Consider the following 144179-nt stretch of genomic DNA (forward strand, 5'->3'; position numbering starts at 1 on the left):
GTGACAGCGACTCCACTGGATCGAGATCAAGATCCAACGGCATTGGCCCAGTGCTACTGTTATTGGGCCAGTAACGTAAAGGTCTGATGACACGGGGTTCAAATCCCACCATTGCAGACAGTAAAATTTGAATTCAGTAAAAATCTGGAATTAAAGAGCTGACCTACCAATGACTGTATAACCATTATAAAAGCCCATCTGGTTCACCTAATGTCCCTGACAGAAGGAGGGAAGTCCGTCACCCTTGCCTGATCTGACCTGCATGTGACTCCAGGTCACAACAACGTAGTTGTGTCTTAGTTACCCTCTGAACAATTGAGGGTGGTCAATAAATGTTGGCCTAGCCAGTGATGCCCATATCCTGTGAATGAATTTTTAAAAAGTGTTACACGCCTCCAATGTCTGCCCTTTAAGGCAGCAACACCAAGGATGCATTAAGTCTCAAATGAGCTGTCAATACAGTGAAACAGGAATGATTTTTAAAACACTGTTTATCCTTAATAACACTGATGTATAAATACCAATTGAAATAGTTATATTTAGAATAGGGAAGATTTCTATGATTTACATTAGAAACAGTGTAGGTGTGGGCTGCTTGGCCATTCAGTAAGACCATGACTGATCTGTGCCAGGCCACGTGTCAGGTCATGAAAGACCCCAACTTTCTGATATTTCAAAAACCTACTTCCCTTCTCAGAGATCCAACATCCACAACTGTCTAGGGTAGAGAATACCAGACATTCAACACCATCTAGAAGAAATTCCTTTGAATCCCATTTCTAAAATGTCCTCTGCTTATTTTATAATTATTCCCCTAGTTTGAGACTCCCCCACTAGTTGAAACATCTCAACATCTAAGACCACTTAGAAGCTCTATATTTCAATAAGATCACTCCTCAGACTGCTAACATCTAAATGAACAAAGCACAACCTGTTAATGTTCTTGATACATCAACCTTTCATCCCAGGAACTGGCAGGTGAATCTCTTTTGAACTTCCTCCAATGCCAGTATATCTTTTCTTAAATGCAGGGACCATAACTGAACACAGTACACCACGTTCAGCCTCACCAACACCCTGTAGTCATAACAAACCCTCCCTATTTTTAAAACCAACTTCTAGCAATAAAGCTAAAAATTCCATTTGCCTTCTTAATTGCCTGCTGCATCTACATGTTAACATTTTGTGTTTCATACTCAAGAACATGTGCTGCACTTTTTTTTTGCAGTCTCTCTATTTAAGTAACAGTCTGCCTACTTCAAATAACAGTTCTTCCTACCCAAGTGCATGACTCCACACCTTTCCACAAAAACACCATCTGACAGATTTTTGCCCACGCACTCAACCTCTCTAGCTCTTTGCAGATTACTTCTGTCCTCATCACAACATGTCTTTCCACCTACTTCTTGGATCACAAGCAAATGTGGATACATTTATACTCTGCCCACTTCTCCAAGTCACAAACATAATTAAGTGGAAATAATCGAGAAGCTAAGGGCTGATCTTTGTGGTACTACAGGTTATGTCTTTCCAACCTGAAAAAGATGCACCACTCCTGTCTGTGTGTTAGCCAATTTTCAATCCATACTAATACATTACATCCAATACCATAAACTCCTTTTTTTGCACAATAATCCTACGTGGCACTAATTGGGTTTCATTTTTTTGAAAACAATGGTTAAAGTGACGCTCATTTTCCTAGTGGTCTCCTTCAGATGCTAACTAATTAATAATTATCTGGGCTAAAACTCTAACGTAAAGTGACACGCAATGTTGTGTCATCTGTTTTGTGTGGGCCTCATCAAGTCAAAGTGGAAGGCTTGCAGTTACTTTATGTTTTGATTTTATCTGCAATTGCCATCATCAAACAATTTGTTCACTCAGGGAATGTTATAGCCTGAGCCATCTATTAGATTTAAATGTCAGATTTTTGCATTTTCTTAAAATTGGAGATGAGAATTCACCAATGCTCTGAGTACTGAGTATTCACAGCACCTCAAGTTCCATATTGCTCTTGTTTGTTAACTTGAGGCAAAATACTGGTCAGACACTACTCCCTTTCCAGTTCATCAAAATCATTAGAATAAATAATTCATAGGACAGAAGGAGATCATGAAACCATGTTAATTTGAACATTTATTTTAATTTCACCATAAAAGCATACAGGTGCAAGTTCTCGGATTTTAATGAACCACTACAGACGCTTGGAACTGATTCACGTATAGAAGTATCCAAGTATTAGTCTGAATAGTCTATCACTCATAGGGTAATAAGGCATACCAGGGGGTGTCTTGACATGGTGACATTTTTGGATAGAAAGGTTATTACGTGTAGAAGGAGTAGCAAATTGTCTTCATATAATTAAAACATACAATTTCTTTGGAAGCAAAGATTTATATTGGTATTCATCAACTTTACTGAATTATTTCCAAATACAGAAATTGCTTTGCATGAAATGGGTAGTAGTATTTTTGGACTTAATAAAAATCAAAAGAACTGCGGATGCCATAAATCAGGAACAAAAACAAAGTTGCTGGAAAAGCTCAGCAGGTCTGGCAGCATCTGTGAAGGTGAAAACAGAATTAACGTTTCGGGTCCAGTGACCCTTGCTCAGAACCGGACACCGTACATGAAATGTTAACTGTGTTTTCTCCTTCACAGATGCTGCCAGACCTGCTGAGCTTTTCCAGCAACTTTGTTTTTGTTCCTGTACTTTTGAACTTAGTTATGTTACTAAGTTACTGTGCATTTAATTTTCAAGAACAAATCAAGGCACCTGGAGTTCACATATATTAACAGGAAGGACAGGGCTTTGTGCTTTCACTGGCATTTCTTGACTGAAAGACAGATTCAAAAATATCATTTTGGGTTGCTTTCACAGATAGTTTCATGTGAATTTGCAGATTGTTGTTTCGGGTTTTATAACACCAGATAAGAATTTGTTCATGTTTGTTGTAGCAAGCAATTACCTGCAGAAGGAGGAAGTTTTACACAAATGATCCTGTGGTGCAGTTTGTTATTGCCTGGATGATCTACAATGGTAATGCTTCCCACCCAAAGAATTTGGTTGCTGATTGCAATAAAGGAGTGTTTTAAAAAGGACACTAATTGAAAGCACTGTTCTTCTAAGAACAAGATGCCTGTTACATAAAAGAACTGTAACACCAATGCATGTATCTTGAGTAACTAAAACATGGTAAAGGAAACTTAATCTGATTTAAAAGTTTTTTTTAAAATGGTCAGCTGCATATGCAATGCATTTTTACAAAAAGTAGAATTTTCACTTTGGTTCTAAATAGCAATCTGGGAAGAATTTGGTAACTTTCTAAACTGAATATTTTGCTTAAGTTTCCACTCCCTCATTTGTGTTTAACAATGCAAAATTGTCTGTCACCACCACGTTCAGACAGTGTTTATAACATTTGACATAATATTTTTTAATGTAAGTAATAATTGAGTGGTAACCTGCAATTTTATTAAATCTATTTTCAGTTGTATTATTACATTAAACAAATATTTTTAGTAGACATCTATCTCACTGGATCTTAAACATCAGAATTTAAATCATACAGAACTACTTACTTGTTTAACTGATATAAAGTGATTCATTTTTATAAAAGTTAGTCTCCTTGCACCAAAATGCTTAGAATTTGTCTTGAAAATGAACTACACACTGGAACAATTATCAAAAACTTGGCAGTATGATTATTATGGGTCTGAGGTCAGGCTAGTATTCTAGTTTTACGGGTACTGCCAACTTCTGGTGTACTTTTTTTTAAATCAACCTTTTTAGACATGTTATGATACATCTCTGGGTTGAGTGGGCCTTTAACCAGACATTGGCTCAGAGGTAGGTTTACTACCACTTCACCACAAAATCCTTCCAGCATGTTATAAACCAGTGAAAAATACTGTTACATTTCTGTTAAACGTAATTCATGTTTGAAAATCCTTGGTCTTTTTGCCACTTGGATGAACATAGCATAAACTCTCTCCAAAACTTGAAACAAGTTTTAGTTCCCTGTTCCATTTGAACCAAGATTTTAGTATGGCTTTTTCCAAATGCCACCACCTTCTCACCTCAGTAACAGAAAATGCATTAAAGATTTTCAAAGCTGATAAATGAATTCCTTTCATCGTGTTCTGGTGGATGCACGATTGTGACGGACCTACAAGGAGACAAAATAAGCTGTAATTAAACCCTTGAATGGATTGTACTGGAAATGGTCTGCAGATGGCTGTGTGACTACTTGCATCAGATCTTCTGAATCTACAATTACAGTGAGGTATCAAAGCCACCGTCAGTGCAGGTCAGAAAATCACTAAGTCTGCACATACCTAATGTTTTGAATCCTGACACAAAATCTACCCTAATACCTGCAAAACATTTATAATTATTGTATTTTGGTCTGGCCTGTAAGAGTCCAAAGCTTGATAATCAATTTGTATTTTATGTATTACATATTTTATGCCTCTTGGACAATTAACTGAAAGATTGAATACTGGTTATTTACCAATCTTATTGGATGTACACTCGGAATTCCTGTAGGCCCTCTCCTGCTTCACTACTGGAAGTTTGGTGGAAACTCTGTATGAACTCACTTCTGTTTATATAGGGTATCTTATTAATAAAACACTCAAGGTTCCTTACAGGAGCATTATAAAATGTGACCGCCACAAAGATATATTAGTGTACACAATCAAAAGGTTGCTTAGAGAATTTGGGTTTTTTGGGGTTGGGTGTAATATGGGGTGAATTCCAGAGTTTAAGCTTTTGGCACTGAAAGCACAGCTTCAAATAGTGCAGAAGTTACAATAAGAGATGTTTCATAGGTGAAGCACTGGACAAGCATAGGTCTTGCCAGAAAATGTAATAAAGAATGGTTGGAGCAGGCCGTTCAACCCTTTGAACTTGTTCTGCCATTCAGTATGATCATTGCTACCTCAACGATATATTCCTATTTTCTCTCCATACCCTTGATGTCTTTAATATCCAAAACTCCCAATTCCTATCTCTTAGTGCATTTAGACTGAGATTAGAAATCTGAAGGGCCAAAACTATTACTGAATTCTAAAATAAGGATGAGCATTTTAAAGTCACTTTTGGTGCTTAAACAGATGTAATTGTGAGCCAGATAGCAGGGTGAAAAGAACTTTGAATGGCTGAGTCACAAAGTACATCAACCTCACATTTAATAAGGGTAGATTGTAGGTGGTTAGCCAGGAGTGTTTTTAAATCTTCAGTCTAGAAGAAACTTGTACACATCCACAAGTAAAAGCTAGATCAACAGTCTGATGCAGCAGACGTAAGGGGAGTGAGGAGAGGCTTTGGCAGAGGGGAAACATTGGTTGACAAAGCAAAAAGATGTCACAGGATTGGAGGGCAGTTATTTAGATAAAACTACTTAGAGTCAGACAGATTATACATGCATAAAAACAGCAGTAAATAGGTCCGAAAGGAGAAACAATGGTAAAAAGGCAAAATCAACAGCTCTTTTCTTATTGTAGTAGTTAGCTGAACAAAATAATTAATGGCATAAATACAGGTTAACTGGTATGATATTACCGCCATTACAGAAACAGTGACAAGGAAATCAAAGCCGTAACTAAATATTCAGGGATGTGACTTTTCAAAAGGACAAGCAAGAAGGGAAGAGGAGGGTGGTGGGATAGCTTTGTTAGTGTGAGATTGAACAAAATGGATGTTGCAGAACTCATGTCAGTAAGTAAAAACTAACAAGTGGGAAAAGACACTGGTGAGAATGGTATATGGATCACTAACAGTAGGGCAGAATAAATCGAAGACCTTGAGGGCGTGTTAAAAATCATTGATAATGGGAATTGCAGATGCTGGAGAATCCAAGATAATAAAGTGTGAAGCTGGATGAACACAGCAGGCCAAGCAGCATCTCAGGAGCACAAAAGCTGACGTTTCGGGCCTAGACCTCTGATGAAGGGTCTAGGCCCAAAATGTCAACTTTTGTGCTCCTGAGATGCTGCTTGGCCTGCTGTGTTCATCCAGCTCCACACTTTATTATGTTAAAAATCATGGGTTACTTTTACCTTCGTGTATGTTGGGAAAATCGTATTGGCAGTAGTAGCCACAAGGAAGAATTAGTGTGGATCCTACCAAAATCAGGCTATTTTGGATCCAGTAATGTGTAATGAAGCAGATTTACTGAATTATCTCAGATCTCCCAGGGAAAGCAACCATAACATGGTGGAACTTAGCATTAAGTTTGAGAATTGAAAACTTGGGTCAGAAATCATAAAAAGCTAACATACAGGTTCAGGGGGTAATTAGAGAAGACAAATGCACTGTTAGCGTTTGTTTCAAAGGCAGGTTTTGCTAAAACTGTAAGAGACTAATCAGGACATAGATAGAATACTGTGAACACTAGCTTTGGAATTATTTAAGGAAAGACTTACTGACATTGGAGGCAGTGCAGAAAAGCATCAATAGATTGATCCTGAGTAGGGAGGGATTTTCTTATGAGTAGTTGAATAGGTTGGGCTTGTACTCTTTGGTATTTAGAAGAGCGACAGCCAACCATATAGAAACATAAGATTCTTATTAGGCTTGACAGGTAGATACTGAGAGATTGTGGCATAATCTCAAGAGTAGGTGGTCACCATTTTAAGACACAGATAGTAGGAATTTCTCTCAAACGTAGAGCAATTCTGAAATTCTTCTTGGATGAGAGCTTTTGAACTAGATTGTTAAGTGTATTCAAGGCTGAAATAGATGTTTAATCAGTAAGGGTATCAAGGGTTATGGGTTAAAGGCAGAAATGTGAAGTTAAGAGTTATCAGATTCAGCTTTGATTACACTGAATGGCAAGCAGACTGGATAGGCTGAATGGCTAACTTCTGCTCCTATGTCTTATCGTCTTACATGAGAGGCATTGGAGATGTTGAAAGGTGATAGTGAGGCTGCAGTGTACATGTAAAAACTGGCCGCTTTTGGATTATGTAACAGGGAGAACATTTAGGTGCAACAGGTTATGTTTACGCAGCACCTTTTAAGATGAATGTTCCAAAGAGCTTCACAGTGCCATAACAATGACAACAAATCACATAATGAGATATTAGATGAAACAATCAGAAGCCTGGTCAAAGAGATTGATGTTAGGAAGTATCTTAGAGAAAAGTAGGATAGAAAGATAGCAAAGGTTGTCCACATACAAATTTTTGGTGGGGTGGAGGGGCACCAGAGGTTACAGGAAGGGAAGTCTTTGCAGTTAAGTGTCGAATTGTAACCGGAGAATTAAAAATGAGCCAGACGTGTGCATTCTCAGCCAGCTGAGCTGGGCTACAGTGAAGAGGTATGGTGAAAGGCGACAGACAAATTCATAAAGTATCAATTACCTTGTTGCAGTCATGTAGAAAGATGTTTGTGATTGATGCAGTGGTATGTTGGGGATGCTTGAAAAGGGAGGCTGGACTCCAATTGGTGGGTTTCAAATATGACTTTTATGAATGATGATTACAAATTTGGGAGGTAACAGACAAGATAAAGTCACAGTGGTCCTATCAGGCCACAGGCTTCTCTCTCAGACCAAGATGACTGCTGGTGGTTTAACTGGAGGATCACCATGCCTCAGACAAGAGGAGAGGTTGAGATGAAGAGACCTTCATGGTAACCTCAGTTGGTATGGGAACAAATCCACACTGCTAACATCACTCTGCATCTCAAACCAGCCATCTGTACATCCTGGCACTCGAAAGGAATAGGAAATTGGAAATGGGACAGTAGTTAGCAACATTTTATTTTGAAGAGGGGTGTTTTTAAAAAGGGAGCAATATCTGAAGAGACAGAGGTGTTAGCATGACAGCTGTGAAAGGAAGTTCGTTGGGAAGCAGTTTAGTGAAGATTGGCACAAGGGAGGAGGAGTGGGGAGTCCTATGGCAAGACAAGACTGAAGAGAAACTAGAGAACAAAGTCAAGAGCTAGAACAAATGGGTATCTTTGAGCAAGCTTGGGGCAGTGCTTGAGTGGCAGAGACAACAGTTTGTTCCTAAGACTGAGAGGATCTAAAGAAACTGATTAATTCCTCGCTCGTTGAAGGGAAGGACAAAACAGACAAGTTGAGAAGATTAAGATAATGGTTTGCAATAGAGTAAAGATGCCAGAGGTTCTTTTTACTAAAGCTTCTCATTTTCACAGAATCCCTACTGTGCAGGATAGAGGCCATTCAGCCCAAGGGTCTGCACTCAACCACAGTAAAGCACCCAACTCCCCCTACGCTATCCCCATAACCCTACATTTACCCACCAAGCCTGCACAACCTTGGACTCTTTGGACAATTTGCCATGGACAATCCACGTAATCTGCATTTTTGTGGGCCATGGGAGGAAACCAGAGTACTTGGCAGAAATCCACGCAGACACGGGGGATCATGCAAACTCCACACTGACAGTTACCCAAGGCTGGAATCAAACTGGGTCCCCCACACTGTGAGGCAGCAATGTCAGTCACTGAGCCACTGTGTCATCCTGATTTACAGACAAGAGTAAACCCTTTGGATGGGCAACTGAGTTCTGACAGTGGATTATTAGTTTGCTTGAATAATTCCACTCTGTCCCCAATGGACTTCTGGATGCAAGCGAGTTGAAAGACTACTGGTTTTAGGAGGGATTATGGCATAAGTGGAACAGAATAATATTTGCAATAATGTAGTGAACGGAAGGTTTCTAGGCAGAAGTAAATTTAAGAGGGAAGAGGAATGTGGATAAAGAGTGACACAAGAAGGTGGTCAGAGATAACCTTTTGAGACTGATACAATGGGAGCAGTGATGTTATGCAAGCTGGCAAGGTCCAGGCAGTGGCCTTCAACACAGGTTGAAGTGCTTTCATGGAGGGGGAATAGGAAAGTAAGGAACTCAGGGGGATCATGAATAACAAAGGGAATTTGCCCTGAAATTGCAGTGTCAGAATGGAAGCAGCCCTGATGGAACTGACTTAAAAATGTTCAACCCTGGGCTGTGCTCAATGAAAGTATCTGCATTTTTTAAAGCATTTTTGGATGTCAGGGTACTTCACAAAATGAAAAATATTGGTTTAATTCTTGCACGGGGTGTGGGCATTTATAGAGTCATACAGCATGGAAACAGACCCTTCAGCCCAACTCATTCAAGCCGACCGAGTTTTCTTTACTAATCAAGTCCCATTTGCCTGCATTTGGCCCATAATCCTTTAAACCTTTCCTATTCATGTACCCATTTAAATGTCTTTTAAATGTGTAACAGTTTCGGCAAAGCAAGCGTCTGTTGCCCATCCTTAATTGCCATAGAACTGATTGACTCAGACAACAGTTAAGAGTCAACTCCACTCCACACTTACAACAAACCTGCCAGAGGTTGAAAGAGGGCTTCAAATGAGTTTAGAATAGCTACTGCACTGTAAGGGGCATAACAGGAGGGTGTTAATAGCTGGAGAAATATAGGGGTTGGCAGGGGTTGGGGGCTGTGGAAGAGTTGGGTGGGTTGGGTGAAAATTTATAAAGTCAGAATCCAAGTAAGACAAAATTTTTTGAGGAGGTAAAAAAGGGCTGTAGAGCCGGAGGAAGTCAAAGACAGGAAGGGTAAAGCTTGAAACGGATTTAAAAACAACAACTGTAATTTTAAAATTAGTTAGTTATGTCCTGTGCATACTCTCTCAAATAGAAAACATTCCTTGATCTATAAATTCCATAAAATGTACAACTCTCCTCTTTTAAATTATCCTTTCTATTTGATAAAACAAATTTATCAAGAAATTGCCTCCCAACTGCAGTGTTATACATGTACAGATGTATTTTTGAGAGGCAACGCCTCAAAATGGATTACTTAAATGTGAAGTCAGTTTTGACAATTTGGACACGAAAGTCAGTCACATACTTTTATGACTCATAGAATCTTGCTCTAGTTTAGCAAATCAGCACAATTTGACAACATCCAGCAAGAAAAAACAAAATTCCTTTATTACGGCAGACGTTTACTGTAAAAACTGTGCATTATACACAAACAACATTCTAGTACCAACGTAAATGACTAAATACACAAAAGTTATCCAATTAAATAGCAGAATGTATTAAAAGATTTCAACACCCCCTCCCTAGACTCACTGTTAAAAGGACAATAAGCCTGGTGTTGTGAAATTATAAAGGTTAGTGACAGAATTGAACAGTTTTGCATTTGCTCACTAACATAAATTGAAAGCAGTTATTAGGACTGTATTAAAACACCACAGTAGCTGTAAAACCATAACATTTGAAAACTCAACAACAGGATGCAGGTGAATTTGTTAACCATCCCTACAATGGTGGAAAAGTGAGCAACTCCAGTTACAGTAAGTTTGTTCCCATGTGCATTTTTACTTTAAATTACTGTAGTGGATTTCATTGCACTTAACAGACTCCACAAAAACATTTTTCTCTTAAAACACCACATAACAAAGTAAAATGCATAAATTCTCCCTCATTCAATGGTTGTGCTTTCATGACAAAAAGATCCATGGTGTTTGACTAAAACACATTCTTATTATTCTAGCATTGCATTTTAGAATGTAGAAATTTTAAGCATTCTGCAGCACTGATTTCTAATCGGTAAAACCATGTCTAACATCATTAATTTGTTACAGACTGAATAAATCTTTTAGAAACAAATCTGGTTATTGAGCAGATTTTGCCAGTTGGTCAATAACATGAAGTTCCTGACAACTGTGTTCCCATCCATGCTTTCATTCTATACTAGAACAACGACATAAAATTATAAAATTTATTTTAACATTAGACACTTTATTTCTAAAAACAAACACAACTACAGCTGGAAATGTTGGAATTCTGAGCATTGAGGCATCCTTGCTTGAAAGAACAGAAGAAATAGGCAAATACTATACTGGTATTCTGGTCTAATTCTATTACATCTGATGCACCAAGCAAGCCTGCAACACAAAACATTGTTCTTTGGATTACCAAATTTAAGCAATGAAGTAAAACTGAAAAAACTGTGGTGATGGAGGTTACCATAAACAGCCTACATTATTAACATTAGGCACAGTATCAAAATATTACAGCCAAGAGAAAGTTTAAAAATCCCAAAATTGGAAAAAACCTGCAATCCAGTATCTATTAAATCGGCTTTGTGGGTCACTGTCCTGTGATACACTACCAAACTAAACATTTGTAAGTTCAACGTGTTCTATAATTCCAGTCCAAACCTTAATAAGATTTGATATTTATAAAAGTTTTTTCATAGGTGTGGATGTTTTTCCCTTTTGAAACCAGCAGAACACAAAAATCTAGAATTGGATTTTAAAGTAATAGTGTTGTGACTGATAAATGCTGGAGTCTGTTAATAGAATACAGGAAAATAGGGCTAGCAATATAAAGCTATCATACAATACAGCATTGAGGCTACAGCAGTACTCTTAAATAAGTAGCTCAAATACTGACTGGGTTCAATTTTCAGTAAACATCATTTCTGGGTCTTTCATAACACAGTGGGGCTATAATTAGTTACACACATGTATGGTGTAACATGGACTTAAGCTGCTACCTTGCTTCGTTTCTTGGGAGGTCCTTTGTTTGCCTTGACTTTCCTTCTCAGATTTCTCCTGTCCACAACCGGTACTTCTGTTTCCATCTCTTCCGAGCTGCTGTCGGCTGCCTTCTCAACCACAGCGGGTGATGACTGATCCTTCAGATCATCAGATTCTTTTGTTTCATCTTCGGACAGCTGCACAGAAGAAACCTGCTTCAGTGAAACATCCTCAAGTTCAATCACAAGTAAGGGACCTAGACTGAGGTCCATCGGGGCATTAGATTCCCCGGTCTCACTCTCATGTTGTGCTGAAGCAGTCTCCGAAATGCCCTCACCCTCCAAGGCACTGTGTTGTGATACTTCCTCATTGACTGAAACATGGCCATTATCAGAAGTCTTTGTGTTAGTTTGTACATCAGGCAGTTCCCCACTTTCAGCTAGTGCAGGCTTATTTGGAAGAGGTGCATGGTGGTTGGGAGAATTGCTGTTAACTGCTGGTTGCTGCAGTGGTTCACATTCTTTGCCTTCATTCTGTGCAACAACAACTTCAGCACTTTCCTCTTCACGCTCTGCATCCTGCATAGGAAAATAAAACAAAAAATCTTAGCAAACTGTTTGGTATTGCCCAATGTCAAATAACCTGGCTGCTTTAGGTGCAAGTTGTTTCTCGATGACTGCAAAGTAAACCTATTCTCTTTTTTAAAAATCATTTCATTTTGCTATATGCTATAGGCAGATATATGGGTTAATAATTTGAATCCTGTCCCTGGCATGAAGATTGGCTTCTGCTATTTCAATCTGTGTACACTAGGACAACAGTAAAGTAGCAAGTTATTTGGGTGATTGTGACTAGATCATGAAAAGACAGTACAGAGGTGCAAAGTATTATCAAAAAGAAACAGAGCATTGGCCTTTATCTCAAGCGGACTGAATAAGAATGTGATGCTTCAACTGTACAGGGCCATCTGGAGTGCTCCACTGAGTTTTAGGCACCAAACCCCAGGAAAGGCTTTGGAGGGGGAAGCAACATAGATTCACAAGTTATACCAGGCCTCAAAGGGCTAAAATATAAGCATAGCTCTGTTTTACGTGTCCCCTTGAATTTAGGAGGTTGCATGATGATGTGACCACACAGTCTTTAAATTTATCGAGATGATTTAATAGGGGAAATATGATAAATTATTTTCTTGGGTGTAGGAATCCAGATTAAGGGAGATATTTTGTTTTTGAGTAAGGATTTTGTCAACACAGAATCCCTATAGTGTGGAAGCAGGCCATTCACCCCACTGAGTGCACACCAACCTTCCAAACAGCATCCAGGGTTCAATTCCATCTTCAGGCAACTGTGCCAACTCCATGCATACATTCTCCTTGTGTCTGCATTGGTTTTCTCTGGGTGCTCCGGTTTCTTCCCTCTGTCCAAAGATGTGCAGATTAGGTGGATTGGCCGTGCCAAATTCACCATGGTGCCCAAGGATGTGCAGGCTAGGCAGGTCAACCATGGGATAGGATAGAGAGAGGTGGGTATGGGTGGTATGCTCTTCAGAGGATCAGTGTGGACTTGATGGGTCAAATAGCCTGCTTCCATATTGTATGGATTCTAATGATTCTATGAATGTTAAATAATTACATTTGTTAGGGTAGTAATTTGATTCTCACATTGAAAATGGTCATTGCCTGACACTTGTGGGGCACAAACCTTACTTGCCATCTGTCAGCCCAAATTTCAACATTTTCCAGGTCTTGCTCCAATATCTGAGGAGTCACAAGTAATGCTGAACATTGTGCAATCATCAGTGAACATCCCCACTTCTGACCTTATGATGGGCAGTAAAGTCATTGCTGAAGCAGCTGAAGGTAGTTGAGTCGAGGACATTATCCTGAGCAATTCCTGCAGACATGTTCTGGAACTGAGATAGCTGATCTTCAGCACCACAATCATCTTCTTTTGTGCTAGATATTGAAGAGTTTCTCCCCCCGATTCCCATTAGCTCTAGTTTTCATGGGGCTCCTTGATACCACACTCAATCAAATGCAACCTTGCTCTCAAGGGCAATCACTCCCACCTCACCTGGAATTGAACAATTTTGTCCATTTTGGAACCAAGGCGGAGGTCAGAAGATGAGGAGTCCTGGTTGAACTCAAGCTGAGTGTCAGTGAGCAAGTCATTCCTAAGCAAGCGCTACATAATAGCATTGTTGACGACACCTTCCATCAACATCTATGTGTTTCATACTGAAGCAGACTGGGACCAAACCAAATTGTCAAATCATTGATTATCACCTACTTCAACTGTGTACTTAGGACTCACCAATGCCAGTGAAAAATATATCACTCAAATATGTAAGTTACAGCCACAGCACCAATTTGAACGGACTGTAATATTTTTATATGAAAGTAGCTTTATAGAGCCCAGCACATGATATTACAGCATTGAAAGACACACATTCAAAGCCGTGACTCTCTGGATTGGAAGTATCCAATAGCATGCAGAGTTATTCATCACACAAAATACAGCCATTGATTCTATGCCAGCTCTTGGTAGAGCAATCCAAGAAAGGCAGCATTTAAATGTAGCTCCTCACACGGGAGGAGATGAAGGAAACATCAGGGAGAACCATTTCTCAACACTCTGAAGCACTTATTCACAAAATCAAAAGATGAATAAATGTCTGAGGGTGAGGTTATTTACTGCTCATGAGACATGATGCCAGGAAAAGGCTAAACAAAACTGAACTGTCAGCCTAAATGCAAAGACAAGTAAAACACTGAAGATGGTCTACAGATGATCACTGTAATACACATATCATCGCATGTATCGTTGCAACTACTTGGTCTGCAAACCAAACCAGACTCTTCAGTGGTAGTTTGGTGCAAGACATGGCTGCTCTGCTTCCCTGCATGTAGTCTGAAGATATTAAGAATATTAAAAACAAACAAGATATTTCAATTTTTGACTTGAACATGAGTTCAGGCTGTCAAATTAAAAATCCTTTTCAGCCAAGACAGGTGAACAAGGCTTTTCACTGTGCAGCCTGAGTACTTTTAAAGGGAATTACATTAGATCATCATAACAGAGGAAAAGAAAAAAATTTAACAATGGCATGATCTCATAAACTGGTCTCCTTTCCATCCCTTGAAATGGCAATTGAAGCAGTGTCAAAATCTGCTGCTCGACTCGTTCATCTTGGAAACTGGAGTTGATTTGTAAATCTAAATGTGATAAGAAAAATGATAAGATTTCAAACAATACGTTTTCTGTCACAGAGATGGCCAGAAAAGCCCCGTTATGAGGAAGGGTCATTAGACCCGAAATGTTAACTTTCACAGATACTGCCAGGCTTGCTGAGCTTTTCCAGCAATCTCTATTTTTCTTTTTTGATTTTCAGCATCTGCAGCTCTTTCAGTTTTTGTTTTTACCTTTTCTGTCATGTTGCTTTCACTGTGATCCTTCATGTCTTCTTCAGGTCTCGGTTCTTTAGGCAGATTTTCTAACCAATCAGAAGGTGCTTTATTCGCTTGCTTGTCCTCATTTGTCAAATCCTGAATGACCTCTCCCTTATCCTTCATTGAAATTTCTTTCTCAGTCTTCAGTGAATCTGGAGAAATCTCCTCCTCAACCTTGGTTGTATCATCAGGAACTTCCTCCCCAGCTTCAGTCAGAGCATCAAGAATCTCTGCTTCCATCTCCTCAGTTTTTGTTGGATCTTCAAGAATCTCTTCCTCAGTCTTTGTTGGATCTTCAGGAATGTCTTCCTCAGCCTTGGGTGGATCCTTAGGAATCTCTTCCTCAGTTTTGGTTGGATCCTCAGGAACCTCTTCTTCAGCCTTGGTCGGATTTTTGGGAATCTCATTCTCCACAATAGTCACGTTCTGGGGAATCTCCTCTTCAGCATCAGATGGATCCTTGGGAATTGCTATCTCTGTCTTGATTGGTTCCTCAGGTATCACCTCTGTAGGCTTGTTGGAGTCTTGAGCAGCCTGCTCTCTTATCTCAAAGTTTACTGGTTCTGGAATTGTCTCAGAGGAAGATTCCTTATCCTAAGATTGAAACAGAAATCAAATTATTTCACCATTTCGTCAACATTTTCCACAGGAATAACGATTTGCTAAATGGAACTTATACCTACTTAGTCCACCTAACTTGGTTTCATTACGACCCTGACAAATTACCTACACAGGCAGGTGGATATTTGAAAGCAATTCCATAAATGGACAAGGGTTTGAATTTCATTCAAAGAGTCAGAACGAAAAAGGTCTTCAGCTTAGAAAACTTATCCCAGAAACAAATGAAGAAAACCGAGTTTGGAATTCAGAAGAGACAGATCAATCATGGTTGGTGTCTGGCAATTCTGTGATTTTTCAACATTTACAGTTGGTGTTGGAGTAGGGACAGGGCAATCCTCTCCAAATAAACAGGAGTTTCAGCAAAGTATGGAAATGCAGCAGGAACTCCTCATGTGCGCATTCATGTCCTGAAATCAAATTTCTCTTTTATTTGGGATGGTGGGGTTATGGATGCGAGAGAGGTTATATGGCAGAAAAAAGGGATGAATTTATGAGCATTGTTGAATAGACCTCCATTTACTACCCATCTCTAAATGCCCCATGAAAGGTGGCGGTGGTGAGCTGCCTTTAACGGCTGAAGCCCGTGTGGTATATGGACACCCACAATGCTACTGAGAGGATGGAGAGGTTCCTCATAATGAAGATAACTGACAACCAGTCCTGGACTTCTCAAGTAGATGCGAAGGTCAAGAATGCACAACAACGCCCCGATTTTCCTTAGGCAGCTCAAGAAATTTGACATGTCCATAAGGACTGTCACTAACCTCTACAGATGCACCAGAGAAAGCATACTTTCTGGATGTGTAACAGCTTGGTACAGCAACTACTCTGCTCAGGAACATAAGAAACCACAGAAGGTGATGGGCACAGCCCAGACCATCACAGAAACCAATCTTCCATCCATGGATTCCATTTACACAGCTCGCTGCTGCGGAAAGGCTGACAACACCAAAGACCAATCACACCTTAGTAATGCTCACATACAATCTCTTCTGTTAGGCAGAAGATACAGAAGCCTGAACACACATACCAGCAGGTGCAGGAACAGACTCCTCCCAGCCATTACCAGACTGAAGAACAGACTGCCTAGATTAATGATCAAACTAATGTTGATCTCGCCTAGCGCACACCCTCTGCAACCTGAATGCCTCTGTCTAAGAGGTAATGGGAACTGCAGATGCTGGAGAATCCGAGATAACAAAGTGTGGAGCTGGATGAACACAGCAGGCCAAGCAGCATCTTAGGAGCACAAAACCTGACAATTCGGGCCTAGACTCTTCATCGCGAAGGGTCCAGGCCCGAAACGTCAGCTTTTGTGCTCCTAAGAGGCTGCTTGGCCTGCTGTGTTCATCCAGCTCCACACTTTGTTGCCTCTGCCTAAGTCTTTTTAAACAAGCTCTGATCTCTTCATCCTTGCTTACCTTGATCTGCCTGTACTGCTCGTAAACAAAGCTTTTCACTGTACTTCAGTACATGTGACAATCAATTAGAAACAGTGTTTCACAATTTTGACCCAATGATAGTGAAGGAACAGCAATTTGGTTCGAAGTCAGGGAAGTGTGAAATTTCGAGAGGAGCTTGCAGGTTGTATCGTTCTTGTATCTGTTGTCCTCTCATCCTCTTAGTTGAGAGAATTCACAGGTTTAGAAAGTGCTGCTGAGTTAGCACTGTATCTTGTAGATGGTACATACTGCTAGCATTGTTTAGGTAGTGTAGGAAGTAAATGTTGAAAATTGAGGGGGAGAGGGTGCCATTCAACTGGTTTGATTTGCACTGGATGGTATCAAGCTTCTTAAGTACTGTTGGAGCTGCATTCATCGAAGAAGTGGGGACTATTCCATCACACTCCTGACTTATGCATTGGAGATGGTGAATTACTCACTGCAATATTCCTAGCCCCTGACCTACTCTTCAAGCCAGTATTAATATGGCTAGACCAGTTCAGTTTCTGATCAATGGAACCCCTAGAATGTTAATAATGAAGCTACCAGCAATAGTAATTCCAATAAATGCCAATGGGTTTAATAAAACAAAACAGAAAGTACTAGAGAAACTCAGACAAAAATGGAGTTAACGCTTTAAATTCAGTATGAATCTTCTTTGGAAGAAAAGCCAGCTGAAACAGTTGTGGGGTTTATGACAAAGAAAAATGGTGAAAGGGGTTGGGGTGGAGTGTAGTGAAGCAAGTGGAGTAGATGGTGAAGATGCCCCAGAGCAAAAGACAAAGGGGTTCCAACAATAGTACAGAAGAGATATAGATAAAGAGTGGGTGTTAATGCGGGTATTAAGATCAAGTGTGGGAGCAAACGTTGGCCATTCAGTCAATCAATACAAACATGGCTGATCTGACAATCCTCAATTCCACTTCTCAGCCTTTCCCAATGGTCTTAGATTCCCTTAGTGATTAAAAATCTGTCTTAGCCTTGAATATACTAAATGACTCTGCCTCAGCAGTTGTCTGCAGTAAAGAATTCCACAGATTCACCATCCTGAGAGCAGAAATTCTTCTTCTGTCCCAACTGGGTGACCTCTTACTAAGATTATGCCCTCTGGACCCCCCACAAGGAGAAACAGCCTCTCAACAACCATCCTGTCAATCCCACATCCCAGTAAGTTTCATATAATGATTTATTCTTCTAAACTCCAAAGAGTACAGGCCCAACCTAGTCAATGTCTCCTCATAAGAAAATCTCTCCACACCCAGGGTCATCCCAGTGAACTTTTTCTGGGTTGCCTCCAATGCCAGTATGTCTTCCCTTAGGGGACAGTATTCTAGGTGTGATCCAACAAGAACTTTGTTACCTCCTCTCTCCTCTCTGTCCAAGGTCCTAAAGACACCTTCCAGGTGAAGCAGTAATTTCAGTTTCATTAGGGTTCCTTGATGACGCACTTAGTCAAATGCTGTCTTGATGTGTCAGTCACCCTGATACTGGGATGTCCACCTGCTTACTGACACATTTAGGACTTCATGGTTATTACTTTATAATTTGCTGTTATTCGGCAAAAGTTTGACAATGATTTAAGGTGCTTTTCTGAGGTCTGCCAAAGAAATGCAGTGTCTTTAATTGACCTCATTCCTTTAAAATTTCGTGAAGATGTAATTCTCACTTCCATCACTCATGTGCTACCTAGACACATTCAAACTTAAATATTTTCATCGCATGGGGGCATCACTGGTCAGGCACATATTAATTTACTATTCCTATCCTGCTTCAAGACCAATCAACAATTATTTTAAATTAAAATTTGAGTATTTAGTACTTTCTCATTCTAGTAGACTTCATAACTGTTCTTAACCATGTAAAAGTACAAACTGGCTGCAACATTTCTATTTGATCCCACCATTCAATTTACTTGGCTCTTTTCCTTACATTCCTCAAAAGGCTTTTGCCAAAATAATTATCCAGCAGCACTCCGAACTGCTGCTGCCCTCACACTTTCCCTGAGCAGTCTGTTCAGATGTCTTCTAACCCCTCCGATAGCGCACTAATTACCTCACCAACATCTTGTTTCAAGACGTCAATGTGACATAACACTACATCACTCTCTGTTATTCCTGCAGGACGTTCTGGAATTGTGCACTTTTCCTGATTTTCAACCATTTGTGGATCATCTCCACTTCCATCTGCTTTGGCTTCACATCTGTAAAATATACACATTTCACGTGAGAGGTAGCAATAGTAAAACATTTTGCCTTAACATAATTATAGGCACATTATGCAACAGTACTTATAAACTGAACTAAGATGTTAATTGGCAACAATTAGAGAGATGAACAGAAGCCTACAGTAATACTGATAATGAGAGAAATGTAGCTGCAGTATTTTTAGATAAACCAGTTAACTCATATGTACTGCATTTATTAAGTTGAGAAAAAGGAAAACAAAGACTACATTTAAAGGACAACTTCCAGTTTACATTGCACTTTTTATGACCACTATACATCTCAAAAAGCTTTAAAAGGCAATAATGTACTTTTTCTAAAATGTGCTATCTTTGTGAGGCATGATTATCAAGTTCACACAAACAGCAATGTTATCATCTGCTCTTGTGTTGTTGTTCAAGGAATAAATATTGGCCAGGATATCGGGTATAACTCCAGAGCTCTTCTTCAAAATTGTGAAATAGGATGTCCTCCATCCATCCAAAAGGGCATGTGGGACCACAGTTTAGCGTCTCATCCAAAAGTCAGAGCTACCTCAAGCAGTGAAACAGGACCTCAGTACTGTACTGAAGTGTCAGCCTTGAAGTTTGTACTCAAGTTCTAGAGTAGGTTTGAAACTAGAACCTTGTGAGTCAAAGACATGAACTGAGGAAGAGCTATGTTGAAGCATCAGCTTTTACTTTCTTTATTGATAAGCGTCCTTTTTTTTTCAGGTCAGCACGATGGCTCAGTGGTTAGCACTGCTGCCTCACAGCGCCTGGGACCTGGGATTAGTTCCACCTTCAGGCGACTGTCTGCGTTGAGTTTGCATATTCTCCCGGTGAGTTTCCACTGGGTGTTCGGTTTCCTCCCACGGTCGAAAGATATGCACTTTAGGTGGACTGGTCATGCTAAATTGCCCGTAGTGTTCAGGCGTGTGTAAGTTAGGCAGATTAGACATGGGAAATGCAGGGTTACAGGGAAGAGGATAGGGGAATGGGTCTGGGTGGGATGCTCTTTGGAGGGGCGGTTTGAACTTGTTGAGGCAATTGGCCTGTTTCCACACTGTGGAGATTGTGATTTCTGGTTTTAAATTTTTATGGAACTAACTTGAAAACGGGAACTTTCCTAATCACCCCATGAGCATTGGTAGGAAATGTGTTTATGGTAAAAAAATGGGTTTGACAGATAATCCTATTCTAAACATCAACCAGCTTCATTGTTCTTGATGACAGGTGAAGAACAGGCAATTGGACAAAAGAACCCGGAAAATAGCTCAACAAATTTCACAAATCCAAAGAGAAGCCTAAAAGATAAAACCAGGAAATAAGGATCAAAATAGTCAAGAACAAAAATGTACAATGGGATATCACCGTTTAGTTTCCAACTGACTTTCCTCTTTCAACTTGCTGTAATCTAATTTGGCAAATAAGTCAAATTGTACAAAAGCATTTGTGTTAGCATGAATTTAATATCAATCAGCAGCACTTGGCAAACTAGCAGTTGAGTTTCTTAAAAAATATAAAAATGCAAAGGATAGTCTCCTGTCTAAACTCAAATTTGCAGGTGAGAGATACAATTATAAATCCATAAAAAAAAATGTTGGAACAGCAGCAATACATCAGTTTTATTTAATGGTACAGAAGTGAGACTGAGAAAACAATAGGCAGCTTCATGTATGGTGTTTATTTAAAACTAATTGAGCCATATACAATAGGTGCAATTACCTGTTTAACTGATCCTTAGGCTCTGCTGATACAATTGCCTCCTCTTTATTATTGAAACGTTTTGTTTTTGTTTCCGACTCAACCTGACTCTTTCCTGCTTTTGAACGTTTGGATTGACTGCTTCTTCCCCGTTTAGCAACAGGTGGTCTTGTGAGCTCTAGCAACAAAATACTTTATTGGAAAATGGGAGTTCGCACGTTGAGAATTTCCCAACCATCAAAGTAAGTTATAAGCAACAGTTCACAAATGACAAAGATTCATGGTGTACACCAAGAAGAAAATTAATATAAATCAAGACTGTTTTTAAGTTATAGCACATCAATAAGTAAAAGTTTTTTTAGGTGCTCATCAAAATGTGACATTTACATACTAGGCTTTGGAAAGCTCTGTGCTTCTTCACAATTCAGTGTCAGTTAAACTATGTTTAACCTACTTAACTCTAATCTCAGGAGCAAGTTAATGCAGAGTTATTTTCTTCCTCATATGAGGATTATGCTCATTTTGAGCAAGATTGCAGTGATGCTATGTTTTGAGTCAAATGAGGATAGCAATATACTTGGAGACGCAGGGGTTGAAATGGTCAATAAAAGATGGATAGAAGAGGTGTGTGGATGTTGGCAATGGTAATTTTTAAAAGGGAGGGAGTTTCTGTAAGAGGAAAGGCAATCATTAACTATAGAATTCAACATAGGACCCAGGAAGAGCACACCAGACTGCTCTATAATTGAATGGGTGTTCATGTGGAGGCATGATCTTAGAGAAGGCCCAGGGGAAGATGGAACTGATTTACCGTGATGATGGAGTGAACTTGGAATAGGTGGGCAAATGAGCCAAAACTGGTTCAGCCCAAACATCTTGTGCATACTAAGATTGATATTTCAGTACACCATCATCATAAACCATTTCAAAATACAATGACCACTGCAATGCGAGAATGTATTATTAGCATGCCAAATTTCAACAGTTACACCTACAGCGGAAATAGCAAATACATTGTACAATACCTGAATACTTACTGCATAATGCTCTATTGTGACTATATTTTTAAGCAATAAAACTTATTGTCACTAGAGAGAGATCAGTTTTATAGTTTCTGAACTGCTAATGCATTTTGTTTAACACTCCCACGTACAATGACATGGACCTAAATCTCAAAGTATTCTGACCCTAACAAAGCCAGTCATTTTGACCTGGCTTAAATGGTATCAAATTATGGATTTTTAGAAGCCCAAATCTTCTAAATTTTAGTTTTCTGCTTCGAAGGTAGAAGACACACCATTGTGCAAAGCAGTGGAAGAGAGCAGGCTGCTGAGGAAAACAGTTCTACTGTTTGAAGAGACAGGACTGTCTCTTTGCTGATTTAAGGACTGAGGAGTTACCGATTGATGTAGGCCCAAAAGCCAGAGGTCAGTCTGAGGATTCTCAGAAAACTTATTGAGGGGGCTTTCAAAGGACATTGGAAGGTTTGCTCTGAAAAGGAAGATTGTTGAGAAGTTAGTAGGAGTGTGGGACTTGAGATTAAGGCTAAATACCTACCGAAAAGTGTGGTTTGATGTATTAAAGGATCATAAAGTCTTTCTGTTTGAGCAAGTTAATGAGGATATATTTTTCTATAGTCTGGTATATTAGCTAGATATTAAATAATACTCAGTTTCTGATAATAGCAGTTGGCTTGTCATAAAACATGAAATTTTGTTCAACAATTCTTTCCCCCAGTCACCGGGCAGTACATTTTCCAAAAAAACAATTATTGGTCTTAATGGAAACAGGTAAAAATCACCATAGTCCCAGAGGCTCACAGGGCTGCTCTCTCAAAGAGAAAGACGACCGGTGCTAAGTTTAACCTGAGGGTCACCATGTATCAGACAAGGGGAAGAGGGTGAGAAAGTGGACCTTCATGGTGACCTCAGGCAGTGTGGGAATTGAACCAGCACTGTTAGCATCACTCTATGTCACAAACCAGCTGTCCAGCCAACTGAGCTAACCAACCCCCAATTATGGAAATAGGAACAATGTATAGCAGATTTTATTCTTTAACTGAAAGCAGCAACAGTGAAAAAGTATGGGATGTCATCAGACTTTTATTGTTTGTAACAATATGCAATTCTCACCTTCAGAAAGAGTTGAAGAGGCACCTGGCAATGCTTGACGAACAAGTAATTCAGTCTGAAAGACATCATAACGTTACAGCATCAACCTTAATCACAGCCTCGTAATTCTGAGTATTTCAACTTTTCCATTTTTTTGTCCAGAAAAATAACACCCTTCTACTGTGGAAATAGCTTCGAACAGAAAACAAATTCCAATCCATGCCGGGTCAATCAGATCGTTTGAACTTAGGGACAGAAGGCGGCCATTCAGACTGTTAAACCTGCCCCACCACAGCTGATTGAACACCTGAATGTCTTTTACTCACCCCATTCTCATAACCCTGTATTTCACTGGTAATCAGAAACCTATCAATCTCTACCTCAAACATACTCAATGACTGAGCTTCAACTACTCTCCGAAGTAAAGAATTTCAAATGGTTCACAACCCTCCAAAATAAAAATTATTCTGCTTGTCTCAGATCTAAATGGCATGCCCTTAACTCATTAAACTTCAAATTCAGATAGATTCCTTTCCCACTGACCTTAAAAACTCTTCCTCCAAGTACATTCCCATGCAGTGTCTACAACCTCTCCCTTACAAATCTTACACATGCCTTTCTCAAAAAGTTTCGGCAGAACTCTTAAGTAGTCATATCAGACTCAGAACATTAATTCTGTTTTTCTCTCCACAGATGCCACCAGATCTGTTTTTTTTCTCCAGCAGTTTGTTTACAGGCAAAATACAATCATGGTATATTGTCTGTGGCTGCAAAATTGCCCATCAATTCCTGCTATGATAGAATCCCCATCAATGTTGCTCTCATACATTCTCATTCTGTCATTCAACAACTCCACCGACTCTGCCCACACCTCAATGCAACTGAGCCACTTGTGCTGCCACAGACTTGGCTCCTGCTCTCCTTCCTTCAACCTGGTCTTTTAATCAGACATTCAGTACCTGACCACAATGGCCACCAATGGTCAGCAGCCTGCAAGCTAACTGCACAGGGTTTGTTCCCTGCACTACCAATGTGGCAAGCCACCTACTCGCTTCAGTTCAGTTAGTGATTAGCTGTTTATGCAGCTTCCCGCCAAAAATATATTTGGAGTGGAGATGGGAAGGGCCCCCCTCAACCTACCATTAAACACCCCTACTACTATTAAACACACAAGGAGAGCACAAGATGATGCCCTTCAGCTTGTGAGGGCAAATTTAATGTTCATTTAATACTAATAGAGTTACGTAATTATTAATACCATTACATGAGATTCTTACATTATCCACATCCTAAATTTGCTGTTAGTCCATTTCATATATTGGTGTACGATGTTGGGGAGGGGGGGTGTAATGGCCTGTAGTATTGGGTGGCTCAGTGGTTAGCACCTCACAGTGCCACAGACCCGGGTTTGATTCCAGTTTTGGGTGACTGCCTGTAAGACTTCTGCACATTCCCCTGGTATCTGCGTGGGTTTTCTCCGGATGTTCTGGTTTCCTCTTTCAGTCCAAAGATGTGCAGGTTAGGTGGATTGGCTGTGCTAAACTTCCCATACCGTTCAGGGATACTTAGGCTAGGTGGGTTAGCCGTGGTAAATATGGGGAAAAGGTGGCGACTGAAACTGGGGGGGATGCTTTTGATTTATTTATTTATTGCCATATGTACCGAAGTACAGTGAAAAGCTTTGTTTACGATCAGTATAGTAAGCAAGGGTGTACAGATCTTAAAGACTTAGAGGCATACAGGATGCATTGCACAGGGTATGCATGAGGTGAGAACAACATTAGCAAGATCAACATTATTTGAGACTACACAGCCCATTCACTAATCTAATAATGACCTGGAAGATGCTGTTCCTGGACCTGCTGGTGCATGTGTTCAGGCTTCTGTATCTTCTGCCCGAAAGCGATGTAGGAGAGCATTACAGGGGTGCAATGGGTCTTTGTTAATGTTGGCAGCAAGCCATATAAATGAAGTCCACGGATGGAAAGTTGGCTTCCGTGATGGTCTGGGTTCCATACACAACTTTCTGTAGTTTCTTCTGATCCTGGGCAGAGCAGTTGCCATACCCGGCTGTTATGCACCCGGACACAGTATGCTTTCAATGGTGCATCTGTAGACGTTGGTGAAGTTTCTTATGGACATGCCAAATTTCCTGAGCTGCCTGAGGAAGGGGAGGCTTTGTTGTGCCTTCTTGATTGTCACATCTCTACTTGGGAAGTCCAAGACAGATGGTCAGTTATCGTCATTCCGAGGAACTTGATGCTGTCCACTCTCTCAACCTCTGTTCTGTTGATGTAGATGGGGGCATGTTCTCCTGTTTTCTTTCTGAAGTATGTGATCAATTCTTTGGTTTTGTCGACAGAGAGAGGTTGTTCCCATTGCAACACTTCACCAAGCCCTCCATCTCCCTTCTAAATTTTCACTCGTGGCTGTAAGATATCCGTCCTACTATGGTGATGTCGTCAGCAAACTTGTAGGTGGCATTTGATAATACAGTTGTGTGAGTACACGGAGTACGGTCGGGGGCTCCAGTATTGGGTGTTACTGTGGAGGAGGTGCAGTTACCTATCCTCACTGATTGTGATCTGTGGGTCAGAAAGCTCTTTGAAGGGTTGATGCAGACTCGATAGGTTGAATGACCTCTTTGTACACTGCAAGCATTCTGATCCAACAGCATATTGGCACAATATTCTTCTTTTTTCATATGGATACTTTTTTTCTCCTTAGATGATTAATTTGTATTTCAATCAGTTGTACACTTCTTCAAAATAAATTATTTTTAAGTAGACATAAGAAAATGCTCAAATGAACATTTCTTCATGGGAATTACATGACAACAGAACAAAGATATAATCCTTTCAACGAACAATGTTAGTGCCATTCTAACCAATCATCTCAGGGTGACAGGCAGGATCCCCTTCACAACTCCGTCTCATAAGAAATCCCATGGGCAGCGTTTCCATTGTATAACTAAGAGACACAGAGCTGCAAACTTCAAAAAAGGGAGCACAGTGAATAAAACACTGCTGTTTGCTCACAAGCGCCCAGGATGGGCCCCAATTGCCAGGCAGCAAATGCCTGGTTTTGAGGTCTGGCTGAAAGGAATACAACCAGAGGCAAAACATGACCCCATTCATGGAACAATCTCAGGGAATTCCTGAATGACCCAATGCGTTCCCTTTAAGATACACAGCAGTGATGACAGCAGCTTGCCACCATTTCCATCATTCTAGAACCTCTTAGACTCTTCCCCATGGTAGTCATTCTTTACGAAGAGGAACTCTGTATGATAGGACTTACAGACAGCTCTGTCGTATTTGGCTGCTTCTCCACTTTGTTTACCAGTTGCTTTGCCGTTCCACTGTCAGCCATGTCTAAGGATGAAGATTCTCTTCTTTCTGGTCCAGGTTCATCAGTACGTGAGATATCTATACCTTGGGAATAACACAAAAATACCAGAATGACAGAATACTCCTCAGTATCTATACAACAAGAAAGAAAGACACATAGTCCTGACGTTGCTAGATTGTACTTCTTAGTCACTGATTACAGTACACCAGTTCATGGTAATACCATTCAGTCAGCCATTAATATCATAACTTAGGGGCATGAATGGATTTTATTTCCTCTGACTTGTACTCATGTCATGTACCATTAAAAAATACTTGAACTTCTTTGAAAAAAAATTTCAAAACCTGAATCCATTCTAGGAGTAGGCAAAGCAATTTGTCTAGTTGCACTTCAACATCAGAAAATAGCTCCCCTGCCACTGCTCTGATTAAGTCTGAGGTTGGAAGGCTCCTGGTCTGCTTACCTGCTCGCTTCAATGCCTCATCCATCAGGACCCAAACAGCAGGACAATTGTTGGCAGGGAGCCCAAACGGCAAACCTGGCAAAGGGCTTCCTCATTGGTGGGCATTCAAAGTCTGATCAAGGAACTGAAGGGTATAGACAGGGTGGATAGCAAAAAGCTTTTCCCCCCCAGAGTGGGGGTTCAATTACTAGGGGTCATGAGTTCAAAGTGAGAGGAGGAAAGTTTAAGGGAGATATGCGTGGAAAGTTCTTTACACAGAGGGTGGTGGGTGCGTGGAACACGTTGCCAGCAGAGGTGGTAGACGCAGACACGTTAGCGTCTTTTAAGATATATTTGGACAGGTACATGGATGGGCAGGGAGCAAGCAGACACAGACCGTTAGAAAATAGATGACAGGTTAGACAGAGGATCTTGATCGGCGCAGGCTTGGAGGGCCGAAGGGCCTGTTCCTGTGCTGTAATTTTTTTTGTTCTTGTAATCGTCAGGGGGCAAGGTGGGCATCACATATGCCCCCTCCCAGCTCTTCCCCCCCACAACTCTTTCTGCTGTGGTCCAAACTCAGTCAGTCCTCACTGACATGTGGCCTAGGTCTCTTTCTGATCCTGGGCCCCTGGTGGGTGCAATGCTCTCAGTTGCCATCATTCTGCTGCTGGAGTGGCCTGTAATCAATGACTGCTAGCCCCCAACTGGCTGGGAGCTCTCAGAGCAAACTCTACACCCAGAGTCCTTTTTGTTAGGCAAGACTTTACCATCGGTCATTTAAGTTCCCATCTGGCATTTAATATGGTGGGCTCTCCCTAATAGGAAACTGGCTCTCACTGGCTCCACAACCAGCAAGCAAGATTCCTGATGCCTGGATTTAAACCGGCCCATGGTTTGCACACATTGTTTACATTGACTACCGGAGTTGGGATGTCTTGTGGTGGCTGTACAAGACTTTGGTGAAGCCACATTTGAAGTACTGTGTACAATTCTTATCGCCCTGTTATCGAAAGAATGTTATTAAACTGACAAGGGTGCAAAAACATTTACAAGGATGTTATCAAGGCTGGAAGGTTTGAGTTATAAGAAGAGAATGAATAGAAGGGATATTTTTCCTTGGAGCATTGGAGGCCGAGGAGTGACCTTACAGACATTTATAAAATCATAAAAGACATAAATAAGGTGAGTAGCCAAGGGGAGCCCAAAACTAGGGGTCATATTTTTAAGGTGAGAAGGGAAAGATTTACAAGGGACCTGAGGGGCAACCTTTTCACACAGAGGGTGGTGTGTGTATGGGACAAACCAGACCAAGCGGTAGAGGTGGGTACAATCACAACATTTAAAAGACATTCTCGGACAGATACAGATTTACATGTACATGGGCCAAACGAAGGCAAATGGGATTAGCTCAGTTCAGGAAACCTGGGTTGGCATGGACAAGTTGGGGTGAAGGGCCTGTTTCTGTGCAGTATGACTTTATTCAATGCCTGTCAGAACTGAAGTGTGCAAGGCAAGTTACAAAAATTAACCTTCTATACAAAATGAGTAATATGTTGGCAAAAGAATAACTTTTTACTTAGATTGGTAAATTCATTTAACTTTAAGCTGTGGAAGATGGAAAAGAGAGGTAACAATCATGGGGAGGTAAAACAAGAGACTGAGCTTCGGCAGGTTCAGTGTTATGTATTACCTTTCACAGGGCTGATCTGTGTCAGTATTCTGTCTGCAATACGAACTCGCTGGAAAGGGTGGCCAACGCCTTCAACCTCCCACAGAAGGCTGTGGTCATCAGGATAATTGTTCAAATACTTCCTACAAACTGGAGAAACAAAGAAACAGAGTTCAATTCAGATAAAAGTATACTGTCAATCATCTGGTCTTAACAGCTGATGCAATAGTAAAGACAATTGTTATTAACCCATCACTTATGGGCAGCCAACTATATTGGCAAGGTCGCTGGTGAACCATTTAGGAATTGTGATAATGACACTTACAGAACAGGTGCCCCAGATGAATGTTCCTGATACCACCAAGACTATTCAGTCCTGTCCATTTCTGTCTCAACAACACAACAGACTCAGCAAATGTGGTGGCATAATGGCTCACACACAGGAGAGAGTCGCCCTCACAATTGACTCTCAACTCAATGAAGGCTCATGACATCAGATCAATAATGGCAAAGGATTACCATCTACTGCCCCCCCCACTACGTCCTTGGTGAACACCATTTGGAGGAAGCACCAAGGGTGGCTCAGGCACAGCATATACTTGGACTTGGCATGTCCAGCATCACAATGGCTCGTTGGTTAACACTGCAGCCTCACAGCGTCAGGGACCTGGGTTCAATTCCAGCTTCGGGCAACTGTTGGTGAAGCATTTGCACATTCTCCCTGTGTCTGCGTGGGTTTCCTCCAGGTGCTCTGGTTTCCTCCCACAGTCCAAAGATGTGCAGGCTGGGTGGATTGGCCATGTTAACTTGCCCATAGTGTTCAAGGGTGTGTGGGTTATAGAGGGATGGGTCTGGGTGGGATGCTGCAAGGGGCGGTGTGGACTTGATGGGCTGAAGGGCCTGTTTTCACACAGTAGGGAATCTAATCTAAACACAAAAATTGGCTCGGTAGAACCACCACTGACTGAGCTACGAAGGACAGAGCTGCTAGACAGGACCTGTGGCTGTTTGTGAGAGAAACAAGAGAGAACAACGTACTTGTAAACGTATCTGTCCCTGACAGTCACTCTTACCGAAATTACACAGTTATTCGAGAGACCAAGTCCCATTCTCACATTGAAAGTGACTCTTATCATTTGTGTGGCATCTCCCTATCACCATGATAAATGGAACATACTTTGACAAGATCCAACAGTCTCCATGGGGTGTGGTGGGCCATCATCTGCAGCACAATTATATTCATTCACAATCTGTAACCTAATGACCTTGCATGACCCCATTCTACCAACAAGCCAAGGCATCAACTCTGGCTCACAGTGCAGGAAGGCATGACATGAGCAGAACTAGGCATATCCAAAAATGAGGTGTCAATCTGGTGAAGCCACAAGGACTACCTACATGCCAGCATAAGTAACAAGTCACGGACAGAGCTAAGCAATTGCACAACCAACACACCAGACCAAAAAGTGTAGTGCTGCAGTGAATGGTAGGGGACAATTAAACATCTCACTGGAGGAGGTGACTCCATAAATAAGCTCAGCCTCAGTAAATGGGGTAGCCCAGCACATCAGTGCAAAAGATCAAGCTGAAGTACACGCATTCATCTTCAGCTAGAAGTACTGAGCAGATGATCCACCTCAATCTTCTCCTGTGGATCCCAGAACAGATGCCAGTGGGTGAACTCTCTTCTGTTGGGAGTCAGAACTCGCACAAAAAGGGAGACAGTTGTGGTTCTTGGAAGTTAATCATCATTGTCCCAGGAAGGTCTCAGAGTGGTGTCCTAGGCTCAACCATCTTCAGCTGCTTTATCTAAAGCCTTTCCTCCAACAGTAATGATTGCACAATGTTCTACTACTCACAGATCTCTAGATCATGAAGTAATCTTTGTCCATGTGCAGCAGATATCAGACAATATCCAAGTTTGGGTTAACAAGTGGAAAGTAACATTCATGCTACACAAGTCCCAAACAAGACACAATCAATCCATCACCCTTAACATTCCACGGCATTACCATTACTGAATCCCTCATTGGTATTCTGGAGATTGCCATTAATTGCACTAGTTTGGCCATATAAATTATGGCTACTCATGCAGGTCAGAGGTAGGAGTCCTGGAAATAGTAACTCACCTCCTGTCCCCCCCCCAGTGCCTCACCACAGGCACAAAGTGAGGAGTGAGATGGAATGCTCAACTTGCCTGAAGAGGTGCAGCTTCAACAACACTCACTAAGCTTTACACCATCCAGGAAAAAGCAGCCCATCTGATTGGCACCTAATCCATCATTTTCATCATTCACTCCATTCACCACTGATGCACAATAAATAACAAGGTATGCTATCTACAAGATGCACTGCAGAAATTCACCAAGGCTCCTTCAATAAATAGAACCTTCAAATCCATGGCCTCTAAAATCTAGAAGGACCAGGGCAGCAGATGGGAACACCACCACCACGTTCTCCTTCAAGCCGCTCACCACTCAACTTGGAAATATAGTGCTTCTCTCCTTCTTTCACTGATACTGGGTCAAAATCTGGAAGTCCCTCCCCTCCAGCACTGTGGGCATCCCTAAACCCCAAAGACTGCAGTGGTGCAAGGAAGTAGCTGACCACCACCTTCACCTTGGTAATCAAGGATGGGCAATAAATATTGGCCACCTAGTCCCAAGAATGATTTTTTAAGAAACTCACATTCAGAATGCATTGGTTCCTGATACAGCAACAGTGTAAATTAATTACTCTCATCCTTGTTTCCAAATCCTTCTGGCTATTCACGCAATCTCCTGTCAGCTCAAGACCCCTCCAGGATGATTTCTGCCCCAAATTTCTTTACCCCAACTTGGCCTTTAACATTCTATGCCAGAAGTTCTAGAAACTGTTCCACAGACCCCTCTGTTTCTCCACTTCTCCTGTGAAGTTCATACCCTAAACACTCATTTTAACTTATTGTGTATTTTGATGTTTTGATGTTATGACATTAGAAAGCATTATATACATTTTAAAACTCATTCATGGAATGAGACTGTTGCTGACAAGACCAGAATTTATTAGCAAATTCTAAATACTTTTAAGCTGGTGGTGGTGAACTGCCTCGTTGAACTGCTTTCAATAACGTGACAATCACGTTCAGTAAGAAGAGGTGGTGCTGCTCACGGCCAGTTCCACAGTATTCAGTATTATGTGAAACTTGTTAGATACTGTGATTGTCACGTCATTGAAAAAGCAGCTAAACTGGTTGGGCCTGGGACACTACTGCTTTATGACATTAATGCTGTAATTAAACATATCCATACCGGTATGGAGTAACCATAGTGCTGCTCAGGAGAGAGTTCCAGGATTTTAATGCAGTGACAGCAGAGGATCAGCTACACAGTTTCATTTCAGGATGCAGTGTGTGTTTTAGAGGAGAGCTTATAGGTAGTGGTGTCCCACTGCCCTTGTTCTTCTTGGTGGTAGAAGACAATGCTTTGGAAGGTGCTGCCAAAGAAACTTTGGCAAGTTGCTCTAGTTGCACCCTGTATACAGTACACACTGTGTCGTGGTGGTGGGTTTAAAAGTGTCCGCTTTGCCCTGGATGGTGTCAGTTTTTTGATTATTGTTGAAGATTAATTCATTCAGGCAAGTGGTGAGAATTTGTACTTGTGGCTTGTTGATGGTATACAAGCTTTAAGAAGTCAGTATATGAATTATTTTCTATCAAAGTCCCAAGCTCTGACCCGCTCTTCTAATCACAGTATGTATAATCGCTGATCCACTTCAGTTCCTAGTTAATGGTAACTCCAGGACATCGACGATGGAAAATAACATTGAACAGTTTTGTCAAGATTTGTGGTTAGATTCTTTCTTCTTGAAACTTGCACAGTGCAAATCTTACTTGACACTGATTAATGCAAGTCTGAATGTTATCAAGGTCTTACTACAGTGGTCACAGATGCCTTCAGTATCTAACAAGTAACACATAATACTGAATACCGTGGAACTGGCCATGAGCAGCACCACCTCTGTTCTTACTGAACGTGATTGTCGCGTCATTGAAAAAGCAGCTAAAACTGGTTGGGCCTGGGACACTACTGCTTTGTGACATTAATGCTGTAATTAAACATATCCATGACAAGGCCACACTACACTGACTCTCCATAATTGAGAAGATAAATTAACTTGCTGGAAGTAAACTGGGATAATCAATCCAAGGGAATTGTTCATGGGCATTTAACTCACAACACTGACCACAGGATGTAGTGTGCTGAATATTCCATCCCAATTTCCATGGGAACGTGCTACATTTTAGTCAAACCAAATTTCATTCACATAATTTACTGCAGAAAATCTGTGATTTATGATATTTCATGAGAAACTTCAAGATTTTAGTTTGCAAACCATCTACATGTTTCGACAATACTACTCTATCAATTCCTAAGAAAATCCTTTTCACAAAGCAAAATGTTTACCTCCATACATGGAGGCTGAAAGTGGGTATCTCAAACCCAGCATATCCTCTGTGAAACAATCAACAAAGTCTTCCAGCATTTGCAGACCATATCCCTTCCCGCGATGCTTCTTCCTCACAAAGATGGTGTCAAGTATTGGCAGCTGGTAGCGCTGAGTCAGGAAGGTATCACATTTGCTTCCTACAATGGAAAGATTAAAAACAGTAACATCAGAGTGGCTGCAAAGTGATCACATGCCATCAATGGCTCAGCTAACAAAATATACTGAATGGAGTGACACAAAGCTGCACAGACAACAACAGCATTCTCCAGCCCAGGCAACATTCTGGGAAATCTCCTCTGCACCCTCCCCAGTGCTATCACATCTGTCCTATAATATGGATTCCAGAACCGTGCAATACTCTAGCTTTGGCCTAACCGACATTTTATACAGTTCCAGCATCTCCTCCTCTTGATCTCTCTGCCTCTAACAAAAGCAAGTATCCCACATGCCTTCTTAACAACTTTATTTACCTGGCCCACTATCTTAACGACCAGTGGGCACGCATACCAACGGTCCTCTAATCTTCAATGCTTCTCGGGTTCCTACCTGTATTACGGTAGCCAGAAGAAAATGCATGAGACCTCGTCTGTTGAGTCAGAAATTAAACTGATACTTCACTGGACAGGAGTATCTGTAAAGGATGTTGCTAGGAAAAGTGTCTTTTTCTGTTTCTCAGTTTATAAAGTCTTTCCAAATTGTAATACATTTATTTTTGTTATTTTTTTTTCCTGGTTCTGTAATAAATTTATGTTCTTTTGTTAGAAGTACATTGCATATATTCACATGAGACTGCCAATGAATAACCACTATAGGAACAACATTTAAAAGAATAAAACTTATAATCTATCAAGCCAGAGGTCATTCTGTGATCAGACTTGCCTATTATTATTACAAGTTGTGATCATAAACTACACACTACGTAAAAAAGATTCAACTCATGCTGCAGTTGTTCTATTTGCCATGCACTTTGTATTAGTGTCCTATGGTTCTTGATCATTTCAGCAATGGGAATAGTTTACTCCCATCAGCTTTGCCCAAATATCTCATGAATTTGAACACCTTCAAATATTCTCTCAACTTTGCCATGCAGAAAACTACAGCTTCTCCAATCTATCCAACTAACTGAAGTCATTCATCACCACAATTATTATTGAATATCTTTGCTATGCCCTCTAAAGTAAAAATCTTGGCTGCCTCCTCACCAAGGCCTCCACTCTCCCCAGTAAACGTGTGTCACACATGTGCAGGTATGTATGCCTAACCACACATAAAGGTACCTGCTATTTTGATGGAGTAGAATCCAATTGCTTTCCCAGACTTCCAGAGAATTTTGGCATATTCAGTGGCACTGTGGCAAAGGAAAGGGAGTTCATCCGCACTCATTTCCTGGGCTCTGTAAATGATACGGTTCAAAATGTACAGAACAATCCGCTCCCCAAGTGATGTTACCTGACAATATATGATACAGCAAAACATGTTGTTAGCAAATTAACAATGATCAAGTGCATTTCCGTTCATCAGTCTATCAATATCCATCCTTTGTTGACTAAGTATATGGCATCTAGAAACTTTGTTAAAAATGCTCTGTATACCCAAGTCAAGGTCATTAATTGAGATTAAGAAAAGTCGCGGTCTTAATACTAACCTCTGGGAACATCACTATGTGTCCTTCCAGTTTGAAAAGCAGCCTCTCACTATCACTCAGAGATAGTAAGAAGTGCTCATACTGGAGTCGGAGATGACACAGTGTGGAGCTGGAGGAACACAGCAAGCCAGACAGCATCAGAGGAGCAGGAAAGTTGATGTTTCGGGTCGGGACCCTTCTTCAGAATCACTATCACCCTGCATTTTATCTTAGCCAATTTTTTTTATCCATGCCACCATTTAATTCCAAGAGCTTTAACTTTGAGAACAGATCTATCATGTGGTGCTTTACCAATGCTCTCTTTGAAAATTCACAGATATAGGTAAAGTTGTCATAGTTTTACCAGACCAAAGAGCTGTTGTCTCATTATCTGATGACGGTTTAACCTGAGGGTCATCATGCCTCACTGAGGAGACAGATTGAATAGGACAGTCCTTTATGGTGACCTCAACTGGTACAGGAATTGAAGGCATGCTATTGGCATCACTCTGCATTGCAAACCAGCTGCCCTCCCAAGGGAGCTAACAAGTGCCCCACAGATATACATCGCATACACAACCCTCACTGACACAGAAACAAAGTGCTACAAAGAACTCAATCAAATTAGTCAAACAGGACTTACGCTCAAGAAATAATGGGTACTGCAGATGCTGGAGAATCCGAGATAACAAAGTGTGGAGCTGGATGAACACAGCAGGCCAAGCAGCATCTTAGGAGCACAAAAGCTGATGTTTCAGGCCTAGACCCTTCATCAGAAAAGGGTCTAGGCCTGAAACATCAGCTTTTGTGCTCCTAAGATACTGCTTGGCCTGCTGTGTTCATCCAGCTCCACACCTTGTTATGCTCAAGAAATCTATGTTTGCCACTAATTTTCGAAACTACCAATTAATTTTGTCTCAGATTAGTTCAAAGTTTCCAGTGGAGATGTCAAGTGACTGGGCTAAGGACACCTCTTGTACTCATCTCCCATTTACAAAATGTACGAAGTAATTATGAAATTTGAAACATAACTGTACTCAAAGTTACATCTAAAAAACTTCCCAATGTATAAATGAATCATTTGCAAATTAGCTCTTTGAGAGATAAGCAAAGATCTACAATCATATTACAATGTAATCTTAAAATTGGTACGATCCTCATAGGGACAGATAACTTGTAAGAAGATATGAATTTCTAGTGACTGAATGGGGAAAGAAAGAAGCAAACAAGACTTCAAGTTCTGAAACTTTCACTGTAACAAAATAAACAAAATAAAATAAAAGCAACATTGTCTAAATGCTATTCAGAAAACAACTGCTACTCTAAAATACAGAAACTTTCTCCTATTTAAATTTCCTCTATACATTAACAGGGGTGTGGGATCCAGGAGACAATATTAGACAGAGACAAAAAAGTGCAGATGCTGGAATCCAAGGCAGACAAACAGATTGCTGGAAGAACACAGCAAGCCAGGCAGCATCTGAAGGAAAGGAGCAGTCAACATTCGAAGTAGGATGTGGGGTTAAAGGGAGTTAGGGGTGTGCTCCTTTCTTCCAAATGCTGCCTGGTCTGCTATGTTATTCCAGAATATTAGACAGTTATACCAGGCTGCACCAAGCTTTAGGAGAGGCACTAGAGAATAAGAAGTTAATAGGTGGAGATAATAGTGCAACAAATTTGCGAGGACATTATAGAGAGGTGCAAACATCACACAGTAGTCACATAGGTGAACTTTAGCTACCTGCATGTTGACTGGGATAGCAGTACTACAAAGGACATTGAGGGACAAATGTTCCTAGATGGTGTTCACGAGTATTTTCAACAGCAGTCCAAGTCCAGGTCAACAAGTAAGGAGGCCTAGCTGGACCTGGTGTTTGAGAATGAGATGGCCAAGGAGATTAACTGACAGTGGAGGAACATTAAAAGGGACCATGACATTGAATAAGGTTTAGGATCATGGTACAAAATGACATTGATCAATCCAGAGTAAGGATAATCAAATAGCAGAGTGCAGCCTTCAGTGGGGCAGGAACAGAGCTCAGCTGAATAGACTAGAACTTAAAAGCTATCTGCAAAAACTGAACCTTCAAAAAGGAAAAGGTTGCACACAGAGATATATTCCCTTAAAAGGGAAAGAGAGGACAAACAAATCCAGAGCTCTCTGAATAACTAAGGAGGTGATAAAGACCTTGCCTTTTTAATTTTTTAAGTTTACGGGCTGAAATGGGAGAAGAATTACTGTTTAGGAAAAAGGATTGTTGCGGTATTACTACATGTTTTGAAAGTAAGTAACCAGACACTCAGTGTAAGCAATGTTCAAAGATAAAGTCACCATCGTTTGCCAGACCAGAGGGTTACTCTCTCATTACAGGGAGACAACTGGTGGTGGTTTAACCCGAGGGTCACCATGCCTCAAGCGAGGGGAGAGGTTGAGAAGAGGAATCCTTTGTGGTAACCTCAGCCAGTATAGGAAATGGAACCCATGCTGTTGGCAACACTCTGCATCACAAACCAGTCATCCAGCCAACCGAGCTAAACACATCGCTGCCAGTTCAAACAGTAATGACAGACAAAGTTAACTCTAGCTTGTCTGCACTATGTACAAATAGAAATACATCTAGCAACAAGTAGCTGATTGGTCTGTAGCCTAGTGACCAGTTAGTTATTGACAACATAGGCCTTCTACTATTAACAACTAGGTGATTGGTTCTCAGGTAGCTAAACTGCTCGGGGCTATGAACGAGATAGTGAGAAGCCATCAGATCTTTCACCAGCTCAGAAGCTCTCTCTATTCTCTGCAGCAAAAACTACTTTAAACCTTAAGAAAGCCAAGTCAAAGTTTCTTGCTGTAAACTGGGGTTTATAACTAATAAGAGACATTTTATAAGCATGAACCAGCCCCCTTGTATCATCTACAAACCAGAGAAGGAAGAGGTGGAAAAGCAAACAGGAAAAATGGAAGGATATTATGAAATAAAAACTGGCAGCAAACATAAAATGAAACATTAAATTCTTCTATAACCACCTCACGAGTTTAAAAATAGTTGTAAAAGAAGAAGGGCCAATTCGGAACTAAAAAGCCAAGTTAGACTTAGATGTACTGTCAATTGAATACTGTGCACTTGTCTCTGCCTATGAGGCAGATGCATGGATACAGTGAAAGAGCAAGAAACTCACGTATTGGAAGGTTTAAAATTGGTAAGGAGGATGTATTGAATAAGTTGCATCAGAAATTAAATTTGATAAGGCATCAAGACTGGATTAGATGCATTTGAGGATACTGAAGGAAGAGAGTGGTGTGAAAATTGAATATGCACTGGTAATACTCTTTCAAACTTCCCCAGAGGATGCTGCCAGAATGTTGCTCAATTGCAAACATTATGCCCTTTGTTCAAAAAGTTTGTAAAGATTGGCCTAACAAGGACGGTCTACAATTGCTAGACCAGTTAGTCTAACTTCAATGGTAGGAAGACGTCTCAAAACAATCTTGTGGGACAGAATTAATAGCCATGTGGAAAAACATGGTTTGATTTGGATAAGCCAACACGTAAAGGGAAAAATCATATCAAAATATCTTGGAGTGTTTTGAAACATAGAAACATAGAAGATAGGAGTAGGAGGCGGCCATTCGACCCTTCACTCCTGATCCTCCATTCACCATGAACATGGCCAATCGTCCAACTCGATAGCTTAATCCTGCTTTTTCCCCATAACCTTTGATCCCATTCGCCCCAAGTGCTATATCTAGCCACCTCTTGAGTATATTCAATGTTTTGGCATTAACTGCTTCCTGTGGTAATGAATTCCATAGGCTCACCACTCTTTGGGGGAAGAAATGTCTCCTCATCTCCATCCTAAATGGTCTATCCCAAATCCTGAGACTATGACCCCTGGTTCTGGACACATCCACCATCGTAAACATCCTCCCTGCATCTACCCATCATTCATCTGAACTCCACAGAAAAGAACCCTCACCTCGTCAATCTCTCCTCATATATCAGACCCGCCATCTCCAGAATCTGCCTGGTAAACCTTGGCTGCATTTCCTTGAGATCAAGAGCATCCTTTCTCAGAAAAGGGGACCAAAACTATACACAATATTCCAGGTGTGGTCTCACCAAGGCCCTGTACACCAGCAACAACACATCCTTGCCCCTGTACTCAAAACCTCTCAAAATGAAGCCATTTGCCTTCTTCACCACCTGCTGCACCTGCATGCTTAACTTCAGCAACTGGTGCACAAGGATAGCCAGGTCCTGCTGCACACTCCCCTCTCCCAAGTTAGAGTCATTCAGGTAGTAATCTGCAATCTTATTTTTGCTTCCAAAGTGAATAACCTCTCATTTATCCAAATTATACTGCATCTGCAATTGATTTGCCCATTCACCCAACCCGTCCAGATCACAGTTCATCCACTTGCAAACTTGGAGATGTTACATTTTGTAACATCCTTCAACCCTTAGCCAAATCATTAAACAATGTTGTGCACAGATTGGATCCCAGCACCAATCCCAGTGGCACCCCACTAGTTACTGCCTGCCAATGTGAAAAGCACCCATTAATTCTTACTCTTGTGTTTCCTCTCCACCCACCCAGTTTTCATCCACTTCAATGCTATGGAAATTAACCTTGTGCAATAATCTCTAATGCTGGACTTTGTCAAATGCTTTCTGAAAGTCCAAATATATCACATCGACTGGCTCCTCCTTGTCAACTCAACTTGTTACATAATCATAGAATTCCAACAGAATTGTCAAGTATGATTTCCCCTTCGTAAATCCATTCTGACTCTGTGTGATCCTGTCACTGGTTTCTAAATATTCTGCTATAAAGTCCCGGACAATGGTTTAGAGACTTTCTCCCACTACCAATATTTAAGGTAAGAAAATGAGGGACATGCTTTTTCTTTCTTTATTCATTCATGGGATGAGGGCATTGCTGGCTAAGCAGCATTAATCACCCATCCCTAATTTCCCAATTAAGAGAGTCAACCTCAACCACATTGCTGCAGGTCTGGAGTCACATGTAATCCAAACCAGGTAAGGATGGCAACTTCCTTCCCATTAGTGAACCAGATGGGTTTTTCTGACAATTGACAATGGATTCACAGTAATCATTCGATTCTTAATTCCAGATATTTTTTGAATTGAAATTCCACCATCTGTCATGGTAGGATTTGACCAGGTCCCCAGAATGTTATCTGTGTCTCTGGATTAACAGTCCAGCAATAATACCACTAGGCCATCACCTCCCTGGCATGTTGTGGTGTACAGTGAGTTCCAAAAGGTGTTCATTATAATGCGGCACAACAGACTTGTGAGCAAAGTTATAAGTCATGGAATAAAAAGGAGCATAAGCAACATAGATACAAATTGCCCAAGGGATAGGAAACAGTAATGTTGATTAATATTTTTTGGGCTAGAGAGAGTTTGCAGTCGAGTATCAAAAGAGCTGGTGTTGGGATCCTTGCTTTTCTTCATAAATAAATTATCTACTTCTTCATGGATAGGGGCAATGTCAAAGTCTGCAGCTGGCACAAAATTTAGGAGAACTGTAAACTGAGAAGGACAGTGCAAAACTTCAAAAAGGACACTGGCACATTCACGCAGCAGATGGATAGGTGGCAGATGTTCTTTGATGCAAAGAACATGGTAGACTATTTGAAACGGTGTGCAGGCGCAGAGGGAGTTAGATGTCTTTGAACACAAGTCATGAAAAGGTTCAACGGAACTCTTATTAAAGCACACAGTATTCATAAATAGAAGCACAAGGTCCAAGAGTGAAGGATATGATAAATTAATACAAGACACCAGTTAGACCTCACCTGGGAGTATGCTGTATAATTCTTGGCACTACATTTTAGCAAGGATGTGAATGCACTGGAGAGAGTGCAAAAAGAGGTTTACAAGAATGGTCCCAAGGTTGAGTGAAGATTGGAGAAGTTGGGACTGTTCTTCTTTGGAGAGGAGATGGCTAAAATGAAATTTAATAGAGGCTTTCAAAATCATGAATGGCTGGACAGAGTGGATAAGGAGAAACTGTCCCCTTCTTAGTTGGATCATGATCCAGCAGATAGAGTTAAAGAGTCTGAGGTAATAAAATGTTTTTTCACAAAGTGAGTTGTCAGGGTCTGGAATGGTGGTGGTGGGAGGTTAAACTGAGCCATTTAAGTGGGTATTAGTTGGTTACTTAAATATAAAACATGAGCAAGAGTTACAAGGAAAAGTCAGGAGATTGGCACAGGTTTAAAATGCTCAGAGAGCTGGTGCAGGCACTATGGGCTGAATGGCCTCCTTCTGCACAGTAACAATTCTGAGAATCTATTTAAATTTTCATAATAACTGAAAATCCCACACCACAGTTAGACTTTACTCTGTCCCTCAAGTGGGCACTTTATTCTGTCAGAACTAGACCATACCTAATCTCAGTTCCCAACAACCAGCTTCATTTCCCTTGCCCAGCTGGCTAACATCCAAACCCCAAATTAATTTTACAGTAAACGGTTACCATAGGGATTCCTCTCTCTAACCAATGATTGACAAATCTTTCAGTTTCACTTCAGTCCACACAAATTGGTGTCTTCAATCTTAGCATGAGCTCCTACCCATATTGTGTGGTGAAGATTAAAGACAGTATGTTCTTGGTTTCAGAAATAGGATTGGCTGCCTCAAACCCTGTGCTCTCTCTCCTTTTCTCTCTGATTCTTGCAGGTTTCCTTATCTGAGTTTCAGGGAAACCTTTACAAAAATCTGTAATCTGATAAAACAATGACTTGCTGCAGGATCTTGCCTTTCATTGCACATTTTCATGGATGCACAAATCAAATGAACCTTGTGTCTAGCTAGAAATGCTAATAGGTGATGCTAGAGATCCCTCCCAGACTCCATTCTATTTTGGAATTAAACATAGTTTAATAACAATTTATACAGCTTTACATGGCTAGCACCTCCTGAAAGCTGAAAAGCAGAGATGTCTTGCTGCAATTGTGCAAGGTGTAAGACCACACCTGGAGCATTGTGCGCAGTTTTAATCTCCTTATCTGTGGAATGAAGTTTGTGCTAAGGAGCGAGTAAAACAGAGGTGTTCCTGACTGATTCCTGAGATGGCAGGACTGACAAATGGGGAACAGTCTGGATTGGCTATGATTATATTCATTGGATTTTAGAAGAGTAAGGGAAGCCCTCATAGAAATAGAACCTTATAAAAACCTACGAAATTCTAACAGGTTTAGACAAGACAAATTCAGGATGATGGCCTGGATGTACATATACCAGGGATCATAGACTCAGGATAAGGGGTAAGCCTTTCAGGGTGGAGATAAGATGAAACATCTTCATCCAGAGCTTGGTGAGCCAGTGGAATTCTCTGCCACAGGAAAATGCTCAGGCCACAAAACACTAAAGAGTTTGATAATCAACCAACGTCATATTGAATGGCTGAGCAGACTCGAGGAGCTGAATAGCTGACTCCTGCTCCTATATTCTAGGTTTATATAATTGGAAACTAAATATTTGCCCATGAGTCATCACAGACCTTTCGGCCACCATACACAGCGATGATGAACATTTTATACCTTCTTCTCAGTAAGACTCCTGGATCCCACTTTAACCTTGAACAACCTTATTGTCAGGTAGAATTCAGGACAGGTTCCATTGCACGCTTCATGCCTCCATCATATTATTCTAAATGAGGCAGTCTGAAAACATAATCTTACAAATTTGTATTGATAAAAAGAGTCAAAAGTTAATTCACCTGCTGGGGGCCCTGACGGGAGGATTCAGCTGTTTTGATGATGTCATCAACTGCCCACCATCTATCCACCAGGTACAATGCCACAGCTTGTAAAGGAAAACAAGGCGAGATGGTATAAATGTCTGCTTCTCACAACCTTCCTCCACACACACAAACAACTCTAAGGAAGTCAGTGAATCAGGGATATGTGGTTAACAATTAGGTAAAGTCTTAGCTCATTGATGATGGGGTAGACAGTCATACCTAGGGCAAGAATGCAGCATTGATTTAACAGAGCAATATCTAAACACCGTGAGTTTAACTACAAGGAGAGATTACACAAACTGGAATTGTATTGCCCAAAATTTAGAAGTTTAAGTGCCAATTTAAAACTATGTTTTCCAGATATTATGGATAATGACAAAAGCGAAGATAGAGATACATTTTGGTTAAGTAGTCTAAGACAAGGTAACATAGCCTACAAAGTTAAAGACAAGTTTTTCAGGAGTGAATTCAGGAAATATTACTACACATAAATAAATGGTAGATGTAGAAACTCCCGTTTGTGAACAGCAGCTGATAATAGTTCTAGAATGCAACAATTGAAGGGAGGTGGATTTTTTTTTAAATTTGCAGGAATTAAAATTAACCGGCTTTGCTTCATGGACATTAAGTCAGAAATCAGCTTTAATCCCAGTGAGCGATAGACAGGCTTGAGGAAATAAAAGGACTACTCCTGTTCTTATATATTAAACTTTACCTTTCCATTTCACTACATTTACAGAAATGGTGCAATTCACGTACATTGAGTTTAATCAACATCCAAGTAGTTCTACAGACCCAATACTAACATACAGAGGGAAAAATCAGAAACTTGTACAAATAAACAAAGTCAATTGAAATTCTTTCATTATCAAAGTGATAGATGCTTATAACAAACAATACTGAAATACAAACAAGTGTGCAATTTCATGAGCAGGATGGACACAGAGTGCAAATTAGTCAATGCCTCCTTAACTAGCAAGTCATATTATAAAAACATGGCACCAACCTGTGAACTGATTTTCAGGAGCAAAGAGAGCCAGAACTTTATAAGTCATATCGCCACCATAAAGTGGAACAAAAGCAACAGAGGACAGGCTAACTGGAATCTGTGACAGAAAACATATGTCAATCAATCAGTGGCAAGTCAGCTACCTGAATGTGTGATCCATAATGAAAATGGTAGTATCGGCATTAAAGTAATAAAACATAACCTTCACTTTTCTCACCACTCCACTGCTGCTCATTAATTCAGTATGTTTATCAGAATCCATTTCTTCTCCTGTTAAATGTTTTCCATGGAGACAAGATTTTAGCTTAAATCAAACACATCTGATAGAAATGGATTGGGACAAGGTCAGGAACTTGTGTTACATCCTGGCAAATGCAGAAGCCAAAAGGAACATATATTGGGCTGGGCTATAAAACAAATGTCTGATCTGAATCCATTCTGTTCCACTGAAAGGGTTGGGTTGGTTTGGGTTGGGTTAAAAATCAGAGGGGGCCATGTTCCCCATTCTATATCATTTCCCAAGCAAGCATAGCTCAGCCAATTGTTTATTTGGAATTTCTGCTGACAGGACAGTTCAGATTCCTTCCTAGTCAATTTTACTAACAGCAAGTGATTTTTCAGTAACAGCAGCAAGAAACAGTAAACAGTGAACGTGTTAAAGTAGAACGAGTAAGCACTGGAAACATGAAGCAGGTGGGCCAGTAGCTTAAAGATAAATGTAACATAACATGATATTTAGAGCTGTGGCTCTAAACTGGGGAAAGTTAGTAATGAGATAGTAGGAACTGCTGATGCTGGAGAATCTGAGATAACAAGATGTACAGCTGGATGAACACAACAGGCTAAGCAACATCAGAGGAGCAGGAAAGCTGACATTTCAGGTCTGGACCCATCTTCAGTAAACCTTTTTCTGAAGAATGGTCCAGACCCAAAATGTCAGCCTTCCTGCTCCTCTGATGCTGCTTGGCCTGCTGTGCTCATCCAGCTCTAAATCTTGTTAACTCTTAAAGTTAATAATGAGTCAGATTTTGAGCAAGACCTTTCCAGCTTTCAGTTCAACTGGAAGATTTCAACTTTACTTCCAATTTCCTACTTTTTGTTGCCTTCACATAATTTATCTGTGACTTGTCTTTTCATTTCTATTCCTCGATCTGGGGATAAGCTAATGACCTACAAGTCCACAGTCTCCAAAAATAGCTTGGCTACACTTCCTCACACCCTCCTTCCTGAAAGGACTCTGTTCCATTTTCCCAGGTTTACTGCTACATGTTTGAATCCTACAGAACTTTGGGAAGCAGGCACAAGTACAACTGACCAGGCTAGCCTGGCACAGTGGGCGGATAGGGCAAAGGACGGGAGAAAGTAAAATGGTCATTAACAGCATAATGCCAGCACTTTCCCTTTCAGCACTCTGAACAGTTAATTTTCTCCTCAATACCCTGGTCCACGCTGTTAGTTAGCCCACTACCCTGTTCCGTTTTCATTACACCTTTCATTCAAACGCAGGAGATGTGACACCCTTTTACGTTGTTCTTTTTCACAGAGACCCTAAACAATCCTTCCAGGTGACAGGTATTTCTGCGTACTTCTTTCAAAAGCAGTCTACTGCGTTCACTACCCACAATTCCGTCTCTTACACATGGGAGCCCAAATATTAACCAGGGAATCACTTTGTGGAACACCTCTGTTCAGCTGACAAATGTTTCTGGTGGCCCTTCATTTTAGTCCTCCACGTTACTCTAATTCTGACCTTTCTGTCGTCAGCCACCATCAGTATATCAATGAAGCTCAACAATCTCGAGCAACAAAGAACAAAGAAAATTGCAGCACAGGAACAGGCCCTTCAGACCTCGAAGTCTGCGCCATCATGCTGCCCGTCACAACTAAAACCCCCTACCCTTCTGGGTACCGTATCCCTCTATTCCCATCCTATTCATATATTTGTCAAGACAGCCTTTAAAAGTCACTAGCATATCTGCTTCCACTACCTCCTGCGACACCAAGTTCCAGGCACCCACTATCCTCTGTGTGAAAAACTTGTCTCGTACATCACCTTTAAGCCTTGCCCCTTGCACCTTAAACCCATGGCCACTAGTAACTGATTCTTCCACCCTGGGAAAAAGCTTCTGACTGTCCACACCTTTCATAAACTTGTAGGCCTCTATCACATCATCCCTCAATCCCCGTCATTCCAGTGAGAACAACCTAAGTTTCTCCAAACTCCACTCATAGTTAATGCCCTCCATACCAGGCAACATCCTGGTAAATCTTTTCTGTACCCTCTCCAAAGCATCCACATCCTTCTGGTAGTGTGGCGACCAGAATTGAACACAATATTCCAAATGCGGCCTAACTAAGGTTCTATAAAGCTGCAACATTACCTGCCAATTTTTAAACTCAGTGCCCTGGCCGATGAAGGCAAGCATGCCGTATACCTTGTTGACTACCTTTTCCACCTGCATTGCCACTTTCAGTGACCTGTGCACATGTACACCCAGATCCCTCTGCCTATCAGTACTCTTAAGGGTTCTGCCATTTACTGTATATTTTCTATCTGGATTGGACCTTCCAAAATGCATTACCTCACATTTTTCTGAATTAAACGCCATCTGCCATCTGTCTGCCTAATTCACCAATCAATCCATATCCTACTGTATCCTCTGATGGTCCTCATCACTATCCGCAATTCTACCGACCTTTGTGCCATCCACAAACTTACTAATCAAACCAGTTACATTTTCCTCTAAATCATTTATATATATTACAAATAGCAACGGTCTCAACACTGATCCCAGAGGAACGCCACTGGTTACAGCTCTCCATTCTGATATGCACCCTTCCATTGCTACCCTCTGTCTTCTACGGCTGAGCCAGTTTTTTCTTTAATCTATCTTGCAAGCTCACCTCTGAACATCACCACATCTTTCAAACAGGCCAGTTGATAAAATTCTTGGCATTGAATGAGCATTTCACTGTTGTATGTGCCATCTTTTAGATGAGGTGTTAAACAGAAGCCCTGTCTACCTGTTTTGCAGGACATAAAAGCTCCTATGTTACCATTTGAAGAACAGTACGGATGATATCCCTGGTGTCTCCCAATATTTATCCTTCAGCCAACAACACAAAACCAGATTAAATGGTCATCATCCATTGATTTAATCATTGCTGATTACAGGAGCTAGCTACATACAACTTGGTTTCCATGTTTCCTTTATTACTAGTGACTAGACTTTAACAAGTACTTAATTGACTGCGAGAACCTTTAATGTGTCTGTGATCATATAAAGCGCTTTCTACATGCAAGTTTATACCCCTATCCTTTCATGTGTTTACACCTTAAATATCAAACTTTTCCCAGTTTCGCAGAAATGTCCAAGACCTGAAATGCTAACTTTGTTTTTCTTTCCAGACTTTGCTGCCAGACCTGAATCTTCTAGTTTTTCCTGCGTTTCTTTCAAATTTTCAGCATCTGCAGATCTATGCTTTTCTGATTTAACAGAACAGAACTGGCACAAGTAGTTCAGCAAACAACCTTCACAGAAATCATCAGTATTTCATTCAAGTAACCTTTTTTTTAAAAAAAAAACACACTTGCAGGTGAGGAACATCACAGCCACGCACAATTCTTCCCTCACTTATACCTCAAGACCAGCTAACACAGTGTCAGAGATCAAGCCCAGGAATTTCCAGTTTATAATTCTTTTTTACTTTATTTGTTTACCGGATGAGGATGTTACTGGCTAGCTCAGGATTTACTGCCTATTCCTAATTGCCAGGACAGCAATTAAGAGCTGGATTTAAGGACAGAAACAATCACGTTGCTGCATCTGGAGTTACATGTAGACATTAGTGAACCAGATGCGTCTTTACAATTATCAACTGTGGTTGCATTTTCATCACTAGGTCATCTCTTTATTTCACATTTGTCATGATGGGATTCAAACCCAAATCCCAAGAACATCAGTCTGGAGTTCTGGATCACTAGACCACTACCTCCCCAAATGTATCCACACAGCAAATGTTAATGGTATTTCCATATTGGACAAAAATTGGGGCTGTTACAATGATTTCTTTATATTAAAAATTGACACCAGTGCATAGGAAACAAGTGTCCACAAACTTGAATTAAAAAATAAACAGTTGTTTTGGCCATGGTGTTTCGATATTGGTTGCAATACCCTTAAGAGTTGAATATTCAGTGATTCCAAATACAACAATAGTGAATATTTACTCAGATCTCCTATATTTTGTGAAAACAACTTTTGGTTAGATTCTTTACCAGCCACATTTAGTACAAGCCAAAATGAAACTGTTGTACGTAATATGCAGTGTTTACATTTAGATGGTAAAAGCTATGTGAGAAAACAAATTTCAAGCTGTTATACTGCACTGAAAATTGGAATTTACTGTGCTCACTTATACAGAGCCTTTTCTAATTAATGCACCAAAACTGAGAGGTTTCTATGGTCTTCACAGCCAGCAACCCCAGAGGAGACAGCCACACTGAGCCCTGCCGCATCTTCACCATCCCCCCAGACCTCCCCCTGACGGAAGACGAATGTCAGTCCTCAGCAAGGGGCTCACCTTTGTCCCCCTCCACCCACACATCAACGAATACCAGTCACGTTTGGACATGGAGCAGTTTTTCTGCCGCCTTCGCCTCCACGCTTACTTCTCTAACCGGGAGCCTAACCCTCCCTCCACTGACCCCTTCACCCGCCTCCAACACAAGTCCTCCTCCTGGACACTACCCCCAGGCCTCCTACCCTCCCTTCACCTCTTCATCTTCAACTGCCGTCGAGATATCAACCACCTCAACCTCTCACCCACTCCAGCCTCTCCCCTGCAGAACGGGCAGCCCACCGCTCCAAACCCAACCTCACCATCAAACCCGCAGACAAGGGTGGCGCAGTGGTAGTATGGCACACTGACCTCTACATCGCCGAGGCCAAATGCCAACTCTCCAACACCTCCTCCTACCGCCCCCTTGATCACGACCCCACCCCCGAGCACCAAACCATCCACAACCTCATCACTTCAGATGACCTCCCACCCACAGTCTCCAACCTCACTGTTCCCCAACCCCACACTGCCTGCTTCTATCACCTTCCCAAAATCCACAAACCCACCTGCCCTGGTCCACCCATTGTCTCCCCTGCTCCTGCCCCACCGAACTCACCTCCACCTATCTGGAGTCCATTTTCTCCCCCTTGGTCCAGGAACTCCCTACCTACGCCCATGACACCACCCACGCCCTCCACCTCCTCCAGAACTTCCAATTCCACGGTCCCCAACACCTCATTTTTACTACGGACGTCCAGTCCCTATACACCTGCATCCCCCATGCAGATGGCCTAACGGCCTGCTGCTTCTTCCTGTCCTGCAGACCTGACTAGTCCCACTCCACCGACACCCTCATACGCTGAGCTGAACTCGCCCTCACCCTCAACAACTTCTCTTTTGATTCCTCCCACTTCCTACAGACAAAGGGAGCGGCCATTGATACCTGCACGGGCCCAAGCTATGCCTGTCTCTTTGTAGGTTTTGTCTTTCGCACCCACACTGGCCCTAAACCCCACCTCTTCCTCCGTTACATTGATGACTGTATCGGCGCCGCCTCGTGCTTCCAAGAGGAGCTCGAACAGTTCATCCACTTCACCAACACCTTCCACCCCAACCTCAAGTTCACCTGGATCATCTCCAGCACATCCCTCACCTTCCTGGACCTCTCTGTCTCCACCTCAAGCAACCAGCTAGAAACCGATGTCCATTTCAAACCCACCAACTCCCACAGCTACCTAGAATACACCTTCTCCCACCCACCTTCCTGCAAAAATTCCATCCCCTATTCCCAATTCCTTGGCCTCTGCCGCATCTGCTCGCAGGATGAGGCATTCGATTCCCGTATATTCCAGATGTCCTCGTTCTTCAAGGACTGCAACATCCCCACCACAGTGGTCGAGAACGCCCTCGACCGTGTCTCCCACATTTCCCACACCTCATCCCTCACACCCCATCCCTGCAATAACCGCCAAAAGAGACCCCCCCTCATCCTCATGTACCACCCTAGCAAATTCCGGATACAACGCATCATCCTCCAAAACTTCCGCCACCTGCAATCCGACCCCACCACTAAATGGACATCCCCACCCTTGTCTGCCTTCCAGAGAGACTACTGTCTCCGCGACTCCCTTGTCCGCTCCACACTCCCCTCCAACCCCACCACACCCGGCACTTTCCCCTGTAACTGCAGGAAGTGCTACACCTGCCCCCATACCTCCTCCCTCACCCACATCCCAGGCCCCATGAAGACTTTCCACATCAAGCAGATGTTCACGTGCACATCTGCCAATGTGGTATACTGCATCCGCCGTACCCGTTGTGGCTTCCTCTACGTTGGGGAAACTGAGCGGAGGCTTGGGGACTGCTTTGCAAAACATCTACGCTCGGTTCGCAATAAACAACTGCACCTCCCAGTCGCAAACCATTTCAACTCCCCCCGCCCCCATTCCTTAGACGACATGTCCATCCTGGGCCTCCTGCAGTGCCATAATGATGCCACCCGTAGGTTGCAGGAACAGCAACTCTCATTCCGCTTGGGAACCCTGCAGCTCAATGGTATCAATGTGGATTTCACCAGCTTCAAAATTTCCCCTCCTGTCACTGCATCCCAAAACCAGCCCAGCTTGTCCCTGCTTCCCTAACCGGTTCTTCACACCCATCCCTTCCTCCCACCTCAAGCTGCATCTCCATTTCCTACCTACTAACCTCATCCCGCCCCCTTGACCTGTCAGTCTTCCCCGGGCTGACCTATCACCTCCCTACCTCCCCACCCATACTCTCCTCTCCACCTATCTTCTCCTCTATCCATCTTCAGTCCACCTCCCCCTCTCTCCCTATTTATTTCAGAATCCTTTCCCCATCCCCCTTTTCTGAAGGGTCGAGGCCCGAAATGTCAGCTTTTGTGCTCCTGAGATGCTGCTTGGCCTGCTGTGTTCATCGAGCCCCACACTTTGTTATCTCGGATTCTCCAGCATCTGCAGTTCCCATTATCTCTTTCTATGGTGTCTGTTTGATTTACCAGAAAATAGAACAACATATTAACTATACCAGTAACATGCTCTAGATTTTAACAATAATCCAATATTACGTTTACTTAAGTTTTTGGTTAACATAGCTTCTGTGCAGCTGGACTATAAATTAAAAGCACAACATGATAAAAAGGAAAATACATTGGAATGTCAAATCACTACAACATTTAAAACACGTTCTACCTAATAACATGCAGGCACTTCTGCCTTTGGGAGCTCAGATACAGAGAATTTTTGTGACATCTTTCTTTCTTATCAGAAAGCCTGGAGTAGGGGTGCTGAGTGTCTTACCTTCCTTCTGTTGGGTAGAGTGAAATACTCCAGCTTCTCAGGGTCAGAGTGCAGAAGATTAGACATGTATTCCTCAGCTGAATGCTGGATGTCTTCATGCTCCAACTCAGCGAGAAAATCCACAGGGAATGCCATTCCAACTATAAGGAATCAAACTAATAACAAATAAAATAGAAAATTCTTTTGCAACATATCCCCAAATTGAAATTGCAATACATCAGCCATTTCATGTCAGCATTTGAGGAGATTCTTGCAGAAATATTTAGTCATCACTGTAATGCAGTTTCTTACTAATTCATTCATTGGTCTATGCACAATTTGCTATTTTTGATACTACTGTTTAGTTTGAACAGCGCCAAATCAAGCAAAACATTTTCCTTTTTTAAATTACTTTTTATTTCAAATCACTTATTGACATTTCGGAAAAAGATTTGAGGGCGTTACTTTACAGGTCAAATACACACGTCGTAGGGTCAAAATAACTTGCATTACCTCACAAGAAAACGTAACTCAACACGGCTGTTCTGCTAGTGTCCACTTGCTCAGAAATAAGAGATAACAAGGTGTACAGCTGGATGAACGCAGCACGCCAAGCAGCATCAGAGGAATCTACACTGGAATAACAGCTGTCTGACTAACGAAAAACCTGGACTGATATCTTCAAAACAGAACGTGGGGGTTCTGCGAAGTGGTCACGCAGTGTACGCTTTGTTTCCCCAAATGTAGAGCAGACCATATTGTGTGCAGCAAATGCAGTAAACTAGATTGTGTGAAGTGCAGGTAAAGCGCTGCTTAATCTGGAAGATCTGTTTAGACCATTGGATACTAAGGAGGGAGGAAGTAAATGGCTAATGATCCTCTGGATGTGGATGCTGGTGGGATGGTAGGCAAGGATAAAGGGGACACTATTGCTGTTGCGGTAGGAGGGAGGGTTGAGGGCTGAAGTGCAGGAGATGGGTTAAAGCTAGTTGTGGGCCCTGTTACCTACAGTGCTGGGGAATCCTTAGTTGAGGAAGAAGGTGGACATTTCGGAGGCTCCCTTGTCAAAGATGGTATCATCAGAACACATGTGACAGAGGCGGAGGAACTGGGAGAACAGAATGGAGTCTTTACTGGAAGTAGGGTGTGAGGATGTACAGTCAAGGTAACTGCGGGGGTCAGTTGGTTTATAATCTGTATTGTTGGCCAGGTATCCCCAGAAATGGAAACAGACATGTTAAGGAAGGGAAGGGAGCAGTCAGAGTCAGATCAACGAAGGTGAGAACGTGGTGGAAATTGGAAGCAAAATTGGAAGCAAAATTGATAAACGTTTCCAATTTCAGATGAGAGAGAGGGAGACAGCATTAATGATATCATTGATATCTCAGAGAAAAGAGCTGTGGATGGGGGCCAAAACAGGACTGAAACGAGGCATGTTCCATGTTCCCCACAAAACGACTGGCATAATTGGGGCTCATGCAGGTGCACATGAAACACTCCTCCGACCTGAAGAAAGTGGGGGGAATTAACATAGAAGCTGTTCAAGAGGAGGGCAAGCTCGGACAGGGGAAGGAGGGTGGTGGAGGATGTGGACGTTAATGATTCAGGGCTTTTTTATGTCAGGAAGAAGCGGGGAGCACTGAGGCCACCTGACATGGAGTGAATGTGTAAAGCGACTCAGGCTAGAGTCCGCAGACTGGAAATTCTGAAACTGATGTGAAAGGTGTCAGAGGAATTGCGCCTGTGAGTGGGACGGAACTGGTCAGGGGGAGAAAACAAGTTGGCTAAGGTAGGAAGAGATGAGTTCTGTGGGGCAGGGGTAGGCAGAAATAATGGGTCAGCCCAGGCAGTTCTGTTTGTGGACTTTGGGAAAGAGCTAGAAGTAAGCTGCGTGGGGTTGGGAGGCTATTGATCTTGGAGGCAGTGGAGTGTGGAGGCTGACACCAGACACAGAAATGTCATTACTAGGGGACATAGGTTTAAGATAAAAGGGAGTAAGCTTAAAGGAGGAGATGTGGAGAGAAGCAAGACTTGTTTTGACACAGAGTGGTTCCCTCTCCCCATCCCCCTCTCTGATGAAGGGTCTAGGCCCGAAACGTCAGCTTTTGTGCTCCTGAGATGCTGCTTGGCCTGCTGTGTTCATCCAGCCTCACATTTTATTATCTTGGAATTCTCCAGCATCTGCAGTTCCCATTATCTCTGGTTAAATACCTTGAATGTGTTGCCAGAGGTAGTGGAGGAGGCTGATACAATAGCAATATTTAAGAAGCATCCTGACAGATACATACATTGGCAGAGAATAGAGGGATGCGGACCGCATAGACGCAGATGTTATCAGTTTAGAAAGACATCATATGTCAGCGCAGTCTTGATAGACCAAAGGGCTTGTTCCTGTGCTGTACTGTTCTTTGTTCTTTGCCACAGAAGAACAAGCTTGTATCTGTATAGTTCTTTCACACACCCAGGGTATCCCCAAGCTCTCCTCATACAAATTAATTACTTTTGGTTGTAGAGCTACTATTGTTATGTCAGGAAATGCTGCATCCAATTTGTTCACGAGATCCTGCAAGCAGTTGTGAATTAAGTGCAGAGATTATACTTCTGGTGTTGCTTTTTGGGCATGAATACTGGCTAAGACATGAAAAGTTCTCTAATCTAACAAGCCCGAACACTTCTCAATTTAATGTCTCATCTGAAAGACAACCCTTCCGAAAGAGCAGCACTCCCTCAATGTTCAACAGCTTTTATGTTCGTTAATAAATCCACAATCAGGGCATTCAGAACATTGTTGGGGTTGGAGAGAAGATGTTACTATCTTGCTATCAGCTAAAACAATACAAATTCAGAAAAAAAATCTACACATAAAATTGTCAAAATTTGACACCCCCCCGCCAATCTTCTCTGGCCTTTTAGATGTTTCACATTGAGATACTGTTCCATGGAAATGAACAGCTCTTTTACAGCAACAATTACTCTCTTAAGTAACAATTCGAGCCCACAGTGTAATTCTCAATAAGCTATTCTCCTCCAAAGCCATTAGAACAGCATTAGTATCATCAAACTACATGCAGACGTCACAGGAAAGGGGCAAGGGAAAACAGTAGCCATGAACATTTTATTTTAAAAAACTCCTGAGTCCAGAGACACTGAAAACAACATTGCGGCTTCCACAACCATTCAAAAAGATTAAAATCAGCACTGACCTGGCACTTTATTATTCAAAACAGCTCAGTTACACAGCAGTGATAATGGGAACTGCAGATGCTGGAGAATCCAAGATAACAAAGTGTGGAGCTGGATGAACACAGCAGGCCAAGCAGCATCTCAGGAGCACAAAAGCTGACGTTTCGGGCCTAGACCCTTCATCAGAGAGGGGGATGGGGAGAGGGGGAGGCGGACCGAAGATGGAGAGAAAACAAGATAGGTAGAGAGGAGAGTATAGGTGGCGAGGTCGGGAGGGGATAGGTCAGTCCAGGGAAGATGGACAGGTCAAGGAGGTGGGATGAGGTGGTAGGTAGGAAATGGAAGTGTGGCTTGAGGTGGGAGGAAGAACAGGTTAGGGAAGCAGAGACAGGCTGGGCTTGTTTTGGGATGCAGTGGGGGAAGGGGAGATTTTGAAGCTTGTGAAGTCCACATTGATACCATTGGGCTGCAGGGTTCCCAAGCGGAAAATGAGTTGCTGTTCCTGCAACCTATGGGTGGCATCATTGTGGCACTGCAGGAGGCCCATGATGGACATGTCGTCTGAGGAATGGGAGGGGGAGTGGAAATGGTTTGCGACTGGGAGGTGCAGTTGTATGTTGCGAATTGAGTGGAGGTGTTCTGCAAAGCGGTCCCCAAGCCTCCGCTTGGTTTCCCCAATGTAGAGGAAGCCACACGGGGTGCAATGGACACAATATACCACATTGGCAGATGTGCAGGTGAACATCTGCTTGATATGGAAGGTCATCTTGGGGCCTTGGATGGGGATGAGGGAGGAGGTGTGGGGGCAAGTGTAGTGCTTCCTGCAGGTGCAGGGGAAGGTGCCGGGTGTGGTGGGGTTGGAGGGGAGTGTGGAGCGGACAAGGGAGTCGCGGAGAGAGTGGTCTCTCCGGAAAGCAGACAAGGGTGGGGATGGAAAAATGTCTTGGGTGGTGGGGTCAGATTGTAGATGGCGGAGGTGTCGGAGGATGATACATTGTGTCCGGAATTGGTGGGGTGGTATGTGAGAACGAGGGGCATCCTCTGGGGGTAGTTGTGGTGGGTGCGGGGTGTGAGGGATGCGTTGCGGGAAATGCGGGAGACGCGGTCAAGGGCATTCCGTTGACCGCGTTTCCCACAACACATCCCTCACACCCTGTCCCTGCCACAACCGCCTGAAGAGGATCCCCCTCGTTCTCACACACCACCTCACCAACCTCCAGATACAACGTATCATCCTCCGACACCTCCGCCATCTACAATCCGACCCCACCACCCAAGACATTTTTCCATCCCCACCCTTGTCTGCTTTCCGGAGAGACCACTCTCTCCGCGAATCCCTTGTCCACTCCACACTCCCCTCCAACCCCACCACATCCGGCACCTTCCCCTGCACCTGCAGGAAGCGCTAAACTTGCCCCCACACCTCCTCCCTCACCCCCATCCCAGGCCCCAAGATGACCTTCCATATTAAGCAGATGTTCATGTGCACATCTGCCAATGTGGTATATTGTGTCCACTGCACCTGGTGTGGCTTCCTCTACATTGGGGAAACCAAGCGGAGGCTTGGGGGCCGCTTTGCAGAACACCTCCACTCAGTTCGCAACATACAACTGCACCTCCCAGTAGCAAACCATTTCAACTCCCCCTCCCATTCCTCAGACGACATGTCCATCATGGGCTTCCTGCAGTGCCACAATGATGCCACCCGAAGGTTGCAGGAACAGCAACTCATAGTCCGCTTGGGAACCCTGCAGCCCAATGGTATCAATGTGGACTTCACAAGCTTCAAGATCTCCCCTCCCACCACTGCATCCCAAAACCAGCCCAGCCTGTCTCTGCTTCCCTAACCAGTTCTTCCTCTCACCCATTCCTTCCTCTCACCTCAAGCCGCACTTCCATTTCCTATCTGCCACCTCATCCCACCTCCTTGACCTGTCCTTCTTCCCTGGACTGACCTATCCCCTCCCTACTTCCTCACCTATACTCTCCTCTCTACCTATCTTGTTTTCTCTCCATCTTCGGTCCGCCTCCCCCTTTCTCCCTATTTATCCCTCTCCCCATCCCCCTCTCTGATGAAGGGTCTAGGCCCGACACGTCAGCTTTTGTGCTCCTGAGATGCTGCTTGGCCTGCTGTGTTCATCCAGCTCCACACTTTGTTATCTCAGTTACACAACATATTGGTCACTGAACCATCAATGATGTTCATGTGTCAAAAGACGTCGCTGAAAGTAGTGATTAACTAGATAGTCCACATCTCACAAGTATCCAAATTCACAATTATTTAATGATAAACTTTCATACATTTTGGATCATCTGAGTTTAGAAACAAAGCTCCAGAGATAAAATGCCCGTAAAGAAAGGAGGAGTGACAAATTTGAAGCGTTAGATCAGATCTGATATATACCAAGGGAAGTCAGCAAGAACCTTAAAAACATTCAGGCTGCAAATTGGGACTTCTCTCACTTCATTTCCTCTCTTTGGCTGGACATTTGTCTGAGCAAGTCTGATGCTCTGATCATCCAGCCAACACAGAGCTGTCAATTCTAATAGGTGTCAACACTCAGGTCCCCTCAAGTCCCAGCTGCTATTGGTTCAAAGATCTCTGTGCTGAGCAGGCAGAGTGTTGCCAGAGGCAAGAATGCAGATCATGAGCATTCAGGCAGAAAATACTCTTTGCACATGCATACTTTCAAACGATCTGTGGAAAAGAAACAAATATTGGCCTCAATACCTGTGCACAAGTTACAGAAATTCCGCAAAGTCAACAAATGCCTTTAGTATGGGCTGCGTAGCTATGCACCAGACAACTGTCACCCATTATTTAGATGCAGTTGAGTGATTAGTTATCCATTAACCAGTAATGGAAATCACTGTTCTACTGAATCTAGACAACTGCCTATAAAACAGGGTCTAGAGATAGGCATGTGATACAGGAGTAGTAGTAATGGTGTTTCTCGGCCTTAGGAAAGAGCAGAGATATTGTCATCAGAAAGAACTTGCTGTCACCTCGGCAGAGTAAATAATGTATGGAAGCAGCAAATTCCACCCTCCCCCACCAAAAGAACAAATAGATTTATGAAGATGATACTGATCGTAAATTACAAAAGAAAATCCAAATATGAAATAAGACAACACCTTGTAATGTAGCACCAAGTTCAAGAGACAATATAGAAATAAACATTTGCAACATTTGAAGAACTTTAGTATATTCGTGCAACATCTTACTGTCCCGTAACAAGATACATTTTAAGAGTAGGATAACAGCTCTGCTTAAATGTTAGACCAAAGAATATCACGTGAAAATGTTTGCTTATTACAGTCACCCATAGCCTCTGAATTGCAGAATTATCCCTGCATTAGGAGATAGCCATTTGGTCCATCATGTTTACACCAGCTATCAACATAATTCATTTTTCAATACTTCAATGGAAAAGGTCTCCACTATGCTCCAGATCATAACCTGTCATTTTAGCTTTATTTCCTATTTTCTCAACTTATACCATGTATATCCGTAATGCAGTGTAACTTTTTTTTCCCTTCATTTTTATCTATTTTTGTACCCAAGATTTGTACCTAGGTACTTTGTACCTAAGAAGACACCATGTGTTGGCAACATTATACTTTTCACTGTACTCCTGTTCTTTCGTAACTTTAGTACACATGATAATAAACCTAATTCTAATTCTAACCACTCACTAGGTTAAAAAGTTTTACCTTATGTTACTTTTGCTTCTTCTGTCAATTACTTTAAAATCAGTCTTCTCATTTTCAAATCTCCTCATAAGTAAGAACGCTATCTCCCTATCTATTCCATGCAGACCCCTCATGATCTTGAATACTTCTCTCAGTTGCAGGAGTCCATTCAGCCCAGTGAACCCGATCTACCATTTAATACATTCATGGCTGTTTGAGCACTTCAAAGCCTTTCAGCCACACTAGCCTCACAAACCCTTATATCATTGGTAATCAGAAGCTACACTTTAAAAATTCTCAAAGACTGAGCCTCCACATCCCCCTGGGGTAGATAATTCCAAAGATTTATGACCTCGGTAAAAAAAATTCTCCTCATCTCGGTCCTAAATGACATCTTCCTCATTTTTAAACTTGCGCTCCAAGGTCCACACTTCCCAAATCAGAGGAAATATCTGCGTCTACCCTGCCTATCCCTTGAAGTATACTGTAGGTCTCAAATGTGATCATCTCTCATTCTAGAGATTACAGGCCTAGTTTACCCAATCTTTCCTCATAGAACAGTCCTGCCATCAAAGCAAGTTTTCACTACACCTCTTTTTATTCCATTCCTGTTAGTAGGAATTCCATTAGCCTTCCTAATTGCATTCTGTAGATGCAGGTTAGCCTTCAGTGACTTGTTGACAAGGATATCTATACTTTCTAACCACTCTACTCTGGAAGGAGAAACAGATGTGCAAAGTGGATAACCTCACAATTTCTCAGGTTTATATTCCATCTGTCACATTCTAGACCACTCACTAAGCCTGTCCAAGCCCTCGTGACACAACTTTACATTTTCCTCCAAACATACATTTGTATTATCCACAAATTCAGAATGGTCCCCACATCCAAATCATTATTAAATCTCAAACAGCTCGGGTCCAGGTACTAATACTTCAATAACCAGTCACAACCTGCCAATATGAGAGTGACCAATTTATTGCTACTCTGGTTGACAGGCAGGTTGCAATCATTTATCCACGACAGTACATTGCCACCAATTCTAGCTGCTTTAATTATTCAAACCAAGTTGCTGCAGAGGTCTTATCCAAAGTCTTTGGAAAATCCAAGTGTACCAAGTCTGCCAACTCCCCTTTATCAGTTTTGGTCGTAATAACCCCAAAACTTCCAACAAGGTCATCAAACACCATTTCCCATTTGCGAATCCCTGCGGACTGTGCACAATCAGATCATTATTATTCCAAAAGTCCATTTATCAAATTCTTTATTATAGATTCTAGCATTTTTCATTGTCCTGATGTAGGTCTAACAGGTCTGTAGTTTCCGGTTTTATATGTTGCTTTTTTCTTAAAATGAGCAACTAGACAGCCACAACCAACATGATAGGATATTGGATGGTCACACTGACTGCCTAACTGAAGAAAACACATCCAGTTCCTGTCTCACTGTATTCAATGCCCTTCATGGTAACACAGCAGAAGTAGGACAAAAATAACATAACATAACAAGTATTAGAAGGCCAATAACAACTTGGTCCCAGAAGGAAAATCCTGGTTTAACCCCTTATTCTGAGATTCGGCCCTATGGTCCTAGACTCTCACAAAAAGACGCAACAAATTTTCCACATCTAATCTGTGAAGTCCCCTAAGGATCTTGTATGTTTCAATATGATCACCTCCCACTTAAAGAGTGACCAACGAAATATGGTTGAGTGGATAAAGAAATTAAAGAATTATAGCAATAAATAAACAAGACAGATAAATAAAAAGTAAATAAATAGCGGGAGCCATTTAAAGAAATAATTCAATTTTTTTTAAAAAAGGAAGATTCTATTAAGAAACAAAAGCACAGAAAGAACAATCCAATCACAGCTTACTCAGGAACTCAAGGATGGCATTTGATTAAAAGAGAAGGGTTACAATGCTGCCAAGCACAGCAGTTAGTCTGAACTGGGAGTATTTTAGGAACTAGCCAAGAGGCAACAAAGGATTGATCAAAGGTACAAAAAAAACAGAATTAGAGCAATCCAACCAGGAGTATAAAAAAGGGCATAAAAGGAGAGTAGCTAATGTAAACGTCATCTCTTCACAAGTAGGGACAGGAAAAAAAATAAAGTGGGATAAGGAAATAGTAGCTACACCGAACAAATCCTTTGGACAGAAACATTTTTTATGCAGTCCAAATCCAGCATGGATGCAAAGTCATTTTCCTGTGGGAGAACAGATCAGGTTTTCCTTGTTCTCACACTGCTCAGCACATGACATACGTAAGTGTGTTTATGCAGGAACAGTACGGAAAATCTTAGGATGGGGGCCAGTAGGATCAAAGGTCCAAATAGCATGTTTAAAAAGCAGCCAATAGGTTTTTCACTCACTACAAGCCAGGAGGACCTGCTGGTCACCCCAACTTGTTGGGGATGTCTCAGGCCAAACAGGAAGTGGTTGCCATATTCGGCAATGCTTTGTTGCGGGTTCATCACTAGGCTGTTCAGTAAGGTGAGAGGTCACAGCAGGAGCCCTCCTATCAGATCAAGGTGGCCTGGACAGAGGATGCAGGAAGTATAAGCACTCAGCGACCACACAGGAGACCTGGCCGCAATGCAGGAAGAGGACATTTAATTCCCTGTGCACCACAAGGCTAGGAGCTAAGAAGAAAAGCATGAGGAAACTAAGGTAAATAATATCAGTACAGGAAAGAAAAGTACTGGAAAACCAAAGAAGCCAATATCACTGGATGATCCCTCAGGAATATTCTAAGTACTGTCATGATGTTTTCCCTAATCAAAAATGCCACTCCCTTCCTCTGTAGCCTCCCTTTCTATCCTTCCTATGGCATCTATACCCTGGAACATTGAGCTGCCAGTCCTGCCGCTCCCTCAGCAAAGTTTCTGTAATAGCTATGATACCCCAGTTCCATGTACACATCCATGCCCTGAGTTCATTGCCTTACCTGTCAGGCATCTTGCATCAAAATAAATGCAGTTTAATTGATCAATCATCCCTCTCTCCCTGCCAATGCCATCACCTGCCTTGACTATTTAACTTGCTGGCTTTAAGACCATAGACCATAATACATAGGAGTGGAAGTAAGGCCATTCAGCCCATCAAGTCCACTCCACCATTTAAATCATGGCTGATGGCCATTTCAACACCACTTCCCTGCACTCTCCCCGTAGCTCTTGATTCCTTTTGAGATCAAGAATTTGTCGATCTCTGCCTTGAAGGCATCCAACGTCCCAGCCTCCACTGCACTCCGTGGCAATGAATTCCACAAGCCTACCACTCTCTGGCTAAAGAAATATCATCTCATTTCAGTTTTAAATTTAGCCCCTCTAATTTTAAGGCTGTGCCCACGGGTCCTAGTCTCCCCACCTAACAGAAACAACTTCCTAGCGTCCACCCCTTCTAAACCATAAGTTTCTATTAGATCTCCCCTCAACCTTCTAAACTCTTATGAGTACAATCCCAGGATCCTTACCTGTTCATCATACGCTAAACCTACCATTCCAGGGATCATCCGTGTGAATCTCCGCTGGACACACTCCAGGGCTAGTATGTCCTTCCGGAGGACATTAAATTCTGTACTAGACTCAACCTTCTCTCATCTCGCCACTGCTTGATATAGACACAGGTTGTTTCAACTAATTGGATAATGGTGTCAGGTCAAGGGCATAATTATTTAAGACTGAGATGAGGAGAAAGTTCTTCACTCAGATTTGTGAATCTTTGGAACTCTACCACTCCTGGTCTTATCTTCCTGTATTCAAGAAATAGCTTGAGAAGCTTTCTGATAATGAGTAGGACAAAGAAAACAGTGAACAATAAAAAGAGGAAGGTGCGATAAGATTGCCCAGGAGATGACACAAGAAAGGTGTTTAGAATAAGAGAATACAGGCAAAGAAGTAGGAGGAATAAGCAGAAACTGTTCCCATTGATGGAAGCATCGTGAACCAGAGGGTACAAATTTAAGGTAAACTGCCACACTTGGAAAAGCTTGTTCAAAAAGTGGTTTGATTTTGGAATGCACTGCCTGGAGGCAGGATCAATTGGAGGTGTTCGAGAGGCAACTGAATTGCTATCCAAAAAAGAAGACTGTGCAGAGCCATGGGGAAAAGCAGGAGAGTGGCACTAGGTGAACCAATCCACTGGACAGCCAGCACAGACAGAACGTGCTAAATGTGTCCTTGAACACTGTAACCATTCTGTGATACTGTGATGAGAGAGACTGCACAAGAGGAAGAAGAGAGAAATGGCAGGTAGAGTTTAATCTGGACAAGTGTGAGGTGATGCATTTTGGGAGGTCAAATGCAGGCAAGTATATACTAAATGGCAGGACCCTTAACAGCATGGATATACAGAGGGATCTTGGGAGTGCAAATCCATAGCCCCCTGAAAAAAATGGCATAACAAGTGGATAATGTGGTCAAGATGATCAGAACATTGACTATAAAAATTGGCAAGTCAGGTTGCAGCTGTATAAAACTTTAGTTAGACCACATCTGGTGTATTATCTGCAGAACAGGTCACCACACTATAGAAAGATGTGGAGGCTTTGGAGGGGGTGAGAAGAATTAAACCAGGGTTTCCTGGATTGGAGTGTATTAGCTATCAGGATGGGTTGCACAAACCTGAATTTCTTTCACTAGAGCAGTGGAGGCTGACAGGCAACCTAATAGAAGTATGTAAAATTATGACCGGCATGGATAGTCACTCTTTTTCCCAGGGTGGAAGTTTAAAATACTGGGGGGCATAGTTTTAAGGTGAGAGAAGGAAAGTTTGAAGGAGGAGGTGCATGAGGCAAGTTTTTTTCTTTTATACAGAAGGTGGCAGGGGCCTGGAACACACTGCCAGGGGAGGTTGAAACACATGCCATAGCAATTCTTAAGAGCCATTTGGATAGACACTTGAACAGGCAAGGAATAGAGGGACATGGGCAATTTGCAGGCAAATGGGATGAGTTTATAATGCCATCGTGATCGGCACCGACATGGTAGGTCAAAGGGTCTGTTCCTGTGCTATACTGTTCTATGTTTTACACTCTAAGAGGCTAAAAGCTGTGACCAATGGCAGTATGATGTAGAAATATGACTCAAGAAGACAGCGAGCAAATTGAACTTTTCCACCAAGTTTGTAATCTGAGAAAGTGAAATGATACTTTGTGGTTGATCAAATTAGTTTATGTCTTATAGTCACAAATTAAAGAATGGAAGCATTTAGTACCAGCTGTTCCAAACTCAAACCATCTAACGAGGTAATAAAGCTTCACAAAAAATTCTGGGCAGGATTTTCCACTAAATTACACACATTTCTCTTCAACGCACTTTACCTAGGAATCAACAAAACCAACACAAGAGACAGAAAAATTTCAACCACAGTCTACGTGTAATGAAGCAGGAGTTTATGTGCTGCGTTACACAAGATAGCGAGTCAGTGGGAAGTGGGAGGGAGGTTTGGAAAGTTCAAGAGAAAAGCCAAAGTGCAGGGGCAGTGATGTGGGTGATGGTAACCAAAGTGTAATGGGAGGGTAAGGAGTATGCACATGTAAGATCTCACCAGAAAATAAGATTCATGTTAGGGACAAAACAGCTAAAAATAAAGAGACAGACTACAGGCTCTTCATCTGAAATGCTTTTAGCATTTGTAACCGGGGTGAATGAATTGACAGCACAAGTAAATATAAATGAGCATGATGCGATTGCCATTTCAGATGCATGGCTGCACAGTGACCACAGCTGGTCTCTGAATATTCCAAAATATTTGACATTTCAGACGGGCAGGAATGAAAAGTAGAGAGAGAGAGAGAGAGAGAGAGAAAAAGACATTGCATAACTCCATTAATAAAGGGTGAGATCGGTGCAGTACTGAGAATTACTGTTGGTGCTCAGGATCAAAATGTAGGATCAGTTTGAGTGGAGATAAGAAACAGCAAAGAAATCATGGGGGAAGAGTCATTTATAGGCAGTCACAAAATAACTATATTTAACAGCAGTATATAAATCATAAAAATATTGGGGCCTTGTAAAAAGAGTGCTGCAATACCATGAGGGATCTTAATTCTTGCATTAATTGAAAAAAAATCAGACTAATAAGAACATAAGAACCAGGAGCAGGAGTAGGCTATCTGGGCCCCTAGAGCCTGCCCCACCAGTCAATAAGATTATGGCTGATCTTTCAATGGACTCAGCTCCACTTACGTACCCACTCACCATAACGCCTAATTCCTTTACTGTTTAAAAGTCCACTTTTGTCTTAAAAATGAAGCAGCCTCAACTGAATTCCACAGATTCACAGTCCTTTCAGTGAAGAAATTCTTCCTCAATTCAGTCCTAAATCTGCTTCCCCTTACTTTGAGGCTTTACCTCCACAGTTCTAGTTTCACCCGCCAGTGGAAACAACCTCCCTGCTTCTATCTTACCTATTCCCTTCATCATTTTATGCGCTTCTCCAATATCCTCCATCATTCTTCTAAACTCCTGTGAGTACAGTCCCAGTCTATTCAATCTGTGCTCATAAACCAACCCTCTCAACTTCGGAATAAACCTAATGAACCACCTCTGCAATCTCTCCAGTGCCAGTACATCCATACCAAAAGCAAAAGTTGCAAAAACTAGCAAAAGTAACTTGGAGGATGAGATCGTAGAATGTATTTTGGACAGTTTCTTAGAACAAGATGTTCTGGAATCAATGAAGGAACAGGTTATTTTAGACATGGAATACATAAAGGAACAGGATTAATAAATGACCTCTTGGTAAAAAAGATTTTCTAGATAAGAGTCATAACAATGTCAGGAAATTTCATATTCAGTTTGAGGGTGAAAAATTTGGGTCTAAAACAACTGATCTTTAACTTAAAAGAACTGGGAAAAGAAGTTACATGGCGAAACAGGAGAAAAGCAGCAGCAAACATTTCGGGATAGATTTTATAACTCTTAAAATTCCACTGGGAAAGATTCTATAAAAACTACGCATCATCCAAGACAAACTAAGGAAGTGTCATATCAAATTGGAAGATATGCGATGCTATAAGTGATTAGTGGTAGGCCAGGGATTGAGAAAATTTCAAAAGGGATTCTATGAAGTTGGTCTTCGGAATTCTCTTCTCTTGCAAGCAGTGGAGGTTGAGTCATTAAAAAATTATTGATTACTGACTGACAAGTCAGTCAAAGGTAAAGTAGGAGATAGGCAGAAGCACGGGGTTAAAGCCATTTCTGAAGAAGGGTCTAGGCCCGAAATATCGGCTTTCCTGCTTGGCCTGCTGTGTTCATCCAACTCTACACTTTGTTATGTCAGATTGGCTATGACCTTATTCAATGGTGAGCAAGTTTGTTGGGCCAAATGGCCTACTCATGTTATTTTTCATAACTACAATCACCAAAACTAGCTATAAATTTCAGATTACCAACTGAATTTAAATTCCGACAGTTGTCTCGGTGGAATTTTGACACATATTCCCAGAGCATTAGTTTGGGCCTTCAGATTATTAGGCCAGTGACATTACCATTACACCATCTTCCCCTAATTAGTTATTTATTGACTAATTATTTATTGGATTGTAATAAACAGGAGTAGTTGCCGATCAGCACAAAATGTCTCAAATTCTACTCCGCTGTTGTCTCTTCGTAAATCAAAACGAGTACCGGTAGCTTTTGAAAAAATGTCAATTATACCTCTGTGTCTTAAAATTAAGTTTCGTTTTAAAGAATAAGTCTGTACAAAAGCCTGAGAACAGTTCCAACTACTGGAACGTTGCAAAAAGCCACAATAAATTGTGGTCTGTCTGCTTTGTATTTGCAGCATTTTGTTGTGAAATAAATGTTCTTTTAAAGAAATCACGTAATGGGCACTCCATTTAATAGTGCTTATTTTGGTGATAAACCCATTTTCCACTGTAATAATAAAAATACATTAAGTTACCATTCAGATACATCAAGGAATTATTTGCATGCAATTTGGTCTTCTGAATGACATTCTGAAACACTGCTCGATTGCACAGGTTTACGGAAGACGTTAAGTTGGTTGATGTGGAAATTGACGATCAGAAACTGTAGCAGGGAAACAAACATTTCTAAACAATAAAAAACACAATGTCCACCTGCATCACAAATTCTGCCTAAAGACGGAAGCCTTGGCGCATAAACTAAAAGTAAATATGACAAGACTTTATAGCAGGCCTAGCAGCAACTTTCAACACTGCAAAAATAAAATTGTCGTTAGAGACTCTGCCTCCAGAGCAAGAATTATAATCACAAGCAACAGAGACTAAAAACATCCTACAAGACCTCATAATCGTAACTTTTCTTCAGTGTTTCAATTATATATGCGATGAATTGTTCAGTAGTTTGCACTGATGTGACTTCACGCATGAACAGAATGAATGAATCCCTTAAATTTCATTCAAGGCATGCTGAAAGGGAATTATAATTTGATTAAAAGTATTTCATAATCATTTGTTTAGTTAAAAACAAGGTTTCTGCAATCAAAAGCCAAATTTGTTAGCAGAAGGTCTCGACATATTATTCAGAAAAACAAAACTCTTACTGAATGTGTGACAGCGTCCATATTTGAATCTGCAGATATTTCAAAATTTAACATGGCAGAGATTTACTGCATTCAGTCACACAAAAGTTGGTAAAAATGGCACCTAAACATACGAACCATTATGAAAAAACCCCAAAACTTAAACTTAACTACACAAAAAGGAAGCGAAAGCCAAGTACAAGTATCAACACCATTTCTACTTGGTAAAATGATAGACTTTCAGATAAAAGTGAAAATTGCTATACTTCCAGAAAGCAATGGGCTACTTTTTTATTATAGAGGGACGCTGGCAGATCTGAAGGCACCACACCTCAGGTGAGAAGCAAGACTGAGAAGGTGGCATCATCTGGTCTGGGACTTGAAGCTGCCATTTTGGAGTCACTCTGCGTTGCACACCAGTTGGCTAGCCTATTCCGCTATCCAAACATTTCTATATAACGCTGCACAAAATATCATGGCACAGAACCAGTCTACAACGACCAACAGGTCCATGCCACTGTTTGTACTCTACAGTGGATCGACGTGTATTCGGACTCTACAGTTGAGCAAATTTCAGGGACAGTTCTTTGTTAGACTTTTATTAGTTGATTGCCTCAACATTTCCATCTGGTATGACAATCTGTCTATTTACATTCAGAAAGTATTTCCAAAGATTTTGGCTTTACTGCATGGATTTAAAACAGGAAATTTGATGGGCAAAGTACAAAATTTAATTTCTTTAATGAAAGCGATCAAGTCCATCTGTAAACAATTCTAGAAAATCAATATAACATTAGATTTTAGCTGACTGGCTCAACAATATAGGAGAAAAGAAGGAATGCTTAGTAACCAACCTAAGGTGAATCTAAAATTAGTTCAGACGCCACAAAGTAGCAGCATTGATAAGCAAGAAATTCAAGAGGGGAAGAGCAAGAAGCTTTTGGAATGTCAGATCATCACATGTCAAGGCCTTACAATAGCCTGCTTATTTGTATTATATTCGTCTTGACAATACCATTGAATGTCAAGGATTGATGACATCACTTGACAATGCCATTGAATGTCAAGGATTGATGGCTAGACTAATATAATACAAATCGATATCTTAGGGGTTACCAATGATCAGAAACTGAATTGAACTATATAAATACCACAGGTACAAGAACAGGTCAGAGTCAAGAAATCCTGCAGTGAGTCACATCCTGACTCTCCAAAGACTGTCTACCATCCACAGAACACATCAGGAGTGTGATGGAAAACTGGATAATAAAGTGTGAAGCTGGATGAACACAGCAGGCCAAGCAGCATCTCGGGAGCACAAAAGCTGACGTTTCGGGCCTAGACCCTTCATCAGTGAGGGGGATGGGGTGAGGGTTCTGGAATAAACAGGCAAAGAGGGGGAGGCGGACCAAAGATGGAGTGAAAAGAAGATAGGTGGAGAGGAGAGTATAGGTGGGGAGGTAGGGAGGGGATAGGTCAGTCCAGGGAAGACGGACAGGTCAAGGAGGTGGGATGAGGTTGATAGGTAGGAAATGGAGGTGCGGCTTGGGGTGGGAGGAAGGGATGGGTGAGAGGAAGAACAGGTTAGGGAGGCAGAGACAGGCAGGGGCTGTATCGGCGCCGCCTCTTGCTCCCCAGAGGAGCTCGAACAGTTCATCCACTTCACCAACACCTTCCACCCCAACCTCAAGTTCACCTGGGCCATCTCCAATACATCACTCACCTTCCTGGACCTCTCAGTCTCCATCTCAGGCAACCAACTTGTAACTGATGTCCATTTCAGGCCCACCAACTCCCACTGCTACCTAGAATACACCTCCTCCCACCCACCCTCCTGCAAAAATTCCATCCCCTATTCCCAATTCCTCCGCCTCAGCCGCATCTGCTCCCAGGATGAGACATTCCACTCCCGCACATCCAAGATGTCCCAGTTCTTCAAGGACCGCAACTTTCCCCCCCACAGTGGTCCAGAACGCCCTTGATCGCGTCTCCCGCATTTCCCGCAACACATCCCTCACACCCTGCCCCCGCCACAACCACCCAAAGAGGATCCCCCTCGTTCTCACACACCACCCCACCAACCTCTGGATACAACACATCATCCTCCGACACTTCTGCCATCTACAATCCGACCCCACCACCCAAGACATTTTTCCATCCCCACCCTTGTCTGCTTTCCGGAGAGACCACTCTCTCCGTGACTCCCTTGTTCACTCCACACTCCCCTCCAACCCCACCACACCCGGCACCTTCCCCTGCAACCGCAGGAAGTACTACACTTGCCGACACACCTCCTCCCTCAACCCTATCCCAGGCTCCAAGATGACTTTCCATATTAAGCAGAGGTTCACCTGCACATCTGCCAATGTGGTATATTGTATCCACAGTAACCGGTGTGGCTTTCTCTACATTGGGGAAACCAAGCGGAGGCTTGGGGACTGCTTTGCAGAACACCTCCGCTCGGTTCGCAATAAACAACTGCACCTCCCAGTCGCAAACCAATTCAACTCCCCCTCCCATTCTTTAGATGACATGTCCATCATGGGCCTCCTGCAGTGCCACAATGATGACACCTAAGGTTGCAGGAACAGCAACTCATATTCCACTTGGGAACCCTGCAGCCCAATAGTATCAATGGGGACTTCACAAGCTTCAAAATCTCCCCTTCCCCCACTGCATCCCAAAACCAGCCCAGCTCATCCCCTCCCACCACTGCATCCCAAAACCAGCCCAGCCTGTCTCTGCCTCCCTAACCTGTTCTTCCTCTCACCCATCCCTTACTCCCACCTCAAGCCGCACCTCCATTTCCTACCTACTAACCTCATCCCACCTCCTTGACCTGTCCGTCTTCCCTGGACTGACCTATCCCCTCCCTACCTCCCCACCTATACTGTCCTCTCCACCGATCTTCTTTTCTCTCCATCTTCGGTCCGCCTCCCCCTCTCTCCCTATTTATTCCAGAACCCTCACTCTATCCCCCTCTCTGAAGGGTCTAGGCCCGAAACGTCAGCTTTTGTGCTCCTGAGATGCTGCTTGGCCTGCTGTGTTCATCCAGCTTCACACTTTATTATCTTGGATTCTCCAGCATCTGCAGTTCCCATTATCTGTGATGGAATACTCCCAACCGCATGGATGGATGCAGCGCCAACTACACGCAAGAAGCTAGACAGCATCCAGGACAAAGCAGCCAGCTTGCTTGGCACTACATCCACAAAATTTACTAATGGCATCTTTAAGATACACTGCTGAAAAAAAGAAACAAGGCTCCTCAGGCAGAATCTTTCACGAGTACCATCTAAAAGGCTAAGGTAGCAGTTACATGAAATACCATCACTTGTAAATTCCCTTCCAAGTTATTCATCATTTTGACTTGGAATTATCACTGTTCCGTTAATGTTGCCGGGGCAAAATCCTGGAACCTCCTCCCTCATGGGATTGTGGGTCTACCTGCACCAAATGGGCTGCAACGGTTCAAGAGGACAGTTCACCACCGCTACCTTCACGAAGACAACTAGGGCTGGGCAATAAATGCTAGTCCAACCAGCAACACCCACATTCTCTGAATAAATAAACAAAAGCATTTAATAGTCTTTAATATCTAGATCACTCAGTCCAAATGCTTATGAAATGAATCATTCAGCTTATTATTTCATAATAATAATTTTGCATTTTTAGTTTTAAGTTTCATTCTTTTGTCATCAAGAACAACAAGAGTTGCAGTAGCAGCTCTTGGGAACACCAGTCTAAAAATCAACAATTCACAACATCACACAAAACACTTTTTCTTTGAACTTCATTATAGTTTGATTGATTATAAGCCTGTTATTTTGCACTTCAAACATCTTTTGAAAGTCTGCATATTCTACAACAACCATATCACCCTCATTAATCCTCTTCATTACTTTATCAAAAACTCAATCAAGTTGGTTAAACTCAATTTGTCTTCAACTATTCAACATGGTCTTTTCTTTTTTAATCCACACTTGTCCAATGGCTAATAATTGTTTTCAGAATTTCAGGATGAAATTAACAGAAGCTTAACTTAAAGTGGATCAGATGAATTGTGTGCATGAATATTAAATGGATAGCAGGGAGGAAACAGAAATATTCTGAGGATCACCGCTCAATTTACCTCAGTAGATATAAATGTGATACCAGAGGATGGGAAGTCTGAAATCTTCACAGCATTATTCAAATTGGTATGAAAAATAGGTCAAATAACCGTAACCTGGTCAGTCTGGCCTCAGTGGTAGGCAAATTACAGTAAATCAATACTGAGAGATAGGAGTAGCTATTACTGATTGAGCAGGGATTGTTAGCATGGTTTTGTTAAGACCATACTTTTATAACGTGATTGAATTTGAGGAATAAGGATGACTGGTGCGGGTAGTTCACTGGATGTTGTCTACATGGATTTTAGGAAGGCAACTGTCAAGGTGCCACATAGTAGACTGTTAAAAATATTAAAACCCATAGGAGTCAGGGAAATGTGGGAAGTTGAGTCCAAAATTGGTTCTGTGAGATGAAACGTAATGTTTTTGGGAATGGAACTTTGTTTTCAGTGGTGTTCCACAGAGCACAATGTTGGTGCCCTTGTTGTTTGTTGAGTTCACTTATGATTTGCACTGAATGTGGGGAGACATGATTGGGATATTTGCAAGTTACACCAAAATTGGCTAAGTAGTTAATTGTGAGGAGGACAGCTGTCAACTGCAGGTAGAAATCAATGGCCTGGTTAAACTGAATAATCAGTAAATGAAATTCAGAGTGGAGAAATGCAAGTTTGTGCATTTGATGCAGGTAAGCAGAGCAAGGAAACACACAATAAAAATGTAGCAAGGCTGCGAGGAAGTGAGATCTTGGAGTGAATACCTTCAGGTTCCAGAATGTGGCAAGACAGGTAAATAAAATGTTAAAGGCGGCATTTAGGATGCTTTCCTTTCCTATGCAAGTTATTGAATACAAAAGCCGGGATGTAATGCTGGAACTACAGAAGGCACTAGATTAGGCCATAGCCGGACTGTCTTGTGCAATTCTGGTCGCAATAAATGAAGAACATAATTGCTTTAGACAGCAAGAGTGCAAGAGGAGATTTACAAGAATGTTGCTAGGGCATGCAAATTTGACTAGTTTTGCGTTGTTTCTTTTCCTGTAGAACAGGTGGGTGACTCAATCAAGATGTGCAAAATAGAAAAGGGCTTAGATACAGTGAACAAGGAAGGTCTGGTTCTTTTCATTTAGCCTTTTTTTAAACAACCTAATCAGAGATGTTATTACTCACCTCTGCAGCAGCTGGGACTTGAACCCAAGCCTTAGACCACCACTGCACCTCAAGGTCCCCAAGGCCCGTTTCTAATGGCACAGACGTCAGTAACCTGGGGCCAAGCATTTAAGGGAACTGGTGGAAAGATCAAAAGGACAAAACGAAAAGTTTTTTTCATCCAGAGGGTGGTCTGTGCCTGGAATTCACTGCCCAGTTTGCTGGTGGAGACGGAAACCATTAGCTCATTTAAGAGGAACCCGGCTTGGCACGTGAAGGTTTGTAACCTGCAAGACTATGGATCAGGTGCTGGAAAATGGGTTTTGAATAGGTGGGATGCTAGTCTAGTCAGTTGATGCAGACACGATGGGCTTTCCCACTTCAAAGGTTGAATTAACAAAAGCAGAAATTTCTGGAAAATTTCAGCAGGTTTTGCAGCATCTGCAGAAAGAACACAAGAGTTAATTTTAGAGCCAGTAGCTCTTCTTCCGAACTGATTAAAAAGTCAGGGTTGGATTGGAGTGCAAAGAATGCAGTCAGTTCAGAGAGAAGTAGTTTCGAATGGGTGAGTGGGGCACAGAAATTAAGGTGACCGATATCATATTGACAGTTCTCGATGCATGTGTTGAGTGCAGATAAAAGGCTGGAGAGAGGGAGGCTGTTGGAGATGGGTGAAGGGATCTGTGGGAGAAGACCGTTTATAAAGAAATGGGCATGCAGGCAAAAGCGACAGAAGAGTCCAACATCATGTCGCGCCTGAAACTTATTGAGATGGGGTGCAGGAGGATAAAATTAAGACCTTTGCTGAGTATGTAACGGTACATATCAGACAGCAGAATGTCAGAAGGAAGAGTAAATACCTGACAAGAAATGGGGTAAGGTGAAGGACGTAGAGACAGACGGAAACGGAGGGGTAGGGAGGCGAAGAAAGTTCCAGAAGAGCATGGCTGAGTTGTTGAAGTGTGCATACTTTAATGCCTGAAAAGAAATAACATCGAACAAGCCAAAGAAATGAAGTGGTACGGGGGGTGCAGGACAGCACTGAGATAGTGAGAGGCAGTGCTGATGGAGAGAAGTTAAGTGTGCATACGGCAGTATATGGCATTGAATAGAGATCCCGAAATGCAGCAAGAACAGTTGTCTGAGGAACATTGTACATCACACAGATACCTCTGATCCTGCGTGTATTTGAAACAAAAAGGATCAAACTTCAGTTGGAATCTGCTGAAGCAATTTTGAGCCAGAGGCAGTCACTGAGGAATGTGGCCATGGAAGCAAGTTTTGGCCAAAACCTTGTCAAATACTAGGAGGCTAAATGAACACAATGACGGTGAACATGAAGAAAGATTCAAGTGGAAATCCCATCAGAGAAAGGAGCAGAACTTCAAGGTGGGCATACCTGGAAGAGATGCGGCAGAGAGTTAAGCTCTAAAACAAAACAAAGAATTGTGGATGCTGGAGATCTGAAACAAAAAGAAATAGTTCTGGAGAAGGGTCACAGGACTCAAAACATTAACACTCTTATCTCCACAGATGCAGTCTCAGTTTCTGTTCGCTTCAGATGTCAAGTATTCATGGTTCACAGGTTAAACCAATTGGTCTGTTGTTCTGGTTCATCCCTACACTAACCTCCCCCCGCCCCCCGCCCCCCTTTATGAATACAGCAGGAATTCTCTAGTCCTCCAGCCACTCTCAGTACCTAAGAGGAGGTTTATGATCAGTGCCTTTGCAATTTCCACCATTATTTCCCGCAGCATCTTTGGATGTGACCAATCCAGTTGACTGATCAGTCTCATGCCACTAATACAAACAGGCAGACGTACTGGCTCAACACATAGGCCTTATGAAAATGGCAGTATTTACCTTAAAATTCTTACTCCAACATCAGCAATAAAACAAAAACCTTCACAAAAATAGTAAAGTACTAGATGTAATCTTGTAGCCGCTAAGTCCAGAGTACAATGGTTCCTGCATTGTCAGCAAGCACAGTTTAGACATCACAACACAGCAGCCCAACCAATCAATATAACTTAGAGAGGTCAATCATCTCAGAACTAGGACATATCAGCAGCAGTTGTCAGGATAGTGTCCTAGGTCCAACCATTTTCAGCAATTACTTTCCCTCCATCAAATGTCAGAAGTGGGAATGTTTGCACAAGGCTCCGAACCAGCTGCGACTTCTTGGATACTGAAGCATTGTGTCCAGATGCAGGAAGATCTTTGTAACTTTCCAACTTGGGTCGATAAGTGGCAAATGCACACATGTGGAAAGTTACCACTAATCAGAAACAGAATTGGAACAGTCAAAAATAAGTGACTACAAGAGCAGGTCAGAGGCTAGAAAGTTATTTCCATGTTAGCTAATACCTCATTCACTAACTCACCCAAGCCTGCTCACTGTCTACAAAGTACAAGACATTATGGTTTTAAGACCATAACGTACTTGACATTTTGTAATTTATTAAAAGTAACATGTTGACACACATTATCAGTGTCAGACTACCCGAACAAACTGTCCAAGGCTATGTGCTGAAAATACACTTAACACCATCTTTTGTTCAATCAACAGCGCAAATATCATTAAATCCTAACAAGAATTTATTTGGGAGCACATTCAATTAATAGCTCTTATTTTCCCAACATTAATGCAAAATATCTTACATTCCTTTGGGAAAATGTTGAAGTGCTGGCTTCAGTGAAAGTAACAGCTTTTCCTCCAGTTAAATGTACTATGATACAGAGGAGTCTAATAACAGGAAGGTCTAAGATTTAATTTCTGGTCTGTGCCAAATTTCTTGTTCCAAATCAAGTGGCAGTCAGCAAACCACAATTGCTTTCAGCGCTCTTATGTTTGAGGAGAGTTGTAGTAGGTGGGGGAGAAAATTGCTAGGGTTGCCTTGCAACTATATACTTTCTAATCAACCTGTTCAGAGATGTTATTGCACACTTCTGAGCAACTAGGACTTGAATCCAGGTCTTCTAGTTCAGAGGTAAGGACACTACCACTACACCACAAGAACCCTTGTCTTGCAACTATTATATCGGCTATAATAGCGCTCACGTGGTGCTATTCTGTTTATTTGATAAACAAAAGTCAACATGTGTTAGCCTTGAACCAAACCATTGTGCTTGGAAAATGCTATTAAGTTTCCAAAAAGAAAAGCTGAACAAAGGATTATCAACCTTTCTACAAGTAATCTCTCAATCCAAAAGGTATTGCTGGAGTTCAGCTTCTTATTTTCAAAATAACGAATACAAGTTTTGCATCAACAGCAACAGAACCCCTGGGAAAGATAAATCAACACAACATAATCCAGACGAAATGGGTGAATTGGCACTGATCGGTAAAGCTAAATAAAAAAAAACTTAATTCCTGATACTTCAGTCAGAGTAATTTTAAACCATACACAGATTGTACTTTTATCTGTGTGACTGCTAGTGCAGGGCTCATACATTTGCTTTTCAAAAGAACTGCATTTTTATATAAAAGTCAAGGCAACAACTCAAGACAATCTTGTAAAGGTGAAATGCACATGACTTGACCACTCAAGTATAGAGAAGAGCCTCTTTCTGTCCAATACTCCTGGGTCAAGGTGATCCATATTTCCAGATACATAACCAAGAAAATGCACCCCATTTCACTCGCTCCACCAACTTGTTTTAAAAAGTTTTCCTTCATGTAAAAATGAAACATCCAAAATGTGTATCAACTAACTCAATATGAATCAATTTAGTATACATAAGACTAAAGTTGACAAAATACCTGCAGAAAATGCAGGCTGATTCCATTTCAGCTGTACGTCCACATAAAATTAGATAAGAAAACTATTGGTTTGTGTCCCAAGAAAAATTACTGATGTTAGAACAAGATTGTCGCACTTTGATCACAGCCAGACAGAACTGAAGACACAACACTGAGATTAATGGGCTTTCCTCAATGAAAAATGGCTGCAGTACAAACAAAATGAAAACACCACGTAGGCTACACCAGAACCCTGTGAGACATAATTGATAATGAAACAGTATTAGGAAAAAAAAAGGTAGAACAGAATTATAGCCAGTGACAATAGATGCAATAAGTACTAACAGGTGACAAACATACAAAAAAAAAAGGAACTTTGAGCCTGCATCACCACACAATAAGAACATGAGAGACTGGATTTTAGCTTCAACTCTAGATTCCTGCATACCACTGAGAGATTCTTGATTACCAAGGGGATTAAAAGTTATCTACGGAATGTTAAAAAATATTCCGCATCCATTGTCTCAAAGAAGGGAATTCCAATGACTCTCAGCCATCTAGAACAAACACTTTTTGCTCATCCCCGTTCTAAATGGGCCCCCCCTCATTTTTATGTTGTTTAGGGTAAAAAGGTTTAAACTGGAGTTAAAATCACTTTAGTTCCCATCTTAGCAACATATATGGTTCTTTCCCTTCTGTCAACTCTAGTTCAGGAAAGATTACATGGTCTACTCTGATTTCTTTGAAGGTTTCAATGGAAATGCATTTACTTTCTCTGCCCATCAGTTCATACCATCAGGCATCAGAGAGCTCCCAACTACATATATGCAGCCTCAAACGCAGATTTAGGAGTTAGAAAACAATAGATGTCATACTTGCTCATATCAGAAGCAGGATAATTATCTCAAAAGATTGAGTAATCAGAAACCATGAGACATGTCAATGCAAACAAAAATGAAAAGGTTACCTGCAATGTCTCATCTCAAAATTGACATGAAATTGCTTTGTCATGTATAATTCTGTAACTTGCACATTGCATCATGGTGCTTTCACGTTTCTTGTCAAACATAACATTGTTCAATTCCATTCAAAGAATTAACTACTCTAATACCTAAAATTCCAACTATTTATGGTCACTTCTTTTAAAAACAGATGTGACAAGAAAATAGCATTCCTAATTCGTTATAGCTATCATAGCAACGTTGCATAAACAGAAGTCTGACTGACATATTGTTCTGGGCAACCAAATAAAATACTTCAGAATTTTTCAGGCAAGGTAGCTTATAGCCTATTAACTTATAGCAAAAAATATAGGTTGCAGATTTGTGTTAGATTTATTCCCCAAATGTGTAAACGGGTTTTTAATCCTATGAGAATCCATGTAGTGTTGTAGTGTACTTTATTACAATAGCACTCCTACACATATGTAGTAATTGATAATTTTATTAATATGTTGCAATTCTAATAGGTTTTGCCATACGTTAGTTAATGTCAAAAGCCTCTGGTAAATGATATAAGCCACTCACACTGCAGAAGGTACCAATTAGAAAAGCCTCTCACTTTATGCTATGCAAAGCCTTTTGTTTCCTTTCCTCAAGCGTGCAAATCTTACTAAAATAACTTCCCTGAGGAATTCACTGTCCCAGTGCTAACCCACAATGCTTTCAAACGAGTCCTCTATCTTCCATTTTAAAAACAGAAATTAGTAAGGAAATAGCTAGACCTTTCTTCTGCCTGTTTAACATCCAGAACAGCTACTAAAAAGTCAGACAGTAGGAACTCCAGATGCTGGAGAATCTAAGATAACAAGGTGTAGAGCTGGATAAACACAGCAGACCACGCAGCATCAGAGGAGCAGGAAAGCTAACGTTTCGGGCCTAGACCCTTCTTCAGAAATGGGGGACGGGAAGAGGGTTCTGAAATAAATGGGGGGGGGGGGGGAGGCAGATAGAAGGTGGAGAGAGGAGAAGATAGGTGGAGAGGAGACAGACAGATCAAAAAGAGGCAGGGATGGAGCCAATAAAGGTGAGAGTGTAGGTGGGGAGGTAGGGAGGAGATAGGTCAGTCCAGGTAGGATGGACAGGTCAAGGGGGCGTGATGAGGTTGGCAAGTAGGAGATGGGAGTTGGGCTTGAGGTGGGAGTAGGGGATAGGTGGGAACAAGGACAGGTTGAGGCAGGGACAGACTGGGATGGTTTTGGGATGCAGTGGGGGAGGGGAGATTTTGAAGCTTGTGAAGTCCACATTGACACCATTGGGCTGCAGGGTTCCCAAGCGGAATGAGATGCTGTTCCTGCAACATTCGGGTGGCATCATTGTGGCACTGCAGAAGGCCCAGGATGGACATGTTGTCTGCCGAATGGGAGGCGGGGGAAGAGTTGAAATGGTTCATGGCTTGGAGGTGCAGTTGTTTAGTGCGAATTGATAGCAAGTGTTCTGCAAAGTGGGGACTTCCTGCTCCACTGATGCTGCTTGGCCTGCTGTGTTCATCTAGCTCTACACTAAAATGTCAGGATTTAAAAAGAACAGTGAATATCCCTTTACCATTCCTCCATTATGAAGTCATTCCCAGATGTTAGATCTTGCCCCTCTCCATTATTAGCAGCATGCAATTGCTGGTTTCTCAGGTGATAGGAGGTTAATGCCTGAACATTCTATTTAAAAAAGGTCCCTCAAAGCAGGAAAGTCAACATCATCTCATGAGCCCAAGGGATACAATAATTCAACAGCTCTTGTTCAGGGATACTCAAAATGAATGACTGTTCAACTAACAAACCACATTTCACAGATTATGCCTATAGTAGTTGGTAATTTTACTCGCCTATGGTAATACCATGGCCATACAAACGCAATACGGTCAATCATAATAACAAATGGTACTTCTATTGGAAGACTATATTAAAACATTCCAGAGCTGATTACATTAGGGATTAGGATTTGAAAACAGCACGGTATTAAGCATAACAAATTATTATTATTTGAAAGAATATCACACAAAACAACACCAATGTTAGTTCCTCTCTTTTGTACGATCTGGGCTTGAATAAACAACCATATTGGATAAAACTTAAATTTATAAACTGATGAAATAACAGAGGACAGGTCTCCCTGAGCAAACATCTTTAATTTCAAGAATGAATATTAGGACCTTGAGAACCATGTACAAGAATTATTTATCATAGATAACTGGTGAAATCAACGTAAAGTTCAACCTTGTCGAATGAAACACAATTCTCTAGACCCTGTATCAATAAGATGTCAAAAGTTGGCATAAAATATGCTATCCAAATTTAATGATCACCCTTTGGGGAAAATCACAACTGGAATCCAAAAACAAACCTCTACACACGACATATTCACAATGATCATGAACTAGCTCGACCATAGCCTGTTTTATAAAAAGTAAATAGTGAACATATATAATACCTTTCCTAACTTCAGAAAGGGCCAAAGCACTTGGAAAGTGGAGTCAGGAAACATTGACACACTGATGGCATCCATCAAGTAAATCAAAGAAATACATTCTGAATAAAAATAACCAGTACATGCCTCACCAAGCTTTGTGAAGTAAAACATCACTGAGTTGTCAAGTAATTGCTGTCGGTTATAACACACCCCTGTCAGAAACAATTACGCTCTGACTATGCATGTGAAGGATTATCGATTATCACTGAATTAACACAAGTTCCACCAAGCACTTTGTTTAATCATCACACCACACTGATCCCTACTTTCATGTCAACAACAGATGGCAATCACGCAAAAAAACAAAATGGACGTTTCTAACTTTAACTGCTATCACTTTTACCAGTACGGAAGCACATGGATTGGCTTTTTCCAAATTTAAAATACTGGACACTGACCAATTATGACCCAATAGATAGATACATGTTCATCACTGGGTGTATGCACAAAGCAACAAAACTAAGAAAGGGCAATTCTGTAGAAGAGTCATAATTAACTCCAAACTTTATTTCTATCATCACAGACATTCCCAGATCTGTCAAGTATTTCCAGCACTTACTGCTTTTATTTGAGAATGCTCCAGCTTTAAATTTTGTTGCTAAGTTCTAGACATCCTAACTTGGGACATAGTTCCTTCCTACACACTTTACCAACTTTGAATTACCTTAGAAGAAAATTAGAATAAGTCTAAACATTAGAAATAAGCTATAACACCTGAATAAAACCATAGCTGAAATTATTCCACAGTACAATCAACAAATGCTTTAAAATTTAGAAAACAGTTATGCAACATTACTTACATAAGAGTATCCATGTACTCATAGGTACATAGTGTGCTCACAAATAATAATTGGATTTGAATTTCCTCATTCATTATAAGTGATGTCAAAATCCTAATAGCATTCTAGCTTTGTTTTTTTCCCCCCCAAGTAACCCATTGTAATACAAGTCAATAGTTTTTATGAACGATCATAAAACTGGCACTGAAAAAGACAAGATACAATCTCAGATACTTTTTTATGTCAATTCATTCCTAATATATTTGTATAGCACCAATGACAATCTCACATAACCCAGATCCTACAGTCATTTGTTATGATTATTGCTTAAATCAGTCTTCAAATGACATCAAGGCAGGTAAAGTTTGTTCAGCAGAATCAATTAATTAACAAACTGTTCTAAATCTCTTTCTCAAGCTACCATTCACCTGCTACATGATAACAAAGTGGTTGAAGTTCAGTCTTCTGAGCTGCAGAACTGTGGTTCACTTCAGTAGTTCTTGATCAAGAATTGTTGCTGCCTGATATCTTTGTGTGACCTAAAGTACAGAACCTTCATTTCATAAGCCTCACCCCGTTTTTTGCATTGATAAGTGGACAATAATTTTTTCGAAATTTCGTTTGAGAAAATGACACGAGGACTGATTATGTTGTGACTGATAAGAAAGGATGGACTTTCTCAAAATCTTTCCAATAGTCCCTATACATATCGCCCCAATAATATATAGACACGATCATCATCATCATCATTTGTATACACCTGCTGACAGAGGGGTCATCCTAAAAATAAATTTCCATCTTGGATGGTCAGTTGTAAAAGAGCTATTTTTGTGCAGGAATGTCGACCATCTCCATTGGTTTTGTTGTCTCCTCTAGCTGTTGAGAGCGCATGCTCCGATGCTGATTTGCACATCAATCCTTAAATCCAGTCGTTCACCTCCACTCGCTAATACCTACTGCTGCAACTCCAGTGCAGCCAGGGGCCTTCCAACGTTTCATTGCAATCGACACTAAGCATTTCACATTTCGTAAGGAAACATACCAAAGGCCAGGTGCACGAATTGCCTCCCCTCCACGGCTTTGAGCTTTACAATGAAGTCTTGATGAAGCTCTCAGTCCCGAAGCCAGCCTCAGTATGTCTCGCTGCTACTGCTGCTCATTACACCCAGTCTGGGAACTCATGCATCTGACGCACGCAATGCGACGCCAGCAATTTCAATTAAAGGGACCCTGTCTGTCTTAACCGAAAAATATGGCTCCTCCAGCAAATATTCCTAAAATCCACAAGCATTCTAGGAGATTGTACATGCCCACTTCATAGCAAGATAGATCCGATTTACAACTGAAATAAAATGAAGAGCTGCGAATGCTGGGAATCTGAAACACAAACAGAAATTGCTGGAGAAACTCAGCAGGATTGGCAGCGGTGTGCTCTGCTTTCTCTCCACAAATGCTGCCAGACGTGCTGAGTTTCTTAAACAATTTCTGCTTTTGAACTGTGTGCAAGTGAAGCAATCAGAAGCTGATTTTATTGTGGTGATTGATTTGTGATCCAGAAACGATATTCCGATCCTTTTCTGTTGAAAGGTCTAGGCCCGAAACGTCAGCTTTTGTGCTCCTAAGATGCTGCTTGGCATGCTGTGTTCATCCAGCTCCACACTTTGTTCTCTGCTATCTGTTCATGATCAATTTGCTATTTTTGACAACTTGCAAATTGGCTGCTGCATTGTAACAGTGGCTATATATCAAAAGTACTTTGTTGGCTGTGAGGGGGCATCCTGTAGTTGCAGAAGGTATTTTTAAAAATGAAAGTGTTTATTCCTTCCTAAGCAACATTTTGCAAGGAAAATAAGGCTGAGCCATTCTCTGCTAAAGGAGGGTCAAATGTTATTTCAGTCCATGGATTTTCACCAGTCTTGTAACGTATCTATTTTATCTAAATGACAACAAGCAAGGCCTTAATTTCCCAAGCCATTTATAACATACAAAATAGAACAGTACAGCACAGTACAGGCCCTTCAGCCCACGATGTTGTGCCGAACATTTAAACGAAACCTAAGGTCTATCTAACCTCCACCGCTACCTTATGCTATCATTCATATGCCTATCTAATACCCACTTAAATGCCCCAAATGAGGCCAACTCCACTACCCTCTCCGGCAATGCATTCCACACCCCGACCACTCTCTGAGTAAAGAACCTACCTCTGGCATCTCCCTGATAACTACTTCCTTTCACCTTAAAAATATGTCCCCTCGTAAAAGCTACCTCCACCCTAGGAAAAAGTCTCTGGCTGTCCACTCTATCTATACCTCTGATCATTTTGTACACCTCTATCAAGTCACCTTTCATCCATCATTGTTCTAAAGAGAAAAGCCCTAGCGCTCTCAACCTTTCCTTGTAAGACCTTCCCTCCATTCCAGGCAACATCTCGGTAAATCTCCTCTGCACCTTTTCAAATGCTTCCATATCTTTCCTGTAATGAGGTGACCAGAACTGGACGCAATACTCCGAACCAGGCTTTTGTATAGCTGGAGCATAATTTCATTGCTCTTGAACCCAATTCCTCAATTAATGAAAGCTAACACACCATACACCTTCTTAACAACTCAATTCACCTGACAACATATTAATTTTGTTACATGAGATGATGAAGCTGCTTCTGCTAATTCTGTTCATTTGTCTAGAAACCCACAACTTGGGAGTAAGCTGCAATAACTTCATTACAACATTATAACAATTCAGTATGCTTCACAAATTATTAAGTCATTATTGACCAATCTATTCCACTAATTAATCCAACGCATTTGTGGAATTCTCCTTTTCTGATGAAGAAGTTCCTGCTAACAATATTCAATAAGAATTATGGCAATCTGGAATTGTGCCTCTCAGTTCTAGTGTCATGCTTTAATTTGAGGTGCTTAAGAAAATTATAGGATATATCTAGCCTCAGATATTTTGTGCAACTGCTGAGTTGATTGGGCCTTGAACATTAATTTGAGGAGCGCATGCAGACGTCTTCCTTTGTGCCAGGTATGAGTCCAACCAATGGACTCCCATTGGCTCCAGATTTGTTAGGGTGCTTTGATCTCACATGGCTGATGTCAAGACCAGTCATTCTCACCTCACCTCTGGAATTCAGTACTTTTTTTCAAGTTTGGATCAAAGCTGTAATGAATTGGTAGCTCTGATTGAAGCCAACTGACCATCCGTGAAGAGGTTATTCCTTTGTAATTGTTGCTTGATAGCTCTTTCGATGACTCCTTTCATCAATTTGTTGCTGATTGAGAGTAGAGTAAGAGTGGTAATTCAGCAAATTTATTCTGCACAGAACATTAGTGGGCAATTTTCCATATTGCCAGGCAAATTCCAGTCTTGTAGCCGTACCGGAACAATTGAGCATGGGATGGCTTGTTTTGTAGCAGAAGTCTTCAGCACTGTTGCTGGATGTTGTGTGCACACATTGTCTTTGCAGTTGCCAGTATCTTCAGTCTTTACTTGATATCATGTGGACTGAATCAAATTGGTTGAAGACAGGCAGTTGTGGTGCTGGAAGCCTCAGGAGGAGATGGATAATCAACTCAGTTCTTATGGCTTAGGATGGATGCAAATAAAGACCAGAAGATATGGGAGAAGAAGTAAAACATTCAGCCCATCAAGTTTGTTCTATTGCTCAATGAGATCATGGTTGATCTGATAATCCTCAACTCTAATTATCAGCCTTTTCCTCATAACTCGATATACACTTAATGATTAGAAATCTGCTTATCTCAGTATTATATATACTTATTGACACAGACTCTACAGTCCTCTGGGGAAAGAATTACACAGGTTTACTGATCTCCATGAGAAGAAATTCCTCTTCGTCATTAACATCAGAATGCTGTGGTTCTGGAGTCACAAGTAGGTCAGGGTTGCAGATTTCCTTCGGTAATTGTCAATAATGTACTAAATAGTTTTTTATTCTTTTTATGTCAATCAATAATGATTCTAATGTTATCATTGAATTCTAGATTTTTATTGAATTCAATTTTCACCACGACACAACATGTCCGCTCTACATGAGCACCGATGTGCCAAAGATATGCTGTACAAAGAACTGCCCCAAACAGGTTCAACATTGTCCTCGAGGATGCTCAAACATTTCAAGGCAACTTTTCAATATATCTGCATTCTGAAGCATGGAAGGTCACTGATGTAGTAAGTGTCAAAAGGAGATTCCTCAGGATTCCTCTCAATGTGCTAGCTAACATGAGGAACTTTGCTATGCATCTCTCAGATATCATACTCTGATAGATATTTTAAAAGCTGCATAACCTTAACACCATGCAATGTTAGTATGCTGTCTCAAACTACTTTTTCCTTTAATTAAAAAAAACATATCCATCTGTCATTGTTCTCACAGCAATGTGAGTGCAGTTCATAATGCCCTGCACAAAGAGGAAGCCAGAAATGATGGAGAATCCCATTCTCTAGCTATTTCACTGTCCTTGCCATAGAGGGTAGGAAATGAAGAGTTGGGCTGTGATGACAATGGCATCAGCAACATCCCAGACACATTTATGGGTCAAAGTTTGGTTGGATGCTTCACAGGTCTCCAGTTGCTCCTTGAAAGAAGCGACCAGTATAAAAATTCAGGGTAGCTGTGATCCTGATCACCCCTGGGATGGGATTGTCACTGAGTCTTTCTGGGTACAAGTCCACCTCTAGCAGGGGACACAGTTGGGTCATAATGGGCTGGGACATCCATAACAGTCACAGGCACTGTTTCTCAGAGAGTTGGAGAAAATTGCAGCAACTTCAATACACCGTACAGCTGCACCTCCTTGGTAGATCATGATCTGATGCTTCTCTCTGTGGAAACTGTGTAGCAGCAGCAGCCACAAGTAGCTGTTCTTGCTGGGCTTGCTGACAATGTTCTAATCACTGTAGTCTTCAGCATTTTCTTCACTGAATCGTTAAGGCCACAATGTCTCGAGTGATGGTGTTCTCTACATGAGTTCTGTGACCAAATAATCTGTGGGAATGTTACAAATATTAAGGAATTCTATTAAGGGAGCTCCTGAGTTCTCAGTAAAATAAAAGGTCAAGGACTACAAAAGTATGTCTTTTTAAAAAAAGAATATGTCCATCTGTCATTGTTTTCAAAGTAATATGAGTGCAGTTCACAGCACCCTGCACATAGACGAAGCCAGCATTGATGGAAAATCCCACTCCTTGAGCTATTTGATTGTCCTTGCCATGGAAGGTAGGATCGAAAACATCATGTGAGTTAGAGGTTTCTCAACGAGGTCATAGACATGCCCAATAAGGAATTCTGGTGTATGTGACCTTATCCAATCGTGGACAAACAAAGGTTTCATATCATATTGAAAATAAATTACTACGAACAAGCGACCATAAAAGCTCTGCACAAACAAAATAAAAAGGTCCCGTCCACAACACAGACCAACATCTTTGCATTCTTCAGAATGAGAATTTGGCAGCTGTGATACGTTGTCTTCCAAGACTTATTTTGGAATGTGATGGAAAATGGGAGCCCCAGATTCCACCTTTATGTTCCTTGTTGCCATGATATTTGTTCATGTGCCATGACAAGGAAGCAATCAGTGCTCACAGTATAATCCTCAGGTGATTCAAGGCCATAATTTTCCATCTGCGGTCTTGAGCAACAAAAGACCTGCTGATAAAGTGCAAACTGAAGCTAAATGGGTAGCATTTCTTGATCAATGAAGGCATGATGACAGCAGTTGTCTCAAAATCAACATGTTTTACTTCAACACCCCAAGGAAAATAGAGTAACTTACTCCATACACCTTTCATGAATTTGTAGCCATTTCGTTAAGTTATTGTGCAGTTGACTTTTGATCCAACATGGCATCAGTGTCACAAGTGTCCACTCCCTTCACTTCCGATGCTCAGTAGCAATGTGCACTATCTGCAAGCTCCACAGCAGATCCAGCTTCATGTCAGTATGGGAAACTTGTAGGCTGTACCTGTAATGCAGCGATTTCATCCCATTCTTCATTTTGTACTACTGCCCCTATGGCACCAATGACATTTCACTTTCTCCTGTCTGAGTTAAGCCTCTTTACATCATTATTAATGTGCCCATATTACCCTCAGAGCCCATCACTTTGGACATTCCCATGACCTTCTAGATGGCCCTAAGCCCTTACCATGTACAGACCAGGGTTACCAAGACATGTTTAAATTCCCCTTCCAGAGCTCCCAGTCCCCTCCCATTAACTCTAAGATGCCACCGTATTGTCTACAATTGTCCCCTATTACTGTCACCATTCTCCATCAGTGACCCAGTACAATGAAGCCCATCCCCAGTCTTGGGTTGCCTGTATTCTCCTGGAGTCCATGGATTTGTCCTAATCATTATTGACCAACCCCACCCCTCCCCAGACTGACTTGGCAGGACAGACCCAACTGACTATGACTCGCTCTCTTGACTGATGTCTCAACTGCACTCCAACTGACTGATCTATAACCCATTTAGAGCTTATACTTGACCTGCAGGACACTGATCCACTCACAGATTTTTTTTTAGAGAATCCCTACGGTGTGGAAACAGGCCCTTCAGCCCAATAAGTCCACACTCGACCTTGGAGCATCCTACCCAGGCTCATCTCCCTATAACCCACCTAAGCTACATATCCCTGCATGGCCAATCCACCAAACCAGCTCACCTTTGGACTGTGGGAGGAAACCGGAGCACCCAGAGGAACCCCACGCAGACACTGGGAGAATGTGCAAGCACCACACAGACAGTCGCTGGAGGGTGGAATTGAACCCGGGTCCCTGGAGCTGTGAGGCAGCAAGAATTTATTGCCCATCCCTAGCTGCCCTTAAGTTGTTGCTGAGCTGTCTTCTTAAACTGCAGCAGTCCATGTGCTGTAGATTGATTAACAATGGCCTTAGGGAGGAAATTTCAGGATTTTAGCACAGCGAAAGAGAAGGAATAGCAATACACTCCAAATCAAGAAAGCGGGTGGCTTGGAAGGGAACTTGTAGATTGTGGTGTACCAATATATCTGCTGTCTTTGTCTTTCTAGATGGAAGTGATCATAAATTTGGAAGATGATGTCTGAGGCTCTTTGGTGAATTTCTGCTGTGGAGCTTGCAGATAGTGCACATTGCTACTGAGCATCGGTAGTGAAGGGAGTGGACACTTGTGAACGTGATGGCAGTCAAGTGGGCTGCTTGATCCTGGATTGTGTCAGACTTCTGAAAAGTGTTGTTGGAGCTGTACCAATCAAGGCAAGTGGGGAGTATTCCATCTCACTCCTGTCTTGTGCCTTGTAGATGATGGACAAGCTTTGGGGAGGCAGGAGGCAAGTTTCTCAGCACAGTATTCCTATCCCATGACCTGCAGTCGTAACCATTGTATTTATGTGGCAAGCCCAACTGAGTTCAATGGAACTCCAAGGATATTGATAATGGGGGATTCAGAGATGTATCTTATTAAAGATGGTCATTGCACAACATGAATGCCATGTAAATAAAGTGGCTACAGGAGCAGTTGAGAGGTTAGAAGCATTTCAGTGAGAAGCTCAAGAAGCTTGACACCATCCAGGACAAAGCAGCCCACTTGATTGACATCACATTCACAAGCATCCAATCCCTCCAACCAGGAACAACAGTGTGTACTGATGCACTGCTGAAATTAATCAAAAATCCTTTTACAGCACCCTCTAAACTCACAACCACATCCATCTAGAAGGTCAAGGGCAGCAGATAAATGGGAACAACACAATCAACAAGTTCCCCTCTAACTCGCTTGCCATCCTGATTTGGGAATATATTATCATTCCTTCACTATCACTGGGTTTCTATCCCTAACAGTTTTGTAGGTCAGGCTACAGCACATGGACTGCAGCAGTTCAAGAAGGCAGCTCACCACCACCTTTTCAGGAGTAACTACAGATAGGTAATAAATACTGGCTACCAGCAATGCCCATATCCCACAAAGGAATAAAACAAAATCTGAAACAACTCAACTGTTACTCTGTTTTACAAATCATTTGGAACAATGCACAATGCACTAAGCTTACACTTTTCCAATGTACAATGGACTGTGTGTGAATGGAGCCAGCCCTTGAATTTAGAATAGGTATCTGTCAATCTACTCACATCCAAGAATCTGGCTTGGCAGGAGTTTGAAGCTTACATTCTGCAACTATCTGAAAGAAAGGAATATTTTGCTTATTTACAATGCAATAAATAGCCCAAGATTCACCAGAATATTGCTCACTGAATATTGTAAGGAACGGAAGCAGTAGTCAAACAGTTTGTAATAATTTGATCATTAAAATAAGATTACTTCCCAGACATTTGGCCCTGTATATATATATTTTTAAAATAATATTTTAGCAAATTTCCTGTACTAACACACATGATAAGCCAGAGGCTATGTTCGTTTAAAGCCCAAGAACATGGTGCCATGCAAAACACAGATTTTTTTTTCTTCTGCGAAAGCTTTGTGGTATTTCATCAAAAGGTTTCTGATCCTAGTTTTTGTAAACATCGACAGAGTTCAGATTGAGGTTAGCTGATAATAGTCATCCTGGCTTCATTATTTTGTCTTTATGTTGCTTCCTTAAACTCGTTTTGAAGTGTGATGAGGAAATTTTGATGCGACATTTGACATCAGTGTTAATGATGCTATAAATCACTATATGATCATCATTTCCCTTCTCGTTATATTATAATTTAAAAGAGAAAAATCTGAGGATACTAAATCAAATATAATGTAAGAATAACAGGACAAGAATATTCATCAAGTACACCTGAATGACCTCTCCTGCTTCATTTTAATAGGGACATTGGACTTAAATCTTTTTTTATTGCCCCTTGGAGACCAGCAGCCAGAAAACTTTGCACTGCCTACTCTCTTTTAATATCATCTAGTGAGATGCTTCATTTTCAGCTGGTGTACTTGGTGACCGCTTTGGGGACCTCAGAGGTGGCATGTGTTTGGCCAGCTCCCTGAGCAGCACCAGGCGGACTGTGGTCTGGACCTCCTAGGAGGAGATGATCTATTGCTTGCTGTAGTGAATGAGGCAGGAGAGCCTGCAGACGATGCACTTGAGGATGTTGTTGGTAACGAAATTGATGACAGTCATGGCAGAGCAGGAGCCGACAGTGTTTGGGTGAATCTGCCTCAGCATCTTGTAGATGTTGATATTGTAGCTCACCTTCCGGACCCCCTTATGCTTCTTCTCATTTTTGATATGCTTCTTTCTTTGCATTTTCTTAGAACACTTTTTGGGCACCCCATACCCTTGGCCGCTGTTTCAGGTCTATTGTAAATGAAGGTGAAGGTTTGCCTCCTCACCTATATGTTCTCAGCGTTCAGCTCAGCATAAAAGTGGCTGTTGATTGACTGTACCTTCAGCAGGTGACACAAACAGTGCTCATAGGCACACAATGTAGACAAGCCATCAATGCTAATCGTAGGCATTAACTTTGTGGAGCATCACCCAAGCTGCAGCGCGCTGGATTCCCGACAAGTCAATTGGTGTACTGCATTTGATTATCTAAATGCCTGATGGATTTCCAGAACTTGTGACATTCTTTAAAGGTTGAATCCTTCCTGGAGAACATGATACAATGATTGGCTAGGAAATGCATTTTTAATACATTCATAATAATTAGTGGCAGTTGAAATTAGATAACATTTACTGACTGAAATACTTGCTATATGAATAAAGCATATACTAGATATATTAACGTAATGAAATAAATTATGAATCAACTATTTTTAAGCAAATAATTTATCAATGAAACTAGGCTTGTTTTTCATCCCTGAACTGTTTTTGTGTTATCAAACCATTTCCCACTCAGAATACTGCCTTGCAGTAATTTGTTTTTCTCCATAGTATTGGTTTTCCCCGTAATATTGGTTTGCTTTGTCATATTGAATTGTTTTGTAATATATACGCCGATGCCTCAATTCTCAAAAACAGTAAAATTTGCATTTCTGTAGCATCTCTTACGGCCACCAGACATCTCAGATTGCTTTAGAGCCACCTCAGTGCTTTTGAAGGGTAATCGCAATTGTTAAAACACGTCAGCTACTTTGCAGTCAGTGACCTCACACAAATGGTAATATGATAATGATGAAATAATCTGTTTTTGTGATGTCGGTTCGTGGATAAATATTGTCCAAGATTCCAGAGGTAACTCCATAAGACCATAAGACATAGGAGTGGAAGTAAGGCCATTCAGCCCATCATGTCCACTCCGCCGTTTAATCATGGCTGATGGGCATTTCAACTCCACTTACCCGTACTCTCCCCGTGGCCCTTAATTCCTCGTGAGATCAAGAATGTATCAATCTCTGCCTTGAAGACATTTAATGTCCCAGCCTCCACTGCACTCCGTGGCAATGAATTCCACAAGCCCACCGCTTTCTGGCTGAAGAAATGTCTCCTCATTTCTGTTCTAAATTTACCCCATCTAATTCTAAGGATATGCCCACGGGTCCTAGTCTCCCCACCTAACGGAAACAACTTCCCAGTGTCCACCCTTTCTAAGCCATACATTATCTTGTAAGTTTCTATTAGATCACCCCTCAATCTTCTAAACTCTAACGAATACAATCCCGGGATCCTCAGCCATTCATTGTACCTTAAACGTAGCATTCCAAGGATCGTCCATGTGAATCTCCGCTGGACACGCTCCAGCACCATTATGTCCTTCCTGAGGTGTGGGGCCCAAAATTGGACACAGTATTCTAAATGGGGCCTAACTTTATGAAGTCTCAGACGCACATCACTGCTTTTATATCCAACCCTCTTGAGATAAACGACAACATTACATTCGACTTCTTAATCAAAGACTCTACCTGCAAGTTAACCTTTAGAGAATCCTGTACCAACACTCCCTGATCCCTTTGTACTTCTGCTTTGCGAATTTTCTCACCATTTAGAAAATAGCCCATGCCTGTATTCTTTTTTCCAAAGTGCAAGACCTCGCATTTGCTCACAACTGTCCATTGCCCTTGTTTCAAATGACACCAGGGATCCTTTAGATTTACTGAAATCTTTTTGGGTGGAATGTTCTACAGTGGGTCAGTGTGGACTCAATAGGCCGAATGGCCTGCTTCCACACTGTAGGGATTCTATGATTCTATGATAAGGTGGAAGTACACCCCAAGCTCTGTCCTACTGAGGAAAGCAGTAAGCAAACCTTGTGCTACTTCATTATCTATAAACATGAAACAGGCTAGTAACTAAATGCCCATTCAGCAAGAGACTTAGCAGTTAACAAATAGAACTAGCTTGGACACCTGAAATGCAACTTGCCACTTTTGAAGGGGAGATAGAACAAAAACATAGAACATGGAACAGTACAGCACAGTACAGGCCCTTTGGCCCACAATGTTGTGCCGATCTGTTATCCTACCAAGATCAACCTACCCTGCATTCCCTACATTTTGCGATCCTCCATGTGTCTTTCTAAGAGTCACTTAAAAGACTTAAAGTATCTGACTCCAGTACCACTGCTGGCAGTACATTCCAGACACCCGCCACTCTGTGAAGAACCTACCTCTGACATCTCCCCTATAACTTCCTCCAATCACTTTAAAATTATGCCCCTCATAATAGTCATTTCCACCCTTGGAAAAAGCTTCTGACTATCCACTCTATCTATGCCTATCATCATCTTGTAAACCTCTCTCAATTCACCTCTCATCCTTCTTCGCTCCAATGAAAAAAGCCCTAGCTCCCTCAACCTTTCCTCATAAGACCTGACCCCCAGTCCAGGCAATATCCTGGTAAATCTCCTCTCCACCCTCTCTAAGGCTTCCATATCTTTCCTGTAATGAGGTGGCCAGAACTGAACACAATATTCCAAGTGTGGTGTAACCAGAGTTTTATAGAGATGCGCCTATGAAAACTGCTATACCTATCTCTGGAATGCTCAGCTGAAAGGACAAGCTCAATAAAGAAGCTATAGAAAAGGGAGCATGTTCCCAAGGTTTTTGATGTAGTGCTGAAGAGATTTATGAAAGGAATGGAAAATATCAAGTCATATTTCTAAAGGGAACAAGGACACCCTCATGACACTCCCTGAAAAGAGAATGGGAGCAGGTGACCATCAAGAGCCTCCACACTCAAGTCCAAAGGTTATGTCATTTAATAGAACATAGAACAGTACAGCACAGAACAGGCCCTTCAGCCCACGATGTTGTACCGTCCATTGATCCTCATGTATGCACCCTCAAATTTCTGTGACCATATGCATGTCCAGCAGTCTCTTAAATGTCCCCAATGACCTTGCTTCCACAACTGCTGCTGGCAACGCATTCCATGCTCTCACAACTCTCTGTGTAAAGAACCCGCCTCTGACATCCCCTCTATACTTTCCTCCAACCGGCATAAAAGTATGACCCCTCGTGTTAGCCATTTCTGCCCTGGGAAATAGTCTCTGGCTATCAACTCTATCTATGCCTCTCATTATCTTGTATACCTCAATTAGGTCCCCTCTCCTCCTCTTTTTCTCCAATGAAAAAAGTCCGAGCTCAGTCAACTTCTCTTCATAAGATAAGCCCTCCAGTCCAGGCAGCATCCTGGTAAACCTCCTCTGAACCCTCTCCAAAGCATCCACATCTTTCCTATAATAGGCCGACCAGAACTGGATGCAGTATTCCAAGTGCGGTCTAACCAAAGTTTTATAGAGCTGCAACAAGATCTCATGACTCTTAAACTCAATAGGTTGCTCAAAAAACTATTACAGTCTAAATTTTCCCAGTTCTACTGTCACAGACATGAAATATTGACTGGGATTTCTCAGACAGGATATAGCTCCCATATAATTGGCCCAATCATATAGGTTCCAGCAAAGCTAAGTGTGGAAGCCCCTGGGCACAGACAGAACTGGAGCCAGGATAATGGCTATTCCCTCTGGAGGGGTCTTTCCATGACCCAAAGTGTGTCCTAGGCAATAGGGCCACCTTTAAAAGAACGGTGCATAAATTGTCGTTTGCCCAAGTAAAATTTAAGTATTGCCAAAAAGAGAGATATTTTGTTGAAGTTTTTCATCAGGACTTTTCACAAGCATACAAATTTCAAGTGAAAAATTAACAGTTACACTGCATGAGGGACCGGAGCTGAGTGATTGGCCAGCAGATTCTGATTGGGGCAGGAGTTACAATAGAGAAAGTACCTGAGAATGCTGAGTGACAGTTAACAGCCAAGCTCTGTTTAAATTTTAATCCAGATAGATTGACTCTGATTGGTTAGACCATTGCCCCCAGAAATGAATTTACACTGAATTTGTCAGAAGCTGACGGTGACCTTATGGAGGCAAACAGTATCATGAGGGGCAAGGATAGATTGAATAGACAAGGTCTTTTCCCTGGAGTGGGAGAATCCAAAACTAGAGGGCATAGGTTTAAGGTGAGAAGGGAAAGATTTAAAAAGGACCTAAGGGGAAATGTTTTCATGCAGAGGATGGTGCGTGTATGGTACAAGCTCCCACAGGAAGTGGTGGAGGCAGATACAATTGCAAATTTAAATGCTATCCGGATGGATGAATGAATAGGAAGTGTTAAGAGGGATATGGGCTAAATGCTGGCAAGTGGGACTAGATCAGATTGGAAAATCTGGTTGACATGGAGAGTTGAACCAAAGGGTCTGTTTCCATGCTGTATGATTCCATGACTCTATGTCACAAGATGGAAAGAGTACAAGAATTAGGAGCAAGAGTAGGCCATTTGTCTACTCATGACTGATGGACCATACAATAAGATCAACTCCACTTTCCTGTCTTGAATAACTATGCAATCAGAAATCTATCTAACTTAGCCCTGAATGTATCCATGATGTGGAGATGCCAGTGTTAGACTGGAGTGGACAAGGCCAGAAGTCACACAACACCAGTTAGAGTCCAACAGGTTTATTTGAAAACACAAGCTTTCAGAGTGCTGCTCCTTTGTCAGGTGAAGCAACTTCAGGACTGACGAACGTTAATACCCAACATGTTGACTGCACCTTTCCTCCAGATGCTGCCTGGCCTGCTGTGTTCTTCCAGCTTCCTGTTTGTGTACCTTGGATTCCAGCATCTGCAGTTTTTTTTGTCTCTGTCCCAGTGCATTATAGCCTGGTACGGCAACAGCTCTACCCAGGATTGTAAGAAACTACAAAAGGTTGTGTGCACAGCCCAGACCATCATGGAAGCCAACCTTCCATCCATGGACTCCATTTACACTTCTCACTGCTGTGGAAAGGCTGCCAACATCATCAAAGATCCATCCCACTCTATTGATGCTCTCCTACAATCTCTTCAGCCAGGCAGAAGATACAGAATCTTGAACGCCTGCACTGGCACATTCAGGAACAGTTTCTTCCCAGCTGTTACTAGACTGATGAATGGATTCTCTACCTTCAAATAATGCTGATCTTGCTAATATTGATCTTGCCTAGTGCATGCCTAGTGCGACATAGCCTATATGCCTCTGTATAAGAGATAACATGGTGTAGAGCTGGATGAGCACAGCAGGCCAAGAAGCATCTTAGGAGCAGCAAAGCTGATGTTTTGGGCCTAGATCCTTGATGAAGGGTCTAGGCCCAAAACGTCAGCTTTCCTGCTCCTAAGATGCTGCTTGGCCTGCTGTGTTCATCCAGTTCTACATCTTGTTATCTCGGATTCTCCAGCATCTGCAGTTCCTATTATCTCTGTCTCTATATAAGTTTTTCTATCACCCTATGATCTGTACGGCCTTGCTTATTATGATCCGCCCGTATTGCTCGTAAACAAAGCTTTTTTCTAAACTGAGGTACATATGAAAATAAATAAATCAAACTAAATCATGCCATTTGAGTAACAATGTCACTTCATCAACTGTCCTGGAAGATTAAAACTATTTCAAATTACAACTGTGGGTCTAGTTCCTGGATTTGCTGATAGATGAAATGTCTCACCTAAATTATTTCAATATTGCATCAATGCACAAAAATATTAGCAACAGAAAGATAGGAAAGTAGAGCTTAGACTGCAATAGATTGAAAGTCAATGGAAATAAAAATCAGGGCATTTGTAAATTGAGCTGATCACTTGCTACCACCCACTTTTCACTGTGAACATTAAAGAATCAGCTTCAGAATTGCAGGCATATGGATTTGTAACACCCTCATAAAACTTTAATCTATTACTCACAGATTTAGCTTCTTTAAACTTTTGTGCATTAACAAACTGAAATCAGAGCCTCAACCGGTTAGAAGTGACACCATAAGGTGCATGCCCCAATTACAGGTTTGAGTGTTCCCTGTTCAGCATTACTGGATCATATCTGAAACAGACAAAAGGTTCCAGCTGTTGTCCCTGGTAAGAAGCATCTGACCCTTTCTGTGTATGGAACAACAAAGGAATGTAGATCATTTTAAACAACCTGTTCAGACCACTTCTGGAGCAGATGGGATTTAAACCCAGTCCTCATGGATCAAAGGGAGGAACATAACCATTGAGCCACAACAGCCCTTAACAAAGGAAGGTATTCTTTATGGAATGAGTTAATATGCCTGCTTTAGTTGCTGCATTATTAATGATTGATTTACAGTTAGGTCTCAGTTTTCACCAAAATAAGGAAACACAAGGTGTTCAATGTGAGGAGGAGGAGGAATGGGAATGAAATTAAGTCCCTAGAGATACAAGACTGACATATTTCAGTTTAATTAGCCATGCTATCCATGCTGAAGGGATTACACAGTTCTGTCATCTTTAAATACACAATATATGGTATTCAAAACTCTGACTAAACAGGAGTAATGTGATATGTTATTTGCAGTGGTTTGCTGAGGAGCAGAGAAGTAAGGTTTCACTCAGAAGTACCATAATTGGTTTTGGAGTCATGCGAGTGCTTCCTCCCAGTCTCTATTGGAGAGGTGTCTTTTGCTGCACACTCATATTATTCACATCCATCTATTCATAACAAATCCCTTCTCATGTAGACGTGTGCCTTAGCAATGAAGTTCTTTAGCTCATGTTTCTAGCAGCACTTTTATCCATTGTTAACAGCTATTACATGATAAGTAAATTAGTCCTGACTTAAGGGGTCAGAATCGAAGTTCTAAAATGCATTTTTGATGCAGTTGGCACATTTCACCTAATGTTTGGAGATTATAAAACAATTCTTATTTTCCAGCCAACATTTAGTGCATTAATATAATAATTTGCATTTTTTTAACTTGGTTTGTCCTTTTACCAATCCTGTTACCAACATTGTTACTGGTCTGGAATAACTGGGGCTGTGGATGTCTGCATAAGCACTGCCCCAAGACTGTTCATTCCGTACCTCTAAATAAAGCTCTTCACCTCCTTATGTGCTGTAAAAATCCTTTATTTACATCTGTACATTGGGAGTATTCAAATACTGATATATCAAATACCCTGGCGCAGTTTCTAAGATTTTCCACTTCATAGATTCATTCTAGACTAATGACTTCTCCCTTCATAAAAGCAAAATACTGTGGATGCTGGAAATCTGAAACACACATACAGAATGCGGAGAAACTCAGGTAGTCTGGCAGCATCTGTTGAGAGAGAAACCGAGCTAACATCTCAAGTCCATTTATTTCTTCTTCAGCAATGAAAGGTGTTGGAAATTCTTATATACTTTTGACAGAGATATATTTTCCAATTCGGTCAAGAGACTTGGCTGCCAGTGGTTTGCCATTTATTGCATGACCCTGGTTGCCTTTGAGCTTCCTTTTGAACTGCTGCAGTTCACTTGGTGTAGGCAGACCCATAATGCCCTGAGGGAGAGTATTCCAGGACTTTGACCCACAGAGAGTGAAGGACCAGCGATATATTTCAAAGTCAAGATGGTGAGTGACTTAGAGGAGAACCTGCAGGTTATGACGTTCCCATGTTTCTGCTGCCCTTGCTCTTCTAGCTGGAAGTGGCTGTGGGGTTGGAAGGTGCTGTCTAAGGATATTTGCTGAATTTCTGCACTGCATCTTGTAGATAATACTGACACTGAGTGTCGGTGGTGGAGGGAGTGGATGTGGTGACTATCAAGCGAGCTGCTTTGTCCTAGATAGTGTGAAGCTTCCTGAGTGCTGTCAGAGCTGTACCCAACCAGCCAAGTAGGGAGTATTCCGTCACACTCCTGACTTATGCCTTATAGCGGATGGACAGGCTTTGGGGAGTCAGGAAGTGAGTTACTCACTACAGTATTCTTAGCCTTTGATCTGGTCTTGTAGCCACTGTGTTTATGTGGTGGGCCCAATTGAATATATATAGTCAATGATAGGATGTTGATAGTGGGAATTCAGTGATGGTAACACCATTGAATGTCAAGGGGCACTGGTTAGATTGTTTCTTATTGGATGGGTCCTTGCCAGGCACTTGTGTGGTGTAAATGCTACTTGCCACTTGTCAGCCCAAGCCTGGATGTTATCCAGATCTTGTTGCATTGAACATGGGCTGCTTCAGTATCTGAAGAGTTGTGAATGCTGCTAAACATTGTGCAATCATCGGTGAACATTCCCAATTCTGGCCCTGTGCTAGAGGGAATGTCATTGATGAAGCAGATAAAGATGGTCGGGGCTAGGACACTACCCTGAGGAACTCCAGCAGGGATGTCCTGGGGCTGAGATGACTGACCTCCAATAACCATGACTGTCTTCCTGTGGTATGGCTGTAACCAGCAGAGAGTTTGCCCCCCGTACGCATTTAGATTTCAGTTCTCCTAGGGTTCCTTAATGCCACATCCTAACAAATACAGCCTTGTTGTAAAGGGCTGTGACTCTCACTTCACCTCTGGAATTTTGTCGTTTTGTCCATGTTTGAACCAAGTCTCTAATGATGTCAGGAGCTGATGGCACAACCCAAACAGAGCATCCATGAACAAGTTATTGCAGAACCGCTGTTGCTTGGTAGCACTATTGATGACACCTTCCATCGCTTTACTGATGATTGAGAGGAGACTGATGGGCGGTAATTATCTGGGTTAGATTTGTCCTGTTTTTTATGTACAGGACATATCTGGGCAATATTCCACATTGTCAGGTAAATACCAGCGACGTAATTGTACTGGAAGATCTTGGCTAGTTGAGTGGCATGTTCTGGAGCTCAAGTCTTTAGTATTATTGCTACAGTGTTGTCATAGTCCATAGCCTTTGCCAGTGCCTCCAGCCCTTTCTTGATACCATATGGAGTGAATTGAATTGGCTGAAATCTGGCATCTGTAATGCTGGGGATCACTGGTGAAGGCCAAAATGGATCATCCATTTGGTACTTCTGGCTGATTACTGCTGCAAATGCTTTAGCCTTATCTTTTGCACTCCTTTTTGAGCTCGTCCCTCACTGAGATGGGGATATTTGTGGAGCCTTCTCCTCCACTCAGTTGTTTAATGATCCACCACTATTCACAACTGGATGTGGCAGGACTCCAGAGGTTAGATGTGATCCTTTGCTTGCGGGATCTGTCTATCACTTGCTGCTTATGCTGTTCAGCATGCAAGTAGTCCCATTTGGTAGCTTCACCAGGCTAACACCTCATTTTTAGGTATGCCCTCCTGCACTCACCATTGATCCAGGTTTGATCACCTAACTTGATGATAATGACTGAGTGGGGAATACTTTGGGCCATGGAGTTGCAGATTGTGCTGAAGTACATTTCCTCTGGTGTTCATGATCCTTAGCATCTCATGGATGCCCAATCTTGAGTTGCTAGATCTATTTGAAATCTGTTCCATTAGCATGGTGAGAGTCCAACACAATACGCCGGAGGGTGCACTTAATCTGAAGGCAACACTTTGTCCTCACAAGGACTGTGAGGTGGTCACTCTTACTGATACTGTCATACAGCCAGCAGATTGATAAGGATGGGGTCAGGTATGCTTTTCCCTCTTGTTTGTTCCCTCACCACCTACTGCAAACCAAGTCTAGCAGCTATGTCCTTTAGGACCCAACTAATTCAATCAGTAGTGTTCCTGCCAAGCTGTTCCTGGCAGTAGAAATTGAAATCCCTCACCCAAAGTGCATTTCATGCCCTTGCCATGCTCAGTGTTTCAACCAAGTGTAGTTCATCTTATTCATCATCTGATTTCCCAGGAAGTTGCCGGGTATGGAACGTTTGAGTGAGAAAGGAAGGCTGGGACTTTTCTCACTGGAGTGTAAGAAGTTGAGAGGTGAACTGATAGCAGTTTATAAAGTAAGGAGCGGGATAGATAGGGTTAATGGTAGTTATCAATTCCCTAAAATGGGGGAATCTCAAGACGAGGAGGTACATTTTTAAGGTGAGAGGAGAGAGATTTAAAAAAGACATGAGGAGCAAATTTTTTACAGAGGGTTGTTCAAGTGTGGAACAAACTTCCTGGGGAAGTGGTGCATGTGCTTACAATTGCAATGTTTAGAAGACATTTGGATAGGTACTTGAATAGGAAAAGTTTGCAGGGATGTGCGCCAAGTGCCGGCAGGTGGGTCTAGTTCAGTTTGGGATTATGTTTGGCATGGACTGATTGGACTGAAAGGTCTGTTTCCGTGCTGTATGACTCGATGACTTCTGTTAGGAGGCCAGTCAAGACAGAATGTAAAAGGCAAGACAATACTTTCCAGTCCCATTCTCAAATACCAATCAATTCCTGCAGGATCATGTGATGTTTGGTGAGACTTATTTGTAAAACCTGAGCACAGGGTTTGGCTGCTCATGGGCTTGTGTCTGGTCACATCCACACAGCTTCATCGTTGTCTTTTCAACTCGTTACCCTGGTCACATTTGTTTGGTTTTAGTTGGCCCGGGGCCTCCTCCTGATGTCCTCCTGTGGGAGGCTGGGGCCCCGTGTATCTCCATCCCTGCTCCAGTGTGTGTGGCGGCATCAGAAGACAAGCCAGGACCCACCTGTTGATGTCCTGAGTTGGAGAAGGTGTGGGACCCGAGCAGTGTGGCCATCTCTGGCGAGGCAGCAGGCGTGGGAGCAATGGCACTGGTTTCCAGAACCCAGGGGATGACGTCAGATGGCAACTCCTGGAGGAGCAGAGAGGGTACGTAGAGGGAAAGATGATATCAGTGAAACATATAGGATACTTAAAGGGGGTGACAGAACAAATGCAGAATGTTTGCCTTCATGGGAGAGTCTCAGGCCAGAGGCTATAGACTCAGAATAAAGGGGCACCAGTTTAACACAGAGGTGAGAAGCAATTTCTTCTCTCAGGGGGTTGTGAATCTTTGGAACTATATGCCACAGAGACGTGTGGGGGCAGAGTCCTTGTGTATATTTAAGGCTGAGATCGATGGATTCTTGATCAGTCAGGGAATCCAGGATTATAGGGAAAATGCAGGAAAGTGGATGTGAGGAGTGTTGGATCAGCCATGATCCTATTGAAGGTGAAGCAGGCTCGAAAGAATGACCAGCTACTCCTGCTCCTATTTCTCATGGTCTATGGTCATCCCCAAGCCATTGAAAACTGCACCAAATTCAAATATTCCAAGACTTCACACATTACATTGAAGCATTGGTTGGATTTTGCAGTCAGCAGCAAAGTGTTTCTGAGTGATTTAATGATCTCTGTGGCACGATTCTTAGTTTTCCCAAAGTTAATTTAATTTCAGTTCAAAGGGATTTCTGGAATCCAGTGTCAGAAATTTCCTCAAACAGGCTTAGCTGACAATCACATTGAGAAATTCCCTCAAACAGTGAACCATGAATTAAAAATCACTAATATTGTCCAAAGAACAAAGAACAACACAGCACAGGAACCGGGCCTTCGATCCTCCAAGCTTACACCAACACATTTTGTCCGTCCACACTAAAACTGTCTTCATTTACTGGATCCATATCCCTCTATACCCTTCCCATTCAGGTATTCACCCAGGTTCTTCTTGAAAGCTCCTGTTGTATCTGCTTCCACCCCCTCCTCTGGCAGCGCATCCCAGACACTCACCACCCATTGTGTGAAAATCTTGCCTCTCACATCTCTTTTAAACACCACATTCAGTGCTCGGCCACCACCCACATCTTGAACATGTGTCCCCCTGGTAATTGGCAACTCCACCCCGGGAAAAAGCCTCACATTTTCCACTCTATCCATGCCAAACGTGCTTGACCTTCCAAAATGCATCACCTCACATTTGTCCGGATTTCAACACTCCCTTCCCTGAGATCATCCTCCACCAACTCCTTCTCTTTGGTGAATACTGACACAACGTATTCATTCAGGACCTCACCTAACTCTTCTGGCTCCACACATAGATCCTTTCCTTTGTCCTGGAGTGGGCCAACCCTTTCTCTGGCTGCCCTCTTGCTTTCTACATACGTATAAAAAGCTCTGGAATTCTCCTTAATTCTGTTTACTAATGACTTTTCATGACCCTTTTTAGCCCTTCTAATTCCTTACTTTTTTAAATCAATTTGGAGAGACCAAGTAAGGACTGGATATGTAAATGGAATTAAGATAGAAGCAAAAGTAAAATCAACATTCAAAATAATTTTGTTTATTTAAAAAGAATGGATTTTGTTTTACATCATTGGAAAAATTAGACATTTCATAAATGTAAGGTCAGTTTTTCAAGGCCGGACAAAATTTTACGGTGATAGTCATCATGTAAAATGACATAAAAAACCCAGTTATATTTCACTCAGAGATAATGGGAACTGCAGATGCTGGAGATTCCAAGATAATAAAATGTGAGGCTGGATGAACTCAGCAGGCCAAGCAGCATCTCAGGGGCACAAAAGCTGACGTTTCGGGCCTAGACCCTTCATCAGAGAGGGGGATGGGGGGAGGGAACTGGAATAAATAGGGAGAGAGGGGGAGGCGGACCGAAGATGGAGAGTAAAGAAGATAGGTGGAGAGGAGAGTATAGGTGGGGAGGTAGGGAGGGGATAGGTCAGTCCAGGGAAGACGGACAGGTCAAGGAGGTGGGATGAGGTTAGTAGGTAGCTGGGGGTGCGGCTTGGGGTGGGAGGAAGGGATGGGTGAGAGGAAGAACCGGTTAGGGAGGCAGAGACAGGTTGGATTGGTTTTGGGATGCAGTGGGTGGGGGGGAAGAGCTGGGCTGGTTGTGTGGTGCAGTGGGGGGAGGGGATGAACTGGGCTGGTTTAGGGATGCAGTAGGGGAAGGGGAGATTTTGAAACTGGTGAAGTCCACATTGATACCATATGGCTGCAGGGTTCCCAGGCGGAATATGAGTTGCTGTTCCTGCAACCTTCGGGTGGCATTATTGTGGCACTGCAGGAGGCCCATGATGGACATGTCATCAAGAGAATGGGAGGGGGAGTGGAAATGGTTTGCGATTGGGAGGTGCAGTTGTTTGTTGCGAACTGAGCGGAGGTGTTCTGCAAAGCGGTCCCCAAGCCTCCGCTTCTGCAAAGCGGTCCCCAAGCCTCCGCTTCTGCAAAGCGGTCCCCAAGCCTCCGCTTCTGCAAAGCGATCCCCAAGCCTCCGCTTTTGTGCTCCTGAGATGCTGCTTGGCCTGCTGTGTTCATCCAGCCTCACATTTTACTACATTTCACTCAACAAGGCATAACCTCTTCAAGGACTTTTACCTTGAGACTAGTGGCATAGAAAGTGCAAGTTTACATCGAATTCTCAGATTGTTTCCTGCACATTTCTTGTGTGTCACAAGATTGGAAGTTAAATGTGGTTGAGGAAGGCAATTCAACCCACATTAGTTGGTATGAGCACCCTGGTTGCCTTGTAAATTGTAAATGTCTGTCAGTGTGTAAGTTATATTTCAATGCATGACATTCAAAGGCTTCTACCATATGTTGATATTTAACAGAGCTGAATTACAGAATGATTCCAGAACCAAAATAGATGTGGTGACCGTGGAATATCAGTTAGAAGAAGGGCCATGTACCTCCAAAGCTCTGGCTTATGGCCCTCCTGCCTCTATGTTAATTCCTCTATTTGCTCATCCTACAAAAAAGAATGTGCACATAAACATCATACAAAGTAAGGTATTGTTTCTTCTTTCTCATTCACAGGATGTGGTCAACTCTGGCAAAATCAACACTTATTGCCCCATGCAAATTATTCTTGAAAAGATGGTGATGACATATCTTTTGGAAACTGAATGATTCACAAGGCCATTTCAGAGAACATTGGAGAGAAATGGTATGGGTCTCGACTTGAAAAATGCACTAGGCAAGGGTGACCAGTTTCTTTCCCAAAAGGACATCTTTTTTCATTCACTTGTGGGACATGGGCATCGCTGGCTAGCTAATGTTTACTGCGCATCCGTAGTTCCCCTTGAGAAAATGGTGGTGAGCTGCCTTCCTTAACCATTGCAGTGCATACGCTGTAAGTTGGCTCAGACAGACAGAATAACATTAGGAAAGGGATGGATCATAATATGCCATGGATAAAGAAAAGCTGGTACTGGGGATCACGAGTTGGTGGAAGCAGTCCATGTCATGACAGAGCCTAGGGTGTGTGCATTAAAGGACATAGAGGAGGTGTTCATGGTCTAAAATTATTGAACTCAATAATTGATGGCTGCAGGGTCCACAAATGGAAAACGAGAAGTTCTTCCACCTTGCATTGAGCTTCATTGGAGCACTGTAGCAAGCTTGAGGCAGAGATGTTGGCTAGGAAACATAATGTATTAAAGTGACAGGGGATGGAAGCTCAGTGTCATTTTTGTGGGAAGAACAATGATGTTTCACAAAATAGTCACCCAGACTATGATATGCCTCCCAAATGTAGTTAAGATCACATTGTGAGGAGGTAATACAGATTGAGTGAAGCGCAGGTAAATCGCTGATTCACTTGGAAGGTGCCTCAGGGTCCTTGGATAGTGAGGAATGAGGAAGTAAATGAGCAGGTGTTACACCTTCTGCAACTGAGGGGAGATGCTGTGTGGGTATAGGGGTATGTTGGGTGGCGAAGGAAGAGGGGAACAGGGTTTCTGACAAGGCTGACAAGGCAGGGTGGTGCAATATGTGTCAGGTGGTGGCATCTTACCGGATGTGACAGAAATGGTGGCTGATGACCCTCTGGATGCGGATATTGTTGGGATGGAGATTATTAGATTGGGATAGAGTTCTTACAGGAAGCAGGGTGTGAGGATATATAGACCAGGTAACTGTGGGAGTCATAGATATTGTGGCCAGCCTATCTCATTTAAAAGAAACAGAGATATTGAGGAAGGGAGGAGTTAGAGATGGACCAGGTGAAAGTGAGAAGGGATGGAAATCGGAAGCAAATCTTTTCAAATTCTGGATGAGATAGTGAAGCAGCACTGATGATGTCATCAACACGCCAGAGAAAGATTTGTAGGAAGGGGCTGGGATAGGACTGGATCAAGGAATTTTCCACATACCCCACAAAGAGATAGGCTTAATGGGCTCCATGTGGGTATCCATGACCATCCATTTGACCTGAAGAAAATGAGACCAGTTAAAGGAGAAGTTGTTCAAAGTGAGGATGAGCTCAGCCAGGTGGAGGAGGCTGGCGGTGGTTGGGAACGGTTCAGGCCTTTTTTCCAGGAAGAAGCCAACAGCCTGAGACCACCTGATGGGGTATGGACATGTAAAAGGATTATACGACCATGGTAAAGAGAAGGTGGCTGGAACCCACAAGCTGGAAATTCTAACATGGATGTAAAGCATGAGAGGTATCATGGGAAGGGACAGGACAAGGGGAGAAAAAGTAGAGTCAAGGTATGAAGAAATGAGTTCTGTGGGGCAGGAACAGGCAGAAATAATGGGTCTGTCTGGGTGGTCTTGTTTGTGGATTTAGGGGAGAAGGTAGAAGTAAGCTGTGCAGAGTTGGGGTTCTATGAGTTTGGAGGTGGTGAGGGGGAGATCCCCAGATGAAACGGGATTAGTAACTGACATGGACACAATGACCTGATGTTTGATGGTGGGCTCATGGCCTAGGAGAGATAAGAGGTGAGAGCTGGTGCTCAGGCCTGCAATGAAGACAACAACTGCACCACCCTTGTCAACAGGCTTAATTACAAGGTCCAGGTTGGATCTAAGAGCATAGAGTGCAGTTAGTTCAGAGCGCGATTGATTCAAATGGGTGAGGGAGGCTGATAAATTAAGGCAATTGATGTCTTGTCGACAGTCCTTGATGAACAGTCAAGTACAGGTAAAAGACCAGAGGGAGGGGTCCAGGCAGACGGAGAGTGCTGGAGGTGGGTGAAGGGGTCTGTAGGGCAGGGAGAGGACTCTTGTCCAAAGAAGTGGGCACAGAGGGGAAGGCAATAGAAGAAAACTCAAAGTCATGGGCCCACAGAGGGATAAAACTCAAAGAGATGGGGCCACAGAGGGATAAAACTAAGACTTTTGCTGAGTACAGAACATTCAGAATCAGAGACCAGAAGGTCTAAAAGAATAATAAATATCCAACAAGAAATGGGGTGAGAAGAAGAGATAGAGACACAGGAAAACGAAAGAGTAAGCTAGTTCTGGATATCTCTCAGTTTTTGCAGCTTGGGTATCTTAATGCCTGAAAGGAAGGGAAAAGGTTTCTGGTTAGAATGTTGAATGAGCTAGAGAATGAAGTGAACAGGATGCCCAGGGTCATTTCTGTACACAGAGCGTGGGTGTTCTACAAAGCAGTCACCCAGTCTGTTTCATTTTATAAATATAGAGGAGATCACATCCTGAGCAGTGAATGTAGTAGACATAGATTAAGTGGAGTACAGGTAAACCGCTGCTTCACCTGGAAGGTGTGTTTGAGTCCTTGGATATTGAGGATGGACGAAATAAATGGACAGGCAAGGCAGCTCTGATCCGGTGTGGAGCAATGCTCGTGGAGAATGAGGTTGAGATTGTGAATATGGAAGCACATGGGACTGAATGTGCTCTTCACTTTCCACCTGCTAGCATCCGCATCAAAACGAATGTAACTACCACCGCATTCCGCATGGAGATGGCCTCAAGGCCCTCCGCTTCTTCCTGTCCCGCAGGCCCGACCAGTCCCCCTCCACCGACACTCTCATCCGCCTAGCTGAACTCGTCCTCACACTCAACAACTTCTCTTTTGACTCCTCCCACTTCCTACAGACTAAGGGGGTGGCCATGGGCACCCGCATGGGCCCCAGCTATGCCCGCCTCTTTGTAGGTTACGTGGAACAGTCCCTCTTCCGCACCTACACAGGCCCCAAACCCCACCTCTTCCTCCGATACATTGATGACTGTATCGGCGCCGCCTCTTGCTCCCCAGAGGAGCTCGAACAGTTCATCCACTTCACCAACACCTTCCACCCCAACCTTCAGTTCACCTGGGCCATCTCCAGCACATCCCTCACCTTCCTGGACCTCTCAGTCTCCATCTCAGGCAACCAGCTTGTAACTGATGTCCATTTCAAGCCCACCGACTCCCACAGCTATCTGGAATACACCTCCTCCCACCCACCCTCCTGCAAAAATTCCATCCCCTATTCCCAATTCCTCCGCCTCCGCCGCATCTGCTCCCACGATAAGACATTCCACTCCCGCACATCCCAGATGTCCAAGTTCTTTAAGGACCGCAACTTTCCCCCCACAGTGATCGAGAACGCCCTTGACCGCGTCTCCCGCATTTCCCGCGACACATCCCTCACACCCCGCCCCCGCCACAACCGCCCCAAGAGGATCCCCCTCGTTCTCACACACCACCCTACCAACCTCCGGATACAACGCATTATCCTACGACACTTCCGCCATTTACAATCTGACCCCACCACCCAAGACATTTTTCCATCCCCTCCCCTGTCAGCTTTCCGGAGAGACCACTCTCTCCGTGACTCCCTTGTTCGCTCCACACTGCCCTCAAACCCCACCACACCCGGCACCTTCCCCTGCAACCGCAGGAAATGCTACACTTGTCCCCACACCTCCTCCCTCACCCCCATCCCAGGCCCCAAGATGACATTCCACATTAAGCAGAGGTTCACCTGCACATCTGCCAATGTGGTATACTGCATCCACTGTACCCGGTGCGGCTTCCTCTACATTGGGGAAACCAAGCGGAGGCTTGGGGACCGCTTTGCAGAACACCTCTGCTCAGTTCGCAACAAACAACTGCACCTCCCAGTCGCAAACCATTTCCACTCCCCCTCCCATTCTCTTGATGACATGTCCATCATGGGCCTCCTGCACTGCCACAATGATGCCACCCGAAGGTTGCAGGAACAGCAACTCATATTCCGCCTGGGAACCCTGCAGCCATATGGTATCAATGTGGACTTCACCAGTTTCAAAATCTCCCCTTCACCTACTGCATCCCTAAACCAGCCCAGTTCGTCCCCTCCCCCCACTGCACCACACAACCAGCCCAGCTCTTCCCCCCCACCCACTGCATCCCAAAACCAGTCCAACCTGTCTCTGCCTCCCTAACCGGTTCTTCCTCTCACCCATCCCTTCCTCCCACCCCAAGCCGCACCCCCAGCTACCTACTAACCTCATCCCACCTCCTTGACCTGTCCGTCTTCCCTGGACTGACCTATCCCCTCCCTACCTCCCCACCTATACTGTCTCCACCTATCTCCTTTACACTCCATCTTCGGTCCGCCTCCCCCTCTCTCCCTATTTATTCCAGTTCCCTCTCCCCATCCCCCTCTCTGATGAAGGGTCTAGGCCCGAAACGTCAGCTTTTGTGCTCCTGAGATGCTGCTTGGCCTGCTGTGTTCATCCAGCCTCACATTGTATTAACTACCACATATTCCCCTTTCCTCCCTTGTCAGCTTTCCACAGGGACTGTTATCCCAGGATACCCTGGTCCACTCCTCCTTCACTCCACTCACAGCCCCACGGCCCCATGGTACCTTTGCATGCAATTGCAGAACGTGTAACACCTGTCCATTTATTTCATCCATCCTCAATATCCAAGGACCCAAACACACCTTTCGGGTGAAGCAGGGATTTACCTGTACTCCACTTAATCTATGTCTACTACATTCACTGCTCAGAATGTGATCTCCTCTATATTTATAGTCAATGTAGTAGGTATAGATTAAGTGGAGTATAGGTGAATCACTTTAGGAAATGAAACACAGACTGGGTGACTGCTTTGTAGAACACCCACACTCTGTGTACAGAAACTGTTCTGTGTACAGAAACTGTTCTGTGTACAGGAACGACCCTGGGCATCCTGTTGCCTGCCACTTCAACACATTGGCCAACATCTCCGTCTTGGAGCTTGCTGCAATATTCCAGTGAGGATCAGCACAAGCCGGAAGAACAGCACCTCATTTTCCACTTGGGGACTCTGCAGCCTTCAGGACTCAATATTAAGTTCAATAATTTTAGAACCCGAACACCATCTTCCAGGCCCTTTACCCAACCTTACAGCCCAGGCCCTGTGCTTTCAGCACAGCCATTTCCACCTACATATGGACCCATTATCAGCTTTTGCTTCTCTTTGGCCTACTCTCATCCAGCTCTTTGCCTAACTAATGTTTTTTTTCTCTCTCTCTCCCACTCTCTCTCTCTATCTGGGCTCCATCTTTGTTTATTTGCTCACTCCTTCATCTATCCCATCTTCAGCAGATATATGCCATCTTTTCCAAGCTACTATCGGTTCTGAAGAAGTGTTGCTGGACTCAGATCATTAACTTGCTTTCTCTCCACAGATGCTGCTGGACTTGCTAGAGCTTCTCCAGCAATTTCTCTAAAATGCTACTGTTTCAATTCAGGTCATTTGGTCTTGGAGCCATCGTTTCGACTTGCCCTCTTTCTGTGATTGTGGTAGATTACGCTATCAATACAGTCAATGGGTCTGAATGAAGTGCAAGCGCACTGCACCCAGTGCTTTTCTCATCACCTTTTGTGTACATATAATTTTAGTACAAAGTTTTCATGAAATATGATTGATGAACATGCCATTAAATAGTAGATAGTGTTGCAGGATATATGAATTAGAACTAGCCATCTGGCTACTCAAAAAAGTGCTGGTGCTGGAAACGGAGAACTAGGCATGTCCTGACCACTTGGTTGGGCTGCTCCCTATGATACATAGTGTCATTGGTGATCATCAGGATCCTTGTCCTATTCTGCTGGCGTTTCATTTCCAAATGGAAAGTGCTGAGCACGTTCCCCATCGCATACAAGGAATCTATCACTAACTTACTGCATCTTTTTATAGTCTAGTGACTGACAGTACCAGGGGCGGGTTGGAAGAGATCTGGTGAATTAAAGGTTAAACTGAGTACTTCCCTTAATAGGCACAGAAGAACCATTTTGAAATTAAAGCTCTGGGCTGTGAATGGATGACAAAACTTAAATCATTCTCCGTCATGAAAAGGAGATGCCTATGACAGAACTCTTTCAAGATTTACAGGGAGGGCTGTCCTCATTCTGTAAATGCAGGTTCTGGGATAAGGATGCACGATGCCTGAGGTCTATCTACTTTTCCTGCCCCCTTTCTGACTGGGTTTTTCTAGTTTGCATCTGGAAGCAACAGTTGGAAGTCCCAAAGAAACTCCCAACCTCACATTTTGGAACAGACCCCTGAAATTGGAGCTGGAAAGAAGATTGATTTGGAAAAAGTTGAAAATAAAAGTCTTACGATGCAAAATATGAACCTTAAATAGCATAAGATATAATGCAAGCAAAGTCAGATAAAAGGAATTAAACTACTTAATTAACGCTAGAAAGTTCTGCTCAACTTTAAGAAGTGATCTGTAAAAATTGTGCTCCGTCAGTCCTTCATCTTATACTGCATGAGTAAGCAACAACAAGTCAGCAAAGGTTCTGAATGGATGTGATTAGTTACCGTTTACTGGAAAAGCAAGTCAGGAAGAAGAGTCAGGCAGATAAGAGGAGAATTTTCAGCCCATACTTGCTGGACAAGTATGATTTCTCCCTCTCTCTATATCTGGGCTTTGGAAACTCTCTAGAACACGTGCTGGACATTGCCTAGCGGCAGCCTCTGTACTGAGATCACTAGATATTTTCACAGACTAGGAATGAGTTGTTTGAGATACTTAAAGGAGGAAGATAGCTCTCAATCTCTCTCGAAGCAAACCCACCTGAAAGATCTCTCAATCAGTCAGGTTGTTTGAAAACCTGAAATAATTTCAAATATCAGGATTCATAACTATATACCACCTGAATCCTAAATCTGGTCTGAATATCTAATATTCTGCAATGTCAGTAATTTGATCTCATTGATAGCAAATGAAATAACTTTGATTCAATCTTCTGAATTCATAGCCTTAACTTATATGTTTTGCCTTTTTTTTTGCAAATAACATTTCTGCAGATTTGTCTTGTCTGTATAGGAATGTGTGTGTTTGGATTAGCCTAGTTGTTAACCATTGCCTGTTAGTTGTTTAAATGATAAGTTCTGCCTATAAATATTAAGTTATTTTTGAGTTAATTGAAGAAACCTGCTAGGCATTTTTTTTACTCTGAATATTAGCCCAAAAAAGAAATGAATTGTCCCTTTTGGGGTAAATCCAACACTTGCACCTTTGGTATGGCTCATGAAATAATGGGGCTTGATTACTAGTATCCTCCTATTAGTGCTGGAACAATTGGGAGATGTTTATTTATCCAGATGGCTAGTCCAATAAATAAAGACTTTCATTTCTGCAGATGTAGTTAATTCATCAATGTGCACCTGCTTCTGGTGTGTCCTACTTTAAAAGTTGTCCTCTAGGGGTGGTTCAGTGGTTAGCACTGCTGCTTCACAGTGCCAGGGACCAGGTTTGATTCCAGCCTTGAGCGACTGTCCTTGTGGAATTTGCACATTCCCCCTGTGTCCACATGGGTTTTCTGTCAGTTACTCTGGTTTCCTCCCACAGTCCAAAGAGATGCAGATTAGGTCGATTGGCCATGCTAAAAAAAATTGCCTTGTGGGGTCCAGAGTTGTGCAGGTTAGCTGTGTAAGCCATCGTAAGAACTCCATGTGGTGTAACAGGGATGGATTGGATCTGGGTGAGATGCTGCTTGGAGATTCAATGCAGAATCGACAGGCTGAATAGCCTCTTTCTGCGCTGTAGGGGTTCTATGAAATACTGATGATGCAGAATGTTTCCAGAGGCCAGCTCACCAGAATCAATCGATGAGTGTATCTTGAAACTTTGACTTGTATTAACTGAGGCACATCCTTGAAGCCCTTTTGTATCTGGCCAATGCTTCATGATTGTGTAGTGGTCACGCCAGCTCTGGTTATTTCTCTATTATGAAAGAAATACTGAATTGCGGACAGCTGGCACTTGATACCATGATATAACCTTGAATGTATTCTCAAATACGCTCAGTTGTCTTTTGTTAGAAAGTAGGAACAGTAAACAACAGATGCGTTATGATGGGTAGACAAGGCCATAAACTCCAAACAGCACTTGCTGGTTTGACATGTTTCACTGTCCCATCTGCCCTTCATTGTCATTATCTAATGTTGGAGTCCACACTCCTCCTTCACCATACCACTCCAAGAAGTTTTTACCAAAATATTAACTGTGCTGACGATGTATAGAATTCTGAGTTGACACTGAACAGGTATTAGCATCTAGCAGATGTGAGGGCATCCTCAGTCCCTCCCCACCACTATCTCATATTCCACAAGTAGAGATAGTTAAAGCTGAAAAATGTCAGAATGTTATTCAATCTGCAAATCCTTCGGCTAATTCACACTATTGTCCAAAGGAACAGAGTGAACATTGTATCCTGCACCTGTTCTGTTACCCTGATGCATTTGTATAGAATGATCTGCCTGTAAAGCACATCAGACAACTCTTTTCACTGTACCTTGAAACATGTGACAGTAATAAATCAAATCAAACATGAAATCAACAACATGATGTCCCAAATGAAATGTCATTGTGCCATATGCCTTCCTCTCTTTCTGCTACCGTTTACCTTCCACTGGCGATTGGGGAGCTGTATGGAGGGGGCAGTGCATTTGGAAGTAAAGAGAGTCAACATGGCTAACTTCTGTGATATTTCCTCCGGTATCTAAAAGGTTCGTGTGGCAGTGGTGACCTTCACTTTCATCAAGGATTAACTGGTCCAAGAGGTCTTCATTGATTAGGCTCTGTATTTCACCTTCATGTTGATGCTGGGCCTGCTCAGGCAGTTACTGTCCTCCATCCTCTGACTCTATTGAAAATCCCAGTTATGTGTGTGGTAACAGCTGCTGTGTTAGTTTAACAGGGAATTTCTCCTACAGCTTGGTCACAGCGAAGAGTCTCAGATCAATTGGAAGTTTACTGAGCTACAAGAAGGCTGAGCCGATAGGTTGACTATACTCAGGCTAATACACAGCCACCACACACATCAAGCCATCAAGTTGCTGGGTGCCCAGAACAGTTTGCCACAGAGAGTCTAAAAAAGTGCATACCTGGAAATACTGACTGACTATACTGGAGATCCATTTTGAACTGCACAACTTGGGCTAGTATGTACCATTTGCAACTTCCGACACTCCAGTGAAAATAGTCCCAGCCTATCCAGCCATTCTGAATAACTCAAACCTTGCAGAGGTTTATTAGATCATGAGGGTTAAGGACAAGGTTCATGGTAGGTATCTTTTTTTCCTGGGATAGGGGCTTTCAAGACTATGGGGCATATACTTAAGGTGAGAGGAGAGAGATTTTAAATGAAAACCTGAGGGAAATTTTTTTTACAGAGAGGGTGGTTCACATGTGGAATGAACATCCTGAAGAAGTGATGGATGTGGGTACAATTATGTTTAAAAGACACTTAGATAAGTACATGAATAGGAAAGGTTTGCAGGGATAAGGGCCAGGAGCAGGCAGATGGGACTGAAAAAGGGTCCCGAGCTGAAACATCAACTTTCCTGCTCCCCATGCTGCCTGGCCTGCTGTATTCCTCCAACTCTACACTGACTCTGACTCTCTGACTCCAGTATCTGCAGTTTTTACTAACTCCAGGTGGGACTAGTTTTGTTTAGGATCATATTCAGCACAGACTGGTTGGACCACAGGATCTGCTTCTGTGCTGTAAAACTATATGACTATGACAGCCACAGGTACATGTATTTCGTTCATCAGGAAGTTCAGTACCAAAAATGTTCACAAGAGGTCGCCAAAATACATCTAATGGTATAAAACCCAAGGGAACTTCCAGACAAGTTCGCGAGATGAAGCAATGGACTGCTTTTAAGTATGGGCTCTCATAGCTCTCATAACATACAGGGGAGGCAGTGGTCTACTGCTATTATTACTGGCCTTTTCGTCCTAAGACCCAGATAATGTTCTGGGGACCTGGGTTTGAATTCCGTTATGGCAGATGGTGGAATTTGAATTTAGTATAAAATATTCTGGCATTAAGAGTCAATTAAGAACATGGGAAAATGATGATTATGAATCTTTTGCTGACTCTCTGAAAAACCCATCTAGTTCACTAACACCCTTTAGGGAAGGAAACTGCCACCCTTGGAGGAAATTGCGACACCAGACACACAGCAATGTGGTTGACTCTTAACTGCCCTCTGGGCAATTAGGGATGGGCAATAAATGCTGGGTCAGCCAGCAACACCCTCAGCCTGTGAATGAATTTAAAAACAGGCTGATTTTACAAGTTTGTAACAAAATGCTGTGCTGGACATAAACCTTCAAATCTCTCTTCACAAGCGAATAGCAACGAGCTGAGATACCAATACAAATGCTGGAAATGGCAAATTTCAAAGCATCAATGGCCACAGGAGCAAAGTTAATGCTTTAGGTCAATGGCATTTTATAAGCATTGAGCTGAAATTCCAGTAGAAGTCCTAAACAATGAAAAGATCAGTGATGGTTACAGAAGAGATAAAGTCACCCGGCCCATTATTTCTCTCTACAACAGTAATTCAGCTAGTCCTGCATTCCAACCCTTTCCCTATATCCCCGCAAACGTTTCTCTTCAGGTGTTGTTTCAATTCTTTTTTTGAAAGACGCATTTGTTTTCACTCCAACACACTCTCAGACAGCACATTCCAGATCTTAACCATTTGCCATGCAAATAATGTCAAATGTTTCTGATAGTACTTCCTGTTGTGACAGTGGCTACATTCCATTGGCTGTAAAGAGTATTGCAATATCCTGGGGTTGTGAAGTGCTGATTAGTTGGTGTGCTTTCCCATTATTGTACTAACAGTCTGTCAAAACAGAATTGCTGAAGAGGAAGGCAGATCTGTCTTCCAAATATTTTCTCTATGCGTTTACAGCCCGACCTCTCCACTCTCACCCTGACTTCCCCTGAATACTAGAATCTCCTCCCTTTCACAAAGTTGTGAAAAACTTTCTTAATGCACATTCTTCCTTCAAGGAATGCGTACTCTGGCTGAGGTTAGCATCCTTGTTTCTGCCTCTTGAGTTTCAATTTTCACAGTATTTGGCAGTTTGGGTGATCAGGTGCAATGGTCTGCCTGTCCAACCTGTCTGTGCTGAATATGATCCCAAAATAAATTAGTCCCAGTTTTAATTTTTGCCCTTCACTTTGGACTTCTGTTTCATTCCAAATCCTTTGACCTCTTGCTTTCCTTTCTTTGTCATTAGCTTCAGCACAAACAGCTTATGGTCTGAAATATCTTTTGAGTCCATCAGCAACCTGTCATTTGCATTCGGCTGATTCATTCCCTTTAAATTTCACCTCAGTCAGATTCACAGCTCACACATACACACCCACTTCCAAAGTAAGACAGCTGTCCTAAACAATGCCTGATACTGTACAGCGCAGTATGAATAGTAAAGCAAATAAGCTGACTCAGGAAAACTGTGTACAGCCATTTCACTGTACTGTTGACTTGTTTTGCATTAATACATAGCCACTTGCTGTTGGAAAAGAATGGAAAAATACACTGTCCTCTCAAAAACCATTCCAGATCTTCTTCAAGAGTGGGGTAGAAGAGGAAAACCCTATCAGGAACAAGAACCCTGACTAATTTTGTGTTTATCCCAATCCCATTGTAGGAGTATGGACTAAAAATGTTTGAGAAACTCAACAGGTCTGGCAGCTTCTGTGGAGAGAAACCAGAGTTGATGTTGTGGATCAGCTGCAAAGAAAGGTTCACCTGCTGTTCTCATTTCAGATCTCCTGCATCTGCAGTTCTTTGTTTTTGTCCTGTCCTATTGTAGGAATGCTGAGGTTTGTGTAACTGACATCTGATCAGAAAAGGACAGAATTTAACGCTGTGGACACTCTGGTTTGGAAGTCTCGGAGTCCTATAGTGGCAGTTTATTTAAGCAAGAAATGGTTTAGTGGGCTGTCTTCTGGCATTGAGTTATAGAGCCATACACACAGAAACAGATCCTTTCGTCCAGCCAGTCCATGTAGAACATAATCCCATTAGATGACTGGGGGTGATAGTTTAGTGGGATTATTTCTGGACCAATAATCCAGAGATTACGATATTGTTCTGAGGAAGGGTCACCAGACCCAATTCATTAACCCTGATTTTTCTTCACATTGCTGCCAGGTCCACTGAGCCTTTCCAGTAACTTCTGTTATTGCTCTGGGAATGTAGGTTCAAATTAAAAATTCAGTGATGATCATGAAACTATTGTCGATTGTTGCAAAAACTCATCTGATTCATTAACCCGCTTTGCTGGAGGAAACTGTCATCCTTACCTGGCAGAGGTGGTGACACAAGGGTATACAATCGAGAGGGAGTTGCCCTGAGAGTCCTCAACATTGACTCTGGATACCATTAAGTCTAACAACTTCAGGTTAAGCATGAACAAGGAAACCTCCTGCTGATTTCCATGTACTGTCATCACATCAGAGGAGCAGGAAAGCTGACGTTTCGGGCCTAGACCCTTCTCTGATGTTGCTTGGCCTGCTGTGTTCATCCAGCTCTGCACCTTGTTATCTCAAGATGGGGATCACATGCCTGACATTCAGTTTCCCACCCCTTACGCAGAAAGAGTCCTGACTCTGACCATCTCAAGTGGCTGATGGACCATTTCCAAGCCCCAGGACTAGTTACGAAGGCTGCTGTTGACTTGCTGAGCCTGGGCCACTGAGCAAAGGCTATTCCCCTTGACTTCAATGAGGCTTGCTAACAACCAGGACAAACTACCTGCCTTTTGTGTTTGTGCTACGCAGGAAGGCAAAGGCAGAAACAATATGAGTCTGGTATCTTGAATGAGGAGATAAAGTGCAAAACGGTAAGTGTATGCAAGTCAGGGATGTTGGGAGCTTCCAGGTAGTCTGGGAAAGCGTGAACGCTATAACAGCAGCAAACTGGTCCAGTCCATGAACTGGTCGCGAGTCCCTGAGTGCACAGTGTCCTTGTTACAGCATTACAATGATGGTTGCTAATGCAGTCTGAAGTGAAACATTGAAGTGTGGAAGCATTCTGTACACGATTGCCAATATGCCATGAGTTTAGACTGATAAATGTTAGGTGCCAACGTTTTGAGGACATGAGGTGCATGTGGTCCATGCCCATAGAGCATACCCTGAGATGTTGGCTCCCAGTGTCCAAAATAGAGCTGGTTTGGAGGAGGAGCTGAATCAATCAGACACGTGATAATAAAGTGTGAAGCTGGATGAACACAGCAGGCCAAGCAGCATCTCAGGAGCACAAAAGCTGACATTTCGGGCCTAGACCCTTCATCGAAGGTCTAGGCCCAAAACGTCAGCTTTTGTGCTCCTGAGATGCTGCTTGGCCTGCTGTGTTCATCCAGCTCTATACTTTGTTACCTTGGATTTGCCAGCATCTGCAGTTCCCATTAGTTGGGTAGGTGGCAACTTTTTGCTGCCTAGTGAGAAACTCATACATAACTTGTGAAAATGTAGAAGTTGGGAGATGTTGCTCCCAATGTCTAGGTCTACTTCATCAGGTGTATCGTCTCAGCCTGCCACACATCTCGAGATTGCCCATTGTTGCTCAAATAGGGTTTGGCCCTTGAATTGTCCATTCTGCTCCCTCATTAATATCTTTGTATACTTTGTTGCTTTCTTTATTTATCTGACCTACATTGCATCCAGTTTGGTGTTGCCTGCAAAGTTTGAAATTAAACTTCCAATTCCTAATTAAAGATTGTTAATACCATTTGTGAATAACTGTGAAAAACTGATCCTTGTTGAAAACAATGCACGGCCAATCCAAGTAACTATTCTTCACCCCTACACTTTACTTTCTGCTTTAGTAGCAAACTCGCAAGTTTTTAGAACTATATAATATGCAGAAAGACTATAACTCGTACTTCTGAAAGCCGGCTGTGAACACGATTATTTATTTAACATGAAAATTATTTATTGAAATTGCAAATGTCACGGAACATTGTGCTATGCTCCTATTATGCAAGGCCATCTATAATAAACATTTTGGGTGCATAGCTGTAACTGTTGTAACGTGTGCTTCAAAAATTTTTAATATATATTTCAAGAAAGAGACAGAATGCTTTTCCATTTCACTGCTTGTGGGAATTAAACTGCCAGCCAGGGCTTTAAGTTTTTGCAATATTTTACTGAAAATTCTGTGAAAGGAAAGATGCAAAATTGATTTCATTCTCATTCATCCTTTGAAGATTCTCCAGATCAACATCCCTGCAGTTTGGAGATTGTGATTGGTGGTCAAGACCCAGGGAGTGTAACCAACATGGAGAACATGACACCCAGTTTGTGCTCCTTTCTCACTATGCAGTCCTGTGTGGGGTCCAGACACCCCATTACTTCAGATTTTTGTGCCAATATCTCCATCCATCAACATTTTGAGGAGAATGTAATGTCTCCCCATGGGTGGGCTGGGACGTGGCTGCTGGGTTGGGGAGGTAAGATGTTGCAGGGTGGACACTCTGATGGCTTGCTGCTTCCTCCTCTCACCCTGATTATGTTGGGGAGGGGAAGGGTCCAGACTGTCTTCCCACCCACTTAGTGTTTACAGCCCACAACCACTGTAATGTTACCAGCTTAGCATGTTGTCCTCCTTGGAGAGCCTCTGTCCAACAGAGTGAAATGCTGACATCAAGGGCTGCCCATGAGGGAAGACCCTCACCTCACTTTGGTGTTCTCACCGCTCCTTGCCCTCTTGAAGAGGCTGAGGACTGCTCAACAAAAAGATAAATTCCTGATTCGTGCAAAATCATGTGCACCATCTATTTCATTCACTCAATGCACATTGGCATCACTGGTTGGCCAGCATTTATTACCCACCCTGGAAGGACATTAATGAGCCAGGTTTTCTATTGGCAATGGTTTCCATATCATCTGTAGATTCTTAACTCCAGACTTTATTGGATTCAAATTCTACCATCTGCCATGGCGGGATTCAAACCCAGGACATGCACCTCCTCTCACCCACCCTCCTGCAAAAATTCCAACCCCTATTCCCAATTCCTCCGCCTCCGCGCATCTGCTCCCAGGATGAGGCATTCTACTCCTGCACATCCCAGATGTCCATGTTCTTCAAGAACCGCAACTTTCCCCCCGCAATGGTCGAGAACGCCCTTGACCGCGTCTCCCGTATTTCCCGCAACACATCCCACACACCCCGACCCACCTCAACCGCCACAAGAGGATCACCCTTGTTCTCACACACCACCCCACCAAACTCCGGATACAACATATCATCCTCTGACACTTCTGCCGTCTACAATCCGACCCCACCAACCAAGACATTTTTCCATCCCCACCCTTGTCTGCCTTTCAGAGAGACCACTCTCTCCGCGACTCCCTTGTCCGTTCCACACTCCCCTCCAGCCCCACCACACCCAGCACCTTCCCCTGCAACCTCAGGAAGTGCTAAACTTGCCCCCACACCTCCTCCCTCATCCCCATCCCAGGCCCCAAGATGACCTTCCATATTAAGCAGATGTTCACCTGCACATCTGCCAATGTGGTATACTGCATCCCCTGTACCCGGTGTGGCTTCCTCTACATTGGGGAAACCAAGCGGAGGCTTGGGGACCACTTTGCAGAACACCTCCGCTCGGTTCGCAATAAACAATTGCACCTCCTAGTCACGAGCCATTTTAACTCCCCCTCCCATTCCTCAGATGACATGTCCATCATGGGCCTCCTGCAGTGCCACAATGACGCCACCCGAAGGTTGCAGGAACAGCAACACATATTCCGCTTGGGAACCCTGCAGCCCAATGGTATCAATGAAGACTTCACAAGCTTCAAAATCTCCCCTTCCCCCACTGTATCACAAAACCAGCCCAGCTCGTCCCCTCCACCCACTGCATCCCAAAACCAGCCCAGCCTGTCTCCGCTTCCCTAACCTGTTCTTCCTCTCACCCATCCCTTCCTCCCACCTCAAGCCGCACCTCCATTTCCTACCTACTAACCTCATCCCGCCTCCTTGACCTGTCCGTCTTCCCTGGACTGACCTGTCCCCTCCCTACCTCCCCACCTATACTCTCCTCTCCACCTATCTTCTTTTCTCTCCATCTTCGGTCCGCCTCCCCCTCTCTCCCTATTTATTCCAGTACCCTCTCCCCATCCCCCTCTCTGATGAAGGGTCTAGGCCCGAAACATCAGCTTTTGTGCTCCTGAGATGCTGCTTAGCCTGCTGTGTTCATCCAGCTTCACACTTTGTTATCTTGGATTCTCCAGCATCTGCGGTTCCCATTATCACTTCCCAGAACATGAGCTGAGTTTCTGGATTTACAGCCTAGGGATAACACCACTGTGCTGTTGCCTCCCCGATAGCATGACCATAGAATGGTCGCCATCAGCTCTCCAGCTGATGGATGGACCAATTGCCAATAACTTTAAACACTGCCCCTCCATGGGCTTGTAAGTGGGTGCATGATAAGACTATGTGAGTGAGCAAATTGATCATGCTGCATTTCTCCTTGTGTGTCCTATTATTCTAGTCACCCTAAGAGATTGCTGAGAACTGATAAATGATATTGAAAATTTAAAAGATTGATGGCAGTACAGAAGCTTCCCTGGGGAAGGTGTACAGATCATTTTGTTCATCAAATCATTCTGCTCCAATTGCTTTTCCCTGTTGTTTGTCTTCCTCAGATTTCCCTCGTTTAGTTCTTATCTTTGTTTAAAAATGACTTTTTTTTCTGCTCCACCATGCCATCACTTTTAGCATTCCAAATACTTGTCTTTTGTTACCTCCTATGTCTGATCTATAAGTTGCCTCATGACAATATCTCCACCTAATTCTCATGCTAATTCAAATGTTTCCATTACTTCTTGCAGCCTCTTCACAGCCTTTATTGTCAAACTGCTGATACCATTTCCAATTTCGATGTGTGGCACTTTCATGCCATAATTTCTGCACATTTCCTGCTGATTTTTTACCATTATCACAGTTAAACCTGACCTTTGGCAATCTTGGCATCCCATTCATCCTCAAGTTGAGTTTCGAATTGTTACAGAGATCCCTTATTTCCACCTCATGGTGACTGCCCCCGACAATCAAATTTGGCAACAAAGATCCTTGCCAAAAATGAAGTCAGTGAGGATCAGGGAAAACTCCCCACTGACTGGGGTCATATCTCACACAAATGAAGATGGTTGGAACTATTGGAAGTTGATTACCTTGAGTCCATGGACATCACAGCAGAAGTTTTTCAGAGATAGTAAGAACTGCCAATGCTGGAGTCAAAGATAACACAGTGTGGATCTGGATGAACACAGCAGGCCAGGTAGCATCAGAGGAATAGGAAAGCTGACATTTTGGGTTGGGGCCCTTCTCCAGGAAATGTTTTTCAGTCTTTCAGGCTTCATCAATGTCCTTCTCTCCATCACAAGGTCAGAGATGGGAATGTCCCAATATTGATTGTACATTGTTTAGCATCATTACCCTCTGTTTCATGTCAGCCAAAATCTACTGCACGCACCCAATTCCATAATGCGTCTCAAATACCCATAGAATCAATAGAATCCCTACAGTGTGGAAGCAGGCCATTCAGTTCTTCGTGTCTACACTGACCCTCTGAAGAGCATCAACCCCAAGCCCCCTTCTAATCTACAACCCTGCATTTCCCGTGGTTAGTCCTCCAAACCTACACATTCCTGGACACTATGGACAATTTAGCATGGCCAATTCACCTCACCTACACATCTTTGGACATTAACCATCACCCTTGTGCTTTCAGACCTATATTAGGACCCAGTCTGCCAATGCCCCAAATTTAAAATTCCCCTTTGTCTGTTAAATCATTTTTATGGCACTGACTTGTCTACCTCTGTAACCATGATATCTGAGTCATCTGGCATCTATTCCCTGCAACTTTTTCCCTAAATTTCTCCATCTCTCCATGTCATTCTATCCTCCTTCAAAAGCCCCTTTCACCCCTTCATTTGTTGACTGAGATAACAAAGTAGGCAAATCAAGATAGAGAATTAAATATATTTGGACTTTCATAAAGCCTTCAACAAAGGGCCACATGAGAAGATTATTAGGAAGATGGAAATCCAAGGAACTAAAGAAGAATTAGCTGTTTAGGTATAAAATTGGATCAGCAACAGGAAGCAAAGGGTAATTGTGGAAAGATATTTTTCATCTTGGGGTCATTTGCAGTAGCGTCCCTCAAAGATCAGTTTTATGTCTTTTTCTTTTCAAGTTAATCCGCAATGTCGATTTGAACATGGGGGAGAACTCTTATAAAGTTTGCAGATGATAAAATCACAATTGAATAGCAAGTAATTGGGCAGTCTTCCACCTTGTAAGAGGATAGCTTGTGATATGCTGATCAACTCTTGTCTTTAACATTGCCTGCTACATTGCCTTCAGGCTGAAAGTCTCAGTCTGATGTGGCAACTCTGCTGGATTTGCTGGAAGTGAAGACAGAGGTGTGAGAAGGTACTCAATTCAGTGACATCTGTTTTCTCTGGGCTCTCTGAGCTGGTTGAGTTTTTCATTTTAAAGGATTCCTTTCTGGGATGTGGGAACCAATGGCTAAGTTACCATTTTGCCACCATTGCCTATTTTCCCTTGAGAAGGAGGGGTTGAGCTGCCTCCTTGCTCTTCCATGACTTGCCTGTTCTACTTCCAGACAGCTTCCAGAGATCATGTTCATCAGTTACTATTTCCTACTTTTCAGTGTTAATATCTGCCATCTTTCTATTTCACTTGCATATGTTCACAGGCGTGGGAGAGTCTGTTTGCCACTGAAGCTGTTCCTTGACATGGAATGCTAGTGTAGAATTGTCAGTGTAGAGCAACTCTCTGATGAGGACTTATCTTTATCTTGGATCTCAGGTGAGCATGGCTGGGCAGCATTCTGGTAGACACTTTCTGTAAATTACATTAAGATATGACAGCAGCAAAAAAAGGACATACCAAGAGTGTCAGGGCTAGAGCATAGTTCTATTTGATCCTGCTGTGTGCCTCATAGGGTAAAAGGTCCAATGTTGCCCTGGTTGCATAATTCATATTATACATTAAGTTGTCATTGAAATATGAGATCGCATTGGGTGGGCTAGAATGTTTGCTGATGACACAAAGGTTGGAGGTGCTGTTGATAGTATCGAGGGCTATTGCAGGCTTCAGCGAGACATTGACAGAATGCAGAGCTGGGCTGAGAAATGGCAGATGGAGTTCAACCTGGATAAATGCGAAGTGATGCATTTTGGAAGGTCAAACTTAAATGCTGATTAAAGGCAGGATTCTCGGCAATGTGGAGGAACAGCAGGATCTTGGTGTTCAAGTGCATAGCTCCCTCAAAGTTGCCGCCCAGGTGGATAAGGTTGTTAAGAAAGCATATGGTGTTTTGGCTTTCATTAACAGGGGGATCGAGTTTAAGAGCTGCGAGGTTATGCTGCAGCTCTACAAAACCCTGGTGAGACCACACTTGGAATATTGTGTCCAGTTCTGGTCGCCCTATTATAGGAAAAATGTGGAGGCTTTGGAGAGGGTGCAAAGGAGGTTTACCAGGATGCTGCCTGAATGGAGGGCTTGTCTTACGAGGAGAGGTTGACTGAGCTCAGACTTTTTTCTCTGGAGAGAAAGAGGAAGAGAGGTGACCTGATTGAGGTGTACAAGGTAATGAGAGGCATGGATAGAGTTGATAGCCAGAGACTTTTCTCCAGGGCAGGATTGATTGCCACAAGGGGTCATAGTTTTAAGGTGTTAGGAGAAAGGTATAGAGGAGATGTCAGAGGGAGGTTCTTCACCCAGAGAGTTGTGAGCGCATGGAATAGTTTGCCAGTGGTAGTCGTGGAAGTGGAGTCATTAGTGACATTTAAGCGACTGCTGGACATGCACATGGACAGCAGTGAATTGAGGGGAATGTAGGTTAGGTTATTTTATTTTTGGATTAGGAATATTCCACAGCCCAACATGGTGGGCTGAAGGGCCTGTACTGTGCTGTACTTTTCTGTGTTCTATGTTCTATGTTCTATAACTGCTCTGAGGGTCGATGTGGACTTGTTGGGCCGAAGGGCCTGTTTCCACACTGTAAGGCTACTATGATTCTATGATCTTCAGAGGGTAGCCAAAATCTCTTCAACAGTTTAAATAGCCCATCTCTGCTCACATGGTCAAATACATGGGCAAGATTGCTGAAGCTGATGTGGAATGGTTTCCTTTGACAACAGTGTTTCTCTTACAGCTGCCAAACCAAGATGATCCAGTCAGTTGTAAACCTTCCACTTCTGAAACTACACAGAGATTTGGAATAGATGCATTCAACCAGGATCTGCAATCTGAAAAAAGGAAACGTAGGCTCTGGTCACAATTTTTGCATCACGGATATTCTAGGTCAATGACATCTCCTGCTACAGAGACAGAGAAGTTCATGCAGGTGCTGATTTTGAAGAAAGGTCAGTGGACTTAGAACATTAACTCTATCTTCTCTCTAAACACGCAGCCACACCTGCTCAGTTTCTCCAGCAATTTCTGTTTTTGTCTCAGATCTCCAACATTTTCCAAGTTCTTGGTTTCACCAATCACAGTGAAGCTAGCCTTGAAGCAGTCAGCATGTTTCTGCTCTTGTTTTCCAAATGTTGCGAATGGAGTATTGCAGACAGTTTCATTTTGCTTTGACACTCCGTTTGGAGATGTCAGAGTGTGTCTGTTATTTGAGTTGAAGAATGGTTGATGTTTATCTGGTTCAGTAATATAGCTATCAGTAATACGTGGATAGCAGCGATAACAAGGAGTAGAGCTGGATGAACACAGCAGACCAAGCAGCGTCTTAGGAGCAGGGAAGCTGACTTTTCGGGCCTAGACTCTTCATCAGAAAATGCTCGACCATGTCCTGAAGCAAACGAGGTACTACAGCCACATCACTTTTCTTAGTACCTGCATATGGAAACAGATCATTCCCAATGGGCTACAGTCCACATTCCCAATTTGGCCCCAACTGTGACAATATCTACACTCAGAACATTGAGACCCTTCAGAAGCGTTTCTCCCTGTGACTTCTGAAACACACCCTCGCAGCAATGCGCTGGCATCGCTGGATTCTATAATCAAGCCCACCCCAGCTCAGAGCCATCCTCTCCCAGACCTGCAAAGGACCTCTCCTGTTTTTTATTCTTCATAGGATCCGCAATCTGAACTCACAATTCTACTCAGCTTTCTTGGACACTAAAAAGCGTAATTACAGTGAACTTACTGGGGCCCACCACCCTAAACGGGCTTCCTCCACCTCCCAAATCCCCAGCCGTACCCAGGACCTTTCCCACAATGTACCCACAGCCATTGGCCAAGAGGCCACTGTCGGAGAACACACAGATGATATCACATCCACCACCGCTGGGTACACCACTTCCTGGGACAGCGAATGTCATCGCTGCTGAAGCCACGCCTCCATTTCCAAGACGAACACCACAGACACTGCCGTCACTGCTGCTGCCACCGCCTACCCTCCTCCGCCCACTGCCGACGCCACCCCGCCCATCACGGATGAGGACGCAACTCCGTCCACTGCCCACGCAACTCCCTTCACCGCCGACGCAAGATTTTCTGATGAAGGGTCTAGGCCCGCAACATCAGCTTTCCTGGTCCTAAGATGCTCCTTGGCCTGATGTGTTCATCCAGCTCCACACCTTGTTATCTCGGATTCTCCACCATCTGCAGTTCCCATTATCTCTGATATGAGGATAGTACCTCTGTTTTGAATGAAGAACATCAAGGGTTACATTCTAATTGGGAAGTACACCATGGAGTGTTCTGTATGCAGTTTGCAAGTGATACAAAACTTGGCAAACCAGCAGGTAATGAATGGGGATAGTTATGGCAAATGATGAGTTGTTTTGAGAACAGTAGCTAGAAAACAATTATTCCTTATGGCGATTAGGTCAGAAACAATAGATTGTAGATTCAAAATCATTGGCAAACATCTAAAGGAGAGAGGAGTTTTTTTTCATTCAGGGGTGTCTAGCTTTGGAAAGTTCAGTTGAAAATCTACTGGAAGATGTTTTCATAACTAATTTTAAGAAGGAGTTAGACAGCTACTTGAATTGAAGAACTCACTGGATTACATACATAAGTTGGAGGTGATGAACTAAGTGTAAGATAACACAGTGTGGAGCTGGATGAACACTGCAAACCAGGCAACATCACAGGAACAGGAAGGCTGACGTTTTGGTTTGGGACCCTTCTTCAGAAATGGGGGAGGGGAAGGGGACTCTGAAATAAATAGTGGGGGGAGTGGTGATAGAAGGTGGATAGTGGAGCAGATAGGTGGGAGAGAAGACGGACAGGTCATGGAGGTGGGGATGAAGCTAGTAAAGGTGAGGGTAGGTGGGGCGTTGGGATGGGGATTGGTTAGTGAGGTGGGAGGAGCGGATAGATGGGAGAGAAGACGGACAGGTCAAGGAAGCGGGGATGAGAGGGTTGCTGGTCTTGGGATAAGGTCAGGGGTGGGGAGATTTTGAAGCTAATAAAATCCACATTGAGACCATTGGGTTGTAGGCTTCCAAGGCAGAATATGAGTGCTGTTCCTCCAGTTTCCGGGTGGTAGTGTTGTGACAGTGGAGGAGTTGTTAAGGGTAAGGATGGACATGTCATCCAAGGAGTTGAAGTGGCTCCCGACTGGGAGGTATTGTCATGTGTGGCAAACCGAGCATAGGTGCTCTACAAAATGGTCTCACCGATGTAGAGGAGGCCACATCGGGAACAGTGGATACAATAGACGACATTAGCAGATGTGCTGGTGAACATCTGTTTAATGTGGAAGGATTTTTTAGGGCCTGGGATGGAGGTGAGGGGATGGTGTAGAAGCGGGTTTAGCACCTCCTGCTGTTGCAGGGAAAGGTGCCGGGGGCACTGGGGCTAGTGAGGAGTGTGGAGCAGACGAGAGAGTCATAGAGAGAGCAGTCCCTCCAGAAAGCAGATTAGGGTGGGGTGGGAAATATATCTTTCTTAGTGGGATCAGATTGCAGGTGGCGGAGAATGATGCATTGAATCCGGACGTTAATGGGGTGTTAGGTGAGGACAAGGGGAATTCTGTCTTTGTTTTTATTGCAGGGAAGGAGTGTGAGGGCTGAGGTGCAGGAAATGCAAGAGATGCAGTCGAGGGTGTTTTCGACAACTATGGTTAGGGGTGGGAGAATTGCAGTCCTTGAAAAACGAGGACAGCTGGGACATCCGGGAGTGGAATGCCTCATCTTGGGAGCATATGCGACAGAGGCAGAGGAATTGGGATAGGGAATAGTATCCTTGCAGGAAGATGGGTGAGAGGAGGTGTATTCTAGGTAGCTATGGGAGTCGGTGGGCTGAAATAGATATCAGTTTCGAGGTGGTTACCAGAGATGGAGACAGAGAGGCCCAGGAAGGAGAGAGATGTATCAGATATGGTCCAGGTGAACTTAAGGTTTGAGTGGAAGGTGTTAGTAAAGTTTTTGAACCGTTTGAGCTCCTTGTGGGAGCACGGGGCAGCACCGATACAGTCATTGATGTAACAGAGGAAGAGGTGGGGGATAGGGCCAGTGTAGCTTTGGAAGAGGGACTGCTCCGCATATCCAACAAAGAGACAGGCATAGCCTGGGCCCATGCGGGTACCCATGGCCACTCCCTTTGTCTGTAGGAAGTGGGAGGAATTGAAGGAGAAATTGTTAAGGGTAAGGATGAGTTCAGGTAGGCGGGTAAAGGGTGTCGGTGGAGGGGGACTGGTCGAGCCTGGGGGAGAGGAAAAAGCAGAGAGCTTTTAGGCTACCTGCATGGGGAATGCAAGTGTATGCAGTGAACTAAGTGTAAATGCTCAATTAAAGAGCCAGCAGGGACACTAAAGGCTTAATGGTCTCCTTCCATATTGTAAGTTCACATCAGTTCAAATGAATGCATGCTGCTGTTGTTGGTGTCTCAGTGACTGATGGGCTGCTCTTTTTTTATTTACTGAGGGATCCTAATAATGATAGATTGCTCGAGTGATTTTATTTTTTCAAGCTGTAATAAAGCACAAATCATTTTTGTGTTTATGGGTGTAAGTATATAAAAGAATACTGTCTATTGCTTCTTCAGAATTGAATATGTTAAATAAAACATTGCATATTGATTCATCTGCTTATTTTTCCTCACTTCTGAAACCAGACATACTGACTCAACAAAAGGTAATATGAGATTTGGACGCATAGACTGTCCAAAGATCATGAAGCAGTGATTGCTTTATTCCATTGGTGTTAGGTAATTACAACACAAAGGGCGATTAAGTTTAAACAGGGAGAAGCAAACGTCATGTACATGGAATGAATCCTGTCATTTACATAGGATTGAGAATCATTTGTCCATCTGCTCCATCTGCCCATGAGGTTTCCTTTCCCCAAAGACAACATTTTTTTCCCCTGTGGGTCAGTTTGACCACTCTGACTGCCCTCCCTCCTCAACACCACCCGCTGGTGGAGGTCGTGCTCAAAACTGTTCATTGCCCCCTGTTCCACACTTCTCTCTTATCGTCGCCACTTGATCCTGGAGGTTCTGGTACACATTTCCTTTGTTGAAATTTACAACAGCACATAGCATCCAGTGAGCACTTTATAAGCAGTTATACAACTATCAGGTTCACCATGCCATGATGCTAGAATGTTTGAGACCAAATTAATGGCAGATTTCCTTCTTGTCTGGCCGATGAAGGATGGAGTGATATGTAACCATTGCTTGAGAAGACATTCACAGCATCTTATCCCTACTGGTACCTTCTAAGTCATCAAAGGTCTGTGGTAGATCACCCACATTGGGGTCTAGGTTAATCAGGTTTTCAGGATTGATTGATGACACCACTACTGAAACAATCCCTTGTCCAAATGCAGCAAGGCCTGGTGTGCATCTGGGGACTTGAACAACTTGGCCAAATTTGTATTGAAGAAGGTGGAAGAGTAGAGTACTTTAGCCGGATCTTGTTCGCTCTGTCCGTTTCTTTCTCCTTTGTTTTCATTTCTTTCTCTCGTGGTGTTTCTTCCCGGCCTCAGTGTGTACCTGGCGAGGAACCTGTGGTGGTGTCTCAGCCCAGTCTCTCTGTGGTGCGTGGCAGTCACCTTGGTGGCACATGGTGATGTCTCAGCCTGGTCTGTCAGTGGCTTGTGGTGGTGTCTCAGTGCAGCATCTCATGGTAGCGTCTCGGCCTGGTCTGTTACTGGCACATGTGGATGCCTTGGCCCAGTCTCTCAGTGACCCATGGTAGTGTCTCAGTATGGTTGCTTGGTGGCTTGTGGCAGTGTCCTGGCCTAGTTTCTCAACAGCTCATGACAGTGTCTCAGTCTGGTCTCTCAGTGGCTTATGGTTGCACCTCAGCCTGGTCTTTTGGTGCAAGGTGGTGGTGTTTTGGTGTGGTCTCTTGGAGCTACATGGAGGTGTCTTGGTCCGGTCTCTTGGCCTGGTCTCTCAGTGGCTCATGCAAGTGTCTCAGTCCTCTTGACTCGGTGTGAAAATGTGGAGTGGCGCTATCTCAGCATGTAAGCAGACCTTGCCTGGCATATTCTGTAGGCAGAAGGAGGAGATCAAGGAAGTGGCAGCTTCAGCAGCAGCAGAAGCGATGGCATCGGGACCCAATATGGAAAGAGCAAGCGGTGAGGAAGGTCCCCTGGTATATGCAGCAAGAACAGGCAGACGAGGTCTCCTTGGGAGTGAGATACCTGGAGAGATCATCAAAGATTTTTGAGCTTTTAACTTTATTCCTTTATTTTTATAGATTAAATTAAGAAGGGCTTTAATGTTAACTATTACCTTATCCCTTTATTTTTCAACTTGTTCTATAAAAGTAATGCTTAACTTTTTAACTCCGTTTCTCTTACTATTCTGTACCTAAGTATTTTGTACCAAGATAACTTTGTACCTAAGACAGTGCCATGTGTTGGCAACATTATACACTTTTCACTGTACTCCCGTACTTCAGTACTTGAGTACACGTGAAAATAAAATCTAAATCTTAAATATAAGACAGAGAGGTAATATAGTCAACACATATGAACTGAGTTGAATCTGCAAGAAGCAGGAACTGGGCTCCGAGAATGGAATATATTGAAACCGCATTAACTACCGCATGAGGAAATCACAGGACAATGGAAGCAAGAAGTGAGAAATGAGAAGTTGTTCATTTGGAAGGCGAACAAAAGAAAAGAGTACTTTTTTAAAAAATGGAGAATAGTTGTAGAAAACTAGAACATGAAGGGACTGTGGGATACTTGTACATGAAATACAGAAAACTAGCATACAAATGGAGTAGGTGATCAGGGAGGCTAAAGGATTGTTGGCCCTTATTTCAATGTGGCCGGAATATAACAGAAGTCTTACTGCAACTCTACAAGGTGCGAGTGAGACTACGTCTGCAGTACTCTGAGCAGTTTTGATCCCATTATTCCAGAAAAGATATTATTTCATTGAAAGTAGTTCAGATAAGGTTCACTAGGATAATCTCTAGTATGGAGGGATTGTCTTATGAGCAAAAATTAAACAGTTTGTAACTCTACTGTTACGAAAGTTGTGTAGAGTAACTGTGAATTGGAAGACAGAAAGCTAAAATTTGATTGTAAAAGAATGATAAGCGGTAAAGTGTTTTTCTAAGCTTAGAGATTTGAACAGATAATGTGTCTAAGCAGCTGAAGGGATGCAGACAGTTCTGAAATTGATACAAGTATCAATTGGCTGTGTGATTGGAAACTTTCGGTTTCTTTTAATGTAATGGCAACGAGCTGGAATCAGCCAATTAATTTAAAGCAAGCTCTTCGCGATTGAAAGCCAATTACTTTTAAATAATGTGGTTGCATCATTCACACTAACTGGATGATATAGGGGTGGTGCAGCCTGTCACAATGCTATAAAGCTCCTATTAGATCTTGTTCCTAAAGCTGCCCTCCCGATTACTGTGAATCTGATGTGGAACACCAAAACAAACAAACTAATCAGGCACTAACACTCCGGCTACGGTTGAGAAATTCCCAAAAAATGGCTGCACGCAAAATAAAACCTGGCATTTTGTACACTTTGAATTAACACTTGCTGACTTAAAATAACAATTAAATTCAAGGTAACACGATAAAAATACAGCTCTGCTTTTTACAAATGTAATAGTTCCTGAGGGCAGTTACAACTAAAGCATTATGCTGACAGGCAATACCAATTGCAGAATCCTGTGGACATCTGTACAATATAGGCTATAGTGAGATTTGTGACAGAATGGTGCAAGAATTTCAGTAAGGCCTAGCTCAGCGCCAGAAGCAACTTGCTGCGTCTTTTATGCATTGCCAAGCAGTGAGGCAGGATTCTGACTCGTCAGTGTGAGTTCTTGGTTATGAAGAAATACAACTTGTAATTCTCTTAATTATGGCATGACTCACCTCATTATCAGCCAGCTTCCTATTTTACTGCAAGTGCCCAACAAACTGGAAATCGAGAATTTACGACAATGAAGTCAGAGCTAGTCCCTGCTGATTGAAACATCCTATTCATCACGAAATGGCATCTCAGGGCATGGTCCATGGGCACCAGTCACATACACCCCACGTCCTTGGACATCAGCGCCTGACATTTCCCAACTCCTCAGGATCTCAGATAACAAAGTGGAGAGCTGAATGAACACAGCAGGCCAAGGAGCATCTAAGGAGCACAAAAGCTGACGTTTCAGGCCTAGACCCTTCATCAGAAAAAGCTTTTCTGTGTTCATCAAGCTCGTACTTTGTTATCTTGGATTCTGCAGCATCTGCAGTTCCCATTATCTTCTCAGGATCCCACTCCAGGATGCTGAGGAAGCCCAGACTTGCATTGCAGAGTGCATCGGCAATTGAAAGTACACATTTCCAACAGGGACAAGCACCCCCGGCTCATGGATTGGATCAGGCTATATCACAGGGCCACCCACTTGTTCTTTGCACTTTCTCAGTTAGTGCCTCGCAGCATCCAGGCCATGCCACATTCAGCCAGAGCTAAAGGTTATAAATACTATCAGGGATAATGGGAACTGCAGATGCTGGAGATTCCAAGATAATAAAATGTGAGGCTGGATGAACACAGCAGGCCAAGCAGCATCTCAGGAGCACAAAAGCTGACGTTTCGGGCCTAGACCCTTCATCAGAGAGGGGGATGGGGGGAGGGAACTGGAATAAATAGGGAGAGAGGGGGAGGCGGACCGAAGATGGAGAGTAAAGAAGATAGGTGGAGAGGGTGTAGGTGGGGAGGTAGGGAGGGGATAGGTCAGTCCAGGGAAGACGGACAGGTCAAGGAGGTGGGATGAGGTTAGTAGGTAGCTGGGGGTGCGGCTTGGGGTGGGAGGAAGGGATGGGTGAGAGGAAGAACCGGTTAGGGAGGCAGAGACAGGTTGGACTGGTTTTGGGATGCAGTGGGTGGGGGGGAAGAGCTGGGCTGGTTGTGTGGTGCAGTGGGGGGAGGGGATGAACTGGGCTGGTTTAGGGATGCAGTAGGGGAAGGGGAGATTTTGAAACTGGTGAAGTCCACATTGATACCATATGGCTGCAGGGTTCCCAGGCGGAATATGAGTTGCTGTTCCTGCAACCTTCGCGTGGCATCATTGTGGCAGTGCAGGAGGCCCATGATGGACATGTCATCAAGAGAATGGGAGGGGGAGTGGAAATGGTTTGCGACTGGGAGGTGCAGTTGTTTGTTGCGAACTGAGCGGAGGTGTTCTGCAAAGCGGTCCCCAAGCCTCCGCTTGGTTTCCCCAATGTAGAGGAAGCCGCACCGGGTACAGTGGATGCAGTATACCACATTGGCAGATGTGCAGGTGAACCTCTGCTTAATGTGGAATGTCATCTTGGGGCCTGGGATGGGGGTGAGGGAGGAGGTGTGGGGACAAGTATAGCATTTCCTGCGGTTGCAGGGGAAGGTGCCGGGTGTGGTGGGGTTTGAGGGCAGTGTGGAGCGAACAAGGGAGTCACGGAGAGAGTGGTCTCTCCGGAAAGCAGACAGGGGAGGGGATGGAAAAATGTCTTGGGTGGTGGGGTCGGATTGTAAATGGCGGAAGTGTCGGAGGATAATGCGTTGTATCCGGAGGTTGGTAGGGTGGTGTGTGAGAACGAGGGGGATCCTCTTGGGGCGGTTGTGGCGGGGGCGGGGTGTGAGGGATGTGTCGCGGGAGATGCGGGAGACGCGGTCAAGGGCGTTCTCAATCACCGTGGGGGGAAAGTTGCGGTCCTTAAAGAACTTGGACATCTGGGATGTGCGGGAGTGGAATGTCTTATCGTGGGAGCAGATGCGGCGGAGGCGGAGGAATTGGGAATAGGGGATGGAATTTTTGCAGGAGGGTGGGTGGGAGGAGGTGTATTCTAGGTAGCTGTGGAAGTCGGTGGGCTCTCCCCTTCCCCCACTGCATCCCTAAACCAGCCCAGTTCATCCCCTCCCCCCACTGCACCACACAACCAGCCCAGCTCTTCCCCCCCACCCACTGCATCCCAAAACCAGTCCAACCTGTCTCTGCCTCCCTAACCGGTTCTTCCTCTCACCCATCCCTTCCTCCCACCCCAAGCCGCACCCCCAGCTACCTACTAACCTCATCCCACCTCCTTGACCTGTCCGTCTTCCCTGGACTGACCTATCCCCTCCCAACCTCCCCACCTACACCCTCTCCACCTATCTTCTTTACTCTCCATCTTCGGTCCGCCTCCCCCTCTCTCCCTATTTATTCCAGTTCCCTCCCCCCATCCCCCTCTCTGATGAAGGGTCTAGGCCCGAAACGTCAGCTTTTGTGCTCCTGAGATGCTGCTTGGCCTGCTGTGTTCATCCAGCCTCACATTTTATTATTTAGGTTATAAATACTGTTGTATTAACAAGCTCTTTAGTGCAGACTCATACACAAGCTACTTGTCAGCAGCAATCCATCTGGTAGATTTTTCTATATGACAAACCAAGACACCAACTTAACACCTATGACATGTGCCAGCGTGCTGTATAACAAACATACCGTACAGTTTTTCAACCAAATGGTCACGTTGGAATGTGGACTAATTTCATTCCAATCAATAGGGGCTACTCTCTGTCAGGGAGTTCCATTACTGTCATGGACACATTCTGCACACACTCCAAGGGCTTAGGCATGGTTAGTCATCCACTTGGCCTGGGCAGGGTCAGGAGAAATGACTGGTTACAGTCCGTGAAGCGATCAGTGTTCAGTATTACAGAATCATCACAGGCAATCAGGGGAATATTGTCCGTCAGGGTGCTACAGGTACATCAGGGGTCTGGCTAGTCATATCTAGGGGCTATTTGTTAATGTCATATTAGGGGCTCTTTCTCTTGATTGAGAAGTGGATGCCTGTAGGGACAAACTGTCAAAAAGGGTGGGGAAGTCAAGATTGGGGCAGGAAGCAGAGGCATGTATAGGTGTGGGATAAAGATGGTGGTTTGGGACTAGGTGGACCTGCAATGTAGACTAAAGGAGTGGGAGTTACTAGCAGTGACCAACACTATGGCCTCCACAAGGTGAGCGTAGAGAACTAGGGTAGGTAATACTCGGGTGTCATGTCAGTGCTCGGGGGCAAAGTTCATTGTGATGGATCTCCTCATGGTGGGGGAAGGAGTGAGATAAAAGCAGACACAGAGGCTCTGAGAGGTACCTGCTGATCAGGTGGAGCCCAGTGCTGAAGATGTCCACCACGAGCTGTGTTTCACCTTTCCCTTCTTGTGCTCTAGCTGTGCAATTCTCTAGGTGCCATGGAAAATAGTTGGTACAATGCCTAGGCTGGATGCAGGATCCACATCTGCTCTCTCAAATGCTGGTTAGCATTTGGTGCTTCCTACCTAACATTGACATCTCAATGGTGCAGAAATTAACAGCAGTGAATTAAAATGAGGGAAATGCGGGCAAAGTCACTCCACCGTATGTGGAAAATCGGAGGTCGCTGTGGGACAATGGGAAAGTTTCTGTATCATGAGTCATATGAGTATGATGATGGGCTGTACTGAATATCACAGAAAGTGGGATGGTCGACGTGGGTCTGGAATTAGGAGGGAGGTTGGAGCACAGTGTTGGTCTCTCAGCCAGCACGTCGCTTTCACCAAGTTAGTGCACAAGCTGTGAGCAGGCAAAGGTGGAGCAGACATTAAGGCTGCGGCAAGTACATTTCTACAGGTTGGTGCAGTCTCAGGGGGTGCTGTGGTATTGCCTGGACAGACTGCTGCATCATCCTGATGTGGTGAGTCCTGCACAGTTGGAGCAGACAACAAGGTGATCATTGTTGAACAATGTGGAGAATGAGGGCAGTTTTCTGAGAAGGGGGAGGCAGCAAGGACATTTGGTTTGCATTATGGGGATGAACTGCAACTTTTACTCATTTTGATGATGTTCACTTTTGCTGGCTGTAAGTAAACACTCATCTTTGGAACCAAAGTCTTTATCACTCAATAAAAGGATATATTTGTAGGTCTCAAAATGTAACTTTCATTTAACACATGCAAAGACGATGGTTCAGATCATAACAAGTGCGGGCGTATTGACTGAAACTGCTTGTTACATTGAGGTGGTGAGGCGTGTAAAAGGATGGATGAATCATACAAGGTATGGCATCAAGGACTAATCCCTATTTTTGTATTATTATGCCAGTACACACCTTTATTAACATTGGTGGATTGTCTTGGAGCACTGTTTGTTCATTAAAATGTGATATGGTTATTTGTTTATGAAGTGCACACCAGGATTATGCTGACTATCCTTCAAACAAGCAACACTTCTTCCCACAATTGTTTGACAGCTGTTTGAAAAAATTCCTGAGGTTAGGTTTCTTGGCAAAATTGAAGTTCATGGAGTACAGGGGACAGTGACAACAAGGAGACAAAGCTGGCTAAGCGACAGGGGAGAGAGTAGTGGTGAATGGATGCTTTTTGGACTGAGGAAACTATACCTTTGGGTTTCTCAAACATTGAAACCACTGCTATTCTTAATAAGTCACATAAATTCACCCTGTCGCATGAACAGGATACAATTCCAAAATTTACAGATGCCAAGATACTTGTAAGAATGATGAACCATGAGGATAGTGATGCACTTCAAGAGGGCATAAACAGGCTGGTGGAATGGATAAACACACACCATGTGAAATTTAACACTGAGCACTGTGAAGTGAAACACTTAGTTGGGAGGAACGATAGGCAATATGAGATAAAAGATATGATTCTAAGGTGGAGACAGAAATAAGGAGACTTGGTGAGTAACCGCAGTGTGTCTTACCAGTGCTAAACACATTTTACATGTTATGAGGCCTTCTATCTCTAACACCTTCACAGACTGTGAATTCCAGATTCTCACCAACCCCTCATACACCATCTAAACCACCTACCCCTTTTCTCAAATCTATGTCCCCAGGCATTGACCTTTTGCAAAGGGGAAGGGTTCCTTCCTGTCGACCCATTCTGGGCCGCACATAATTTTATACATCTCAGTCACATGCTCCCTCAGCCTCCTTTGCCCAAGGAAAACAACCCCAATCTATCCAATCCCTCTTCATAACTGAAACTCTCCAGACCAGGTAACATCTTGGTAAATCTCCTCTGCACCCTCCCTAGTGCAATCACATCCCTCCTAGAATGTGGACCCTAGAACGGCACACAATATTCTAGCTGTGGCCAAACCAAAACATTCAGCTTAAACTATCAGTTCATAGACTCAATGCCTTGGCTAACAAAAGCGATTATCCCGTATGCCTTCTTCACCACTTTACTTACCTTGTCCTGGACGGTGTTGAGATCCTTAAGTATTGTTGGATTGGATTCATTGAGATAGATGAAAAATATTTGTTCACATTCCGGACTTTTGGCTTGTAGATGGTGCACACTGGGGGGATGGGTGAGTGACTCACCACAGAATTCTAAGTATCTGATTTCTTGGAGCATTTCCATTGCACAGTTTTGGTGCTGTACTGTGCTATATAAAGTGGTGCCCTTCCCTTGTGTATTCTTTGATACTCAAAAGGTATTGCCCCATCAATGTCAACGTAGCCCTAGGTGGATGCCAGCTTGATATGTGGGTGTATTCATGCTTTCCTTTCAAGGCGCGGCTTATGAAGCAGCAGCACCACAGCTAGAATGTCAATATAGCCCTGGTGATGTAAATCCTTTAGGATTTAACACCTGCATGTCAGCTATGTCCAAAAGGTCTACCTCTCTAAGGATCTCATGCGATTTTTTTTTCTTCATTCTTTGGGCTCAAAGTTATGAAACAGAAGGTTGTAATGGCTAGCCAGCTTGCAAACTCAGCCCCATCAAGGTTTTGTAGATTCTGCATGGGAGGAAACTTACATACTCCTTTGTAAAATATCCGCCCAATATGCTTTTAATTACTGCTTCCTAAGGCAAGCATTGAAGGGAGACCATGAATGCACCCACAAGGGTCTTCACAACTTCACACTTCTGGGAAGCCAAGCCAGCAAATAAGCATTGCATATCAAGCTGGCATCACAGCACAGAATTTCTGCTCTTCTAACGAAAGTAAACAGCAATGAGTAACATTTAGTCCTGGACGCACAAAAATGTTAAACCAAAGCTTTGTTTGGGTGTGATATTTCCTCTGCTGCAGCAGACAGAATCAAAGAATAGTACAATAGCACAGAAGGAGGCATTTGGTGCACTGCTCTGTGCTGAGTCTTTGGAAGTGACAATTAATCCCGAACCCCTGTTTCTGGAGGAAGTGGATGGAATGACAAAATATGAAGCCATGTGGAAAAAAATCCTAAATATGGAAATAGATCATTTGAAAATGAAATGAGGAAACCTTCCTTTGTAAACAGTCTACTGAAGATCTGGAACTTGCATGTATAGATTGTGGAAACTGCAAAATTCAAATTTTCAAGATTGTTTTTGTTAGTTAAGGAAATCAAGCTATGTGGGAGAAAGTTAATAAACAGATTTAAATTACACATTAATTCATTGAATAATGGACTGACTGGAAGATTTGAAAGGACTCCCGTGCTTAAATGTCTGTGTTTTTTTTTCTCCTTTTACCCTTTCTTATAAAATCATTTATTGAGTGTGAAGTAGGAAGCAGCAAACTCCAGTAGCTCATCCAGGACACTGTTCTTGAGTTTAGCATTTTCGCTCACTCTGGCCCAACTGATTCCGCTCTTAAACTCATGCAATATCTATTGCACAGGAAAACCCCAGACTCTATAAATAGTCTGGTTGAGGCCAGTTAATTCAGTCCAAGATATACAGCGTTAGTTAAAATGCATGTATTTTAACACACACCATTTCAAGATTAAAAAGTAATTCTGTTTAATATGCAAGCTATATTACTGTTGCTGCTTGTCACTAAGTGGAGATCTTTATATATTTATCTTAGGTCATCCTCCCACATCCACTTCAAAGCTCTATGACATCCATCACACCACTTCCTCTAGGTCAATATCTACTCTTCACCTTGCTTGCCAGAAGAGAACCTGTGTAGTTCTTTTAGCTCTAGGGATTTTTCAGCAGTCTGGAATTTTTTAGCAGATATTTTAGCAAACCTCATTTCAAAGGCCTCTAGTTTCTTCCTGGGATCTTTACTTGCTGTGCAAGTTTTTGAGGCACCCAGGAAAGTAGATAGCATATACTTTCACATAAGCTTTTTCCTTGCAACTAGCTTGAGTTTTCTTATTGTTGTATTATAGTACAAAAGTGTTTTGCTCAGTTGCATAGCAAAAGTTTTGTGGCCCCTGAATTTCAATGAACAGGAAGATCTGAATTAGTGAATAATTTGAAACACAATGTATCTTCTTAAGTGGTGTAGCAAATAAAGTTCAGGTGCAAAGCTCACCGAATCCCACAGTTCAGTAATAGTATTCTTTTATTGAGCTTGAAGTACTGACATTAGTAATGGATATTTGCATATGAAGGCAAGGGCACCTCAAGATGGAAGCATCCTCTGAGGACCTGGAATGATTTTAAATAATTTGTGCCCACAGCTTCCAAGCCATCATTCAGGAGGGACAAGCTCTCTGCAGGACTCTCTGTGACTGCATGCTATTGCCCTCTGTGTGATACCTTGGGAGGTGTGGGATGGGGATGGTTTTGACAGACTCCCTGGCTCTGAAAACGCCAACAATGCTCAGACCAAAACAGCCAGAAAAGTCGCTATATCAGCTATGGGTGGCAGCAGGACAAGTGGAATACAGGTCAGCGCATGGGCACATGGAATTCATTATAACTTACAAAAAATGTTTGTGTATGTGTGTCCATGCAGTTTTCTCAGAAGTGCTTTGGGAGGACCACAGTGGCTAATCAATCCACTATCAGAAGACAGAAACAGCTTCTAAGAAGTCTGCGTCTCTCTAGTTTTGGTGCATTAGTATCTTTAACTCTAGATGGATAGGCCTTGAGAAATGTGACAGATAAAGAAAATGAAAAGGGCCAGAGCAATGAGGCACCACATTTACAACATGGCTTATGTGGTGCTGAAAGAAGAACTCAGGGAGCTAAGAAGCAAGTTAAAAAGCAGGACCTCAAAAGCAGGAATCTTAAAATTACTCCAAGTCCCACATGCTAGTGAATATAAAACTAGTTTGGATTAATTGATTGAACATTCCCCGAAAGCCAATGTAAGAGGGTGGGCATTTCTGAGGGACTTGTTCCAGTGCTTGCGGGTCTTATACAAGCTAAAGTTTAGGCGATGATGTCACGGTGACAAAGGTAATGATCTGGGGACCTCAACATGGCTGATGGTGGAATTCAAATTCAATAATAATCTGGAAATAAGAGTTTAATGATGACCATGAAACTATCAATGATTGTCAGGAATAACCTATTTGGTTCACCAACATCCTTTAGGGCGGGAAACTGCCATCGTTACCCGCACTGGCCAACACGTGACTTCAGACCCAAAGCAATGTGGTTGACTCTTAACTGCCCTCTAGGATGGGCAATAAATACTGGCCTAGACAGTGCTGCCCGCTACCCACGGATGAATAAAAGAAAAGGTCTACGCATGAACAGACTGGGCTGAACATCCTTGCCAGGAGATTTGTTCATGTTGTTGAGGGGGTTTTAAACTAGGTTGACAGCATGACAGGAAACAAGGTAAATTCAGAGCAACCAGTGGAGAATAGTGAGTACCTTTGAAAAACAGAAGAAGCACAGGTTAAAATGCGTACAGCACAGGGATTTGGCAGTGTTAATCGCTGCATGCAGAGTGTACTTAGAGTAAAGTCAACCAGCTAAGCCACAGACAGACATACGGCAGCATGATATCATTGCTCTAACAGAAACTTGGCTCAGAAAGAGGCAAGGATGGAGGCTCAACATTCCCACATATAAAGTTTTAATGTAGGTTACAGAGAGGGATAAAATAGGTGGCAGTGTAGTGTTATTGGGTAAAGTATCAATCAGCCTTGAGGAAGAATTTAAACTAAGTAGATCATCAAATGAGGCCATATGGGTCAAGCACATAAATAACAAAAGATTGCCACACAGGTAGAAGTGTACTAAAGAATCCCAGATTGTGAGAAGGAGTTAGAAGAGCGAACATGAAGGCAAATCTCTAAGTGCAAAAGGAACAACAACCAGGAAAATGTCCAGGTGTGTTCTGTACGCAAAAAGCAGAACAGATCCAATTTGCTCAAATATTGTCCCATTAGTCTACTCTCGATCACTACTGAAGTGATTTCAGGTATCATTAACAGTGTTATCAAGTAGCACTTGATGAGCAAGAACTTGTTCACAGGTGCTCAGTTTGACTTCACTCAGTTCCTGATCTCAATGATAACCTTTGTTGAAATATAGAGATAAAGAGGTAAATTCCACAGGTGAGGTAAAACTATCTGCGCTTGGCATGTAGGAAGCATTCGAGTGTGGTATCAAAAAGCCTGGAAAGAATAGAGTCAATGGAATCAAATACAAAACTCTCCATGGGTTGGATTCATGACACAAAGGAAGATGGCTGTTGTTGTTGGAGATGGCCATCTCAGTTCTAGGACTTCTCCGCAGGAGTTCCTCAAGATAACTATTTTTCTAATCAACCTGTTCAGAGATGTTATTACGCACCTATGGAGCCAATTTAACCCAGGCCTCCAGGTCCAGATATAGCAGCACTACCACAGTGCCACAAGAGGGCCAGTTCCTCAGGGTAGTGTCCTAGAATCATTCGTCTTCAGTTGTTTCATTAATGACCTTCCCTCCATCACACAGTCAGAAGTTGGGATACTCATTGCTGATAACACAATGTTCAGCAACATTCGTGACTGCTGAGATATGAAGCAGTTCACATTTAAATATAACAAGACCTGGACAATATCCAGGCTTGGTTTGACAAGTAATATTCACACCATAAAAATAATGGGCATTGACCATCTCCATTAAGGCAGAATCTAACCATTGCCCTTTGTTATTGCCCAGTGTTGTTACTATCAGTAAATGTCCTACTATCAACAGTCTGGGGATTGCCATTGACCAGAAGCTGAACTGGATGAGCCACGTAAATACTGTGGCTAGAAGAGCCAGTCAGAGGCTAGGAATGCTGCAGAAAGTAACTCGCGTTCTGACTCACCAAACTCTGTCTACTATCTAGTGGTGGCTTGGTGGCTCAGTGGTCAGCACAGTGGCCTCACAGCACCAGGGACCCTCGTTCAATTCCAGCCTCGGATGACTGACTATGTAGAGTTTGCACATTCTCCCTGTGTGTGCTTGGGTTTTCTCTGGGTGATTCAGTTTCTTTCCACTGCCCAAAGATGTTCAGGTTATGTGGATAAACCATGCAAAATGCAAGCTTACAGGGTGGGGTTGGGTCTGGGTCAGATGCTCTTAGGTGGGTCAGTGTGGACCCATTGGGTCGAATGGCTGTTTCCACACTGTAGGGATCCTATGATTTACACACAAGGCACAGGTCAAGATTGCGACTAAGTATGCCCTACTTGCCTGCATGGGTGCATCTCCAACAACAGTCATGACTCTTGACACCATCCAGGACAAAGCAGCCCTCTTGATTGACATTACATCCAAAAACACCCTCTCCCTCCATCACTGACACTCAGTAGCAGTAGTGTACCTTATGAAAGATGCACCGCAGAAATTCACCAAGGCTCTTTAGGCAGCATGTTCCAAAACTCACAATTACTGCTATTTAGAAGGACAAGCAGCAGATACATGGGAACACCACAAACTGCAAGCTCTGCTCCACACCACTCACCACCCTTACTTGGAAATATATCGCGACTCCTTCAGTATCACTGAGTCATAATCCGAAAATCCCTCCCTATCAGCATTCTGAGTCTACCTCTAACAAAGAACTGCAGTGGTCAAGAAGGCAGTTCAGTACTACCTTCTCAAGGGCAATTTGGGATGGGCAATAAATTCCAACACGGCCAGTGATAACCACATTCCATGAAGAATATAAAGAATTAAGATAATAATAAACAATTGCAGGTAGATGTACAGGAACTGGTGAAAATATCAGGGGCATGGAAGATGGAATTTAATACAGAAAATGGGAATTGACAGTTTATTTGGAAGAACTGAGTAGAGACCATATGAACTAAATGGCACAATATTAAAGTAGGTGTGGGCACACTAAAAGCTGTGTTTTATGCACACAAATCAAAGGAATTGGGAAGACTGTTCAAAATCCTTGGCTTTATTACTGGATGTCATAGCAAGGAAATTTTGCTAAACCTCTTACAATACCAGTTAACTCTCGGCTGGTGTACTGTGTTCAATTCTGGCACCATATTTTACAAAGTGGGGGTATTGCCGATGCTGCAGAAGAGATTTCTAGAATGGTACCACGGATGAGAGGCTTCGGTTCTCTGGAATCGAAGCAGAGAAGTTTAAGCAGGGATTTGACAGAGGAGGTAAATGGATAAATATGAAAAAAATCTTTCCAGCGACAGAAAGCTCAGGAATTGGAAAGGAACCCAGATTTAAAGTGAAGATAATAAATTGGGAAGCTAGATGAACACAGCAGGCCAAGCAGCATCTCAGGAGCACAAAAGCTGACGTTTCGGGCCTAGACCCTTACCATTATCTCAGATTTAAAGTGATTGGCCGAAGAACCTGAGGTCACATGACAATTTTTTCTAACATAGCAAATTGTGATCTGGAAAATGCTGCCTGGAAGGGTGGTTGGAGCAATGGTAACTTCAAATTCAGAACTGCATTTAGAGGGAAAATGATCAATGGGGCTACAGGGAAAGAGCAAAGATGTGGAACTAATTGACGAGCTCTACCAAAATGTTAGGAAGGGTATATGAGCTAAACGACCTCCTTCTGTGCTGTATCATTCTATGATTTCATATAAGAGTGGACCTAAAGAGAGAAGCAACTTAAATGAATTAGTGTTCTGGCGGTCCCCTTGCATTTGCCTAAAACAGCTTTCAAGGCCTTTGAATATACAAATAGGATCTCACCAGTAAGCTCCTGGATGATGTGAGGTAATTTTCCGCACTTGAAGGGTCTTGCTTAAATGAGGCTCAATGCCCTTTATCAATCTTGCTTTGGACTTACACGTTTCAGCATAGAGATTGTATCCTGGCACAAGCCAGCACGAGCTAACTGTGTAATACTAATTCCAAGAGGTTTTTGAGGAGTGTTATGCATTATGCGAGCATAGTACGGCAAACAAACAAGGAAAATTGTATTATAGATCATAAAGGGTTAGTACAAATTGGTTCCGTAGATTTAGTTTGACTGTAGAACTTGATGGGTAAATTCAACATTCCATCTAAAGCTGTGAAATACAAAAGTTTCTTGGTCTCATACTCAGGCTTGAGTTTATTTGTTTGTCTTGCATAGGGTTTCTAAAAATCATTTTATGATGTATATGTGCAAATATTATTGACACATTTCTGTTAGAAAGTGGGAGATTGAGTTGTTGTTACAGTCAAGTATCATGCATTTCTAATTTCACTCTTAATCTATAATCATAATGTCACCAGTCTCCACTCTCATTCTATCCATTTCACAGAGTGCTGCACATTCCCACTGGGAATTCGGTTGTCTCCAGCTACTCCTTTCCACTGATACTTCAGATTAACTCCACCATTTTGGAATTACGCTTGTACTTTCAACTAACGTTTAGAATTAAAAGCTACATCATCCACTCACTCAGAAATAAAATGAAAAATATATTTCCCAAAAAAACGATAATTCCAATATGGATCCCTCGACCTTACACCATTACTTTTTGCAGATGTTGATGTCATTTTTGCAGGGAAATTCTCCTGAAATCCCACAGATACTATGACAAAAGATGGAGAAATACCCGACAGTCACAACCTCCTAATGGATTTTTGCACCACGCAGATAATGTGGGGGCAAAATTATGTTGCATTTTAGGAGGGTGTATGGGATATTAAGTTAACTTCATTTATTAGATCAGAACTATTAGAATATATGTTAGGCTATAACTTACCAATTGCTATCCTAGTGATGGGCAGAAAGTCTAAATAGTCAGCCAATTTTTGCATCTTATAACTCATTAAAAATACATGCCAAAATCTATGGCAAGAGCATGAATGAACAAGATTACCCAATACCAGAAACAATTATTAAGAATAACATGCTTTCCAACAGTAAATGAGGTAGGAAAATTTTGCCTGGATACTAACTGAAAAGTTAGACCGCCCTTGCCTAAAGTCCAACAATCCTAGTTCACTGAGAAATGTTTAACTCTGAACAAACTAAATGTGTGCAGCTGCATTCCTCCTTTCCCCAGCATGAAATATGATCTCTACTATAGGTCATTTTGTTCAATGTATTTATAAAAAATCATATTTATAATCATATTTTAAAATAATTTAATTAACCACCATTCAATGTCTGATGGTATTTCAGGTAGTTACCCAAATGTAGCCCTCAGTGGTTCTGACACTCTTACCGGCTCCAATTATTCATATGTTTGCCCACCTCTTTGGTCCTTTTCATTCTAACTTGCAGTGCTGTAACTCATCACTTGTGAATCACATATTGACACCTATCCTACTTGTGGGTTGGTTGCAAAAAGCCAGAAGTCCCCTCACTTTGCAAATGATTTGTTCCTGTCTCTTCTTTCTCGGCCTGGTTTTTACAAATATATTTTATCTACTTTCAGAACTCAATTTGCACATATTTTTAGGAAACTCTAATTAGAATAAGCTGTTTACCTCCTTCCTCTTTTTGTTAATTCCTGGAACGTGTTGTCACTGGCTTTATTTCCTGTTCTTGTTTGCTCTTGAGAAACTGGTGGTGAGCTGCCTTCTTGAACATCTGCAGTCTAATGGTTGTTAGGGAGGGATCTCCATTTCACTGAGAGTTACCCATTACTGTTTCTCTCTGACATGTCCAAGCATTTAGTATTTACTTTCTGAATACAAAATATACACAGCCAATTAGTTGGCTCAAAAATTCAACTCCTTTTAAAATATTGAACATTTAGATCAGAAGTTGCTAGAAAAGCTCAGCAGGTCTGGCAGCATTGGTCCGGGGAAGTGATGATCTAGTGGTATTATCGCTGGACTGTTAATCCGGAGACCCAGATAATGTTCTGGGGACCCTGGTTCAAATCCCGTCATAGCAGATGGTGGAATTTGAATTCATTAAAATATCCAGAATTAAGATTCTAAAGACGACTGTGAATCCATTGTAGAATGTCGGAAAAACACATCTGGTTCACTAATGTCCTTT

General features: G+C 42.7%; 1 protein-coding gene across 4 annotated transcripts; it reads right to left on the reverse strand.

Moving 5' to 3' along the window:
* Positions 1 to 2669: 2669 nt before the first annotated feature.
* fam169ab (family with sequence similarity 169 member Ab) lies at positions 2670 to 80585 on the reverse strand. Of its 4 annotated transcripts, none has more exons than XM_048527894.2 (14): positions 80454 to 80585; positions 50796 to 50935; positions 43411 to 43510; positions 42381 to 42466; positions 34282 to 34453; positions 32962 to 33141; positions 28538 to 28666; positions 26352 to 26485; positions 23073 to 23127; positions 20962 to 21118; positions 19086 to 19233; positions 14944 to 15564; positions 11539 to 12099; positions 2671 to 4169 (listed from the first exon to the last, which is right to left on the reverse strand). In XM_048527894.2, exons 2-14 carry the CDS (start codon positions 50928 to 50930, stop codon positions 4134 to 4136), a joined length of 2514 nt encoding a protein of 837 aa, XP_048383851.1. In that variant the 5' UTR covers positions 50931 to 50935; positions 80454 to 80585; the 3' UTR covers positions 2671 to 4133. The 4 variants fall into 4 exon arrangements, with proteins under 4 accessions (XP_048383854.1, XP_048383851.1, XP_048383850.1 ...); XM_048527893.2 differs by having other exon boundaries at positions 50796 to 50950; XM_048527896.2 differs by lacking the exon at positions 2671 to 4169 and having other exon boundaries at positions 9940 to 12099; positions 50796 to 50950.
* Positions 80586 to 144179: the final 63594 nt, after the last annotated feature.

The sequence above is a fragment of the Stegostoma tigrinum genome, chromosome 3 (assembly GCF_030684315.1).
Source record: "Stegostoma tigrinum isolate sSteTig4 chromosome 3, sSteTig4.hap1, whole genome shotgun sequence".
Classification (NCBI taxonomy): Eukaryota; Metazoa; Chordata; class Chondrichthyes; order Orectolobiformes; family Stegostomatidae; genus Stegostoma; species Stegostoma tigrinum.

Coding starts and splice junctions, on each gene's coding strand:
- fam169ab (XM_048527894.2), bottom strand. CDS start 50,930: ATGGCATTCCCTGTGGATTTTCTCGCTGAGTTGGAGCATGAAGACATC. Junction 21,119..23,072: donor CTCTTCAACTCTTTCTGAAG/GTGAGAATTGCA, acceptor TTTTGTTGCTAG/AGCTCACAAGACCACCTGTT. Junction 19,234..20,961: donor CCTAAGGATCAGTTAAACAG/GTAATTGCACCT, acceptor TATATTTTACAG/ATGTGAAGCCAAAGCAGATG.